At 38.1% G+C, this 144,179-nt stretch overlaps 4 protein-coding genes across 7 annotated transcripts; 3 read left to right on the forward strand and 1 right to left on the reverse strand.

Moving 5' to 3' along the window:
- Nucleotides 1–28,677: 28,677 nt before the first annotated feature.
- On the reverse strand, nucleotides 28,678–42,190 carry reep3a (receptor accessory protein 3a). The gene is made up of 8 exons (XM_039670832.2): nucleotides 41,846–42,190; nucleotides 39,105–39,177; nucleotides 38,285–38,361; nucleotides 35,940–36,060; nucleotides 35,053–35,166; nucleotides 32,441–32,579; nucleotides 31,226–31,362; nucleotides 28,678–30,632 (listed from the first exon to the last, which is right to left on the reverse strand). The coding sequence occupies exons 1-8, from the start codon at nucleotides 41,875–41,877 to the stop codon at nucleotides 30,558–30,560; spliced, it is 768 nt and encodes a 255-aa protein (XP_039526766.1). The 5' UTR covers nucleotides 41,878–42,190; the 3' UTR covers nucleotides 28,678–30,557.
- A 115-nt stretch (nucleotides 42,191–42,305) lies between these two features.
- Nucleotides 42,306–101,859, forward strand: rgs7a (regulator of G protein signaling 7a). Of its 4 annotated transcripts, none has more exons than XM_039670794.2 (18): nucleotides 42,306–42,370; nucleotides 44,869–45,086; nucleotides 45,749–45,869; nucleotides 81,972–82,068; nucleotides 84,977–85,027; nucleotides 86,953–87,059; nucleotides 87,412–87,463; nucleotides 90,173–90,237; nucleotides 90,999–91,075; nucleotides 91,470–91,551; nucleotides 93,273–93,347; nucleotides 93,679–93,777; nucleotides 94,422–94,483; nucleotides 97,541–97,651; nucleotides 97,746–97,871; nucleotides 98,013–98,199; nucleotides 98,295–98,384; nucleotides 100,631–100,980. In XM_039670794.2, exons 3-18 carry the CDS (start codon nucleotides 45,792–45,794, stop codon nucleotides 100,754–100,756), a joined length of 1,485 nt encoding a protein of 494 aa, XP_039526728.2. In that variant the 5' UTR covers nucleotides 42,306–42,370; nucleotides 44,869–45,086; nucleotides 45,749–45,791; the 3' UTR covers nucleotides 100,757–100,980. The 4 variants fall into 4 exon arrangements, with proteins under 4 accessions (XP_039526728.2, XP_088976404.1, XP_039526753.1 ...); XM_089120278.1 differs by lacking the exon at nucleotides 100,631–100,980 and adding an exon at nucleotides 101,205–101,859 and having other exon boundaries at nucleotides 42,355–42,370; XM_039670819.2 differs by lacking the exons at nucleotides 42,306–42,370; nucleotides 100,631–100,980 and adding exons at nucleotides 100,987–101,026; nucleotides 101,205–101,859.
- LOC148973554 (E3 SUMO-protein ligase ZBED1-like) lies at nucleotides 54,439–57,265 on the forward strand. The gene has a single exon (XM_089120276.1). The coding sequence runs from the start codon at nucleotides 54,791–54,793 to the stop codon at nucleotides 56,261–56,263; it is 1,473 nt and encodes a 490-aa protein (XP_088976402.1). The 5' UTR covers nucleotides 54,439–54,790; the 3' UTR covers nucleotides 56,264–57,265.
- Nucleotides 101,860–103,061: 1,202 nt separating the features above from the next.
- grem2a (gremlin 2, DAN family BMP antagonist a) lies at nucleotides 103,062–117,527 on the forward strand. The gene is made up of 2 exons (XM_039670781.2): nucleotides 103,062–105,063; nucleotides 115,313–117,527. The coding sequence occupies exon 2, from the start codon at nucleotides 115,314–115,316 to the stop codon at nucleotides 115,902–115,904; it is 591 nt and encodes a 196-aa protein (XP_039526715.2). The 5' UTR covers nucleotides 103,062–105,063; nucleotide 115,313; the 3' UTR covers nucleotides 115,905–117,527.
- Nucleotides 117,528–144,179: the final 26,652 nt, after the last annotated feature.

Genomic DNA, 144,179 nt, shown 5'->3' on the forward strand with positions numbered 1-144,179 from the left:
TCCAATTAGAACCAAACAATGTTTTACAATCTAATGTCCCAGGAGTTTTTTTTTTTTTTTTTTTAGAAGAACATGTACTGGTGCTTTTAAGAATTCAGTAACCAATATGCTGATTTGAAGAAAGTGACTGAAGCATCAAGTTCTAAAGAATAGCAAAATGCTTGTATGCATTACATATAAATAAACAAATAAATAATCATATATATATATATATATATATATATATATATATATATATATATATATATATATATAAACCAAAACAAATTACTGCTCAAAAATCTCTTATATGCACAACAAGCTTTCATTTATTTGATCAAAATACAGTAAAACTATTATATTGGGAAACATTATTTCAATTTTCATTTTCAATTTAAAATAACCATTTTCTATTTTAATGTAATTTAAAATGTAATTTATTCCTGTGTTGGCAAAGCTGAATTTTCAGCATTATTACTCCAGTCTTCAGTGTCACATGATCCTTCAGAAATCATTCTATTAAGCTCATTTGGTGCTCAAGAAACATTTGATGTTATTATTATTAATGATAATGTTAATTAATTAATGAAAACAGGTGTGTTACTTTTGTGCAGTGGTCGAAAGAGCGCAACGTGTTGCAACAGAAGAAAACACAAATAGGAAAAAAGCCAGCAAATTAAAACATCTTCATCAGTTTCATGTGCTGCAACTACTCATAATGCAACCAAAAACAGAAAACACACAATTATCAGGATGTTAAAATAAACAAACAAAAAAATAACTTTCAGGTTGTAATGATTCCTGTCAGTTTCCCTTGTTTTGAGTGAACTGTTGTGCTGTTTTGTGTCATGTTTTGTAGTCCTTTGTAGTTTTTTTTTAGTTTATTGGTATCCCCAGGTGTTTCCAATTGACCAAGCCCTCATGTTATCTTGTTTAGCTTTTTAGTCACTGTATTTAAACCCTGTGTCTTTTTACAGTGTTGGTGGGTTCTTCTGTCATGTAGCAGGTTGAAACATAGAAGGAAGCAGGATCCAAATGCAGCCACAGTACTTTTATTAAATAAACTAGACAGAACTCAAAAACTCAGACACAGAGAACAGATCAACATCCAACAACATCAAGAACCCACAAACACTGTAACAAGACACAGGGTTTAAATACAGAGATTAACAAGCCAAACAAGATAACAAGAGGGCGTGGTCAATTAGAAACACCTGGGGATACCAATAAACAAAAAAAAAACTACAAAAGACTATAAAACATGACACAAAACAGGAAAAAGCTAAAGTTCACACAAGACAAGGGAAACAGACGGGATCAGGTCATCGATAAAATCACTGACAAGTAGACATTGAACAATAAGCGGTCCCAGCCAGGTCCGTCACTTATTGTGAGTAGCCTATTTGCAGGGCATTTTTGTACTTGATTGTGTTGCAAATATAGTATTTGCAGTGTGTTTCTGTATTTGGTTGCTTTGCGAGTATTTACAGCGTGTTGCTTGCTTGCATTGTGAGCATTTGCAGTGCTTTTCTGTATTTGGTTGCAATGTGAGTATTTGCTGTGTGTTTCTATACTTGCTTGCATTGTGAGCATTTGCAGTGCTTGTATTTGGTTGCAATGTGAGTATTTGCATTGTGTTTCTGTATTTGGTTGCATTGTGAGTAGCAGCGTGTTTCTGTTGGTTGCGTTGTGAGTATGGAGCGGGTTTCTGTATTTGGCTGTGATGTGTATTTGCAGCGCGTTTCTGTGTTTGGTTGCGTTGTGAGTATTTGCAGTGCGTTTCTGTATTTGGTTGGGTTGGGAGTAATTGCAGCTTGTTTCTGTATTTTGTTTCGTTGTTAGTATTTGCTGTACGTTTCTGTATTTGGTTGCGTTTTGAGTATTTGCAGCGCATTTCTGTATTTGGTTGTGTTGTGAGTATTTGAAGAGTTCAGATGCAAAAGCCTCTAAGTGCCATTTGAAATTTTCTTCTAGAATGATCATTTTTATCAAGCTTGTATATTTAAGTTCAGTGATTTTACTTAAATGGCAATGATAATTACCTATTAATTGTTATTTAAGTGAAATTACTGAAATTAAATATACAAGTTTGATAAAAATCATCATTAAAGAAGAAAATTTCAAATGGCATTTAGAGGCTTTTGCATCTGAACTCTTCATTTACAGCACATTTCTGTATTTGGTTGAATTGTGAGTGTTTTGCAGTGTGTTTCTGTATTTGGTTGACTTGTGAGTGTTTTGCAGTGAGTTTTCGCTTGCGATGTGAGTATTTGCATCACATTTCTGTATTTGCTTGTGATGTGAGTATTTTGGAGCATTTTTTTGTATTTGTTGCGATGTGAGATTTTATCGGATGTGCCTTTTGTTTACACGGCGACGGCGTTTTTGGAGCTTGGTCAAGAACTACAGGAAATGTATGATCTCTGTAATTGAAAACAAAGGTTTCTGTCCCACATATTAAGGTCTGCTTTTCTGATGTATCAAATACCTATGTCATGCAATAAAATGCAAATTAATTACTTAAAAATCATACAATGTGATTTTCTGGATTTTTGTTTTAGAATCCATCACTCGAAGAGAACTGAAGAGTACCTATGATAAAAATTACAGACTTCTACATGCTTTTTAAATCGGCAGTGTATCAAATACTTGTTCTCCCCACTGTTTGTATGAAGTAAACTGTCAAATGGTTTAGATTAAAGCTGCCATATCTATTCTAAAGGCTGACCTAAGTTTCTCCGTGCTGAGTGAATGCTATTCTGAAAGGAAGACTCCACTCCCTGTCTGTCAATGCATGAGGTTCCCGGTACTCTCCTTAGCTACCAAACCCTTAGTGCTGTAGACAGGTCAGGCTTCCAAAAAACCTGCTGACTCAGTCATCCTATTCAGACAGAATCTCAAAAGCTATTTAAAAAACCTACAAAACAATTACTACAAGAAATACATTTAAAAGAGAAATGCCCAGCAGGGAGTCACACACATGCACCCATTCAACACATTCCTCTAGCTTTTATACATTCTCTCCTCAACCTTTTTGTTTAGAGGATTAGTTCACCCCAAAATGAAAATTCTGTCATCATTTACTCGCCATCATGATGTTCCAACCCTGTATGACTTTACTTATTATGTGGGACACTAGAGGAACTCTTTAGTAATCTAATTTGAATAATATACTGGAAAATAAGAATAATAAAAAACTTTAACCCTGCAAATTTCAAAAATACCAGCCTTCTGATGCCTTATGATAACTTTCTGTGACCAACATTAAAAAAAAAAAAAAATCACTGATAATCTTTCCCTCCAATGAGTTGTTAACTGGTGTGATTGGATCATTGAATCAGAACTCAAGAACCAGATCAGTCCGATTCATGAATGAATCATTTAGAGTAGGTTTGTGAACTAAATAGAGAGGATTTGTTGAAAAGATCTGACTAAAAAGAACAATTCATGAACAGAGCATGTCTTTGTGTCATTACGTCACATCTGTACACATAAAGAAGAGTCTCGGCTAGTAGGCTATATTGCGTGTGAAGATGTTGGACGTGGAGATTTATATCTTTTTCGCACAGCACTTAATATAATTAAACTTATCAATTTAATGGCGGATTCAGAAAGGTTCAAACGACAATCACCAGTGACAACTATATTCACTCGTTGTACAAAGCAAAATACTTTGGACTGAGAGTTTAGAAAAAGAGACTGTAACCGGCCCATGCAAAAACAAGGATACATTTCTGAAGGGCTTAAAATTTAGTCCATCAATGCTGATGTTGTTAACATAAACAATTTGAGAACAAAGTCTCGTTAGATTTAATCAGTGCGATTTACTGCAATGCCTTTTTTCAGTTAGTTGGTCAGATGAACAAAAGTAGATGTTACTTACTTGTTCAGATGACATTTTAGGGTGAAAATTCTTATGTTGGGTCAAAATTCTTATGTCGGTCATACTGACAGACGAGCCTCTCATGAAAGTCCGTATCTAGCACAAATGTCATTTCTCGTGCCATTTATACTCCAAAACTAGTTTTTGCGTGTATCTGCTATATGATACGCACTTTTTGCCGTATAATAAGTATGAACTCCCCACCCCCCTTCCCCCTAAACCTACCCAGGGGGTTTTCAGTGCGTAGCATATGCACACAAAAAACAATTTTGGCGTATAAGTGCCACGAGAAATGACAATCGTGGTATAGATACGCACTTTAATGAGACAGTGTTGGACAGACACACACTCTCCTAAAACATTGGATTCACCCGCGCTGTGCCGTGCCGAGGAACAACTCACGTAAAGTTGATAATTCCGTCAATTACTGCAGTTGCAGATTTCGAACAGAGATGGCGACAAAGAAGAAAAACCGTGGACTGTAGCTTTAATGAAGAACAGTTTCAGTGAGTACATATTTTGTTCTGTTTGACATACAAAGCTATTGTACGACTTCCGAAGATATAGAGCCACATGAGTCATAAGAACTAATACTTTTTATGGTGTTTTTGTTGTTGTTATTTTAGAGCATGACAACCTCATTCACTCTAATTATACTGCAAAGATCAAATGACCATATTCTTCTTTAACAACAACAACAACAACAACAAAAAAACTGTCGAAATAAAAAAAGAATATAAAGGCATATGGGTAAATTACATTAGGCAGAGTACATTATTTTTGGATAAACTATCTCTTTAAAAAAGAAAACAATAGACTCTGACTGAGGATAGAGGGAGTGAGGGCAGGTGAGAGTTGAGAGAGCACTAGCTCCTTTTCCTTGGTTAAGCGTACAGTGTGGCAGGCCAGCTTTTATTCTCTATGTCAGTGTCACTCAGTATGATTTATGGCAGTTATTCAGACGCAGGGAACTCCCAGACTGAGAAATATGACTACTGCTGGCTAATTACTTTAGCATTGATGTACTGAGCGCCTGGTGCATTGGCAGGGCAAAGTAAGACTACGGGAAGGAGGGGGTCCCTCAATACACCATCAATCCTCATAGTCAAGCTGTCAATCACACTCTGTTGGGGGGCAGATGGAGGGCGGAGTTTTTCAGCTGGGGGTCGACTTGAGGGCCCAGTACCAGACTGGCCTGATTCGAAATGATTGACACCTTTGTGAAGGGTTAAAGGGTGCGCTGGTGACCTTGTGTGTGTGTATGTGTGTTCTAGTCTCAATATGGTGCGATTTACACCCGTCAATCTTGCAAGCGAACAATAACCAGCAGGAACATATTTCCCTTTCTTTTTGGTGAATGAAAGCACTCTCTGCTCCACCCATCCAATGATTAAAGCCCCGATATACTTAAATTGAGGAATGAACTGGTATGACCTCAGTTTGAACGAAATTTGGAGTTCATTTTGGAAGTTCGAAACATGGAAAAGTTTGCTTGGTAAACACTATTGGTCTGTGGCGATCATGTGGCTCTGGGGCTCCACCTTCTCTGAGGTGGAAAGAAATTTGTTATTGAAAAGAAAGCGCACAGCACATATTTACATACAGTACTCATCTAAACGCTCTCTCAGCAGCGTGGGCAGCATTGGGAACAATATATGGTTGCAAATGTATTTCAAGCTTCATTTTACCCCTAAGCGAAGAACAAAAAAGAGCCTCACCATGAGAATATCGGGGCCTTGATTATGTGTAAATGAACACGCTCTGTTTCTGTGTGCGTGTCCACGCACCTGTGAGAGTATCACTAGCATTGCCAAAGGTGTCAAGCCCTATAGACATATCTCTTAATTCTATAGAGCCCTATTCAATTGCAGGCCACTGAGAAACTATACCCATCACCTTTACCGTTTCAAAGCAAACAAGACATGCTGTGTATCTCCTCTCTCTTCTCATGAACTGTCCATGAGAGGTCTTCTATCAGTTAGACAGGTGTGCCGGGGTGTGCCAGCATTTAATGCCCAGCTGTCTCGATGCTTAAGCCTACGGCTCAGACTATATAGTCTTCATCAGGCGTTACTGAGGATAAGGTCATGGCAATAAGTGTGAATGTTTATAGAAGTTGTACGGTATGATTACGCTCACCATGCTAGTTTTAAATGAGCGCAACAGACTGGAGCATTGGGTGTAATTTACTGAGTCATATGGGCTTATTGGTGGCTTTGTTTTTGAAGAAACCCGCAGCAATGATTTGATGGCTATATTATCCCTAAGTCTATGGTATCATATTTGAACAAAGTCGGACTAACAGACCAAAATAATGTGATTGTTGCTATAAAAATTTAACCAGACTGCAAATGACCTCAGTATGATGTGCTTGCTCTGAATGACTGAGGTGATTTAATCCGTGCGTTATTCAATTACACATTGTGTCATCTAGGTGGATTAAAGAATACAGTAGCTTGACGGAAAGGGTTTAATGGAGATATAAAACAAACAAAAAAAGTACTTTTAGCTCATTCTGGTGTCAAATGTGTCTTATCAGAGAGATGAGACTCATGTTGGTCCTGCAGCAGCAGGGGGTTTATTATACTCGCAGATAAACTGCTACATGCTCATTAGGCTAAACAAACTGAAGGGAATTTAACCCTCCTAACTTAATCTGTGATGAGTGTGTGTTTCTGTGTTAGAACTGGATTGGAATTGTTCTAAGACTGATAGAGTGAGAAAGCAGAGAGAGAGAGATAGAGAGAGAGAGAGACTATAGTTTGTATTATATTACCTTTGCATCAAATTACTAGAAACTAGTTAATGCTGCTGTGAGGATGTTTCTAATACAGTGTTGGTAAAATTTCTCTCTTCTCACTGCCGTTATCATTCTCTATTTTTTTTCTGTTTTTGAAAATTGTCAAAACACTATTGTGTAGTTTTTATTTTGCTATTTGATGAAATTGCAACACACACACACAAAAAAATGTAATGTAGTCTCTCATTCACTGCTATTGAATTTTACCCAACTATGACGACTTCCGCTTCTTAGAAACCCGGAAATATGAAAAGGGTCGATTAGTAGAATGTCTAAAGTGGAAATAAATAAAGTGTAACCTTAAAAAAAAAAGCTGTTTTTAAACTTTCTGTTAATCAAAGATACCTGGGGAGGGGGAAACATTTTCAACATTGATAATAGTAAGAAATATTTGTCTGTCATCACTAAATTACATTTTAAAAATAGAATTTTAAATTGCAATTATATTTCCAAATATTGCCGTTCCAAATAAAAGATCTGTAGAATTAGTCTAATCATTCGAATAAAAAGTTTTATGAAAGTGAAAATGTGTGCTTTGTGAAAAGGATACTAAACGTTCCTCTTTCTTTCCCTTTTCTATCAATCGCTATCTTACACATAGATTGGAAAACAATCATTAAATGTGTTACATCAGCAGAATACCCTCATCAATTATTTCTCTCTCTCTTCACCCCAATAACCCTTGCCCCTTGACCCCGGTTCCATGCAAGGCATCTCTCTCTTAACAACAGGTATCCTCAAGTCATCAAAAGTGAAGTTTCCTTACATCAGCAGAGCTTGAGGATCCACCAGGGCAGCATATAACATTCTCACCCTGTTAACGCCCAGCAAACAATGAATGACAAAGACACCCAACACAGCTTGAGTCACTCTTTTCTGCTCAGATGTTTATAAGATCTTTATAAAAACCTTAACTTTTCCCTGGCATGGAAAAATGGTCACGTCTGTTGCATTAACCCACAAGTGTGCATAACTGTGACAAAAAAGATCTAGTGAGACAGAATCAACCTGTAGATTAAGAGCATCTTTGATGCTTATATTACATACGCCACATGCACAAATCCCCATGAGCAAACAGTCTGCCAACACGCACACGTATTTAGCTCCAGACAGAGTGTTGTCATTTGGCACGGTACCAATGTTTCAACAGCTTTGTGCTCGACTGAATTTCAAAAACATCCTCACCCCCCTCCTTACCTGTGTGTACCTGACTCTAACCTCTCCGACACTACTGCCTTTAATTACACTAATTACAAGCAATTACATGACACTACTCATGCCTGCCCCAAGGCCCGTTTCCTTCTCCCACCACACTGTGCACTTCTGAGGATCTCGAAGGCTTCTCCTACATACTCGTACCATGAAGGTAATTAGCCTTAGAGTTTATGACCACAGGAACAGCAGAATATAATTGTGTATTTTGGTTAGGGCTCACTATTTAAACAGTGCACTTGTCACAGAATGTTTGTGTAAGTTTGAATAAAAAACAAGATTGCGGAACTGCCGTCATGAATGTTGTTTGTGCTGTACTTGTACGGATCTGCATTTCAACTGGGTTCCACAAACCACAAACCTGTTATCTATTGCAGATCACATCTGACAGCTGATAAACAGTTTTAGGGAAATTTTCTAGACTGATTTTTATTTTTTTGCTTTGCTTTCATCTTTATCTCAGGCAGTTCTTGATGATAATCGCCAGCCAAATTACCTGGACTGGCAGTGTGTTGTTTTATTCACTGGTTCTTCTATCTACATGCAGCATCCTTCACCATGCAGACTTAAAGTTAAGTATGCTTATCTTGTCTTAACATGGCAGGAGTTGAGTGAGCTGATAATCATTTGACATTCTTCTTACACACACCGTCTCAGCTTTTTTGAGGGTTTTCTTACTCACAGCTGGTTGTTTAGGGACTCTCTCCTCTCAGTTGTGGTAAATATTTGCTGAGAGTTAATTGGTTGGTCATTGTGGAAGGTGGAATTGTGGGATTTATTCTCATTCTGTGGGATTGTCTAAGTGTGCACTGCGGCCTGTAGGGAGCTCCACAGGAATAGCTGATTTCTGCATAGATAAAATCTGCTGATACGGACATCCCAGATCCAAAAGATCCCCGACTTAATGCAATTAAACATTTGCAAAATTAGCCTAATTGGCCAAATGCATTTGTAGGACATGAGCTTGAGGTCCATGATGGAGAGAAGAGATTAGAGGTAGAATGGAGATAACTAATCAATCAATACAGGCTGAAATGAATCAATTTAATTCACATTTAAAAAGTCAGCAATTCTAAGCAATGCCTTTACTATATATATATATATATATATATATATATATATATATATATATATATAGTAAAGGCCCCCCATAGTTTAGAATTGCTGATATATATACTGTGTATATATATATATATATATATATATATATATATATATATATATAATGAATATTATAAATAAATATATGTGTGTGTGTGTGTATATGTGTATATATATATGTGTGTGTGTGTGTGTAGGCCTATTCATTTATTTAGTGTTGAATTATTTATTTTTTAACTTTTTTACTTTAATATAACTAAATAACAATGTTTATTAATAACATTTATTCCTTTTATTTAGTGTTTATTTATTTATTTATTAACACTAAAAATAACTAGTTGCTCATCAATAAATATGATATTTAAACCATATATATATATATATATATACGTATATATATATATATATATAATACTTATGTTTTTTTTATTGATTTACTAAACATTCATATATGTAAATAATACATTTTCTATATCTAAGTTTCTCTTGGTCTCTCTTTTCCAAAAGAAGTGCATAAGCACATGTATTCAACACCATAAAATAATCTTTAAACCTAGGATTCCAGTCAATACATTTTTGTTATTTCTGCTTTAGCGTGATGCTGACGCAAAGGTGACATAACACAATATTTGTGGTAATACTCAATAAAACTTATCCACCACCACACAAGACAGCACAAGAAACACTTAGCAAAAAAGACTCTTTCTCTAGACATGAGCTAGCATGCTTGGATCGCACTTCCATTGAACACAAAGTGAACATCTAGACATAGACAACACACATTTCACCATCCAACTCGTGTTTACTCAATATAGCTAATGTCTTTCTGTTGAGAAAGATGTTTATACTCAAGAAAAATATGAGATTCAAAATATAAGATTGTTTTTAAAATGAAAAATATGCTTAAACTATTTTCCTTATGTGTGTGTGATATTATGAAAGTTATTTGGCAAGGTGAATGATGTATATACACACATAGAGGCAGTCAAGACATGCAGGGATGTCAAATAACGTGACTCAGGATCAGGAATGTCCGGAATGGAATACTTGCGCACTGCTAATTGCACAATATAAACCATTTACTGCTAAACTCACTTTTAAAGGTGCAGTAAGTGATTTCTAAGAAACGTTGTTAATATTTTAAATCACCGAAACAATCAAACCCTAACCCAAAAGGATCACATGGCTATCTTGATAGCCCAGTTACCAAATTCACATTATTAGTATGCTATTGGACGCTAAATAAAACTTGCAACTTAATGAGGTGACGTGCTAATGTAGCATTTTACAATGAAATGTTTATTGATACCCTTTGCTGTTTTACATACTAATATTTAAAGGTGCAGTAAGTGATTTCTGAGAAACACTGTTGAAAGTGGAACAGACCAAGCACCAAAACACTCATTAGGGGTGAAGTTTTACATAGCGTGTTTGTGATTTGAGGACTAGGCTATCAAGATAGCCGTGTGATCCTTTTGGGTTAGGGTGTGATTGTTTCGGTGATTTAGAATAGTAACAGCGTTTCTCAGAAATCACTTACTGCTAGGGTTGGGAATCGTGAGAAATTTTCCGGTTCCGGTTCCGATTCCGGTTCCGCCAAACGATTCCGGTTCCGGTTCCGGTTCCCATTCAATTAAAATATTATTAAGAGAAAAATCCACAATCCTTTTTGTGTTTATTTCTTATAGTACTTGACAAATTAGTTTAACAGACTGGTAATGTAAACAAACTCAAAATATTATTAAGCAATCTTTGCAAAAAAAAAAATTATATATATATATATATATATATATATATAGATATAGATATATAGGGTATATATATAAAGGAAAAATGCTGCATTCTCTATAATAATTTAGACCTCTCCTTTATTGTATCTCCAACAGTGAAGAATACCCTCTCAGAAGGAGTAGAATATGCTTTAACACACATATGTGTGTAGAACAGATTATTTTATAAAACGGTTTGAACGATTGATTCATTAAGACTTTAACAGTTACTTATTTCATTACTGGATAAATCGGCGCTCTAGCAGTTAATAAACAGATATGCGTCTTGCGGAAGAACATTGTTGCCGGAGCTACTTCTCTCTGTTTATGTCCATGACGAGTCACGCAGGCATTGGGCTACTCCGCAGCAGCTGCGATCCGCCGGCCAGTCTAAAGAAGTCCGAGTTTTAACGCTTATTACAGGCTTTACGTAGTGATTCAAGATAAGACAAAAACACGGTTTGAAAAAAAAAAAAAAAACATTATGATGCACTCGCTCATTGTATATATTTTGTAAAATCTGAACACAAAAAATATACAGACTGCATCTGTTTTGACCACTACCGTCAATGTTTACTCAAACTATAATCTCACTAATTCTGTAACGGAAATCATTTGAATATGTGAAACAAATAAATATTGAGACTGTGATTGTAAAGCAGTTTCATATCGACAACTGCTCTCTCTCTCTCAGCGCAAACAGATTTGAATGTAGGCTAGAGAGAGTGACTCGGCGGTCGGCGCGCGCAGCGTGCGTGTGTCTGTGTGTGACAAATGCAGCGCGTGTGAGAGCAAATCGCAACTTCAGTGGTGAAGTTTTTGTCATTTAGGAATAAGACGGCGTCTTCTACTCCCAGCACTTCGCCCACATGATGATATCTCATCGGCATCAGAACCGTTTTCGGAACCGAAACTTAGGAATTTTGCACGGTTCCGGTATTTTTTCAAAAACACAACCGGTTCTGGAAAAGAACCGGTTCTCGGTTCCCAACCCTACTTACTGCACCTTTAAAAGTGAGTTTAGCAGTAAATGTGTATATTGTGCAGTTAGCAGTGCGCAAGTATTCCATTATGCCAGTGTTAAAGGGTTAGTTAGTCAGATGCAGATAGTCAGATGTGGGGATTGCCTCATTGTTACTTAAATCTGAGAGAATATGATAATTGCAGAGGCAGTGCAATTAGTCTAGCAAAAAAACTGAAGATATGCACCTTTTTATTTTAACACAATGAAGAGTGATAAACACACCTTCATTCTAGGAAAATAATTAAATATAGTTCATTGATTGAGAATATTATTTCAACAAGTTGTGCTGCTCTATTATTAAATTCTGCTTTAGAAAACATGCAGACACAAATAGGAAAGCATGGTTAAACTACCAAAAAAAAAAAAAAAAAAAAAAAATCAACTTGTGAATTAGCATATTGTTTTCATTTTTGTCTTCTTTCCCAAAATGCACTTAACATTTGAATATCGACATGTGAACCACAAACTTATATTTGTTCAACATACTGTATATTATGTAGGGTCTTTAGTGTTCCGACCGTAATTTGTGCACATTTGTGGCTTCAGCATTGTGATTTCCACATCTGCCTGAATGACCTCTCAGGATAGAGATGTCCTGTGAACATTAAAACATGTTTGTTGCTCTGCTTCCTATAGTTACCCATTACTGCCTTGTTTGGAAAATACTGGATTTGCGCCATCATCACTGCCTTAGCCATATGTAATTAGTGAGAGGTCAGAGGTCAGTCTGGTCTCAGCTAGTCATGACGGGGGATAGACTGAGCCTATTCAGAGTGCGCTTAGCTATACTGAGATGATGGACATCTGTCCCGCCCCGTTATGAGATGGTGGAGGCGGGGAACTGGTAACTGGGCAAATACACTCACCAGCCACTTTATTAGGTACATCTTGATAGAACTAGGCTGGACCTCCTTTTGTCTTCAAAACTGCATGAGTTCAATATGGATTTTGGTCCAATTTTCATCCATGATATAAAGCTCAAACTCCACCACATCCCAAACGAGCTCTATTGAATTAAGATATGGTAACTGGAAGCCATTTGAGAATAGTGAACTCATTGTCCTGTTCAAAAAAAAAAAAACAGTTTAAGATGATTTGAGCTTTGTGACATGGCATGTTATCCTGCTGGATGTAGCCATCAGAAGACGGGTCCACTGTGCTCTTAAAGCGATGGACATGGTCAGCAACAATACTAAGGTAGGCTGTGTTTAATTGGTAGTAAGGGGCCAAAGTGTGCCAAGAGTATCCCCCACACCATTACACCACTACCAGCAGCCTGAACCATTGATGCAAGGCAGGATGGATCCATGCTTTCATGTTGTTTACGGCTAATTCTGACCCTACTCGCAACAGAAATCGAGACTCACCAGACCAGGCAAAGTTATTTCAATCTTCTATTGTCAAATTTTGGTGTGCTGGTGGACTGGCACCCAGTGTGTTCTTCTGCTGCTATAGCCCATCTGCTTCAAGGTATACCATGTTGTGTGCTCAGAGATGCTCTTCTACAAACCTTGTGGTGTATAAGTGGTTATTTGAGTTACTGTTGCCTTTCTATCGGCTCAAACCAGTCATTCTCCTCCGACCTCTGACATCAACAAAGGATTTTCACCCTCAGAACTACTGCTCACTGGATATTTTCTCTTCATTCAATGTCACTTAAATCACCTTTCTTGCCCACTCTGATGTTTAGTTTGAACTCCAGCCGATTGTTTTAACATCCGAAAACTGAAAAATGCTGCCTCCGCAGGCTGTGAAGGCAACAGGCACGTGTAAATCCAGTAATCGTGCCACATTCTTTGATTTTTGAAGGCAGGATAGATATATCCTTCACTGCCTTTGATATCCCACAATCCTGTACGTTCTATTCCGTGTCAGTTGAGCTAAAAAAATAAATAAGGCATATGAAAGTTGCTGTTGCATTTCTAGCGAGAGATTGGTATTGTATTAAAGGGGTCATGAACTGGCTTTTTAAATTTTATTTCATTGTTGTCTGAGGTATTGTTGCACATTTGACAAATACATTGATGTTGACTCGCTATTTAAACATACACTTATCGGACATAACAAACACACATACCTCTTGTCTCTCTAGCATTACACAACAGAGGAGCGTGTGGTTCAGACTAATTACTTTGTGCTGAAAGATCCAAAATTGCCCCAGGATGTAACATACATGCACACAAACAGACATTCTGTGCCTTTGCAGATTTTTGGCATGAGAGAGTCTGTGTGTTCTAATGAAATGAGTTACTTTAGCAGAGCATACATAGGTCAGATTTGGGAACATCTGTCCTCAAACGTGACTTAATCCCAGTGCCACACACAGACACAGACAGCAGGCCCCTATGTCATTATGTGCATGTTAGTTTGTTAGCGTTGGTGCATGAGTGTGCATTAATATGTCTAGAATGTGAACATGTTGAATAGCGTGTCGGCCCTGCATTGAGTGGAGGCCGAGGAGGGGCACTGGAGTGTGCGATAGGTCAGATGCCACACTGAGAGACCAAGTGAAAACGTGCCATAGAAAGAACGAAAAAGAATAGAGGTGGGGGAGAGGGCATTTGGAGAGAGATATATAAAGAAAAAACATGAGAAAGAATGTCCACTCAAATCTCAGACATTCTGTTCCGCACTGTTGCACTAGTGTTGTGTAGCTGGTGTCACCGTAGATAGAGGTAACCTTAGTGACTGCAGGTTACCCTGGTGGTCTCAGACCAGTCTTTTTTACCTCTGTAGTAGCAGGGGGTCAGAAAGAATATAATAGGTACTAAGGACTCGTATTGATAGAAAAAATGTCATGCCTTAGACCAGTGGCGTAAATTGAGAATGGTGGACAATTAAAGGGTTAGTTCACCCGAAAATGAAAATTCTATCAATTACTCACCCTTATGTCGTTCCAAACCCGTAAGACTTATGTTCATCTTCAGAACACAATTTTTTTTTGATCTAGACAGCTTTCTAACCCCCTCATAGACTACAATCACCACTTTCAAGGCCCAGAAAGGTTGGAAGGACATCATTAAAATAGTCCATGTGATTGCAGTGGTTCAACCTTAATCTTATGAATGAAGAAAATACTTTTTGTGTGCAAAAAAACGTAAATAAAATAATTTAATTTGTAAAATAATTACTTTATTCAACAATTCTCTCTCTTCCGTTTCAGTCTCTTAACACAGTACATGTTGTAATGTTGTAAACACAGAGCAGTGTGTCCGGGTTCTATATCAGAACACTGGCTCATTATTGACCGGATTGTGCGTCAGCAGCACATGCATGCACAAAAGAAGAAATTGTTGAATAAAGTTTTTTTTTTAATTTTATTTTTATTTTAACAATGTCTTTACTGCCTTTCTGGGCCTTCAAAGTGGTAATTGCACGGCAGCCTAAGGGGAGGGGTCAGAAAGCTCTTGGATTTCATCAAAAATATCTCAATTTGTGTTTTAAAGATGAATGAAAGTCTTATGGGTTTGGAATATGAGGGTGAGTTATTAATGACAGAATTCAATTTTTGGGTGAAATAAACCTTTAAATTGGTGTAAATAATCACACAATGAAGCATTGACCAGAATCTCATACATTCTTGGAATTGGGATCTGTTGAAGCAACCAATGGAAGCTTGTTTCCGCCATTGAATAAAAAAATATTTTTTATCTCACAATTTGACTTTATTTCTCAGAATTGCGAGATAAAAAGTCAGAATTGCGTGATATAAAGTCAGAATTGTGTGATATAAAGTCGCAATTGCAAGTTATAAAGTCAGAATTGCGTGATATAAAGTCGCAATTACGTGTTATAAAGTCAGAATTGTGAGATATAAAGTTAGAAATCCATGATGTAAAGTCAGAATTGTGAGATATAATGTCAGAATTGTGAGATATAAAGTTAGAATTGCATGATATAAAGTCAGAATTGCGAGATATAAAGTCAGAATTAAGTAAAAAAAAAAAGACAGAAGTGCGTCTTTTTCCTTTAAAAAAGTCGCGACTTCATATCTCGCAATTCTGACTGTATATATCTCGCAATTGCGACTTTATATCGCGCAATTCTGACTTTAAATCTCGCAATTCTGTCTTTATATCTTGCAATTGCGACTTTATATCACGCAATTCTGACTTTATATCGCGCAATTCTGACTTTAAATCTCGCAATTCTGTCTTTATATCTTGCAATTGCGACTTTATATCACGCAATTCTGACTTTATATCTCGCAATTCTGACTTTCCATCTCGCAATTCTGAGAAATAATGTCACAATTGCAAGAAGTAAACTCGCAATTGTGAGAAAAAAAGAATTGTGAGATAAAAAGTCACAATTACCTTTTATATTTTTCATTCTATGGCGGAAACAAGCTTCCATAGCAACCACCTAGAAACCACAATTTTTTCAGATTTGGGAGTCTTATAGGCAATTTCCATCATCTGTGGAACAGCAGCGGAGTCATAGGTTTCCATTAGAGTCAATGTGTGTATTTTCACTGACTGCGGAACGGCTGTGTTCCGACTCCGCCCCTGTCAGTCATGGCCGCGTCCGTTCCGCAAACAAATCCGGACATGGTAAGAATTGAAAGATGGCGGAGCACGGAGCCGACACGCGGTGGAGCCGATCCGCAGCCGTTCCACAGTTGGTGGAAATCCGGGGTTAGTATTATCCATATACTTGGTAACTCAGAAGTACTTTATCAGTGTTGCTTATTAAACACTTTGTGAAACAATGAATTACTTTGTGTCACAATAGATATATAGCCTTGAACTTCTGTCTGTTTTTCCAACAGACGTCTCAGGTTCTATTTCACGTTAAAACAATAGCTGCTTGTGGTCGTAATCTAAATTGAATCTGCACTGAAACCTCTTTGACCTGTGTTGGATCAGACTTGCTAAGTGTTAAGCAAGAGTTCATCACCTCATTCGCACGTCTCTCAACCTGTCAACTCTGGAGAGACACTGAGGAATTATTTACATTGGGGAAAAGCCCATATGAGAGAGAAAGAGTGTGTTAGAGACTGAAGTTTAAAGGAAAAGAAGGAAGGAGACAGGAGATGAATAACAGGAGTGAATGACAGAAAAATGGAAAGGAAGGAAAGACCAGAAAAGTGAAATGAGTGACCAGCCGGGGTCACAAGTGGGCATGTGTCAAATCTAAGTCAAATGTAAGACTTCTTGGATGAGGGCGCGCACACACACATGCGCACACACGCACTTCGAGTGTCCTGTCCATGTATTATGGGGACTTTCCATGATGTTTATACTGTACAAACTTTTCTATTCACTAACCAGAAACCTACCCATCACAACTTTCTGCATTTTTACATTTTCAAAAAAAAAACATAATATATTATGATTATAAGCTGTTTTCCTCATGAAGACCAAAAAGCATTCTCACAAGGCCTTGTCCTTAATATTTTGGATATTACCATTTTGTGGGGTTATTTTGTCCCATAACGTAGGGTTTACCAGGACCACGCAAACACTCGCCCACACACGCACACACTTCAGCTAGCTAGCTATCTAGAATTATATAGATGCACAATAATAAGAATTGAGGCTTACATTTTTTTAACAATAAAACTTAATAACTAAAGTTAATAACTATATGACAAAAATGCAACTAGAACTACATGAAGTTTATTGAATTAAATGAATCGAAATGTTACCCATATTGGCATTCTGAAAAATAAAGTGACTTTAGTTAACTTTTAAATGGAGTATACCTTGATTTAAGTAAGAACACTAGATTGGACTGAGCATACTATACATGCAATAATCCTGCAAGTTAATTAGCAAAGACATATGGGGTATACAATTATGAGATCTCCGCTGTTTATCCCACTTCTCAAGTATTGCTCAATTGGTTTTCTCAATTTAACCTCCTTTGTCTTACTGGTGTCTTGTCTCTTTCTAGCTTATGTCTTGCTCCTAAGGGACCCTTAGGAGAAGTAACTCAGAAACAAATGATCACAGAATGATATGAATATGCGAAGCTCAAATTGATCTCAAGAGATGAGATTGAACAACAGATGAGCAACACATTTTTCCTATGGGTAAATACAGTAATACTCAGTTTGGATGAGCATTACATGTCTGACCTATTGCATGCTGTTTCTATGGCAGGGAAACATTCATGCAGTAAAATTATGTGGTAAATTGAAAGAGATTCACAGGCCTGGTGGTGAATGAAAGAGTGACAGGGGAGAGAGATAGAAAAGAGGTGCTGAGAGAGAACAAGGGAATGATGGAAGTAAGATCAGAGGGGATTTTCCTTTACTTGGGTGAAACAGACACACACTGCCTGAAGGGCTGTTGATAAAGCAGTCTTACTGTCTCTGCCTCTGTCTCTTAGTTTTTCCATCTGCAGGTCTAATTAAAACACATTTGACGTTCATCCAGTTATCGAGATGGAATGAGAAAGAGACTAGGATTGACACTCTCAAGACAACTTGAAGGAATTTGTTCTTAAAAATAAAGGTTCGAAATGAGAGTTTTTGTAGCGATTGCAGAGAAGAACCATTTTTGGTCACCAAAAGAACATTTTGGTAAACAGATCTTAAAAGAACCATTGCTGTGTCTTATACTTCCATACTCTACGCTATCTCATGACCAATTCATACGAATTCGAACGAGTGATTAAAAAGTGGCTAATTCGTACTAATTCATACGACCTCACTCGTACAAATTCGTACGATTTGTCCAAACCCACGTGATGGGTAGGTTTAGGGGCGGGGTCTGGGGTAGGTCATTCGTACAAATTCATACGAATTGGCCAATTTGTAAAATATGTACGATTTAGCAAAAAACGTACTAATTCGTATGAGTGAGGTTGTGCGAATTGTTACAAATTAGCCACCTCGTAAAATTCGTATAAATTCTCGTGAGATTGGGTTGTCCCTACTACATAGTATTAAAACAACCACAACAACAACAACAACAACAACAAAAAAAACAGCTTGCATAGTATTCAAAAAAATAAGATTCTGAAGTCCCATGAGGCCAAGGGAGAGGATTTATGAATGGCAGTGAAGTGACGCATCTGAAAGTGGTAGGTCACGTGACAGTAACAGCATGGCGATTGTAGTACATCAGAATTTCATTCATACTTGCTGCCCAGCCCACATTCATTCTACGTAGAATGTACTTTTTAATGGTCGCAAAGTAAATTCAAATTCAAGAAAATTTTAATAGAATCTATAAAAACATTTTTTTCTGTGAGAAATATCACACACTATAACAAGTCAGATATCAAGAAGACAGATGCTAATACTTATGAGAGTTAGGTGACATGTAGTTGCAAGCTTATAATCAAAAGATTGCTCAAAAGGGACCATCAAAATAAAAATAAAAAATAAAACCTTTTATTTGTGTAATAAAATGTAGTTCATCCAAAAATGAAAATTATGGTACAATTTACTGGTCTGAACCTGTATGACTTTCTTTATACCGTGGAACACAGATACAGACTTTTGTATAGGATGTTTCAACTGTCTCTGTCCAAACAGTAAAAGTCAATGGGGTTCAAAACACCATTGGACACCACTGACTTTCTTTGTATGGAAATACCAACAAATTAGGTTTAGAATAAATTCAAACAACCTAAACTAGGATGCTTGTATTTCCGTACCGGTCATTACAATGGTCATTTCAAAAATATAATAAAAGTCTTACAAGTAAATGAAAACTTATACGAAAAAGGATTATAGTCACCAAACAGAATGGCATAAACAGGTTCCCCTCCGACGGCCTTTGAATACTTGAGCCCAGTGTGTTTTTGCTGCTCGGGGTGAGTGTGCGGTCACTCTCATTAAAAGCCCGGCCGTGCACTGGTCTTAAGAACACAGGATTACACTTGCTCCATCCTATGGGCTTATGTCTACACAAAAGGAAAGAGAGAGAGAAAGAACAAGAGCAAGCAAGTCTCCAACTGCTAAACTCCAGTCTAGCCCTGCTACGTTGAGCTTGAAGCCTAAATCAAAGCCAGAGATTATGTGGCCCACTGACCCGCTAGAGTACAATAGAAAACAAGGACAGGGTCAACTTTATTAAAACTGTCTGAGGCCTCCTCGCCTCTTTGAGAATCGGGTCATATAGACTTTATAGAATTTTCACATCCTCACAAAAAAAAAAGCTTAGATGGGAATAATAATCATGCTGACCTCTGATGATTTAGCTTCAGTACAGGAGTTCAGTTATGTGTTGTACTAGTGTAAATATGTTTAAAAGGCAGAATTATTGCATTTCATAGCACATTTGTGCTCTGAGATACACCTCAGATTTGTTTGAAACTGCCTTTGACAGAACAAGGAAAGTCCCAAAGAATTCTGCCTTCCAGCTGTAAACCATTCACCATACCATAAACTTTAATAAGAAGAGGAACAGGGATATTTCAACCTTATTTCCCCTTTGATAATAAGATAATAGGGTCAGTTTCAAATTTCAGGTATAGGAAAATGAAATTTCCATTTAGAAAATGATTTATGCCTCCAAATAGTACTTTGAATTCTGTAATACAACCAAGAGCAGTGTGTGTGTGTGTGTTTGTGTGTGTGTACAGTTCAATTCAATTTTCAAAAGAAATTAATGCATTCTGCAAGAACACATTAAATGTGACAGTAAATCATTTTTACATGATTACAATAAAAAAAAGACACTGAAGACTGGAGTAATGATGCTGAATATTCAGCTTTGCATCACAGGAATACTTTTTTATATAAAGAGGAAGTGTGTGAATTGCAACCTTTGAAATAATGGAGTGATTCAGCCACTGGACTCCCCTTTGATGCGAGAAGGGTTTTATATTGAGGAATTGTCAATTATGTGTACTGACTCATACAAGAATGTTTCAACATGTTTAAACTGACTAACCACCGTTCAAAGCTGTATATGCTACGAACGACCGAGAACTAGAGCTTTCATGATGAAGTTGAACTGTGTTAAGGTGTGGGTGTTTATGTTTTAAAAACTAGTCAGTAAGTATTGCACAGACATTTGTGAATAGCAAACCACAATACCTAAAGGACACATGCCCCACCCATGTTATAAAGTATGATAGGAATTTCCTTCATTTCTGGCCAAGAATTTGAACATGGACTTGTCCTTAAATCCCCCTTTTTCCTGTAGATTACAAACTATATGCATTTACATAATCTGAACCTGTCCAAAGAGTGTGTGATCACTTAAAGGAGAACTCTGGCACAAAATCAACCTTTGGTCTAATAAAACATTGGTACCTAGTCAAAACCGTTCTCTGAGATTTGTTTTCATGATTATCGAATGTAAAGAGTTTTATCTCTAAAAACTGTTTAGTGTACAACACTAGTAAATGGGGGCATATAATAAGTAAAAAGAAACTGCTAGTTAATACCACTTACAAGGCTCAAAATAACCCCACACTAACACAGTAACATAATGAGGGTCCCTAAATACAAAACGAACTGTGTAGGGACCCTCATTATGTTACTGTGTTAGTGTGGGTCTATTTTGAGCCTTGTTAGTGGTATTAACTAGCGATTTCTTTTTACTTATTAAATGCCCCCATATACTAGTGTTATACACTAAATAGTTTTTAAATAAAACTCTTTACATTCGATTATCTTGAAGCCCCTCCTTCTGAAAAGCACAATGTGCTCTGATTGGTCGGCTGGATCAGTGTGTGTTGATTGGTAAACCGCTTTGAGTGTGTTTCGGAAATTCTGCCCTTACCATAACCGCATTACATCCGGGGTCGAAAACACAGCGTCTCTTGGCGACAACACACCACTAATGCAACTCAACCAGGCCTCGTCCCCTTTATTTTATGCGTTGGACATTGTGACGAGTACGTTCCAAGAAGAAAAGACTAAAATGGAGGCTTTTCAGGGAGTTCAGGAACAGTGATAACTGATACAGAGAATAACTCCCCTCGGAGTACTTTATGCTTTGGAACTTTGCAGACCTTTTTCATGCTCAGACAGCAACATTACACACTAAAGAAAGTTGAAAATGTAAAAAAGCACAAAAGGACCCCCTTAAGACCTGCCCGTTCTCATCCCAAGACATCATCTAACTGTCGCTTTTGACCATACGTCAACATCCGACGTTTTAGGGCACCCTTTAATGTCAGTTAGATGACACTATCTAACCCTAACCCAGACCTAAACCTAACCGCGTCAGGTAGAGCGTCAGTTAGATGACGCCCTAGGATTGTCATCTAACTGACGTTGAAGGGTACCCTAAAACGTCGGATGTTGACGTATGGTCAAAAGCGTCAGTTAAATGACGTCTTGGGATGAGAATGTGTTGGTAAGACAAATGTTAATTGATCATGAACTACGCCAGTGGTTACTCTGAGTGTGAACTTTACTTCCTTCATCCATTAGATGCGTCTATACAGTAGATACCTGTGTGTGTGCGGCAGATTTGACTGTGAAGTTAAAAGACACACAGAGCGGCTAATTGCCTCCATTACAGTGTGGCAATGTGACAGCTTCTGGGGAATGCCACACAAGGTCAATTGAGCCTTGTCGGAATAGCTGCACTCTTCCCTGATCTGCCACAATAGATTTATCAGACAGTGATGAAAGGGGACAGGTCTTTCAGTGAGAGATCAGCATGTTCCCTATGTGGACGCACATTCTCCCAGTGCCAAAACCACCATTACTGTAGTCTCAGTGCGTGGCCTTTTGACGTCAGTTGTTGACGAATGGAGTCGATCAAGGTGCTGAATAATAGTGGCTTTGTCCATGCTTAATGGACAAATTATGCCTGAAGGGGTGAGAAAACAGGCCAAATAAGCATCTTTGTACTGGATCGGTGAAAAACAATAACATTAGCTAAACGTTTTTCTTGTTTAACCAAATACATTTGGATTAAATTATGGTGTACATCTAAACCAGACTTTGACCTTAGTGATTGATTTGATAGCACTTAAAGGAATTGTTCACCCCAATGCAAATTTAGTCAGTCATCATTATAACTCACCCTTATGTTGTTCTAAATATGTATGTGTTTTTTTCAGAGGCTTTTTTTCTCTATTGAACACAAAATAAGATATTTTAAAGAATGTTGGTATCCATCCAGACTGTCAACTGTCTGGTTACCACTTATATACCACTTATGTATATATCTTCTTTTTTACTTAAAACTGTACTATTTATCTCATTCATATTTTCATTCTTTCGATGTTTGGGGTAAAAAAAAAAAACATTCCCATATGATATTCAAGAGTTAAACAGAAACAATGTATCATGTTTTTAATGAATTTTTATGCACAGCCAATAAGAAAAATACACGATGACGCAAAATGCTGCCTCTGATACTAATTAAATTGCGCAAAATGAAGCGACAGAGCCAATGCATCCCAATACATGCACACCCTGTCGAGTTCAAATGCAAGTTCAGCTCAGCAGCTAGTTGCTCCTTTCACCTTTACAGAGCTTATAGGGCACAGAAGTAAATGAAAAATGCCATAGAATCACCTTTAACACGAAATAACCATTAACAGACAATCTTCACCAGCTCTTTGACCAACTGCACTCTCCAAACTCAGCTAGCTCGCAAAACAACGCCAGGCAGCACTGAGCCAATGGGGCAGTGCTCATCGTAGTAATTATATCATGCCTGAGGAACACTGAGACACAGAGCCATGCAAATTCAGATTAAACCTGCAGTGGCGGGGGCCAGTGTGTGTGTGTTAGGGACAGGACCTTTTGATGATTTGGGCGCTTGGAGGGCGTGCTAATCGCTCCTGACAGGCCCTTTCCGACAGATTCTGCGACAAACTTCTCGATTTTGCTCTGGTTTTTGAACTCTCCTCTGCCCTGCGGGGACTTGTCAAGCAATCTGATGTCAATGACCCAATTGTCCACTGGGTCCTTACGGGTAACCCCAATGAGGTCCATGCCCCGGCTATTGTCTGCGAGTGAACTCTAGCGCTGATTGCATTTTCTGGTAATTAAGCTTGTTCTTTCACCCCCCCCCCCCCCTTTCTTTTATCACCCCTTCACTGCTTTGCTGAATGAAGCGGGCACCGGTTGGTGGGTTCGCATTAGTGTATGGGCTGCAGCGTATAGTGTCACTTGCGTGCTCGCACAGGTGCTGGGTTTTCCCACCAAACCATGTCTCTCATTTGGTCATCGTGACGACGGAAGCGCATTTTGTTTAATTGCATTCTCATTAGTGCTGCTATACAAAAAGATCAGCCACTGACCTCGTTGCACCCGGGGGCACCAAGCTTGTTATATGCATATCCTCTCGTTTCATAGGGTTTAATTATTGTTGTGAACAAACCATGGTTTGAACGCTACGTGCAGGAATTAATGCCCACTGGTGTAAAGGGAGCTAAATACGATTATATTTCCTCTGGATTACATTATCAAATTTCAAAAATGTATTTGTAATTAGATTATATTACATTTTTAAAAAATGGTCATGATCAGATTAGCCACTTTTTTTATTATATATGTTTGCTATTCACTCAATGACAGTAATTTGTTTATATTTTATTGATTTTACCTAATGTAAAGCAGGTGATAGGTTAAAAGTAATCAAAGTGTAGTCACATGGTCATGTCACAGCACTTATAAACACATATATAGTACTGCAATAGACACAAATCTTTGCCAAAAAAACACAGCACGACTTTCTCAGAGTCCTGTCTGATCACCAAGGTTTACAAGACAGGAGCCACCAAAACCCACACGTACACTAAATATACATATGTGCCTTTCAAGGCTCCAAGAATATCCTTGATGGTAGTGTTCTCTTCCAAATACGTCCCAGGACACATTATTTCTGAAAAATGAACTCGTCCATGGGACGCCACCCCAGTGATCTGTAAGGCACCTATTTAAACACAATACTTGTTCTTCTGGATAAATGTGGATGTATGGTGACTATAAAAAGTATACACTCGCTTGCAATTATTGTTTTACAACTTTAAAACCACTGAGAATTTCAATTGACTATTTTGACACTAATTATAAACCTGTTCTTTTATGTGAAAACTAAGGCCATGATGAGACTTTCTGACTCAAAGCTGTTAGGAAAAAAAAAAAAAAAAAAAAAAAAAACATTCATGAACTTTTCACCTTCATAGTTGGTTTGACATGCAATAAAAGTATTTTTATCCTTTCAGTTTGAAGGATCAGATTTCCTGTTTTCTTTCACCATTCTTTGTGTGACAGGATGTTACATCAGGTGTTGCAACTATTTAATTAAATCCACAGTAACAGTGCATGTTCTTTCCCAGTTTCCTCAAGATTGAACCTACATAAATATGTGGCATGATTATGATTACTAATCTCTGGACATAATGTACTAGCAAAAAAAAAAAAAATAAATAAAAAAAATAGTCTGAATAGTCACTATATATATATATATATATATATATATATATATATATATATATATATGGAGTTGGACATGATTCAAAAAGATAAATGATCCTGAAATATTGTAACACTTGCTCTCCTCCAGAAATGCATGGGAAATTAATTTCATCTAGTGGTACTGCACCCAAACACAATCTTACAGAAAGCTACTTTTTTGAGTTATGGAACACAACTTGTTTAGATATGTGGCTTTGTTTTTCTTCCAGTTTTGTAGTAAAACATGTATAGGAAAATATACATTTCACATAACATTTTAATTGTGCATTTTTCATATAAATACACTTAAACTTCAAAAACTTTAAGTTTTCACCTTTATCACTTTAGCAGTTTTTTTAAACTTCAGAGATTTTTTGACAGTTTAAGTTTAAATTTAATTTTCAGGTCTATGCCCAAAAGGAGAATAAATGGATTATAAAATTAGTCCTGATACAGTTATATGAACTTATTTGAATTTCAATCCATATAGCTTTTTCCTTTAAAAGCTGCTCAAGCTCAATCAATCAAAGTGAAAAAATCCAAGATTGAATATGTAAGGCACTGTACTTGGAAAGGAAACATTCAACCTTTTTTCATTATCGTCTTGTCTTCATACTTGCTGTCTGCCTCTTACATTGCTAACCCACTCCAGGTGGAGTGGCGCTGGAGTCCTAGAGAGATGGTGGGGAATTGCTAAGGGGGCAAGAGGTGTCAGATCCTAAAAAGGCAGAAAGAGGAACCTGATAGTGGCTGGGTGATGGAGGTCTGGACCGGGGCAGAAGGGTCTGGGGCTTCGGGTATTGAGGGCAGGATTATTGGGGACAGGCTGAGGAGAGATGAGGGCAGAGAGCAATCTGACCCAGCGGGAGAGAGTGAGAGAGAAAGAAAGAGTGGGTGAGATGGGGTTAAAAACTCAAAGAGAGACTAAGGAAAGGAATGAGATTCAAGGAATGCTGAAACCACAAGGTGGAGAGAGAGAGAGAGAGAGAGAGAGAGAGAGAGAGAGAGAGAGAGAGAGAGAGAGAGAGAGAGAGAGAGAGAGAGAGAGAGTGAGAGAGAGAGAGAGAGAGAGAGAGAGAGAGAGAGAGAGAGAGAGAGAGAGAGAGAATCTATTGAATCTTTTAACCTACCTAATGAAATAAAGCAGTATACGAGTTGCCTGCCATTCGTCTGATTAACTTTCTATTCATCAAATGAATCCTGAAAAAAAAGTATCACAGTTTCTACCAAACTATTAAGTAGCACAACCGTTTTGAACATTGATAATAAGAATTATTTGTTGAACATCAAATCAGCATTTCTGCTCATCAAAATGTTACTGTATTTTTGATCAAATAAATGCAGCCTTGGTGAGCAGTAGCAAACTTTTGAATAGTATATTACACTTTAGAGACACCAATGATACTCTCCTAAGCCTGAAACAATGATTCTTTACCTGCTCATCGGTGATGCCACGTTCACACAACATTGGGAAAGCACCACAGGGGACATTTTCACTCATTAAACAAACACACGGTTACGACAATACACGGTTTCACCTCTATTACAGTAAGCTCTAAAATAATGCTCAATGCAAAACTGAAACAACAATTGATAGAGATCACAGCAAATGATTAGTGGGCCTTCAAGGCATGTTCCGGGTTCAACAAGTTAAAGCTGTCGACAGCATCTGTGGCATTTTAAAAAAACAAGCAGAAATTGTGTTTGCGGTAATGAACTTAAAATAGCCTATAAGCCTATGCGGCAAGACATATTTTATTAACAGTTAACAATAAACATAACAAATACACTGTACAGCAACAAGACTGAATGAAACATTATACTTACAAGTAACGACTCTAATTAAATCCCAATCAAGTAAATGTTCAAACGATTAAACCGTACCGCTGTAATTTTAGTATTATTTATAGTTTTTAATATTTTGAATGGGCTTATGTTTTTATTTTTCATTTTAAGTTTAATTGTGTAGTAATTTTATGAGCTATAATGCCATTTTTTTAAATACACTACACTTTCAGTTCTAGCTGTAGCTGTTTTATTTTACATTTTTTTTTCTATTTAATTTATTTCAGCAACTGAAACTTATTTTTAGTTTGATTTTTCACATTTTTGTTTATAGTTTATATCTTCCATCTAACTTATATTGCATTTTATTTAATCTTACTTTATGTTAATTAACAAAAACGTTTCATTTTAGTTTAAAAATAATAACACTGAGCAGTACAAAAATAAAAAAAGTTTACCCAAATAGAAAAGAAAGTCCCAGTGATAAAAATGTGATTTGGACAACTTTACAGCTCAAATATAATTTATGTTTGGGATAATTTAATTGAATAAAAGCACTTTAAAAAAAATAAATAAATAATGAACTGCGCGTTTCTACCTTTAACCCCTGCCTTCCACAATAAATTTGTCTACTAAGACTAAAGAAAATAATTGTTTTTCAATCACACATGGTTGTGGACAAACAGGTAGCTTCACTCTTTCACTGATGTCTGCACAAACAAACTCGACCTCATGACAGAAACCCATTTCTCTTTCATTCCCTCTCTTAGTTCTCTCATCCTTTTCCTCTTCTCTTCCCCTTTTCTCTCTGACGGCATCTGAGACACAGGACGTCTCCACACTAAAGTGCTGAAAGAATTAGACACGTCCTGTGATAGAGACCACAATGAAACGACTGCCGTTGGACCACACAGATACAGTGACGCGCAAACTAAAACCTTCCTCACTATTTGCATTTATCAAGAGCATTGAGTCCATCACTGTCATGTCTTAGTGAAAAAAACAAAACAAAACTAAATGTGGAGTTTGCAGTTCAAGACCAAACTCAACACATGGGAGTCTGTTTGAGTGTCATTATAACCTAAAGGTATAAATATATTTAAATCAGATGGCTCCCCATAAAGGTTAAACACATACTCACATAAACAGATATGACGACTTTCCGACGCTTCAAATCTAAAGGTGATGCAAATCACTAATTTTCTCTGTTCTGTTTTGCATGTTTGAAGCTGCATGAAATAAGATTCTTATCACTTCTTATTATGGAGAAGGCCATTGACATGTTTAAATAAAACCGATTTGGGCTTGTAGGGGTTAACTCTTTAAAAAAAGAAGAAGATATCTTTGCAGAGGTTTCCTAAACTAACTACAAGAGTGTTCTTGTTCAAATCAAGGGGGTGACTTTGAAAAACAGAGCCTGACTGCTTCTAGTGGTCATTGGAGAAAGTGCAGTATGACAGACATCATTAACTGGGTGCCATTAAGGAATTAACATTTATTATATATTTAAAGCCATTTATTTTATTAATAAACAGCCTTTCAGTTTGAAAGGGAGATTACAATTTAGGCTAATTTATAACTAATTGGTGACTGTTTTAAACTGTATATACACACACAGCGTTCCCATTTTTTTTGTTCAATACAAGTGTTTCATGACCTTTCCAGTTGTTCCCAAGTACACAATAATATAGAAAAGTAATTATAGATTGCTGAAGCAGATCTTTTTTGTACCTCATGTATTAATCTGGTAGTTACTAGATATAAAAGATTACACATACTAGTTTACAAAAATATATTTAGTGTTTTATTAGTCTTGTCTCCAAAGAGATCCTCATCTGACATACTGATGTTTCACGCTTACATGTGGCATTCATAAAACAATATCTAGTCCATAAAATAGCTTAGAGCAAAACAACAACAACAACAAAAAGATTTCTTTGATGTTTCCAAGACCTTTTAAAATTCCCTGGTATTTCCATGGTTTTCCATGACTTGTCCCAAGGTCAAAGAAAATAAACCTTATTCTTTTAGGTCCAGGGTTTACTAACACATTCAAAGACTCTTGGGCACAAATCTAGTCAAAACGTTTTCTCCAAAACTAACACCTCCCAATGCTCAGGCTTTTCCCAAACATTACAATTAAATGTCCAACACGTAACGCAAACATGTTCAAAAACAGACAAATCATTGCCACGGTTTACACATGTACAAACCACAATGTTTAATTTCTGTCAACAAGCATCAGATTCATTCTCCTGTCACGCTTTGCAAACATACATGTTATGCTGATAAGTGCATTTTGTTGTTTCAATTTAAGGCGGCTGAAAAATGTTTGCACGACAGACTAAATACAGGAACAAACATGATTAAAATGAATGTACATTATTAAAAAATAGATTGCACAAAATGTAAAAAGAAAAATCAAAATACAAACCCAAGACATTCAAACTTAAGAAATGTATTCGGAAACATCTTTTAAAAATACTGTTAAGACTGAAAACTAACTATTATAATATTTCATAACAGATTTAAAAGTTAAAGGAATAGTTCACCCCCCAAAAAAGCAGGAAAAATAATTTACCAATCCTCATGACATTCCAAAGCTTCATAAAAAGAGAAGTTTTGAATAATATCCAGGTTATTTTTTCCCAATATAATAAACCATTCACCGAATTCCCCCACATTGAAGTTCTGAATTGAACCGGTGGTGAATGGTTTGGTGTTGTTAACCTAAAATTTCTGATTTTTTTTTTTGTAGTTTTTTACTTTTTTGTAGATAAAATGCTGTAACAACACCAACACTGAAATTGAGAAAAATGGGTTCAACATTTTTTTTCTATTACTCTGAATCTTACCATAGTTGAGCCAAACCCATCTGACACAGGACAGCTCATAGTCTAAGAGATCTGATTAGTCAAATGGACCACTTTTATGACACTTCTATTGTGCTTTGGTTTTCATTTTGGAGCTTGCTTGACAGATTGAACCCCCTTTAATTATTTGGAAAAAATATATTCTCCAAAAATAGTAATTTTACATTCAGAATGGGTTTAGAATGACTTGAGGATTAATAAACAATGACATAATGTTTATTCTGGATGAACTAAGGGAATTGTAAACATTAACATGCTGAATACAAAAAAAAACTTCTATAACATGCACACTCATTCTGTTAGCCCACTTTTCTGTTCCATTTCATTACTGCTACAGTAACCTTTGACACCTGCCCCTGCAGAGGGAGAGCGAGGACACCACGATATCCGTTCTACTCCGCGTAACAAGAGATGTCTCTACAGAGGCAGGTTCAGGTCAAGTAACAGATCAGATGTGCTCGGATCCATTTATAAATAAGACTGTACTCATACTAGACTTTGGTATTTTTTCTGAACAAATAATGCTGCACGCAAGATTAGTCATCACTCTGCATAATTGTCGCTTGTATTGCAGTATTCCTCATCTGTAAGTCATTTTGGATAAAGCATCTACTAAAAGAATGAATGTAAATGTCATTGTTCATGCTATTGTAATTTGTAGCGTTTAGTGCTGCTTTGAAAGAGCATTATTTTGCAGAATTGCCTGACAAAAGTTTAGAATTAAACTTGAGCATTTTTAAACCGAGGATTAGACTGCAGTTTTGATGCTGATCCCATCTGTTAGTTTGTATTGGACAATCAAGGATGGTCAAAAGTGGATGATGTAACCAATTGCCGCCTTCGGGGTTTCAGCTTCAGAGATCCATAGCGAGGCTTAAAAAAAAACAAAAAAACAAACAAAAAAAAACAATACAACACCAATACATATAGTTAATCTTCAGTAAATACTACAGTGGGGTTTTAAAATCCGAGACCCCAAGGGAAAATGTTTGTGTTTGTGTTTTTGTTTCTGTAAAACGATTAATCGAGATTAATCGCATCCAAAATAAAAGTTTGTATTTACATAATATATGTGGGTGTATTGTGAATAATTATTTTATATATAAAAATACATATACATGCTTGTATATATTTAAGAAATATTTTCATGTATATACTGTATATAGATTTATATATAATTTATATTATATATATATATATATATATAAATAATTTATATATAAATAATATTTTTTTCTTAAATATACATGCATGTGTGTATTTATATATATATATATATATATATATATATAATTATACACAGTGCAACCAAACACAAACTTTTATTTTGGATGCGATTGATCATGATTAATCGTTTGACAGCCCTACTTTAGATTTGAATTAGTGCTGTCAAATCGATTAATCGCGATTAATCGATTCGACAGCACTAATTATAATAGAATTGAAGAGAAAATGTTTGCATGTACCTCTTTGCGTGCTGCTTTGGCACGGGTGAGTTTGACACTCTGAGATCTGCGCAGGCCCTTCTGCACTGACGCCTCGTCTTCAGAGAATACTCCATCAGTTTCTTCCTCATGCCCCTCCCCAGCTTGTGTATATGGCTCTGTTGGAGCAGATGCACAGAGGAAGCAATAAAGATCTCAAACAAGAGGAATTGAACCTTGAAGAATTAGTTTACCCAAAAAATTAAAATTCTATCATCATTTACGCACTCTGTTGTCACTTTAAACTCATTTTGTGAATTTGTGGAATGAAAAAAAAAAAGAGAGAGAACGCACCATGAAAAGTTGGAATATATTGGAATATAGTGGAAAATGTTAATGCTGCTTACTTTTATTGTGAATGCGGTCTTCCTTTCTCTATGAAAGGCATTTGGCATTTTTTGTCCAAAATAAATACATGATGTTTGCTAACTGCATGATTTGTATTATCTTACAATAGTATATGTCTTATTTAGGGAAAAACAGGGGTCTATTGGAGACCTACAAATAGATTACTTGGGCGTGCCGAAAGAACACCACAGACACAGTACAACATAGTAAAACAAGCGGCTGTGAAAATATGATACACCAGTGTTTTGCCAGATGAGAAGTTTATCTATGCATCATCTTTTTACTCTTTTTAATTAATTTTATAACTATATCATCCTTATATCTTGTTTAATTCCTTTTTTAAACCATTTCAATTTTCCTTGCTTTTATTTTTGTGATTATTTAAATTCCTTTCTGTGTGCACTTTGAATTACCATAGTCTATGAAATGCTCCATTTAAATAAACTTGCAATATTACCTGATAACAGATTACTCTAAATTGTAATGCAGAAAGAAACATGCATTTTTTTGTAAAGCTGCTTTGAAACAATATGAATCGTGAAAAACGCTATACAAATAAATGTGAATTCAATTGAATTGTTTGAACAGCAAGACTTTCCATCAGTTTCCAAAAGGATTATTTTTCAATCCTTGTTCTACCACTAGAGGGAGACATACTGTAATAGTTATTATTTAACAGACAATGTGCTCCACTAGGGTTCATCTGCCCTTGAGGTCTTTTGCTAATTTTGACTCTTACAGCTCATTTGTTTCTTTAGTTAAATCAGTATGTGGTAATTTTTCATAATTACATAATCAATCATTTATCATTATATAATCAGAAATGATGTCATTAGAGCATGTGCTCACCAGAATGGACAGCGTTGGGGTTAGAAGGCTGAAGGGCCCGTCGTCGGCTGGGGTTGGAGAAGGCTGACTGCTCAGAGGGGATCTGTGTTAGGTCTGGAATACTGAAACTCCTCAGACGTTCACTGATGGCACCCTGTCCCTGTGACACAAGTCATGTGATCAGCTTTGTCAATATGCATGATCTATGGTACACAGGGCATTGAGTAAACACAATTCAAGAACCAAAAAGCCTTCATTTGTGTGCTTTTTATTATACACAAGCAAAGACATATTTTTATCTGAAGGCATTGACCTGTTAATAATGGTCTAATGATGTGCTGGTTACAGGTTACAGCAGATAGAAAAAGAAAGCAAGTTACCTGGGACAGGTGCAGAAGCTACTGCTGGAGTTTAATTTAGCATATAGACAGAAAGAGAAAGGAAACAGGAAGATTTGTGCTAGCTTTTTACATTGTTTTTTTTGAAGAAAATGTGAGATTAGAACAACATTAGAAACTGCATAATGTGTTGCTGTGCAGTGATTTTAGTGTGTTGCTATGCGGTTGCTAGGATGTCAAAAGTCGAAAGAGACCAACCCTAGATATTTTTGTCTCTAGATATGAGCAGTGGACTTTAGCAAGCATCACTACTTAAAAATAATAAAAAACAGAAGCGCACTAAATGTTGGGGATTTTCTTTTAAGAATCAGACATGGCCAGACATTTAATCTAAAAAATAAAAATAAAAAGAGAGAACAAGAGAGGCAATAGTGAAGAGCACATTTAATATTTATTGAGTCACTCTTGTTTTCATTTCCATGCAGTATCTGTCTTAATATTAAAAATAAACAAATTATAACAGAAAATAATCATTCTGACCTAAAGGTATTTTAACAGAAGTATATAGACTACTACTATTCAAAAGTTTGGGGTCAGTATGATTTTTTTTTAAAGAAATTAACACTTTTATTCATCATGGATGCATTGAATTAAGCATACATTTATATTGTAACAAAAGCTGCTGTTTTGTAAACTTTCCAATTATCAAAGAATTCTGAAAAAATAAATAAATAATACTTTTAACATTGATAATAATAAGAAATGTTTCTTGAACAGCAAATCAGCATATTAGACCATGTGGCACTGAAGACTGGAGTAACTGGAGTTGAAAATATTCAGATTTGCCATCACATTAATAAACTACATTTTGAAATCTATTATTAGTTATTTGAAATTGTAATAATATTTCATAATATTATAGTTTTTAACTGTATTCTTTTTTCATTTAACTAAAAAAATCAAGTTCTTAAATATTTAAAACAGAATCTGGTATACCATTCCCTAGAAATCAATTGTATAAGCAACAAGAGCTTAAAACTACGGAGCCCCCCCTGGTACCACTTTGTCAAAATATTTATTATAACTATCTCTTGGCCTCAAGATAGTAACTCATGGTCTCAAGATCGTAAAGTGTCCAACACATGAACCCTTTTTTATTAAACAGGACCCTGTAAGGCAAAACAATATTCTTTGTTTTATTATTCAGTGTGCAATGCAGTTTGCTGCAGTTCTGCTTCTATTTATTTACTAGTACAGTTCATCACAATTCTGGTAATACAGTAATGTAAATCTTTGTATGTGTATGCTTTAAGTTAGTGTGTTCTAGGGGTGTAACAATATATGATGTCACAATTTATCGAAATACAAAAATGCAACAATATGTATCGTGGATAGTTCACTCAAAATAATTACTCTGTGGGAATGTTTTCAGAGTTTAAGTGTCAGTACTACATTGAACTCCTATATATAATGTTGAATACAGTGTATAATAATGCAATGGAGGAATATTTGTTTACCAGTACAAATTGACTGACATTATTTTAAATACATCTCGTCTATGAAGATTAAAAAGCATTTTTGTCTTAAATAATAATTCTGTATTTTCAGCCTCAGAATCATGAATATTGTTAATCTGGTGTCTCTATTGTCCTGTGCATTGAGTTTCCAGCACCAAGTTCAAGCCTATTCATTTACACACACAATGTAAAACAAATTTAGCATTTTAATCAACAATTATTTTTTTTGATCACCTTTTAACATGTCTTGGAGCATCGCAATAATATTGTATCAGGAGTTCAGTATCGTGACATGTATCGAATCGTGATGCATGAGGCGCCGTCTAGGGCTCAAATCAAAATTCATTCACGCACACATACAGTATATGAAACACGTGCATACACATATAGTACTTAGCGCGGAACTCTCCACGGACATACTCATTTGAGACATGCGCGCACACACACACACTCTCATCCACGCACAGACCCATATAAGACGCATGGTCACACAGTACATGATGCATATGATTCTCAGTGTGAACTCACACACAAACTCAATGAGGCCACGAGTTACTACCTTGAGGCCACGAGATAGTTATAAATTATTTTTGACAAAGTGGGACCAGTGGTGCTCCGTATAAAACAGCATCTCAGAAATGTCTGTAAAAAATTAAGTAATGTATCAATGCAAAACACTGTCCCTGATTACATGGAATGAAAGCTGTTAGCTGACCAAATCAGCTTAGTTAGTTAGCTTAGCTCAAATGCCCAGTATGAGCACGTGTCTGTGTGATACCTTCACAGCAGCAGATACGGCAGCAGCAGCCGCGATAGTGAGGCCCTGACGCCCGAAATTCACCATCGTCTCATAACTCTTATCTCTGGCCTGGACAATATAGTCATCAATATCCTGCGAAACATAATGTAAATAAAAAAATCTATAAATAAATCATTAAAATTCACCCTTAAAGGGATAGTTCACTTCGAAATTATTTTTTGGTATGTTTTAGCTTACCTCAAGGGCATCCAAGATGTAGGTGTTTTTGTTTCCGCAGTAGTTTCAATTTTGATATTTTTAGGTCAAACCGTTCTTGTCTGTCAGTCATATAATGCAGGTCTATGGTCACCACCTCAAAGAGCATGCACAGAGAAGTCCAAATTAAACATGACTTAATGACTCATAAATGTAAATGTTTACGAGTCATTAAGTCATGTTTAATTTTGACTTTTCTGTGCATGCTCTTTGAGGTGGTGATCACCATAGACCTGCATTATATGACTGACAGTCACGAACGGTTTGACCTACAAATATCAAAATTGAAACTACTGCGGAAACGAAGCCACCTACTTCTTGGATGCCCTTGAGGTAAGCAAAAACATACCAAAAATTGGTTTCAAAGTGAACGATCCCTTTAACCTCAAACTAGGATTTTGACAACACACAATTACAAAGGGAATGAGATATGCAGTTAAAGGAGCCGTGGAGTTTAAATCATAGTTAAAAATGATCACATAATCAAGACATCCAACAAACCCAACCCATCTGTTTTTCTCTTAACGTTATTTATGTAATCATTGGCAATGTAATCCTACTGAGTCCATAATACATTTCAGTATGACTGTGTGTTCACTATCAGTCAATGCCTATTCCCAGGGAACCTGATGATGTGTTAGGTTCATTACCCTTTCCTTGGATGCCAGCATAGGGTGTAGGAACTTCCTGTAGAGGACACTGGCTCCTCTGGTGTAGGGAGACAGCAACCAAAAGACGAAAGCCATTTTCAGTTCGTAGTAAACTGGAAACCTAAAACATAGTCAAATGCAATTAATGTGAAAATAGAGGGATGACGGAAGACAAAAAGAATGAGTTTGAGTTAAACTTTCTCTACGATCTCTACAGTCTCATGGACCTTAGTAGTACAGGTAAGTTCACCTAAAAAATGAAAAAAATTCTCAATTACTCACCCTCATGCCATTCAAAACCCATAAGACTGAAGAATGAAGATATTTTAATGAAATCTGAGCAATTTCTGTCCCTCTATTGATAGAATACTACTTTGACACTTCAAAAAGATCATCAAGAGAACATAAAACGAATCAATTTGAATTGAGTGGATTAGTCCAAATTATCTGAAGAAACTCTTAATTTGTTTAACAGATTTAATTTAGGCTTTTATTCAGATATAAACACAACCTAATTAATCAGCATATTTTTTTTAAAGGCGAACTTTCCCTTTAAGCAATTTGAATAATACAATAATTTGCCAAATTAAAGGGATATTATATATTTGTATATATTTTAAACTATTGTTATTTATTTATGTTTAAGAATTTTAGTGCCATGTTTTTTAGAACCCTTTACTATAGAGTAGGGGTGGGGAAAAAAATCGATTCTCGATGCATCGCGATGCGGACGTGGACGATCCTGAATCGATTCACAAATGTCAAAAAATCGATTTCAAAAAAAAAATTTTTTTATATGTACTTATAATAACGTAATATTGACGGAACGCGAAAGACGGAACTGTGAAGCGCGGAAGTGCAGTGGCGGGACCGTCTGTGGCGTGCACATAACAAAGATGAGATGGCACGCGAGATCCAAACACTTTCCTTGTTAGGTTAAAAGCTGACGTGTGGAAATATTTTGGCTTCTGAAGTTGAAGGGGGAAAGGAGCTGGACAAGAGCCGCACTAGTTGTACGCTTTGTGGAATAAAACCAATGACGGAAACACGACAAATATGATAAGCCATATATGACACCTTTCCAGCCAGAGGAGGAAAAACACTCGGCTGCACCAGTCGTTATATTATTTATTTACTACAAGTATATGCTCCTAGTTCAAGCACACATTTATTTTCCTGGTCGTTCTATGTTAATAAAATATATTGTGCATTAATTCTTTATGGGTCATTAATTTGTACTTTTAAAGCAAATTATTTATAGTCACACACAAAAGATTCAGATAATCGATTTGTAACATTATAAATGTCTTGTACTTTAACTTTTGATCAACTTAATTTATCCTTGATGAATAAAAGTATAGATTTCTTTTTTTCTTTTGCCCAAAAAATTAAATACAAATTCTTACCGACTCCAAACATTTGAACGGTATTGTTTAATGTTACAAAAACTTTCTATTTCAGATAAATGCTGTTCTTTTGAATTTCTAGGTGATTCTCTGAATCGGGTGCCCTTCAAGTCCCCCAAACTTGCTTCAAATATTTTCAATTGAAGGAAATCACAAAATACATTTTAATGCTGTCAATTAATAGAACCAGGTGCATTTGCATTATAATGCAACAAAATTGCTTTTGAAAAAAAAATTAAAGTTAATAAATGTAAAGATAATGAGTTGCCTAAGTAGTAGACAACAAGCATGTTTGCATGTCCTCACTAACCATCATTATATTTTCAATGAATATCAAACAAATAAAAAGTGCAATTAATACCAAAATGTTGCTGCTGCTAATATAATCACATGTTGATCTAGTGTATTTTCGTTTACTGTTGTGAAATGGAAAATCAATAATCGAGAATCGTTAATAATCAAAAATCGACTGTAATCGAATCGGGACTAAAAAAATCGTAATCGAATCGAATCGGGAAATCAGACAGATTAACCACCCCTACTATAGAGTACTCTGTGCAGTTTTATCCTCAGCTATCCTTAAAAACAAAGCTGATCTAATTTAGGACGACGCGAGCCAGTAACTTATTTATTTATTTCTTTTTTAAATGTCACGAAACTAATGAAATGCACCAAAATTTAACTGAACTGAAACTGAACCTAACAGACTGGTTCCCCAAAGTGGCCTGAGGAAAATAAACGGAGCTCAAAATCTGCAAAGTGCCGCAACAGATAAAAGCCCTTTTCATACACCACAAAGGCTGGACAGTGAAAAGCCACACAATAGAGAAGAATCGTAAAATGTTAATAAAACCACTTGATGCACAATTACTCCATGCAATCCAATAGCAATCATTTGTCTCTTTTCAGACAGTGTGACTCAGTATGTACAGTATTTACCAAGCCAAAGAAAGGTCTGTGATGGTCTCCACCACTGTGTAAAGTGCAAACACAATCCAGTACATCATCCATCGCACCTGTCAAACCACAAACACAAAATGTTTGTTGAAAGTATAGAAGAGATAATGCAAAAACACACCATGGAGGACCATTTAAGCTAAGGTACAACTTTTTTGGTGCTCGAGCGGTTCATAAAAACAAAACTGCATCATGCGTATTGCGGAAGAATATTGTAGCGGAGCTACTTCTTTCGGTTTATGTTTATGACGACGAGTCATGCAGGTTCTTCACAGCGGTTGTCGTCCCGCTCCGTCTAAAATAGTCAGAATATAAAAACGTTTTATAAGGGTATCATAGTGATTCAGGATAAGGCAAAACACGATATGGAAGATGGTACATAATGTAGGTTACTTGCTCATTAGTTGTTACATACATTTTAAACAAAAAGTTACATAGTGCACCTTTAAATATTACAATATATGAATATTGATAAATTACTATATGGTATATATCAAAATACTATTGTATATACCAAATACATTATATTTTGTAAGGAGAGAAATGGAAGTAGCTGGAAGAGACCATAAAGTGGGGATACACTGCGGAAGGACAGGATCAAAATGCTAAACAGCTCAGGGTTTAGTTACTGACAGCCTCTATCAGATACTAAGAGTAACCGGGATATACAAACAGCTGGAGTTCTCCATCTACTACGGCTGTTAACGTTCTCTGAACTCAAATATTAAGTGTCAGTGGAACATCGCTGGATAATGATATGCATATGACATTGTCTTGTTTGTTCAAGGAATTGAGTACTCACATATTCTTTGACGTTCTTGGATTTGACAGCTTTAAAGGAGTAGTATGCAGGATACAGCGTTCCAAACACAAGACTGCGAAGAAACACAAACAGGCATGCAATTGAGACTACTATATTCTAAAATGCCAAAGGCACAGGCAAACAAATCACGGTTCAAGCTTACAGTAGCACTCTTTACAATTAGGGCTCCATATTGATTGATCTATATCGGTTATCAGACAATATTAGGGATTCTTTTTTTTTTTTTACTTTTGGTTTACCTTTGCCATCATCTAACATTCACATTATCTTTAAAATTAATACTTTATTTTAAAACAATAACATTTTTATAACACTGTCTTTAGTTAAATCTTGAAGCTGATATCTTTTTTTTTCCTATTGTTGTGGTGCCTAAATTCACTTATAGCATTTAAATGGATTGATCTTTGTGTTTTATTTAGACAAAATAGTGGAGAATTCAATCATTTATTGGTTATTTTGCCATAACAAATATTTATGGGCTTATTATATAAATCAGAATTTGAATATCCCTATGGACAATTTTGAATGAAATATGACTAATATTTAACATTCATTTGGATGCCCACCCAAATGGCAAATACAGCCTTTACCTTTGGATACATGCCAATTAAATTTTAAAAATGAAACACTGATCATTCAAAATGCTGTTAATTCTACAAATATCCATTTATTCAGTATATTAAGAACAAGGCTTTTCTCCATTGCTTGCCAGTTATTTTTTTACCAGGTTTGTTCTAAGTACTAAAGTAGTAAGACAGTGATATTAAATACACCTTATTAATTATGCATAGTATGTACAGGCAAGAAGATGAACCCAGAGTATAAATGCCACGAGCAGTTTCTAATTAAGTTTTAATTTTTTTAACATAGAAAACCATTATAAAGAAAATGCCATTTCAAAAATGCCATTTTTGATCTCTAAATATCACCATTTCAGGCACAGTTTTTTTTTTTTTTAATAGAATGTCCTGCTGTTTTCAGATATTTAAATACTGAAGCAGGTGCTGTCTGGATCATGATTCACAAGTTCCCAAAACATGCATTCTGTCAATATATTTTTGTTGATCTAAATATACGCATGGCTTGAAACGGATGGAAAACTGACAGGCAAATGCTGCAGTTCTATATCGACGGTTTGCCCTCTAGGTCTCTGTGGCAGTCAAATGACTGAATAGTTATGGATGAGATTGAAAAAAAAAAAAAAGAAGAGGTGCTGAACACCTCACTTCAGTATATACACACAGTAAATCCACGGCCTTCACTGTAAGCAGCCTGTCTTTCCCGGCATTTCAAGTAGCTATGGGAACGACAGCACTGCCTGATACCGTCTAAAGTTATGTGCATTCATGGGTGTGTGTGTGTGTGTTGAGGGACTGGTGTTGGATGGATTCCATTTATTGCGTAACCGTTTCTCCACTCTGAAACATCTCTACCATAAAGCAAAATAAGTGCTGAAGTCAAGAGTAGAGAACATTTCTTAACTCAAAAAAAAAAAATAAAAAAAAAATAAATATCATTTGAAATTAAACAAAAGCATCACCAAGTCATCTTTTCCAAACAGCCTTGTCTGGCTATTACTTCTGGTCAGAAGAAAGTGTTTAAGCGTTGAATAATGTGAGGACACATTACAGTCACAATGGTTTAGTCATGCATTTCCTATTACGCTGTTCACTGGGAGAACTCGTGAGGGTAAAAAAAAAGAAGGTAAAAAAAGAAATGAGTGTGTGCACATGATGTTACTGCACATCTCTAAAAACAGCTAGGCCTTGTTTGCCGTCATCCAATAATTCATCGTGTTCACTAACAGTAAGAACACAAAAGGCATTTCAAAAGACCTTTAGACTTTGAAACTGACTATAACCTAGTATAAGATGTATTTCTATCAGTGATAACTGTAGAATGTAAGAGAAACCTTATCTCTTATATTGTCAGTACAAAGATAACCAAACCCACAGCAAACAGCTCCTACTTAGATGAGGCACAGAACGTGCTTTCCTGTGCTGACCTTTCCACAAAGAGAGGGACACACCTAATGTAACATTAAGGTCCAGCAGGAAAACAGCAGTTCCTCCTTCCTTGTCAGGGACAGGGACAATAACCAAAGCAGGTCTCCAGCCAAAACATGTTGGATTTCCTGTTCTAACGTTACTCCACCACCGCAGCGATACTGATGGGTTTTTTTTCTGCTTAATTTGTGAATTTTTGATCATGTTTAAAATGAATCAGGGGTTGCTAGGTCTGTGAATTGTAATACTTTTTCCATTACTTTTCCAATCTTTTGTGACTGTAGGCTATTAGGATTTTGCACAGTCAAAAATCTCTGGCTGGTAAAATACTTCAGATCTACCACACCTAGAAAAAAAATATATTGGCTATAAACATTTCCATGACAATTTAACATTGAATTGATTTTCATTTTCTGGGCCTGAAAATCAAACTTAAATTTCCTGGTTGTAGACTTTCAGGACTGTGCGAACTTTGTTGATTGTGGGGGGAAAAATGCATGAAAATACTGCAGTGTTGCAACTGTAACATTATTTGAGTGGAGACAAAACGGTTTTTATTTTTATTTTTTAGCTTTTTTACTCGTGAACAAAAGCAAAGCACAGTTGAGTTACATGCATAGATTTGATCAGTATCTAAATAAATGCACAGTCAGCAGTTTTTTCAGTTACATGTAAGCTCAGAAACAAAGCAAATCGTTTTTAATAAATACTCACACGATGACCCTAGATATAATCCACGACACCATTTTCCAACCTGTTGCACTTCCAAGTAATGAGTTTCGCTGCAGGTCCAGTCCAGATGTAATAAATTATTCAAGCAAGCTATAACTAACAATCACTTTTGTCTCGCTTCTCCAACCGCTTAAACTCAAACATCGAGTTCCTGTTTTTAAAGCATACGTTCTGATATCCACAAGTCTACAAGATGACATCGTTATTTGAAAAATAAGCACTCGTTTTAACTGTTGTTATCTCCCCTCCCTACATTATGTCCCGTTGTGTTAAACGTGATGTATGTATTGTTTTTCTTCTTCGTTCTTCTCGTGTCGATTTCAGAATAGAAACGATGTCAGTTTGATTGATGGCTAGACTGACCACTGATTGGACGGAGCCACTGGTTTGTCCCGCCTTTTGCATATGCTGATTGGACCACTGACTCCAAACAGGGTCACAGGGCGGAGCAGTGCAAGCACGCTGGTTGCGTACTAGGATGTATGAGAATGATTGAGTTTGTGGCAGGTAATTTTATTAAACATTTTTATTTGAAGATGTTAAAATATCCTTCGATGGATGGATAGATATTGTTATGTATTTAATGAACGTATTGTCGTGTAGTAGTTTGATGGATGGAATGTATTTTGAATGCAGGTTCAAAACAGTACTAGTTGATTTGCTTTTGTTCAAGGTCTCAGAATTGTTGGGGAGGGAACATTCTCATTCTAGAGAGCAGTTTATTGGACAAAAACTTGGATGCACCTGTGTAAGATAAGACATAAATATTTTCGATCCATGGTATGTTCTAAAATAGCCTACACTAACAGATGACCTCAATGGTAATTAATACCTCCTTACATTTGGGGGCTGACAAACAATCAAGATGATTTTTGAGATGAGAAATCATATTATGGGACTGTTGTTCACACCTGACTCTCAAAGTTTGTGATATGCTTTATATTTTGTGCTGCGGTCAGTTCGCAGTAGTGACAAATTATCTTTTTTTTTTTCATTAAGTTTGAATTGAATTTTTACCTTTAATGGGCATTTTACCTTTATGAAGCCATTTTTTAACCTAATTAGATTCATCATCTTTTGTGTCAAATTCTTACATTTAATCAACAAAGCAATTAGAATAATAAGACACAATAGGGCTGTTACCAATCAAATGAAATCCATATCAACTAAATTCATTTTTGCAATGCAGAGGAAACAAGCTGCATCTGAATTGGCATTCAGAGAGAGGCTGCTCACTGCTGAGCCATGGGTGGAGTGTGAAGTTCAGCTCTCCCTCTAGTATGTTCTACTGAAAGTATTGTACTGTAGTACTATATACTGTAGTATTGTACATTAGAATTTCGCTGTTAGTAGAAGGTCATCCATGTATTTTTTTGGCCTACTTTTTTATCAGTACTGTGAATTTTGACATACTGCTTTTGTCACATACTGTTTTTCATCTATTATATAGTAGGGAAGCATGCGATTTTGCATGCAGCTCCTAACCCTGCATACCCTGACTCCTGACATCAAGAGAGGTGTAGCTCGATGTCATTTGGCTCTGCAGTGAGCACCACTTGCATTTATTAGATTCATTTACACAGACTGTATTTAACCTGCAGTTTTTCAAAAATAAAATGTTGAATATTGATATTTTGAAATTATTTATTATTATTTTAAATATACTTTAAATGTAAAATTAAAACTGCCCAGTGGCAACAAGTCACTGTTAATGAGAGAGAACATCATGCACATCTGAAACCACATATACTTCCCTAGTCGGCTAAAAACAGTATGTGACAAAAGAAATATGTCCGAACGAACTCATAAAGGTGTAGGCAAAAAGTACCTGGATGATCTCCTACTTCCGGCAAGATTGGCAAGATGCATACATACAATGGGCACTTTAACTTTAAATGCATTAATGTCTCTTAATGAACAATATACAACAGCGCATATTTTCTGCCACAATTGTTTTTCTTTCAATTTGCCCTCAAGGTGATTTTGCAGTGTGCATTAGATTGTTAAAATGCATGAGGGAGTAGCAGAGTGATTAATGATGACTTTGACCATTCTTTTGTAGATGTCTGCACCCATCAGTGATCATTTGATCCACACTAAGAATATAAATGAAAAATGTATGAAGTCTTGATTTTGGTACGCTGAGTCCAATGATCACCCTCAAGGAATTGTGTTTTTATCTGGTCTCAAAATCAAAAGCAGATGTTAAAATATTCATCCCTAACCCATCCATTATTGTGTAGTGTTTGGCTACTAATAAATAAATAAATAAATACTGTAGTGGCTTTGTTGCAATGTGTTAGGAGAAAATTACATTCAAAATTACATTCATATACATACAATATTGGTAAAGGGACTCATTCTTAGGGTCATTCCATCTCAAGAGGTTCAGTCTAGGATGCTTGGCCATTTTTAATTTTCCAAAATAGTTCAGCTCAGGATGATCCTATAGCTCCTTAAAAAATAAAAATGTGCTCATTACAAGGTACACGTGTTCATAATTTGCACTTTTTTTTTTTTTCGTTTTGTTTACTGAAATCCAAGCAAAGTTTACCAAAGTCCAAATGAAAAGAACAAGAATGCTCAGGGTTCCACCTTCAGGATCAGAGAATGTTTTCCGTCTCAGCCCTTATTTTTTTAATAGTGCATTTTTTATAAAATACACATTTTGGGCAAGATTCTCAGTTTGCATGTGTGATTAAATGCCTTGTCTGTGTGCCACCTGGAGACAGACAGTCATTTCCATATAGACATTATCACTCTCCCAACAGCTGTCATAAATTCACTTATTTTTCCAACAGATCACCAGTAGGCCTATTTAATATAATAATGGAAAGTTTAAGTCACGTAATTTAATAACGAAGTAGTATAACAATTTATTAGGAATATAATAGCTAGCCTTTATTATATTATTTATTGGGCTATTTAAACATTATGAAGAATTATTTACAAAACACAAATGCCAAATCCCTCAAAGAAAAGCACCCCCTCCTCTTTTTGTCTAGGCTTTAGGATTGGTTCAAGGTTGGATGCGCGTGCCCTTGTCGCTGGCGCGTGCCCCGTCCTTCAGCAGAATCCCTGCGCGCGATAACGCGTCAGCATCAAGCAAAAGGATCACTAATATGTCCAATGAATGATACGTCTGATAGCTGACGAACTGCACGAGCTTTCTTCACTCTGGGATCGCGGATCCTGATATCAGGGGAGACGGGGCGTGTTTGAGGTGAGAGTGAACATAAGTGATGCTTTTGTGGTTGTGTTGTGCATTTTGTTGGTTATGCCAGGTTTCGGAGGACTCGTGCAAGGGTCTGCAATTCCGCCCGAGGAGCTGTCTGTGGTTCTGAAAGAATCGAGTCTCTGTGCAAGACTGCGTTTTTGGTTACACGAAAATTAGCTTCCTGCTCCATTTTCTGGCGGTCTGGAGCAAGATAAGACAGCGAATCTCGCTTGACACACCATTAAGCCTTCACATGCATGACATACGGATGCAGCACGAGGTGGAAACAGTGTCCCACCGATCCTGCAAAACTGAGAAGTGTGTTTGATCTGTGACCTGCTGTCATCAGGATTTTTTTTTAGTGTTTACGTCTACATGTTCATTTTAACCTTGAGAGGAAAAATCCTGTAATAAATCCTGGTTTTAAGATGATTGCAATCCAAATGATAGCCGTGCAGTTTGGGTTTCACTCAAACATCGTTGGTAAAGCATCAGAAATGACACAATCAGGATTGTCATTGACATTGTCAACGGATCTTTAGTTCTGCAATGTTGCAGTGCCATAAATATTTTCATTTGTTTATTCTTTTTTATCATATCATGCAATATTTGGTGTTTTAAGCAGCCAGGTGTATCATTGTTTATTGTGTGCCTTGTTTCTCTATCAGGTGTATATCCACTGGAGTAGCTGTTCTGCATAGTTTTTGAACCATGGCGAAGAACAACAGTCTCCATCCAAATAGCAATGGAGAGACGGACGACTCACCAAACATGCTGGTTTACAGAAAGGTAGGACTTTCGAATAAGTATTTGGATTGCTTGTGGTTGCTTTTGATCGAAACTACTATGATGAGCTTTGTTCTGAGCACAGTGTTGGGAAAAGAATGAATGAGCTAGTTGTTTGGAAAGCCATTTTCTGTGTAGGCTAAAATATTTGCTACAAAAAGCTATTACACATTTCAACTGTTATTGCCCAGAAAAAAGGTAAGAACTGTCACACACTGACCTTTTGTAACAACATGCCCCATTGTTACAATGGAAATCATTTATTAAATAGCATATTAATTCAATGGTGATTTATTGGCTTTACAGCATTGCGTAAACGTCATGACAGCAGCATACAAATAGGCAACATTTTAGCTAACACATGTTTACAACATGAATATACCCTTGTGTTGCTAATACAATTCAACCTTAAAATCAAACTTCATATACTTCATTCCCTTGTTTTAATGTATAACAGTATGGTTTTATTGAGTTACGTTGTGTCACCAGTCATATAAAAATGTGAAGATAGTTTAAAGGAGTAGTTCATTTATAAAAAAAAAAAAAAACTTTTGCTGATAATTTACGCACCCCCATGTCATCCAAGATATCCATGTCATTCTTTCTTCTGTCGAAAATAAATTAAGGTTTTTGATGAAAAGATTACAGGATTTTTCTCCATATAATGCACTTTACTGGTAAGTAACCAAACAATTCAAGATCCAAAAGACAGTTTCAGTGCAAATCTTTTTTTGTGTGATTTGGTTCATTCAACGAACGAAATGAACGAATTGACTCAGAAAAAGATTCGTTCATTTTGATGAACGAGTTCGAACAGGAGAGTAACGAACGCACATCACAGAACAGAGCAAGGCGACCATTTGAGCTTATAAAACTTGACCTTTGTTATATATTTTTTTTAATGAACGATCGTTTCACTTGATAATACCCTTATTCATCGTCTGGAATTGTTTAAAGCCCTTTGAACAGTTTGCAGTTTGCACTGAAACTGTATTTTGGACCTTGAACCGTTTGGTTACCAGTAAAGTGCATTTAATGGAGAAAAATCCTGGATGACATGGGGGTGAGTAAATTATCAGCAAAAGTTTTTTTTTTTTTAAGTGAACTACTCCTTTAAGTTTGGAGAAAAGTTTTCACAACTTATATCTTTTTGACAACTTCCCATTGTGACTATGACAATGGAGGGCATTTTCTTGTGAAGCAACAGGGATGAAAAAAAAAAAAAACATTTAGAAAAAGTAGAGGTGGACATTGAAACTTTTTGGACCTTTCTTACTCTCCATCTTTCTGATGATTGGTAATTTGCTCATCACAGCCAAAGTCATTTGTGTTGCTGATTGGGAACTGAAGTCTATCATTGTGGCTGAGAGCCGCTAATGTTAAAACTCGTCCTGTGGAGTCTCAGAAAAGAAACATGAATTTTTCACAAAGTCATTATCACATAATTTAAAGACTTGTGTGGCAAATTACAGTTTCCATCATGGTCAGTCGTTGTGTCATTAATAAGTAGCCTGCTTAAATGAGGTATCTGAGTAGCCTACTTCCCTGTGATGGATTCATCATTCTAGTTTCTAGGCCGACATTAGTAATGGGCAATATACTGAATATTCTTGATATATATTTCTAATGAATTTTTTTTTAAAGTCAAAAGTATATCTGATCTAAACTTTGTTGGTTTTGTTTCAATGACTATGTTTACATGCAGCCAATAACCCGTTCAAAACCGGGATATTAGCAATAACCCTGTCGCGAACGGCCATGTAAACACCGGCAAAAACCCGAATATGCTCATATGCCGGATTTTAAAAACCTGGATATTATACCTGGGGTACCCCTTTTCTAACCCGAATTTTTGGTCATGTAAACGCGTATCGGCATATCCGCATGTTCTATTCGCAAGGAATCTTGGTCTTTTGAGTAGAGAAACTTCTCGGCGCATACAAAAATCTGCCGTACGTCTAGACACTAATCGCGCGTCGCCGTTTAAATCGGGATATTGCAATTCCATGTATCTCACGCATTTAAACGGGTTATTCCGAATGTTTCAGAACCCCGAATAGTGACCTTAACCCAACCATATCCCGAAAATTGGCTGCATCTAAACGTAGTCAATGAATCGATTCAACATTTCTGGATCAAGAATTGTGTAGAAAGATGCTATTTGCTGCCATGTGGTGTAGCCATGACATCTACTTGCCTGCTAACAAGGCCGTGCTAACCAGCCAAACCTTAACCTAACCCTTTGATACAGCAAAGACCCAAACTCCTGTCCTGTGCAAACACAACTAGTATTTCCTATGTCCTGTACCAGCTTGCCCTCCTGTCTCTCCTGGGCATGTTCAATTTCAATCTGTTCCCTGAAATATGTTGTCAGAACATGACAGTCAGATATAGTTTGGAGACTGTGAATCATTCATCTATCAGAGACATCCTCTTGCAGGACTCAATTTTTTCTTCCTTTATTCAGTTCATTTCCTTCACCCTTCAGTTGATTTTCACATTTCCTCCATGCTGCTTCAGTCCTATTAGGTGTGCTGTGCCGTGGAGGTGCAGGGAGGAAAAGTACTCTGCAGTCAGAGATACTGTGGCTCTTTCCTTCACATCACAAGACATTAACTCACCCAATTCAGAACTAATAACTACTGGCCAGCCCCTTATCACAGGCTTTTCTTACAGATCTCAAAGAGCTGAAGATTTATGAAGAACCCTAGGCAGAACAGGGGCGCTTTTCCCGAAAGCGTCACAACCATAAGTGCATTGCAAAAACTGCCATATACGAATCGCTGAGAATTACGGGCTGTTTCTCAAATGTGCTTGGGAATAACTATAGTTTATTTATAAAGTTATAACTATAGTTTGTTTATTTATTTAGATACATTATTTATAATCAATACATTGGTTTGATGGTGATTTTAAAATTAAATTAAATTTTAAATGAATGATTCTAATGTGACATTACGGCATGTCAAGAAAGACTATTGATTTGAAGTAGTATGTGAACCACTTTCTGACATGATGTACTTATTTGCTCATTATTTATTTATCACCAATGATCCACTGTTGCCATGTGCTCCATAAAAAAATGATAAATATTACAGGGTAAAAATAGTACACTTGCCTAAATACAGAAAAAAAAAAAAAAACACTCACTGATAATATAAAATATATTGATAGTGTGTTGTGTTACTGCAGGATTATGGTGCATACATTTGTTCCAATTCGGTATGAACAGATGGAATATGCACGCTTGGTTGCCCACCCATGAGTTTGTATCTCTTTGGGAACAGTGGGAAATATAACGAAGAATTTGGTGTAAAATTGGCTTGGAAATGTTAAATTATAAAGTGACCAAGAGTGGCCACCAGTAATCATGAACAAATTTGCAGCTACTGTTGCATGTGAATAAATCACAATTGTAAGTCTGTTGAACTATAAATGTAATTCTCAGTTGTCCACTTGATTAATTCCTCAGTCAGCTGATGATAAATTTTCATTAGCTGTCTATAGTCTACATTTAGTTTGAAGTATAGCATATTATCTATCAAGGTGCCAGCAGTTTGTTTCCAGATAAAAAAAATCGAATTTGAAAAAGATTTCCAAACACTTTTTTTTTTAAGTTAATACCATTAAATATATTTGAAGTACAGTGCAAAGCATGACCTGCCAACAATTATAAAGTAAGAAATGTCTCAGGAGCCTTGTGGGACTTCTTTCAATACTTGCAATTAATAGTTTGCAATTTTAATGTGACTTAATGAAAGCATTAGCACTTCTTTAGCATGGACTTAATTATTTACTTAATTTAAAGTTTTCCTCATGCACGTCCCCTTTGCTCAACATCAAACACAATGGTGAAACAAAATGTCCCTTTATCTCCCTTAGTGTTTTGTAGCATTGACCTGCACATTCTTGAGTTTTCCTATACTCTGTTCTTACTGTGAGGAAGAGACAGACAGAAAGAGACAGATACAAAGACAAAGAGAGGGGGAGACAGAATACTAAATCTGGAAGTGTACCTAGTGTCTGTTATATAGCATCCAGAGGTGTTGGAGAAATAGATGAGTCACATGTCCCTTAAGTACTGCCTTCGGCTTGTTGGCCACACAGTTCTACATGCATCTGCTGTTTCACACTGTATTGCACAGCTAAAGTGCAGCTGTGAAATCTAAAAACACTGATTTTGTGTGTCTGTTGACCAACCATAAAAACAGTTGAAGGTAAACAGCTGGAAATAGACAAATTAAATCTTTATATAGATAAAAAGTCATAGGTCGGATACAAATTACAGTCTCTTTGTGTAGATACAAATTACAGGTCAAAAGTTTAGGCACAGTTTATGATTTTTTTTTTTTTTTAGCCTGGGTTTTCTGCCTTGCCGCAGCGCGATTTTATTCACTCATTCTGGTCTCATTCTCAATGATACGTGGTCTGGTGTTAGCCAGGCTAGATTTTTTTTATTCTTTTGAAAGAAATTAATAATTATTTTATTCAATGGGGTGGGGGTCAGTGATATGATCAGAATCTCATATTACGATATGAGTAATACTAACATAAGTAAAAAATCTCAAGCTTATTGAAGACAAGTAAACAGTCAATGATAAAAAAAGAACAAAGAAACCTATTACAGGCAACAGGACAAAAAACTATAGAACAAATATATAAATGAAATGAACCTGAAAAACTAGAGCACTAGAAACAGTGTAGGGGTGTGACGAGTCGCTTATCTCACAAGACGAGACAAGACACGAGATTTTTTTTCACAATTTTTCAGAAATTCAGAAATGACAAAATTCATGACTGGAATAATAGTATGCAGGTGCATTTTGCAATGTTTTAACTAATAGTCTTCTAATGGTCTACTTTATGAGTATGAATCATTAAATGCATTTAAAGAAAACAATATACAAGCACTGTTAAAGGTTTTTATTGTCTTTTCTCCTGTATGATTTTACATTAGTCTCTTCAGACCTTACTGTACATTTAATTTTGCACTGGCCGTTATAGGGTTAATGCTGTGAGTTCGGAATAGGCCGGGTAGAGAGAAACGAGGCTGGTGTGTTTGACTCCACAGTTGTTCTTGCGTTCCAATTATAAGTTCTGAAACAGAGCCTAGATTGTCTGTTGTCCTTAAGACATTTTAGTACTTACAGGTACTTACTGTGCTTACTTAGAGTGCAAACAGGTAGGACTCGACTGTTGTTATGAAGTATGTTTGAAGTAAAAAAAAAAATACAAATAAATAAATCTTTTTTTCATGTTTGGAAAGATGTTTGATGCGTGTTGCTTTTTTGAATACACATTGTGTAAAACTCGCAGTGCTTTCAGATGGAGCAGCATTTACTATACTGATCACAGAGCCGTGCTTCACTGACAAGCTATGCATAAAAAATCGCAGCTTTTGCGATTTCATAATCGCACCAAGACAGATCGGTTTAAGCAAGACTTAGGGTTAATTGTGATTAATCGTGCAGCCCTATTGTCAGGAGCAGCGAGAGATTTTCTCACTTTTGTTGTTTGATTAATATTAATGACTGCATCAGGTTTATTAGGCTGCTGTCACTTTAAGATCAAATGCATGGATCTAATGTACTGTTACGAATGTGTTTTTTTTTTCTCAACTGTTTACATTCATTAAAGATATAAACGACTACAAGGATACTCGCAAAGACTGGCATTTCGTGTGTATTTGACTGTCCAAGCCAGTGGCAAGGTCAAAAAATGTTAAAGTAAGTGGACCTCTGTGAAATGCTATTAGTAAATGTAATATTAGTAAATGTAGTCTTATTTATTATGCATACAGTGACATCAGCATTTTCTTTATTTTAATTAGTCACATTTCTTACATTTCTAAAATCTAATTTACCTAGCTCAAGGAACATGTAGAGTTGAAATACGGAGTCTCTTCACAGTCATTTCAGGATTAATGCGAGTATATAATAGCTGTCAAGGGCTTCCACGGAGTTTCTTCATTTTCCATTTAAGAAGCACACATTGCTAAAAACACAGTCACACATCCAGGAAAACGTATATGCTCATAAATGTAAACGTGTACACACATGCACATTGTGGTACTCCTCTAAGACACTTCTTCAGCTATTGTTTATAGCTCAAGGGCAGCATAAATTTCTCGCATTAAACGAAGCTCAGAAAAAGCAGTTCTCTACTGAAGGATCTTTAGAGTTAGATGCACAGTCACACAAACTACTGCTGAATATCATATAAAACATAATGTAAAAAAAAAAAAAAAATCTCTCTTTGATGATAGAGACACCAATCTGTTCCAACATGACCATCTCCACTTCTGCTGTCTTTTCATGCATAATTCATATCCAGACCAGCATGCCACTCTGTTGAGTGACTTATACAGTATCTCGGCCAAAACCTGAAAGGGCCTCCATGCAGTATGAGAAAACAGGATTGACTCAATCGAGTCTTGAATGGCTTGTCTTTTCTAATCCCTTCTTCTTGATTTAAGGAATTCACATTCTTCATTGGTGGAGTGGAGTTGCCATCGGTGACAGACTTATGACTCATCTTGTGCTATCTTAACACTCTTCGTATGCCTGTCTTCCGGCTGTTACGTCAGTGTGGCTTTGTGGCAACATATGTCCTGTTGGCGGGGGTTGTAGTGGGGAATGAGGTGGAAATGAGGAATTTTCTTTCGGATTCATTTTTAGACTCAAAACCATGTTGCGTGACTGACACTTTAGCGGACGTGCCATCTTCTCATATCATCACATTTTAGGCCAAAATTACTAAACAGGGTAAATTAGCGTGAGAGCACAATTCCAAAAAAAAAAAAAGGTAGATTGGAGTGGAAAGTCCTGAGCGTGATCAACTGACGACGTGCAAATTAAAGAACACAGCCGGATCATTTCCATAATGATAGCAGTAAATTGACTGCACCTTTCATGATTTGTTTAAAACTCTTCTCCCATTTTGTGTCTGAAAGGGAAAGTCCAACAAATGCATATGAAATAAGGTCAGGTGCGAACATAATAAAAAATTCACTGCATGTCTTAAGTAAATCCTGACAGTATTTTTTTTTTATCGCTAAAAGAGGGTTGCGCTGCCGTAAGCTGTTAGTAAATCTGTCCCTAATGTTCTTTTGACTGTTTTATGTACTGTTTATGAGTGTGTTTGTGAGATCTAAGCATGAAACGTGTGTGTATACATATTTTTAATGCAATATTTATGCATCCAAAAGACATGTTTTTTGCAGTATAGAAATAGAACTTTGTCAAAGTAGATAGTTATATTTATTTTGCTGTGACGGATTGAAGCACAACGTGGTCAAATTATGTCATACTCTTGCTTATGGGTTAAGATGGTCGACAAGTCCATACATTGGATTAGTCAATTAGCAAAATTGACTTAGCTTTAATATTTTTAGCATCTGTGCTTTAAAGGGGATGACTTTAGATGACTTTAGGTTTCCGCCAAATGCATTGAATCACTAATGACAGTTAACTCTAGAAGTTGCAAATTAAATTGAAAGCCCTGCCACTACAGCCATTACAGCAGCACTTTTCCAATAAGTCTAGCACCTTCAATACATTTCAAGACAATTACTGCCATTATTCAAATTGTTTGCTGTGAGCAATGTTCTCGTTATTTTGCATGATCCATCTCAAGTTCATTTGACATTTGACACTACTGTGCAATAAATTATATTGTAGATTTAACCTATATATTTGTTGTATATTTGTCAGTTATCCAATTGAAGTTCAGTTCAATGAATTTCATTGAAATTCAATGAACCTTTCGACTCGGGCTGTGCAAAATATCAATACTGTCGCGATATTTTGCAGAGTCAGTGTGTGGGTGCAGTTTTTTTTTTTTTTTTTTTTTAATAATTCAGTGAGTAATGAACGAGATTAAACACATGCCGTTTGTAAGCTTTGCCAGGCTACACAAAATTTTTCAGGAAACAACCAACTTGCTTAATCACTTAGACACCACGCAGATGAAATGGATATGGAAATGGACGCCAACTGGATAACACCACCTGGATAATAACACTAACAAGCTTCCATCTACCTCAACTCCTGCAAAGAATATAACAGAGTAGGTGGCGCATTTCATTTGTTAGGATTTGCGGCCTTCTAGTGTGGGTCGTTTAAAGGACTTAAAGGGGCCATTTAAAGTTAATTTGATTCTTTAGAGTCTAAATGAAAAGTTTGTAATATACTTTAATTAAAAAATGTCATTAGTTTTGTAAGAAAACACTAGTTTTACCTTGTCAAAAACAGCTCTGTTTTCAGCATGCCGTTTTAGTGCATATGCCTTTAAATGACAATGAGCTTCGCTCACCCCGCCCCTCTGTTCTGTGGAGTGTTGCCTTGACAACAGTTGAGGGTATATTTTGGAGAAAGAATGGCAGCGGGAGTCTCTGAGTGCAAACGTATCAGTTTGAATTGGAGTCGCACCCGGAACAAGATGATGGCTGCAAAGTACAGTAGTTCGACAATTAAGCCTCGAACAGGGGTTTCTGAATGGTTGGTTAACATAATGTCACTTTGTTTGATCTTTATGTACTGGCAGGGTAGACTAGGGGAGAGCAGTAGGGATGGGACGAAATATCGTTTGACGAAATATCGCGATACAAAACGTGACGAAACGCATCGAGGTAAAAAAAAATGTATCGCGAAATAAAGATAGATGCATGATTTGCGTAGTATATAAATAATTTAGTGTATTATATGTGTGTGTGTATGTATATGGGGTAGAGATACAGTCTATGGTGTCAGGAAGCAGGATAAAACTAAATGAAAAAAAAAAAATTATATCCCGAACTGCGGCACGTCATCACATCGAGACAACGCATGTTGCAACAACAACACTGTCACTGCAGTCTACAGCGAGCTAACAAATATCAGCATTAGCACCAACTGCCTTGCCCCCAAAGGCCCAAACAGCCGACCATGGAGTCAAATGAGGTCGAAATTGAGGACGCTCCGCCTGGATACAAGTCATATGTCTGGCAGTATTTTGGCTTTCTCATTAAAATAGACAAAGACGGCAATAGAGTAACTGACAAGACTAAGACTGTGTGTAAGCTATGCAATGCTGTCATTCCGTACACCACATCCAACACTTCAAACATGAACCACCACCTTCAACGTCACCATAAAAATGTGAAGACGGCCCCGGAGAAAACGAACCTACCGAAGGGACAGCTGACCATGAAACAAGCGCTGACACCAACTCTACCTCCGTCAAGTCCGCGTGCAAAACAGATAACCAGGCTCATTGGCGAATTCATAGCGGACTATATGGCTCCATTTAACATGGTAGAGAACAGAAAATTCATCCAAATGTTCAAAGTGCTGGAGCCTAAGTTTAAGATGCCATGTCGAGGACATTTTTCAGAGAAGGTAATCCCGGAAATTTACAATGAAACCAAACAAAGCGTGAAAGAGTGTCTAAAAAATGCCGACTGTGTCGCCCTGACCACCGACAGCTGGACCTCGCGTGCAACGCAGAGTTATGTTACCATCACGGCAGAAGTCATCAACGAGAAATGGGAGAAAAAAAGCTTTGTGTTGCAAACTCGTGAGCTGAGTGAAAGTCACACTGGTGTTAACATAGCTCACGTGTTGAGAAATGCACTGAGTGAGTGGGAGCTAACAAGGCCACAAACAACCATTGCTTGTGTTACAGACAACGCAAGCAATATGGACATTGCTGTGAGAGAGAGCGGTCTCCACCCTCACATCAAGTGCTTAGCGCATGTTGTGAATCTGGCCAGTAAGCGAGGCTTGGCTGTATCCCGCGTCGCGCGCCTTCTTGGTCGTGTGCGAAGAATAGTTACGTTCTTTCACAAGAGCACCACGGCCACCGCCGTCCTGACCAACAAGCAAACCCAGTTAGAGCTGCCTCGGCATAAACTCATTACCGATGTCCAGACCAGGTGGAATAGCACATACGATATGCTGGCGCGCTACCTGGAGCAACAAGCAGCTGTCTCAGCAGCGCTGAGCTGCCCAGGAATCCGAAGAAATGCGAGAGAAATTGACACTCTGGATAACGCTGATATATCAGACGTCGAGGACATAGTGAAACTGCTTAAGCCACTAAAGACAGCCACAACAGTTGTCTGTGATGAAAAAGAGCCTACTGTTTCACTAATAATGCCACTGAAGTTCATGATCGAGCAAAGCATGTCACCAGACGAAAATGACACACAGACCATCGCCAACATGAAAAGCGCTATTCTACTCGACATCTCGGACCGGTACTCTGGGGACTGTAATGACATGCTGCAGGAGTGCACTGCGCTTGACCCACGTTTCCGAAGCCTGTCCCATCTGAATGATGAACAACGCGAGTCCGTCTATGCCCGAATACGTGAAAAAGCTTCAGCACTTCATGAGCAGCGCAACCAGGTAGGCTAACTTTTATTGAAAAAAAAAAAAAAAAAATGAGGTGCCCTGCGCGCGTGTGTAACTCTGTATAGTAGGCCAGAGCCCGAAAACTTATTTCTCCATATATTTTTTTTGTTTTGTTTTTTTTATTAGTCGATTAGAGAGAGAGAGACTGTGTGTGTGTGTGTGTGTGTGTGTGTGTGTGTGTGTGTGTGTGTGTGTGTGTGTGTGTGTGTGTGAGAGAGGGAGGGAGTAAAGGATTGAAAGACAGAAATGTTTGAGCTAGTTTTATTTTATTTTTTCAGACCAGTGATATAGATGAAAGAACCACTAGGGCCAGTGCTTCAACATCAGGGGCAGCAGCAGAGCAGGCCAGGGTCATGGTTGAGGAAGCACAGGGAGCAGAGCAGAGCCAGGAAGAGCCAGTGGAAGGAGAAAGGCAGATGCAGGACGTGACACAGCCACCCCCACCAAAAAAGACAGCGTTAGAAGATCTCCTTGGGAGCTCCTACACTACTGTTGTTGAGACAGTGCAGTCCAGCAGAGGGATTGAAATGGAGATACTCTCCTACAGAAATGGGATTCCTATCCCGCTCAACAGTAGTCCACTTGAGTGGTGGAAAGTTAATGCATATGCTTACCCCATACTTGCCCCCCTTGCAAAAGCCTACCTTTGCATTCCTGCTACATCAGTGCCCAGTGAGCGCGTCTTTTCCACAGCAGGAGACATTGTGTCCGCTCAAAGATCACTGATTACACCAGAACATGTTGATATGTTAGTTTTTTTGAAGAAGAACCAGTCCTAAGATAACTTAACCTACTGTAGGATTAGAGCAGCACTAAGGGAGTGTTCTTGTTTGTGTTTGGCCAGTTAGGCCTTGTGTTTCCCTGTTTGCAGCTGAAACAAAAATAAAAAAGTTGTTATACAGTAATATTTTTTTCTCTTGTTTTCCTTTTTTGATATCGTATCGTGACGTATCGTATCGTGACCCTGACATATCGAGGTGCATCGTATCGTGAGTTTAAGTGTATCGTCCCATCCCTAGAGAGCAGGGCACAACCTAACATTTTTTGACTCTACAAGAGTATACATTTTTTTCCCACATTAATTTCCCACATGTCTAGTACAATTATGTTGTTTTGTTTTATTAATACAGTGTATACTTTTTTCTTGATTTACCCTGAAAGAATGGAAGTGAAATGTGACAACATGCCCCATAGGTGGGGTACATTGTAACACTATTATCTAAAACTATTATTTTTTAAAATTTTTTTTTTTGGTTTATTTTTTTACACTTTTGCAATATATCGTGTCGTGACATGTATCGTGATATTTATCCTATGGTGAGCCCCTTGCCAATACACAGCCCTACTTTCGACAAATTTCTATCTGGAATTCTGCATAAACATAGGGTTTGAAAATGATGTTTTATTTATTCAATTGCCATGACGATTCTCCTCTGACTAGCCGTACTGGTCCACTGGAGTGGAGTAGGCAGAGCAAGAGTGAGGCTTCCATTTATTTCTCTATGGGAGCTAAGCAGCAGACTTGAGGGATTGAAAGCAAAGTGGAGTGGAATGGAGTGGTGAGATCATCAATAAGTTGAGAAATGTGCAGCTTAAGAGGGGCTGGCAATCAGTTGCTGTGAGGTGAAGATGTCTGCCATAAATATTCAGCTTATGAGTTTCTTGTGGATTCCGTATTTGCATATTGCTATAATTAATTCAGTAGCTAGAGTGGCTGCATTACTGTATTAAACTGAAATTGTATGTACAGTGCTTAGCATAAGTGAACACACACATGCTAAAGTTCATTCACAAAGAAAATTGTGTCCTTAAAGGAGCATTTCACCCATTTCAACATTAATCTTTATTGAAAGTGGATCATATATGTAGTCGAAATGTAAAATAATTTTTGAGTTTGGTGCCCTCTTGACCGAGAAAAGACAGAAAATAACCGAAGGCCGCATTTGTATGTAAGACAACAACTCCCACAATGCACCACATTGCACAGTTCCGCAAGCCACACCCACAAATCCGGAACTGCGCACACATCAGAGAAATCATTCTTTCGTCAACAAGGCTAACGTTTGCTGCCACCAGAGTTTGAAAATCATTTCACAAAAAAATTCTAGTTAGTTGGCTGTGGCAAGCAGGACGAGAGACTTGAGAGCGGCGCGAGGCCGGTGACGTGAGTGATAATGAAAGACAGAGAGACAGGTCTCGTATCTCTCACGGAGGAGTGAGAGCATAAACGGCTGAGAGATAAACAGGCCTGATTTTATGTTGTGTTTTGTTTCTGTTGTGTTTAGACAACAGTCGTCAATGAGGGACTGCTGGCATATACTTTTGTTTTGTATTTGTTCATTTAACTATTAAAATGTTTAAATGTTCGCCGATTCCCTTCTCCTCCTTAACCACAACAAACCCTGTTAACGTTACATTGGCAAACTCATTAGTGAATAACTCCTCGTTTGTATTTATTTCTATATGGTGTATTACTGCATGATACCTGGACGTTCAGTCAGGCGAAACTAGGATGGTTCGCATCACAACACAAACATCCGTGTGCTCGTCTGATTCAGAGCTTTCGTCCAGGAGAAAGTGCCATTGTTGAAATTCTCTGCAGCAGACGGACTCTATCTGTGTCCGTAGCACGCAACGAGAGCACGGGCACCAGCAGTCCGCCTCAGCTCGAGCCAGTCCGGGCTCCTCGACTGCAACAGGCAGCCGCCTCCGGTTCCTCCATCAGCCTCAGCTGGTCTTCACTATACTGCGACTGGTAAAGATAGCCACAAACATCGGATTCGAGCAGCAGAATTTAAAATTCCTCTTCTTCCACGTCATGTTTAGTTTCTTCCGTCATTGTCTTAACTTCCTATCTCCACAGCCCTTGTTAGCTTGTCTTCCAAACAAGATGGCTGATATTGATTTCAGTTTCTGCAAGTGAAGTCCCACCCACTGATCTATAATAGGTTTGTAGCGTGAGTGGGTCCCAAACCCTTGAATAAAGGCGAGCTAAGTTTTTAGTCTCTACACTTTTCAATGAAATGTGACTTCCTGCTTATTATGATGCAAAATGACGATTTTTACGTCATAATAAGCAGGAAGTAAACCACTTAAATCCTTATTTCTTCCATCTCAGGAGAAAATAAGGGAATAAACCATGACCATTCAAAAATATGTCTGGGTTTCTAAAGATACAAGCTTAATGCAAATGGGTGAAGTGTCCCTTTAATGGTTGGAATTTTTCCTCATTTTTTAAATAAAGCCATTAAGATCAATTTCAAAAAAAAGATTTTAGTCAATTTTAGCATGGGTGTGTTTACTTATGCTAAGCACTGTATGCTTTGGGAATTTGGGAATATCTGACCATTTGTACAAAGGAGTGTCACAATGTCACAAATATGCGAATTCGATTTGTTACCTGGTGCAGAATCTTCAACATTTCTTACTCATTTTACATTTTGTTCCTTTCCTATCGATGCCTTGTCTATTGTGAGAGTGGGTATAGACCTGTTTCATTGATGGTACTGATCTGTTTGCTTGAATTGTTTTGGATTGTGTGTATTGAATGCTAATAAGGGTCTTAGATGTCAGCAAGTGCCCTACTATTGCTGTCAGCTTGAAGGTCTGTCTACATAAAGGATCCATGCCATATTGACGAGAATGTCAGCCAGCCAGAAGACTTCAATGTCTATACATGAGTGTTTGCTTCTTAACAGAGAGACAATCAGATAGGCATGTCAGTCAATTAAGTCTCATCTGTTGTTGTAGCCCTCAGGAGGCAAATAGACATTTGTTTATTTGAATGGATTTGTGGCAGCTTGATCCAAGTGATAATCATTAAGCAACGCTTTCGTCGTCTTTAGTACATGTTCTTAACGTCAAGGTGTGTTTGCAAAATACTTAACTTTCCGTGATGTGACATATTTCTGTGTGAAACAGCATCTAGATTGTGAAAAATTGTCTTCATTAAGTAGTCTCGGCAATGTCAGTTGCAAAGGGAAGTTTAAATGTAATTAAGTGGAAATGATTAGGGGAAACATGTTGGAGCTGCATGGAAACCTTTATCTGGATGTTTCATGACAAGTGTAATCACTTTAAATTCATTTATTTATTTATTGGTCTGTGAAATCCTACCTTGAAATATCATAAATGGTTTTAATTAAGCATTGCTGTTATGGATAGACTGAATAGAGGTTTTATATATGATGCAATGCTTAGAAAGATAATGCTACATAAGAGCTAAAATAGTCCCTAAGGTGTCATTTAGCTTGTATAAGTCTTCCTCCAGAAGGAAATTAGGTCTATAGTTCTCAATCACATTCATCTTGTGAAGTGGTTGAAAAAGTGACCTGTAGGTTAACCGCAACAGGGAGCGATTTAAAGCAACTTGGTTCATTTTCAATGCACCAAAGCGATTTATTCATCCAAAGTAATCAAATAAATAAGATTTGGTCTTTGCATAGGCACAAGTATTCTCTAAAGGCTTTTCCAGTTTATGCTGCATATGATGTTCTCATTTTCTTAATGCTTTAGCAATCGTTAAAACATACTGTTTTTTTCCCCCCTCAGCATTTAGAAAATGAGGCGTATACTCGCAAGCTCATTGGCCAGCTCATCTTGAACACGCTTGTATCAGGCTGTTCAGCCTGTTGTGCATCCCCCCCTTCCTTTTCTTTCTTATCACCTCCACCGAGACATTCTGTCCTTTTTTTCTCACATATTAAAGCTCTTAAATGAACCCGAAGTCTCCAGTCACCTGCACTCCCTCCATTTGTTCACTCTATTCTTCATTCATGTTTTATTCTGCCCTCTCCGTCTTATCTCACTTCCATCACTGCTGCTAATCGTTTTTTTTTTCTAGCTACATGCTGAGATCACGAGCCTTGATTTGCATTAACTGACGTTCTCAACCGGTTTTGCTTCAAAACACAGATTCTATATCGAATGCCATATGTTGTTTCAACACCAAAATTGTTTTTCTTATTGGTTATCTAAGTAGTTTGCTTTCCAAATGCCTCTTGAATCTCAGTGGGTTTATGCTCTCGGCAGCCAATGATTCCTTATCCTTGCTGCAAGTGAACCTGTATTTAATGGTGTGGGTTGTATTTTCATCTTGATATTAGCATAATTGGCATGGTATAGTGTCAACAACATAAGCCATGAGTTTTGATAGGGCTGTTTATTTTTCTGTCCTAACTATGCACAATGTTATGATTATTTCGATTCTTCATTTGCTTTTAACAATCTTTATATGCAGTTGCCCATATTTCTGTATTTTCTGTGCATTACAAAAATCCAGCGGTACACATGCAGTATGCGTACAGTATACTTTGCCCTTACGTGAGCATAATAGACTACATTAAAAAAATAATTATTCCAAATTTTGACTAGTAGTGTAAGTATTAAAAACCATTTGAAAAATACAATTTTGTTCAATTATTTTTAAGATTTCTTTTATGGGCTTTTATGAAGGCTTTTTTAGGGAAGTACAGTGTCGAGTCAGTGACAGGAATATATTGAGAGGTAGAAAGTATTGGTGTGGGATCAGGCAAAATCCAGGCTAGAACAAAACCTCATGGACCTCATGAGCACTACAGCTCCTATGTGTACCAAGCTCTGACTGTTCAATGATTTTATTGTATTTTAAAGTATTAAAGGCAAAGTGAAGATGATATAAAACAAAAGGCAATCACATTGACATTTCTAGTCTGTATCCATTTCCTTCCTTGTACTTTGATCCATCTCTCCTCCTTCTTTCCTTAATTTCAGCCTTTTATCTTTTCCTTTGGAACAATCTGACTTTTCCATCGTCTCGCTGTCTTTTCTTTTGAGTTTGAGCTCTCATTTTTACTTTTTCTCTTTCTGCCATTTCCTGTGTGGGAAATACATATGTCACTGTGTTTTCTCAGATTCCACATTGATGGACTCCACCTGTGTTGCAGTACGACAGTACGACAGTTGTCATGGAGATGAAATGACTCACTGCCACTTGAGTGTGCAGAGCCGTTAGCACGTTATTGCACTGCCGACTAGGGTTTGGATTAATTAATTTTACTGTTGATTTCTCTGTGCACCTTTCAATCTAAGGTTATGGGAGTCTCTAATCATTTCAAAGCGAAGATAAAAGTCAGCATCAGCTTAGATGTTGGTTAGAGACAAAACTGTTGCAAATTAGCTGAAGTGCTGCTCTGCTAGTCTAGCTTCAGTGTGCCAATGTGTGGATTTGTGTGTCTTATCAAAACCAATTGTTTGTTGAACTCATTTGCACTGCTTTGTTAGCCTTTAGAAGCCATTACTACACCTTTTGGACCTAAAACATTCTTCTCCATTGTAAGGGTTCTTCCATAAAATTTTCAGGAGACATTTATGGATTCACAAACTGTCGGTTTATTGACTGTGACACTTAAAGGGACACTCCACCCATTTGCATTAAGCTTTCCATTGTTAGAAACCCAGTTATACTATTGAATGGTCGTGCAACACTCTCTCATTTTCCCCTGAGATGAGAGAAATCTGCTATTTACCTTTTTCACTTCCTCCTACAATGAGGCAAAAATCGTCATTTTACGCCATTGTAGGAGGAAGTGTAAGGGGGTGATTTTTTGTAGACTACAAGCACTAGATCCTACCTTTCAAACCCACCCATAGGGGGTTGGACCTAATGCGCTAACAGACCTATCACAGATCAGTGCCAGTGCGTTTGATTTCACAGGCAGAAACTTTTTGAAAATATGGACGAAGGTACTGAATACGCAGACGGATGCATTATGGAGGATTGGTACAGTGTCAGCCATCTTTTTTGGAAGCTAAGCTAGCAGGCTCTTGTCCTGTGGAGAAAGCTGAGTAGCAACTTTAGGGGTTACCATCTTCTTTTTCCCGGACACGTCCGGCTGTCGATGTCCGGGATTCAGCTTTTGCTTTCTGTTGACATTCATTGTTTACATGCACAGCTTTTGTTTCAATCTAACTGAATTCATTCTGATTGGTGAATCTGAATGTAGTGTTTACATGAACGCTAAAAAAAGTGATCGGTTGATGTGCGTTTTAACATTGCTAAGAAAAGACCCGCTCCGCCGAGAGAGATACGAGACCGGTATCTTACATCAGGTTTATATTAGTAAACATGGTGAATGACAACTGTAGAGCGCAAAAGCCGAATCCCGGACATTTTGGGAGATCTCGAAACACATTTTCGGGCAGACTCATTACGGAGACTTACTAGTAACTTAGACTGTTGTTTACCTACTGCGAATTTCTAGATTACAAAAAGTAAACCCTATAAACCTTGTTTTTAGTGCCTTCTCTACAGCTGCTATTCATCAAAGAGCATGTTTAACTTTTAACTATAAATGTTCTACGTTCTATATAATAAAGTACACAACCAAGCAATGAAAAAAGCTTGTAATTAAGACTGTAACATTGACTTACCTGTCGAGAGCACAGTAAATTTGAAATCCAGAAATCAATACCAATAGAGTAAATTTCAAGACTCAAGTGTATAAATTGGAACCACCCACAAAGTGTTAGGTCAACACTTTCAAAAGTGTTGCTTCTCGCAACACTGACACAGTGTTACAATACGAACACTAAGAGAGTAGAATATTAAAAGCAATGCAGAGAACAACAACAAAGCTGAGTGCAGCTTTGTAGTAAACACTGGCAGAGTTAATATACTAAACCATTCTGGTGTTGACATAACACTTCAAAAAAAAAAAAAATGGAAATCACAATCTTCATCCTTATAAGCGTGAAATATTACACCATCCTGGTGTTGATAGAACACCTTTTTACAGATAAAAACAACAAAGGAGTTACTTGTTTTTCTTATTATGGTGCATTACCTAATTAAATGAGTTGTCAGTTTATTTTCTTTAAATCTGAAAAGAATAAGTTTACTTTGAAATAAACACATCACTCTTTCAAAACTTTATTTCAAAACAACCCAGAAAGTTAAATTGTAACCTTAGTCTGGGATCATAGTAGAATTCTGTTCATTGTAAAGTTAAAAATAAAGGTAAAATGCAAACCAAAAAAAATTAAATAAATAATAAAATAAATAAAAAATACACATTGTCCCTTTAAACATACACATACACACAAAAACACATTCTCACACTCACATTAGAATTAACACACGATCCCAACCCATATTGTCCCCCAAAACTACATTTCCCATAATTCCCCGTCCGATATATAAAGGACACCAGGAAAGGCCGCACCCTTTCAATTCAAAACCTTTGTTCCAAACTGCAGTCATGGATCACAGCGGAACCACGGCTAAGATGTACGAACAAACTTAAATAAAACATTAAACCCATGTTTTGGTTGTTGTTTAATTTACTCTAGAAATAAATGATTATTGACTATGTTGCTCTTTGACATTTAAAATGCTAAATAGACAACATAGCTTCTCCAGTTCCAAGGTTTGGGTAAATTATGCTCAAAGAAATAAAGTAATAACATAGACATTCATAATTGACCAAAAACCCCATTAATTCCTTAGAACAAACAAAAATGAAATTTTCGCATACAAAAAATAAAATAAAAGTAAACTAGAACCAAATTCAAAGTGTGGCCTTAGCCATCATATGCATTGATGGACATTTAAAAAATATAGCTATCTTTTTACAGATAATGGTTGCACTTGATGTTTCCAGTATTTAAGACTGAAGGATTGCGCCTTGTGTTAGTTTATTCAATTTGTGCACACAGAGTGCTGTGAAAAACTTCCTTTTTTTTTGTATTTCTTTTTCACAGCACTCTACGTGCACAAATTGAATAAACTAATCCGCGATCCTTCAGTCTTAAATACTGGAAACATCAAGTGCAACCATGATCTGTAAATCTTACAAGTTGCATTAATTGACTCTTCACATCTAATTATACCTTTTATTTATTTGGCTCTTTTGTCTTCCAATGACCTCATTGCACTGTTGTTCTGCACATTCAAATCTTCAGCATTTTAATGTGACTTCTTTGTCTCTAGTCTAGGTCACTGGAATTTGTCTAAGCCAGGTATTGTTCTGAGGGACACATGTCTTTTCCACCGTTGTATGCCACATTTCAAATCATATGTATTATTTTTCTGTGCCTGCTACCATAATAGTGAAGATAACATTTAGAATAGACAACTTGCACATATGGTGTCTTACAGGGGAGGAAACGCTAGCGGAGTGTTTCATTATCGGTTAGGTTGCTTTGAGGCTACCTCTCTCAACATTACAATGAACACTGCCACATGCATCACACACAAGCCTCCAGAGAGTAAGCTGGTGAGAGCAAGAGAAAGGCAAAAAGAAACAGACAGCGGAGAAAAGAGGCGAGGGGTGCTTATTGCTTCAATTGATTTTTCCATAGGTTCTCCACAGACCTACACTTTCTTCCGGGTTCCACAGTAATGTAAATGTCCCCCAAGCCCTGCCTGTCTACATTGATGCAGCTTGTTCTGTGATGAGGATCCCTGAGTAACCTGAGGAAATCTCATCATCTTAACTTTCCCCCCTTCTATCGATTTGGGGTCCTGGAGCGTCTGCTGACTGCCTGCCTTTTCTGGACTTTTTTGCTCAGTCTCTCTTACCCCTTTTCCACCAAAAAATAATGGGTTCGGAACTGGTGCTGGTTCAAATTTGGTTCAACTTGCGGCCCTTCTCACAACCTGTTTTTCCACTGACTAGAGAGCCCAGTGAATGTCTTGCTCTCTCTCCCTCGCGCATTTTAATCAAAATCAATTGAAACGATAGTAAAAGGTCGGAAGACCGCAGTTTCACATGAAGCATTTGGAGACTTTTTTTTCTCCTGAATTACAGCGGTGTGTGAATTGTGATAAAAAAAACATGTTGCATATCTTCTCTAAAAAGTGTTCAGCCCATTCAGCTGACATAAACCACATTTCAATAAATGAAAAAACCTATCCAGTGATTAAATGTTTTCTGTATTGACGCAAATCTTGCGCGATGTCCTAAACTGCCGAGATAATCACACAAACTTCCACTAATGACACGCACGATACAAAAAAACAACTCATTTTAACCTTTCACTTTAATGAATAGGTAAAACAACTGACCTGTCCAACACTGAATTCACGAGACAGCTGAATCGGCGTATAAAAAAATCGGTAACACTTACCGTACATAATGAGATTTTGCAACTGTAATTCCTCACCATTATCATTAACGAGTGCATGTCCATTAACAAACTGATTATTTTACTTGTACTTATTTACCAAGTATATTTTTTTTATATATTCAGGTGAACATGTGGAAACTATATCAATAACAGTGCACACATTAGCCGCGCTCTAACATAAATGACTGATGTAACATAAAGGTTGGTAAAACATCTTGCTCTGTGCTTAATCTTTCCTCAAATTAGTGAGAACGACAGACAATCTGCATTACAGTTTTAGGTAATAGTGGCCCACAACTGATCAGTACAAGTATTTCCGTAAGAAAATACGAAGTATTTTGAACACCATCTTTTAAGAGGAAGCAGTTTGCGAATTTTGCATTGAATTCCTAGATTTGAGAAGAAGTCGTCAGTAAAATAAAGGGAACATGGCAAAAGTTTAGGATTATACTGCTGTGATATCGTGGTAAAGATGAATTTTAACCACTGATTTTTCACATGCTCGTCCTTTGGCAGTGAAAAAAAAAACTGGCTGTACCTTCAAATTGTAGACCACAGGGTCTACTCGACATGATGCTATCCAGTAGTGTTGTCACGGTACCAAAATTTCAGTATTCGGTACCGATACCAGTTAAAATTCACGGTTCTCGGTACCAATTTCGGTACCAAAGCTTAGTTTAAATTTACATATATTTAAGTGTTTATCACGGTTACAAGTATGGAAACTGTACATTTGTATTATAAACACTTTAGAAAAAGATTAGATAAAATGACCTAAAATAAACAATAGTATACACTAACACATTTTTAAAGTTGTTTGTAAAGTTTTAATCCCTTATTTATTTAATGCACAATGAATTAAGTGAACAAACATGAACAATCAGGTGTTTGTAATAAATAACATTTTCAAACATTAATTAATGTTGTAAAAATATATTGTTCACTCAATGTGTTGATAACTAAGTAATGTTTATGAATGGTATCTTTGTAGCATTACCATAAAACATGTTTTATTTGACTTGACTGTCCTTTTATCTAAAACTGCATTCATATTTAATTTTAAAAAGGCTTTTTAAACCTGCTGAGTTATAAAGGCAAGAATACGCCTAGAACTGGCATTGACATTAAATGACAATACTAATACCATAGTACTCTGGTGTCGGGTGGATACTACTGTGCTCATTTACTCGTAAAACTACCCCGAAAGCACTTTAGAGGCCGTTCACATGTCGCGCGTGTTTTTTAATTATATTTTTGCGCGTGCTTATTCTTTCCAAAGCGCTTGCTCTCACGCGGCGTCTGTCGTTGCTATGCAACGCCAACGAGTTTTTATTAGGAGCGCGCTTGCCTCGCGCCTATATTTGAAATTGCGAATTTGCATGTAATCGGCCTCTTATGGCAACGTGACATTAGCCTAATCCAAAATATTTCCATATGTGGCTCTTTCCTCCTTTCGTTTCAACAAGTGGATTCAGAGAGAGAGAGAGAGCCATATCAGCGTTATGAAAAGGACGCAACTGTGCACGTTTCAGACATCGCGTCTAGAACAGAACTGGATTAACCTGGTACTCGGTACCTAGAAAAGCTGGTACCGTAACATTTTTTTTTTTTTAGTACCGACTTGGTACCGAAGTACCGAGTTTTTTGACAACACTACTATCCAGTATCCACAGGAATCAGCTATTGGTTTGGGGTTCAAGTTTTCCCTGGTGTCTGCGTGTGCAATAAGTGGGCGGGCAATATGCTAATGTTTCGTCTTGACATCACAACGAAACAGCTTATGACTCGTTTGAAAAAAGATTAATTTCTTTGACTCTGAGTCGACTGATAGTGCACCGACTTTATATACATTTACATTTATTCATTTAGCTGATGCTACTATCCAAAGTGACTTACAATTGTTATATATGTCAGAGGTCGCACACCTCTGCAGCAACTAGGGGTTAAGTGTCTTGCTCAGGGACACATTGGTGTCCCACAGTGGATTCGAACCCGGGTCTCTTACACCAAAGGCATGTGTCTTATCGTATCACGGTGCACTTTCAGATTTAAATGTTGCAGGATGTTTTAATTCACTTAGAGCTATCACACTAACTGAAAGGTCATTTTCAAAATTCCATAATAGTGGCACTTTAAAACTATGCATTTTTTATCCAGATATCTGACCAGTTGCACATTAAAAATAAAGATTAAAATTTTTACATTTTATTTTGTGTCGTATCATTTTAAACTTTTCCGCTGTTGTGAACTTTTTCCTTTTAAAGTGTTGGAAACTTAGAAGCGAAGACCTGGAGACTTGGTTGTATCTTTAGTAGGATTCTTTATTGAGAACACAAGCTGTGTTGGTTTTGCATGGCTCAACCTACTTCATGTAGGTTGGTGGTTCAATCCCCGGTTCCACCTGTCCAAGTGTCTAGGTGTCCATGAGAAAGACACCTAACCACAGCTGCTCCTGACTAGCTGGATGGCGCCTTGCATGGCTGACACCGCCATCGATGTATGAATGGGTGAATGTGAGGCAAATGTAAAGCGATTTGGTGGCCAGTGGGTCTGTGAAAGCGCTATATAAATGCAGTCCATTTACTATATTTAACATTTACATTGCAATTTTATACACATTTTAGGGGGAGGGATTTACATCGAGGGGGGAGACACTAAGGTATACAGGTTTTGGAATCTGCTCAGCATGACAGAACGGGCAGGACTTCTCGTACTGAGACGGGAACTCACAAACAACAGGTAATGGTATCAATTTAACTTGCAATAGAAAAGGTTTGCGACATTTACCTTAGTTACAAAATTCACACCAATAAACAACATCCTCAGTTTATATATAGTATTGGAAATCTAAATTAAACATTATAATAAATGTGTAACACTGTACCGCTGACCACCGGATGCTGTATTTAATTAAGTTGTTTTGTTTTTTTTCTTTAGTTTTGTTCTGAACTTTTCTGCTGACCACTGGATGCTGTATTTTATTTTATTTATTTATTTTGGCTGTGTTTTGTTTCATTTTGTGAACTTATCTGCTAACCACTGGATGCTGTATTTTATTTTTATTTATTTATTTTGGTTTTGTTTCAGTTTTCTTTTGGATCTAATTTTCTTAGAACTTTTCTGCTTATCCCTTTGTTGGGCCCCTTGGGGTTCCCCGATGCTAGTTTAACAACCCCTGCCTTAAGTGACTGACTCATTACATTTGACTCATTGCAGTTACTGCAGGCGGATCGAGAAAATCACGATACTGTTGGATTTCTTTAGAGCCTGTTAATTTGTATGCTTTTGTACATCTGCTACACACTGTGTGTGGCTTTGCTAAATATGTGCAGTCCACAGGATTTGACTCAAGGCCAGTGGATGGTCATAGTGTTTAATTACACGGTGTTCTGTTGTGCTTTATTAAACTCCTCCGGAACAGCCTAACAGAGAGCAGGTAATTTGTATGCCTTTCATTCGGTCTCCCTTCTCTTCAACAAGCGCTGGATGAAAGTAATAAGTCGTTCTTTTGCTGTTACAGTGAGTGGTCAAGATCTTTGTTTTGTAACTACTATCATTTATTAATGCTAACATGTTGAATGCTGTCTGTACAGATGTTCCAGCACATTAATAAATGAAATTTTCCACATAATAATCATTCTCAGTTGGTGTAAGCTTGAAGCTCATCACAATGCATTCCGGCTGGTGAGGACAAAGTCTCTAAACACCTTGTTGTTATTCAGGACACACGTGTGGACTCAAAGGGCCAGAGGTTCTTGGCTAAAAATAGTGCTCACTCACTCCTGCTTTTCATTAAAAATTGTGTCTGTTTTTCTTGTGTTTATCCTTCTCTTCTTTCCTCTTGTTATTTCCTTGCATTTTCATAGCTCTCTATCTAGCATGTATTCTTTCTTTATTTTTCCCATGTCCTGAATGCTGTTTTACCTAAGGGGACATGTCAACTGTTCAGTTGCAGTTGGTTACAAATAGTTGGCATTGTTTCTCTGCTCTTCTTCTCTCTGTGTTTACCTTGTTTGTCATAAAGTGAAACATTTTAACCGAGAGTCCAGATTTTTCAAATTTTGTAAAACGTATGACTGCCGCTGGGAAATTGTTTTGCTTTAAAATTGGATAAACCTATGATAGCCTACTGCTTTCTTACAGCATACTGTGAATAATTGTAACACATCATTGTTTTGCTCCTGTATTAAAAAATGTTTAGCCTAAAGCTTTGAAATTTTGACTTAATAACAATACCCATGACAAAAATTAAAAGAAATGTGAAATTACATTTTAGAAATAGATAGAAAATGATGCCAATATCTTAAGATTTTTTGGACACTTTTTGGAGTTTTATGTACATGCTTTCTAGGGCTGGGAGAAAAAAAAGCGATTCACCTAGCAATTGCGATTTTTATTTTATTTATTTTTTTGCGATTCTATAATCGATTTTTTTTTTTTTTCCAGAATTGATATTTCAAATTGAATTGCTTTATTTTTGTCTTTGCAAGTTAGCCCCTTTCGTTCCTATAGAGGATGAAATGTTTTGTTCTATGAGTGTTGAGTGACATAACATCCCAAGTGCACGCGTGAAAGAGACGTGAGACTGAAAGCACTGAAAAGCTACTCATATGCTGAGCGAGAGATAAGGGAATAGATCTGTGCGATTCGTCTTTAAAAGACTGATCTCGATTCAAACGCCCACGCAATCTTTCAAATCATCTGTCTATTAAACTTTGACAAAATCATATCGCAACATTCAAAGCTGTGTTGACGTTGCCGCTGACCTGGAGGGAGTTGTCATGAAACAGCTTCACAAACAGCCTTTTCAACTTTATAGTATTATTATTTATGTGATGCAATAGTTAAAATGGTCATAGAAGTACTTAATACATAAAAGTTCAAATATGAACACTGATGTCTACGATAGCGATCAAAATCAGCTTTTGATAGAAACATGGTGCTTCAAATAACGTTTTTATCGATTACATTATTTCGACACTTAAGTGGCGACAAGTGACTGTTAAAAAATGCATTTGTTATTGAATCATTTATGCTAGAGAACGTGTGTATGATGCTTCTGAAATAAAAGTCTATGATTTAACTTTTCCCAATGTTCTATTGTTGCAAAATTGCTATATCGAATCACAGTTATTAAAATAATTGCAATACGTATTTAATCGGCACCCAAGTATCGTGATAGTATCGAATCGGGAGATAGGTGTAACATTCCAGCCCCAATGTTTTCATTAGATTCGTAAGAAAATGCTCCTAAAGTCAGAGGTTTTAAAATATTTGATGCCACGGACACAGAAACGATGATTCCCTTATAATACATTTTCCTTTATGAGGAAAGTGAGCAAAAAATAAAAATATGAATATGTAAAATTATTGTCTTTAATTATTCAGCGGACACTTTCTCTTTTTTCCACTTATGTATGATGTAAAGCTATAGTTTCCATGCAGATTTACACCCAATAGAAAGCACATTTTTATTTTATTATTTTATTCATACTAATTAAATTGAAAACTTCTGAAAAGTTTTTGAAATTTTGAAATTTTGGAAGTTTTCTAAATTGAAAAGTGCCGTTATTGTGCACTGCTACTCGTAGACCAGCTCCAGTGCTCATTCATTCTAAAAAATGCTGTGTTGTTTTAACCCAATTTTGGGTAAAATATGGACATACACATACCCAGCCATTGGGTTAAAAAATGTAATTTAAAAATGTAACCCAATGGCTGGGTTTGTCCATATTTTACCCAAAATTGGGTTAAATCAACCCAGCATTTTTTAGAGTGTTGCTGCGTTACTAAATAATAACAACTCACCAGGACACTTCACCAACTCTCCACTCATTCTTATCGGACCATGGATTTAATTGGCTTTGACGGCCATCATTTCTTAGCAATTCCTCATTTGCTCTCTCACATCTGGCAGGTTCGAAATAATACGGCTGCGGGCCATCATACAAGTTGGCTCTTGCCACCTCTTCCTCATCCTAGTCAGTCACCATAGTTCTAATGCTAGGCTGAGGCGCCCTTTCATCCGCTTCTCCCCAGAGTGACGTCATCACCGAATTGCGTAAATAAACCCCTGTTAATACCAAAAAATGTAAAAAAAAAAAAAAGGTCTTTAAGACCATTTTTGAGACATTTTAAAAATGATATACATATCTTGAGTGATTTATGTACCTATTAATCGACAGTGGTGGTTAACCTGCAACACGGCCTTTAAGCTTTCGGATGCAGCCAATGTTCTAGAGTCCAGTGTTATGTGGTATAGAGTTTTCTAGAGGTCTTGTCATGATCATTTTCAAATGTTCAATGTCAGCTAAAGTGCTGTGGAGAATTACACGAAAGTAGATTGTTATGAGACATATTTATTTCAGCATTCTATATGTGTGTGTGTGTGTAAAAATGTTTGGTAAAACGCAGCAGGTGGGTGGTCGGATTCATTTTCTGCGGAATCGTATTCTTCCACAGCTGAGTCAGAACACCCACTAAAATCCCTCCCACACATGCTCTCATGGAAACAGACACACACATGCAATCACAGACAAACAAAAAATCACAAGCACGCATACAAAAAAATACGCAAAACAGAGAGCGAAGAAAGGATGAATAGGGCTGCCCTTCAAGTCTGTCTGTGCTTGGCCTTAATTCCTTAACGCACAATTCCACCCTCAAAGATTATGATTATTTCAAACATATTACATAAAACCTGTTATAACCTGCTATAATTTTGATATAACCATTAATTATTAGATTGAGGTCAGGGGTAGGATTTATTGCTTTCACCAATACAGCCAAAATGAGGATTTGTGCGAAAAGTTTAGATGAAGAAATAAAGTGATGGAGAGTGAAAGAAGGCTAATTGTTGAGAATTGCATCTTTCTTTGTATTGTTGTATTTTTTTATTTTTTTATTTATTATTATTTAGTGTGTGTGTGTGCGTGCATGCTGTTCAGGTATTGCCGGGGACCCACAACGATGCAATACCAGAAATCCTTGACCGTGTGAGAATTTTTTTGCTTTAAACTTTGCTTTGCGGAAAACTGCTTTAAAAGCATATTAGATAATTCTAAATCTAACATAGATTGCCATGTTTTACAAGTTGCACATTGCATTTTACCTTATCATTATTACTGGAAGGAACACAAAGATGAGGACGTTGTTGGGAAAAAACTTCAGTGTGATCGGTGATGGTACCAGATGTTAACACCTTCATATTTCATGTACCGAATGATTGCCAAATTGCAATAGCATGGTACTTTTTGTGTGAATTTTAGGTTATTATTGCCATCTTGTATATAGAAAGTAACATATTACCATAGTACATGTCCTTAAAATAGATACTGCCATTGTACAATGTCCAAAGTTAATACCATTTGAGTGCAGTGATTGTCAAATGTTAATACTATGCTTTATTATTCAAATACAATTTTTCAGAAATTACCTATTTTTCAATACCAAGTTATTTTTTTGTTTTTGTTTTACTCTAGGGTACTTCAACCATCTGACATTTAAATATATATATATATATATATATATACATTACTGTACATGTACCCTTAAAAAAAGTACTCTGGTAGTACCAAAACACAGTGCTGGTATTAATTGGAAATACCATGGTACTTTAACATAGTGAAATTGATTTACAAATCATACTGGAAGGTACAACAAAGAATAGCAAGGGATTACTATGGTACTATGTGCAAAATAACACAGTAGAGCCAAGTGAAACCATCATTTACCTGTTCAGCATTTTTAGAGCACAAAGAGAAAGACGCCTTATGAAAAAATCCCTGATAGAAGTGTGTGTGTGTGTGTGTGTGTGTGTGTGTGTGTGTGTGTGTGAGAGTGCGTGGGAGAAAGAGTTATACAGTGGCACCCTTTAAAGGGCATCCTCAAGCTGTATGTGTAGGGGGAGAAGCATTAGCTTACTAAATATGATTTATATAATGGAGATTGCACTGCAGCTTTTGGGACTGTCTTTTTTTTTTTCGAAAGATTTTACAAAAACACTCATGTGCGTGCAGAAAGTGGAAAGAGCGTATGTGTGTATGGCATGAGCTGGATGTGTTCACTTGTTTTTGTGCATGTGTACGAGTGAATGAGAGGGTTGTGGGACTCTACATTGGAAGGATAAGGTCATATAAACAGTCTGATTTCAGCTCTACTATCCTCCTACCCATTTGACAGTAAGTGTTTGTTTGTTTTGTGCACATTTGTGTTCTCATGACAGAATGTGTGGCCTTTTTATGTGATCATATGGCATGTGTTGGTGTGAATCAGCGTGTGTGTGTGTGTGCAAGCAGGACTGCAGCAAGACTTCAAAGCCACTCAATCAGTTGGAAACTTTAGGAGTGTGTGTGTGTGTGTATGTCATCTCATCTCTCTTAGTGTGCTCTCTTATGCTGAGAAGAACCACATCATGTTCTCAGTGAATAACTGAGCAGTGCTCTCTCTGATGTTGAATATTCAATTGTGTGTAATGCTGTATTGAATATTCATGTGCTTTTCCCGTGAAAGGGCACTCATACCTTTGGTCTTTAGTCTCTGCTCTCACGCAGATGGAAGAAGGGTGCTGGAAGGACAAATATATAGGCTGTTTTTTTTTTTTTTTTTTAAATTTATAAATTTCACACATTATACGTTACACTCGACTGTGGCAGACGAATAAATCATTCAATAGATTTTGCAAAAAGTTGGTTCAATATTTTATTTATTTATTTCCATATCACTGAAATATGATCTTTTGGAGGCAGATATTAAGTGAGTTCAGTGAGCGAATGCACTGTGTTTTTAAGATGTTTTAAAGTAGGTCGAATTTGAAATTACCCTGCCTTCTGTTGCTCTCCATTTTGCGTTGTCCTTTGTGAACAGCTCCTGACTCATTCTGTTCCGCTCGGTCTGGTGAGGCGCTTTGCCTGTAACAGCTGGGGATTTAAGTGGAACTTTAAGTTTGAAATGCTCTGATGGGGATTTTGCGCAATAATAACGAAATATACTTTGTTTGAAGTTGAAAAAATGAATCCTGCCTCTCTATCACAGTCTATGGTTAAGAACACAATATTGCATGTTTCTTACAGAGTGTTTCTTTTATGTTAGTTGCACCTTGACACTTCCCCCTGGTTAAAGGTGATCAACATATCAGAGCTGATGTATTGCATCATCCAGCAATTGAATTTCATTCATTTTTAAAGAAAAAAAGATTCAGTAGTGCTTATTCTAATGCTTCTTTAATTCATGTCTTCAAGGTCATATACATAATTGTAATTTTATTTTCAAAAAACATGTATAAACTTGAGAATCTTTTTAACCACACATGACCTTTAGCCAAATACCATTTTAAAAGTCTTAAAGGGTTAGTTCACCCAAAAATGAAAATTAGGTCATTAATTACTCACCCTCATGCTGTACTACCAACCCCGTAAGACGTTCGTTCATCTTCGGAACACAAATGAAGCTATTTTTGATTAAATTTGAGAGGTGGATCACTGCTATATAGGCTGCCAAAGGGATTGAAACTTGGCGGCCCAGAAAGTCATCGAATAAAATGTTTAAATATTCCATGTGACAACAGTGGCTTGTGGTTTTACTGTGTTAGTATAGCATGGGGGTGAGGGATTAATGACTTAATTTTCATTTTTGGGTGAACTAACTCTTTAAAAAAAGATGTTTTGGTTAAAAGATCATGGTCCTTTGGGTAGTGATGTAGTACTCGAGTCTGGTCTCGTACTCGAGACTGGTCTCGAGACCGATTTCTACTTTCTCTGACTCGTCTCGGACTTGTCCCTTCAAAGACTCGGTCTTGACTCGGACTCGACCCTTCAAAGACTACTTATCACTACTTATCACTTATTCAAATATCAATGATCAATTTTTACATCAGATCTCACTCTGCTGCATTATAGAGCAGTATTTTGCATATCTTCAAGCGTTCAGAGACTAAAAAATTAAAATCTTTGTAGATATTATTTACAATATAATCTGTTCCAAAACTTTATTTCAAAATATTTTTCTGCAGTTTTACACTACTGTTTAAAATGTTGTGGTCAGTAAGATTTTTTTAATGTTTATTTTAAAAAGATAGTAAAAAAAATACAGTACAACACAACTATTGTGGAATATTTTTTCATGAATATAAAGTTACAAAATAACGTTTTTTTTGAAATATTTTGTAACATTATACATTTGATCAATTTAATGTGTCCTTGTTTAATAAAAGTATTAGGTTCTTTTTTTAACAATCTGACCCTCAACTTTTAATTTGGTAGTGCGTGTACACTACAGTTTGACTCATCTGAAAGTGAGCGACAACATCTGCCACTACAACCGTAGAATGACTCGTATTTTTCTTGTCTGTTTTCAGTTTCTCTAATTTTCTCTTTTTTTACACATACACTTAAACACATCTTAATCATTCTCTTTCTGTCTCTTCCTAGGCTGACATTTGTATGTGATGTCATCATCTCCCCGGTTGCCTAGGAAACAGGAAGGGGGGGGGGGGGGTGGCTATAAAATGAGAGACAGGGAGTGAGAGGATGAGGGGGAATGAGCAGAAGAGATCTAAAATTCAAGTCATTTCTGCAACAACCTTGTCTGCGTCCGAGCACTAACACTTCCTCTCTCCTCTGATGGAAAATAATCATCAAAAGACACTTCCGCTGTCACCAGCAGTCTGAACTCCAGCTGTCTGCTACACACACACACACACACACACGCACACACACACACACACACACACACAGAGAGAGAAGTGTGTTTTTTTTTTTGAGAGCTCAGAGTCGCAGGGTTAAACATAGAGGTGGTGTCATTGTGTGTGTGAGTGTTTTTCTTTGTGTCTGTCTCTGTTAATTAGCTGGTGTGGAAGATTTTGGAGTCTTTTGTTTTTTTTTGTGTTTTTTTGTAAGTGCACACTTGTGCTTGATGAATATGGACGCTTTGATGTGATCCCTATTTGATATAACTGCTGTGTTAATAGAGATGCTTTTCTTTGTATCTAAAAGATTATTCATGTCTCCAGTTGCCACACTAACTTCATTAGCATTTTAGCGGACTCTAACAAAACATACCATGGTACTACAATTTTTTTTTATGGACATTTACACTACCATTCAAAGGTTAGGGGCCAGTAAGATTTTTATGCTCAGTTAGTAAGTCTCTTATGCTCAACATGGCTATATTTATTTTATTTGTGAAATATTTTTACAATTTAAACAAGATAATCAGGAACCAAGAAAACCGGAAAGCAGGATAATGGGAAATAAAAGAACAGAACACAATATTAACCAGTGTTGTAGTACTCGAGACTCGGACTCGTCTCGGACACGGTCTCGAGACCATATTTTAATGGTCTTGGTCTTGCCATGGACTCGTGTCCATTTGGACTCGGAATTGACTCGTACTCGAACAATTTTTTTTTTAGGAATCGGAATTATTCCCAAGTCCGCTCGAGTTCAATTCAAAATATTTTTCATGATTATTAATGTATGTTAATAAAATATTTCTTTAAATTGATTGACACGCCCAGTGATTGGCGATTTTCTAGTGCGCAACTGCGCATGACAAACCTACTATGTGGCCTTTTTACCCTAAACTGATCATATTTTTTAAACTCTAAGTAAATTCAGTAAAAAAAAAAAAAGGATTTCTCTAAGTAAATAAAAGTAAATTAGGTAATCAACCCTCACTGGTCTCGGTCTCGACTCGGACTCGTCGACCGTCTCTGGTCTCGGACTCGACTTGGACTCGACTCTCTATGGACTCGGTCTTGACTCGGACTCGACTCTCTCTGGTCTTGGTGTCGACTCGGACTCGAGTGAGGTGGTCTCGACTACAACACTGATATTAACATAGAAGTCCATAATCGTGACACATTTCTTATATTATCACAGTTCAAGTAACAGTGTATTGTGGCAATATCGTCATTAGTAACAGTGTATTGTGGCAATATCATGTTTTTGTTGTTGTTTGCACAAATATCATATTAATACCACCTTTTTTGGATGGAAAATGGGAATACTGTAGTTTTTTGGACATACCATGGATATGGGAGTCATTCAGTAACATTTATACTTGCGTTTATTTATTTAGCTGATGCTTTTATCCCAAGTGACAAATGAGGAACATCTCAAGCATTTTGTCATAAACAAATTGGGTAACATGGTATTACTATCCGATACCTGAAACTAATTTTAATATCGTTTGTAATAAGATATTTAAATTAAAACGTAAATTAAATCCCTGCCCTTCTCTCTTGTTTTCCACTAAAAGCATGAAAGAAAAATTCCACTGAGGAGTTTGAAACAAACCAAGCTTTTGCTGTGCAGTTTTAATTAGGCCCAAAATAAATGTTGAATGTCTTCTTATAGGAGATGAGGAGGCAGCATCTCTAAAGGCAGCTACTTTGGAATGCAAAGACTGTTGATATATCGAAGATGTGGCAGGATTGAGGGCAGGACACAGTCTGCCATGAGTCAGGGACAAAGCTTAGTCATTTAGTAAATGAATAATTGAGTTGGCCATCATTTCCAAGTGTGTGAATTGGGATGTACTGGATATTACAGGCTCTGTGGTGGCGACCTGCTTAAATCCAAAACCCAAAATAACACATTTATAGTTGAGATTAAAACCATTTAATTCAGATTCTGAGATGAATTTATTTTAGCCTCTGGCTTTAGTAGTGAGTTTAATGTCTGTTTACTTCACTGTTTGATATCTCTCTTTTGGGCATCTGATCTTCTTGGCTTTTATCAGTCTGTTCTGTGATTGGCTGCAGCCACAGATGTGTGGTGGGCACAGATGTTTGATCCCTGGAGATATAGCGCCCGAGGACATTTTGTTTTGAGAGAAGTGTCTGTGTGAATGTTCCAGGTATGCTGCTTATTATATTAGGGCTGTTGATTGATCATGCACACTGATCTATATGTATATTGCATAATCATGGATTTGTTTAAGGCTGAGGCTCATGTTTGTGTTCACACAGCCCACCTGCTATGTTCTCCATGGCTGTGAAAACCATTATACATTTTTTTTTCCAGGATTATTTATGTATTTATTTGATGAATAGGAAGTTCAAAAGAACAGCATTTATCTGAAATAGAAATCTTTTATTTTTTCATTATATTGCATTATTTTCTAGGTTTTTTTTTTTTCCGGCAGATATTTGTAAAAAAAAGTGACATGACGTGCAGGCTTAAAATAGTAATCCACACTCAGAACTTGTCCTTTGCATTTAACCCATCCAAGTTAGTGCATACACATTAGGAGAAGTGAGTAGTGAACAAACTACTCACAAACACACACTGCAAACCGTGGACACACACTCCGGGAGCAGTGGGCAGCCATTTGCTGCAGCGCTCGGGAAGCGATTGGGGGTTAGGTGCCTTGCTCACCGCAGTCATTTCCTGCTGGTATTCAGAATTAAACCTGCAACCATTAGAGCCTCTATCAATCATGGCCTAAAATTATGTTACAGTTCATTTAGCTGGTTGCTGGTATATCTACCACCTCCACACTGTAGAATTTTTTGGTTAAAACAATGAGGTTAAGCCATTGATTTGAATTTACCCATGAATCTCAGTGTCGGCTTAATAGGAAATCTTAGCCACAGATTGGCTGCAGTACTACTCCGGCTGATGCCAGTGAGGCTTTTGGGACTTCATATCATCACACATCATTGCACCATACAGCTGAGATATACTCATCTCTCTCTCTCTCTCTCTCTCTCTCTCTCTCTCTCTCTCTCTCTCTCTCTCTCTCTCTCTCTCTCTCTCTCTCTCTCTCTCTCTCTCTCTCTCTCTAAAATGTTTCTATTACAGTCGTCAGTGTGAGTGGAATGCTCCTATCCCTCATTACCTTAAATTAGCACTTCAGTGTTTGCCCACCAGCCTGGTCTACATTGTCGACAAAGTGTATGTTTGATTCTCTTTCCCTCAGTGAGTGCGTATGCGCTGTACAGTAGGTGGCTAGTAACTGCAACCTAAAAGCATTTCATCTCTGGATATTAAAAAATATGCTATTTCTGGATTCATAATAATGGTTTTCAGGGGAATTTAACAACATATTATGTTAGGATTCTCTCCAAAGGCATCACAGCCTGAAGAAACACTCTGCATCAGTGCAGCGCCCACTGATGTAATTCTGCCTGTTAACTGGGCCTCCCCTTGAGGCAATTGTCTCTTACTCTCAGGCTAAACACATTTACAGGTACAAGCTCATATACTTTCACAACATGTTTGTTCTGCGTATACATATACAAACACCTAGATATGTACCTTGTCTCCAGGGCGCATGTTGTTAACCTGATTTCGATGTGGTCTTATGCTGGAGTGATGTCACTGGCAGCTGTAGAGCACTTGGTCACATGTCCAGTGTGTGAGTTCCCCGGCGACGCTTTGAGCTGCTCGCCTTGTTAGCTTTTTTAAGAACAGTCCAAATGTAAGTGAATCAATGAGCAGGTGACATGATCTGTCCCACTCTGCCCTGGGTTTCTCTTCATCTAATAAATAGGGTTGTTATATCCAATGACTTCATTCACTGAAGGCTGAGTTGATCCTTAAGACAAGCGTCCCGTGGGCTCTTATTGAAGTTCTGTTGCCTCATGCTCTACTGTGAATGGCTGTATTATTCACCATGTTTGAGTCTTGATTGGCTCTCCAGATTTTATTTGAATGGAGTGTTTAAATCTAACAAAGATTTATTATATTGTTTTGTATTATATTACATTACATTGGAGTGGAGTCAAAAATTCTGAGAACACTTTAACCCTAAAACCGTATTCTGGACAAATGTGGGCAAAATTGTTTTGATTTATTTTTAAAAAATACTTCCCTTGATCTGAGCGGTACAAGTCTTGGCTGCTTTTCCTAAGTTTGCCTCCTGAACACACAATTTTTTTTAATCAATTCTACAATGTTAAGTGGGTGAAAAAAAACAAAACTCCTTAATCTTGTATTTGGGTCAAAAATGGGCACCCATAGAAATGAATGGGAAAAACTGTAATTTAGAGCATCCTAAAATAAGATACCAGGTGACAGCAAAGTCACTTCATCTTTAGGTTTTAGCTCTAAGAACTTATTGGAATGATATTTTAATGTAGTTAAAAAAAATAAAAACATAAAAAACATAAAAATAAGCATAATTTGCATAGAAAATATGGTACTTTTTGAAGTAAATAAATAATAAAAAAAAAAACATAAATGGATAGACAAAACTTTATCGAAGACAGTGATGTAACATTTATAATAAATAAAAATTAGGATCTGAGTCCTCTGTGCCCAAATTTATCCACTATTACAGGATTAAGGGTTATAAAGTGAATACGGTTTGAGGGCTACTATTTGTTTGTTTATTGTTTGTTCTAGAAAACTCCAAATAAAGACAATTTAGGGATTTTGAATAACTTTAAAAGATAGGAAATTTTGTTTGTGTGCTTCATAAGATGCATTTGCAATAAAAAAATATTTTATAGAGAATAATGATTTTAAAGAATTAAAAAAAATATCATATTTTCCACATATTGACACTGATTTGTATTCTTGTTTTTATCCCATGTTGCAGCTTCATCAAATGCACATATGTTTTTATTGACTTGCATTTTTTTCTCTTTCTTGCTTAGATGGAGGATGTGATTGCTAGGATGCAGGATGAAAAAAACGGTATACCTATCCGTACAGTGAAGAGTTTCCTGTCCAAGATTCCCAGTGTGTTCTCTGGTAATTCCCCTTAAACCTGTTTTAAATACCAAGTTGGCGATGAGAAAGCAGAATTCAGCTGGAGCCAGTGCCCCACAGCAACCCTGAAGACCAACACAATGAAAACTCTGCCAGAACTCAGTAGTGCAGAACCAGTATCTCTGGTCTTCTCTGGCCTGCATTGCTCTGGTGGGGAAGCACAATGCATTCTGGGTATAGACAACAGGATTTGAACTATTCTCTATGGGATTGGCTCATTATGTTTATTCAGATTTCATTCTAATATCCTGAAACAGCAATTATAAATGCAACTAATGGAATAATCTGAGTTATTTTCAAGCTAATGTTTGTGGACCTGATCAGTGGCACAGACCATCATTTTACAAGTAATTTTCACAAAAAAGTTGAAATTATTGTTCATGGTACTTTTGTCTGTTGTTCGTACTACTTTTAACATCTTTGAGAAGAAAAAAAAGAAATAGTCCCCATAAATGATCCACTGTTTATTGGATTGGATAATAATTGCACTATATTTACAAAAATAGTGAGGCTGAAGAGACTGAAAAAGAGTGCAAATGTTATACTTCCTTATATGTTGTAATCCATTTTAGAAGGGCTGAATTAGAAAGGATAAATTCTCAGAAGGATGTTCTTTGGTTCCTCTGACTGCGGTCCCTCCGAGGATTCATTAAAAGGCCAGCTTCAAGCTCTAACACCCCAGTCTCTGCCTCTCTATGCTTTAAAAAGTCTCTTACGCTCTGGGCTTCTGCTGTCTCAAGGGACACACCTCTCACTGCTGATTGGCTGCGCAATAGGGGCTCTGTGCATATTTGGGGAATACTGGATTTGATTGGTCAGTAAGGGTTATCTCGGAAAGATATTTCTCAGAAGAAACTGTTCACGGTCTATTAATTTAGCAGTGACCAGGTTGAAAATGAAACACTGAAGAAAAACGTTTAAGAAACTAATTTTGCTGTGTAAAATGGTAGTTAATACTTAATGATAAAGTTTTGTTTAAAGGGTTCCTGATTAAACATATATATCCCCACCCCTATATTCATGCCATTAGTTGAGCCAATGTGAATATCCCCAAAGTATCATGTCAACCTACCAGTTGTGTTCTTATAATTGTCTCTGAATATTAAAGTAGGATTGGATACAGTGTTTTTATAATTACAGTACAAGACTGTACAGTAAAGTACAAATAGTCTTTACAGTACAAAGAGTTGTGTGTCGCACTTTAGGCATTCATTTATTTTAGGTGAATATACAGAAAGTAGTTGACTTCTTGGTTGCTTTGAGAGTCAGACAGAAAGAGGACAAATAGTGGTTTATGCGTGCAGAGGTAAAGATTATGATTTTCGGTTAATCCACTAAATATTCCAGCGAAGCTTTACTGTGACTGAGATCCTCTTTGGAGCATCCAGAACCTCTGTACTTAACTTTAGCAGAATTTATACAGTTCTGCTGGAGAGAGAGAGAGAGAGAGAGAGAGAGAGAGAGAGAGAGAGAGAGAGAGAGAGAGAGAGAGAGAGAGAGAGAGAGAGAGAGAGAATATAATTCGTCTGACTTAAACTTAGATGGAAAAACTGAAGAAAGACCTGTAATCAGGGTTTGGCATTAACTTTGTTGCTTTTTTTTCAAAGTTACCAACCACTCAGCATTTTCACTGGCAACAATTTTGACATTGATACCATAGTGAGAAACTGCCATATAGATATTGTAGTATTATCTCATAATTTCTCATTATCTCATCATTTCTCACCAAGCCTACACAGACGAACTAGCGCTGATGAAAGCCGACTGTTTTGTCGCCTCGGATTGGGGTAGAAAACTGCACTTTAACACACCGAGAACTGCAGCCGACTGTCAGCTAGAATTTGCTATCTGCATCTACGTATAAATGAGACAACTGTCTATTTCTATATATTCGTCATTCAAAAAGGGAAACCGACGCAACAGGCTGCATATACACACCGTAAACAAAGCAGTTTGTGCTTACCGTTTTGAATATCAATCCTGCTAAACAATATCTTTAGCAATATCTTTATTCCCCTCTGCTCATGTTAATATTGAAATATTCGCCAAGGAACACTCAGATAAGATGACGTAACATATGAACAGCCTTATTGTACCGTTTTTACTTCTTTGCTCGCTGTTTTGCTTTTATTCTCGTGCACTGACTAGTTCACTAAGCTGAACAGCCAATCAGAGTTCGGTCTTTCACCGACGGCCCGACGCCGATTCAACATTTCGAATCGGCCGAAACAAAACCGACGGCACGGAACCGTGCGGAACACACCGAGAAGACTTAGTTGGCCGACGTACAAAAACTGCCCGACCGTTGGCTTGGTGTGTTCCGGGTTTTAGGCTGCTGTCACTTTAAGACTCGACACACTGATCCATTATACTGTTACACATGTGTTTTCTTTCACAACTGTACATTCACTTAAAACTTAACTGACTGTTTGTGCGGTGTGACTTTATTATAAAAGAAAAGGAAACAGTTGCGCATGATAAATGATAGTTGCGCCATAGAGAACACTATAGCACATTTTATAAAGTTTATTTTCTTCCCAGAGAGTCAGTCCATTTGCACACGAGTGCCCAGTCCTTCTCTCTCTCTCGTTTCCTCGCAGCAGCCAGCTTTTATCCAGTCATAGATAGCATTGGATGGTCCTTTTGAATAAAAGATAAAGTTTAGCTAGAAAAATGCAAACTGACAATTTTGAACGGACTACATTGCAGATTATTCAGCTGTTGATACAAAGAATATTTCTGTAGTTTGACAAAATTTTTCCACTGATTATGTGTTCATGGCAGGTGAATGGAGATCATTTCCATGAAACGGTATTCTGCTAAATTTTGATAGATAGAATTTAGATAGACCAATCAACATTTTAAAGAATAATCTTCATTTCTTTTCCAGGTTCAGACATTGTCCAGTGGATGCTGAAAAATCTATGTATCGAGGATCAAGGTGATGTAGTATTTTCTTTAATGACATCACTGACAGTGCTGCAGCTGTGATGTGCATAAGTTGAAAATCTACTTCTTTTATTTTGATAAATTCACACGCACTCTTTTCTAAAAGTCATATTCATATCTTCTGCTCACAGGGTAATATATTCAGGATTTGCATAATCATAATTATACTGTAAGTTGGAAAACAGCAAATGTCAGCATCTCCTGTTACTCCTTTAATTAAAGAAATGGGGGATCATTTATACTTGCATCTACTTCTTCAAAAACAAGAATGGAGAAGCTTTGAAACGCAAGCAATACACAAGTAATTTAACTAAGTAAGTAATAGTAAAGCTATTCTTATAAAATAAAAACTTAGTTGAACTTTAAATTGCATTTAATCAAAATGACTAATAATTGAATTAATTTTATTCCAAAATAATAAAAAAAAACATATTTACTATTTATTTCATTGTTCTGTTGAATTATTTTCACAATACATTTTCTTAACACATTAATCGTCCGACTAATGTTTTATTTACTCATCAAAGCTAATTATGATTGCATTTGGTGCTTTTCAAGTGTAACCCAAATAGAGGTATTGTAGAGGTGAGGGTTTTTTGGTTGTTTTTTTTTTTTCATTCTGTCACCTGATGAAGTTTTTGCTTGCCACTGTTACCTTGGCTTTTGGCTTGCTTAGTTGGGGACATTTAATATTCAACAATATTATTGATCTGTGTTGTATTATTTTCATGTTATCACTGTGAAGCTTCTTTGATAAAATCTGTATTGTAAAAAGCACTATAAAGGTGGCTTGACTATTGTGAAGGTGGAGTTGGTTTTAGTAAGGAAGATTTTTTGTGAGTATGTTGAATATCCCAATACTTTAGATTCCCTCTGACAAATGTGACAGGTATGTGAGAGTAAGTGTGTGTTAGGGGGGCTCTTCTCAAATAAGAAAAGAGCAACCAGATAAGTGCACTGTATCTCTCAGTATACTCAATAGACTGGAACCATAGAGAGATAAAACGAGAACTTTAAAAAAAAGTCTCTCTCTCTCTCTCTCTCTCTCTCTCTCTCTCTCTCTCTCTCTCTCTCTCTCTCTCTCTCTCTCTCTCTTCAGTTCTTATACATTGCTGATTAGTGGAATTCACTTCATGAACATGCCTTGTGGGAAGCTCTCATCAAAACAACAACATCTGCAAAAAGCATACTGCACCCTTGAAAGCAAAGGGATATTAATTTGGAATCAGCACGGACACATACTCTAACATGCACACTCACAGTAAACACTGTATTGTAAAAGTTTAATAGATAATTATTTATTGATGCTTAACTTCTCCTGGTACGGGTTTTGCAGAGGAGTGTGTGGTGTTGTTCAGTATGTTGCAGTAGAATGTTATTTCCATGCTTCCTCTTTTAGACTGAGACCCATAGGTCCCATCATAACCTAGTTACCTTAGAGTATCATTTACATTTCAAAATAGATTATTCAATTAGACTGGGGAAAGAAACTTCTTATTGATTGGAATGTTTTATGGAATGAAAAATATTCCTAAAAGCATCATCAAAAAAGTTCTGGGATGGCAATTGCACTCTTTTCAATTAAAAAGCCTTTATTAAGACGCGCCGAAACGGGAGAATTTAGTTTTGAGTGTAGCCATGAAATAAAGGCTTTGTTACCAGCACTTTGTTGATGAATATGATAGCCTAGACTATAGAGCACCTTTATTTTTATACTAAAATAATTCTCATCTCAGAATACATTCTCCAATTATTCTACTTTGTTTGAGGATTACCTAAATGTATTTTGTTTCACACGAAAAACCTACCGAGTCATACCATTTGTTCTATTTAGTTTCAGCACAGGATAAATAATAATAATTATCTTGGCATAAACGTTTTGGCTACCCCTAATAACACTATTAATTATTTCTCTAGTGGAGGCTCTTCATCTGGGCACACTGATGGCGGCTCACGGCTACTTCTTCCCAATCTCTGACCATGTGCTCACTCTTAAAGACGATGGCACGTTCTACAGATTTCAGGTCAGTTGTTTTGCTAATTTGAGAAACAAAATAGAAACCGAACTTTTGGAAACGCTTTAAAATGTAGCACCCATTCAAAAATACAATGCTTGTTACTGAAGTTAATTACATAGTAGACTAATAACATTGTATTTGCAAGTTCGGATACTGATCGCTCCATCAAATAATTACACATTAAGTTGTTAATCAGTACTTTCTAATGTAAATATACAATAATCACTGTAATCGATGCTAAATATAACTACATTTTCATTACAAACAACTGCAATAGTCTTGGTTTCTTTTGTATATGAACTGTACCGGTTTTCATATTACACTGCATTATGAGTAATTTTGCTCTTTCTTCTGTTAGACTCCATATTTCTGGCCCTCAAATTGCTGGGAGCCCGAGAACACTGACTATGGTGAGTTTTTGTGCGAGATCTGTTATCTGTATCTTACTGACACCAGTGTGTGTGTGTGTGTGCGTTTGTGGTCTTGGCAAACCCAATGTTATGGAGACAAAATATCCCCATAAAGTTGCTAATATCCAAAATCCTTGTTGTTGTTGGGACAGTTTTCTGTTATGAGTGGACAGGGGAATGAAGACTTCCCCGAGGTGGTAGAGCTCCTTTCGGGAAAGTTTGGTCAAGCTCAAGTCGACCTTTTCGCATCATCAGATTCAACCCATTGTCCCATGTGGTTCTCCCTGATGCACCCAGCTTCTCTTGGACTAGATGCTATGGTGCAGGTGTTGCCGAGGCTGCATCTGTATGCTTTCCCTCTGATATCCATGCTTCCGGGGGTTCTGGAAAGGGGTTCGCCGGCATGGGGTCTGTCTGCTACTAGTAGCCCCTTACTGGCCGACCCGATTTGGTTCTCGGACTTAGTGTCCCTTCTAGACGGCTCTCCCATGGAGATTCCGCTCAGCAGGGACCTGCTGTCCCAAGCAGGGGGCACGATATTTCACCCTCATCCGGAGTTGTGGAAACTGTGGACCTGGCCTCTGAGGGGACCCGGCTCATAGAATCCGGTCTCTCGACTGAGGTCGTTGAGACCATTCTCCAATCCAGAGCTTGTGACAGAAGGGTTTGATGAAGATCAAAGTGACGTTGAACATCTCCCATGGTCTGACAGTCACCAGATCTGAATATTATTGAGGTGTTTTGGAGGAGCGAGTCCACCAGCATCATATAGTGACCTGGACACTGTTCTGGAAGAGGAACGGCTCATAATCCCTCTGGTCACTGTGAAGGACTTCTATCTGTCAATTGGTGCTGTATTTGGATGCAAAATGAGGCCCTCACCATTCTAACAAATTATTGTGTTGTAAAACCAGCTGTTTCAGTTTCATTGTCCAACCCCTGTATGGCTGTGCTGGCCCATTCTACGAGGAGAATGGCGGCCTCTATGGCTTTAAAGGGTTAGTTCACCCAAAAATGAAAATTAAGTCATTATTACTCACCCCCATGCTGTACCAACACCGTAAGACCTTCAATCATCTTCGGAACACAAATAAAGATATTTTTGATTGAATCTGAGAGCTGGATCACTCTTCCATAGACTGCATAAGGGACTGGCTCTTGACGGCCCATAAAGTCATTAAAGAAAAGGTTTAAATATTCCATGTGCCTACAGCGGCTCAATTATAAGTTTATCAAGCGACGAGAATACTTTTAGTGCGAAAAAAACATAAATAACGACTTTATTCCACTATTCCATTACTTCCTTATGGGCGCATGCGCGAGAACTGAGACGAGGACGTTCTCATTCGTCTACTTCTTGTTACCGGCTGCTCACCGCTTAGGAGTTTTACCGCCCCCTACCGTATAAGATGATGTGCTGATATAGCTGGAAGCGCAAAACTTTCTGTTTACAAGCAGAGGAAGATGCGCGCTGTACATACGCTTTTTAATTAGCGTATTTTCCGCACTACAAGGTGCACTTAAAAGCCTTTAATCTTCTCAAAAAACGACAGTGTTCCTTATAATCCGGAGCGCCTTATATATGGATCATCATTTTATACGGTAGGTGGCGGTAAAACTCCTAAGCGGTGAGCAGCCGGTAACAAGAAGTAGACGAATGAGAACGTCCTCGTCTCAGTTCTCGCGCATGCGCCCATAAGGAAGTAATGGAATAGTGGAATAAAGTCGTTATTTATGTTTTTTTTTTCGCACAAAAAGTATTCTCGTCGCTTGATAAACTTATAATTGAGCCGCTGTAGGCACATGGAATATTTAAACCTTTTCTTTAATGATTTTATGGGCCGTCAAGAGCCAGTCCCTTAGGAAGCCTATGGAAGAGTGATCCAGCTCTCAGATTCAATCAAAAATATCTTTATTTGTGTCCCGAAGATGAACGAAGGTCTTACGGGGTTGGAACAGCATGGGGGTGAGTAATTAATGACTTAATTTTCATTTTTAGGTGAACTAACCCTTTAATTTCGGGTGTTTTCCTTCAGGATGTTTGTAATGTGGCAGGCTGGTTCTTACTGCATACATTTGTCTGGTTTTATGACCTAGACCTCTCCACTCCTGGGGCTAGGAGTCAATTCTTTTATAACATTATACATTTCTTTACTGTCACTTTTTATCAATTTACCGCATCCTTACCAAATAAAAGTATTCATTTCGTTAAAAAAAAATCTTTTTTGCATAATGTATGTTCCTTGCAAAAAGGTACATTTTTCCACAATTTTTCCACAACTACTTTTGAATTATTGTCAATAGAGAAAGATGCTTTGTGTAGTTACGACATCTATCAGCAGGGAATAATAGAGCTAATAGATCTAGTGGATGTACAATGTTCATGAATATTTTTGAGTTTTAAAGAAAGTTCATGGAATTTTTGTACATTATTATACTTTATGAAGAAATACCTATGAACACAATTGAGATTACCCTGTTTTATAGTTGTGTGCATGGGTGTGCCTTGGGTTCGGTAAATTATGCTTGTTATGAATTCAGCAATTAGAACAAAGCAACACTCAGGAGCGATTAGGTACAAGCTGGTGTGAAATATGTTAAATGTTTACTAAATATTTTAGTACAACTCATTTGAAAGCCCCGAGGGCTGCTGAGGTTTGAGGACGTGCGAGCAGCGTTTCTCACACACTTGTTGGCATCTCTCTGCAGCTGTGTACTTGTGCAAAAGAACAATGCAGAACAAAGCACGTCTGGAACTTGCTGATTATGAAGCTGTAAGTAATCTCCTATTTTTTTTCTCCCTTCTCTCCCTCTCTTAATTGTATCAATGCTTATCTCATGCTTTGTACTTCGGACATTATTAGATAAAAGATATTAAGAAGATAATAAGGTAATGACAATCCTTAAAAAGAAAGTATGTCTAATCCAAGCTGGGTTTTAAATGTCAGGCTTTGTCTGAATAATCCATGTAAGGCAAGCTCTCCAGTAGAACTGTGCAGAGAGAGCCGTCTTCACCAACGTATTTCTCATATTAAACTGAGAACTGTAAACATGTAATCATTGTGCCTCCTCTTGCTTATTCTATTATTAAAGGAGTCCTATTATCCTTTTTTACATTTTCAACATTCTTTAGAGTGTAAGATTCCTTTCTGAGCATGAAAAAGGTCTGCAAATTTACAAAACGCATATTATTCTATCTATCTATCTATCTATCTATCTATCTATCTATCTATCTATCTATCTATCTATCTATCTATCTATCTATCTATCTATCTATCTATCTATCTATCTATCTATCTATCTATCTATCTATCTATCTATCTATCTATCTATCTATCTATCAATATATCTATCTATCTATCTATCTACACATATCAATCTATACATATCCATACATGTATGTATATATATATATATATATATATATATAACATAACATACACTATTTATGTTAAAATAAATGGCTTCAATATCTCTAACAATACTTTTTATTTTACTTTGATAGTTTAAAAATGCTCCTTTTTTTCTCTTCCAGGAGAGTTTAGCGCGACTACAGCGTGCATTCGCCAGGAAATGGGAGTTTATATTTATGCAAGCAGAGGCTCAGGCAAAGTATGTATCTTTCAGATTGATTAGTTCTGGTCTTTCCCATTCTTTATCGGCTGTTTTTGTCCCAGTCAGAAGACAGGAAAGTGACTCTTTACATAGCAAGAATTAAAATATTAATCGCTGAATCTCTTGAAATATCAGTAAAGCTGGTTGTTCGTATGTTGTTTTTAAAGTCTCTTGGACTTGTTTTTGGATATGACAGAACTTGTCTTATAAGTCACTTCTGCTGTTTAAATTGAAATTCAAAGCAATTATGTGAGCCCTATAGTGCCTCTGAGTGCCAGAACAGGCAAGTTTATGACTTTTCAGCTTTGTTGTTCGGTTCATTGCATGTCCGCCTTTTCTTTTGGAAGTTAAATGCTTTAATTGCTTCGGCTTTTGTGTTCTGTCTGTACAGAGTCGATAAGAAAAGAGACAAAATTGAGAGGAAAATACTGGACAGTCAGGAGAGAGCTTTCTGGGACGTGCACAGACCAGTGGTGAGTGAATGTGTGTAAAGGCTGGCAAGTCCATGTAAGAACAATGCAGCTATTCTCTTTTCCTCTTCAGAATTATTCTTTGTTGTTCTGAAGTGTTTGAAGTTGTTCCCTCACAGAGGAATGACACAACAGTGTTAAAACACCTCTGGGCTGATGGAATAACCTCTGAGCTTGCAAAATTGCTGGCTAGCCATAAAACTAAAACACACACTCAAATATCTTCGATTTCCTTAGACAATATTCTACAAAGTAAAAAGTGAAAATGTGCAGTTTTCCCCTTAAGAGATGTTCTTACTTGATCTATACTTTTAAAATTGTTTGCTATATGGTATATATGAGATATCTGTTTGATATCCTATATTATATTTTAGTATGTTTATTAAAATGAAATTGTATTAATTTATTATCTATTTATTTATTTATTTATTTTATTGTACCATTTATGTACATTTTGATTTTAACTGTAATAGTATCTAAATATAATCAGGCTAAAACTAATTTCAAAAACTGTAATGCATATATATATATATATATATATATATATATATATATATATATATAGACGGAGTCTGATTTAATGGGATTTTTTTTACTAATAACAGTTCCACAGTAGTAACTATAATTACTATGCATTTAATTCGATTTTTCATAGTTTCAAATAGTTTTTGAAGAATATTTTATTATGGTATTATTATTATTGTAGCATTCCATGTGTTTTATATGTGTGAATTACCTGGTGTGTATTGCTTTATGCCTTTATGTGTGTATTTGAGCTGTTTGTTTTGAAGGAAGCAGCAATTTCTCCCTCAATTACACTGAGCTGATCCTTCTCATTAGCAATTTCATGCTAACTTGGCTTGATCTTTCAAGCTGACATGCAATAGTGAGATACTACAGATCATGTCCATACATAGCCAGTGTGGGCTCAAATGGGGTTTATTACAGAACTCTTGTGCCTAGAGGCTGTTTTCTCTCTCAACATACATTGGAGGTTTGGACCTAAAGTTCATCCTATATTTGAGTGTAGAAACATTGGGTCCTTTGTGAGCTAAAATAGAGTCCAACGCACAGGAAGCTGTTTGACTGACAGTTCCATGCCTTTTAAAATATCGCTTCAGTTTCCTTAAACGTAAGGTGCACCATAGATATGTATACGTAGATGTAATATTCGACCGCTACATACACTTGTCGGCCATCTTGAAACGGTCAGCGTGTCATCAATCACAGTAAGAATAAATTATACAACAACATTGCACAGCTTCTGGTTGTAGAACCGCCAAGGTTTCAATTCCTGAAGAAATGGAATAAACTTTCACAGGGGAGAATGTGTTGTTTTAAGTTTTTAAATGTATTAACTCAATATTAGGTTTTTACTATGGTACCTTTTAATGTTTTTACTTTAACTATGAAAGCGTTTTAATGTCATGTTAGCTGACGCCTTCGCCTTGTAAAATCATCTACTGAAGTCTATTTTAGATCAAGATATTCATACATGTGTATAACTACGGTTGTAGACGCATAGTCAACTTGATCTTGAATGTTCACAGACCGGCTTTGACCGTTCTAATATGGCAACCGGCTTACGTATAGTCGCTAATGAAGAATATATAGGTGTGATGTGCAAAACGTCAGGTGGTCGAAGCAACATTGTTGCCTGGCAACCATAAATTAAAGGTCATCTAGAGAATTGACAGTTATATTTGACCATGTGTGTGTTTTAGCCTGGGTGTGTGAACACAACAGAAGTGGACATAAAGAAATCATCCAGAATGAAGAACCCTCACAAAACAAGAAAGGTGATGCAATAACACCCTCTTGCAAAGTACTTCAGCTTTTAATCTCCTGAACCACGCGACTAATCACTAAAGCAGTTAGCCCACTCATTATATTAGGGAATATTTGTATTTGACAAATGAACCAACCACTGAGCCAATCAGAATACCAAATCAGACTTAAATAAATCCACCAATCAGACTGCCCTACCAATCAAGAACAGCTCACCTCAATAATCGCGCAGCTGTCCAGATGAAATCCCCAATCACTGATGCAATCAGACAGAAATCTTTTCTAATTACTGATTTCAATTTACGTAAATGTGGTTATAAATTATTCTGATGGTTTCCACAGTCTGTGTATGGCCTTCAGAATGACATTCGCAGCCATAGCCCGACCCACACACCAGCCGCTGAGGCCAAGCAACCAACCGAAGAAGAGCTTCACGAACAGGTAACGCCTGATTGCTTGTGTGTGTTTATAGGCAGAGTATTTAAATTAAACATTTTGAATTCGAATTTTAAAAGTATCCGAGTATTCCACTTGGTTTAAGACAGTCTACTCTTGCTGACTCCCAGCCTAGCCAAGCTGGTGTTTATCTGGCTGGCTATTTGGATTTCATGGCTGTGAATTAAGAATTCGTTCCCATGACAAATTAATTTGTTCACTTTGTGTCATTAGATATTGGCCCTGTTATACTAATTCAGTCCCTTGTTTTAGTTAAATTGTGACCATGATTTAACTAAATTAAAATAAGGAATCAAATTAGTACAATGGAGCCACCGTTTAAGGAAAATGGGGCAATTAATTAACATGTGGCCATGAATTAATAAGCTATGGGAACAAATTTCTAATTCATGGCCACGAGATCCATTTTTTTTTCTTCTGCATGGAATGTGCAGGGCTCTATAAAAAAGTGACCAACACTTTTTCAAACCTTCAGAACTGATCAGCCTAACCAGATTGGCCTGGCCAGGAGACCAGCAGCTGTGTGGAAAACTGCAAATTTTTGTTCATCCATGGCTGTATTTGCCACCTGTTTACACAGACACACACACATGCACTCACCCTGACTATTACCACTTTTGTCTTTCCAGATCAAGTTTCAGCAAGTACAGTTAGACCGGCATCGATTGAAAATGTCCAAAGTTGCAGAGAGGTAAGTCAGAGAGAACGTCTGTGCTGTGATCGATCCACAGGTCTTCATTATTTTACAGTGCTTAAACATTTTCTTATCGATCTCTTTAATAGTCTGTGTAGATATTGCTCATGCTGACAAGCATGTTTCCGTTTCTCGTCCTCAAATGTACTTCCTCTGTGAGATCAATGGCTCTATTAGGATGCCACAACCACTTGAAGCACCAAGATTTTAGTGCAACGTGAAATTAAACTGACTTCGCAACATAAATGATGGTCCAAAATATACAATGTACATCAGTGTTTGAGGAAGTAGCGTGCGTTAAATGCACACTATAATAGCCAACTGGCAAATAATCAATATTAACTGGGAAACCTGGCATCAGGGTTGTATTTGTTTTCACAATCATTGTATGGTTGCATTGTGTATAAAGTCGCTGATACGAATGCAGATTTTCCTGCAAAAACATGACTGCATATAAAAAATTACAGAAAAGCCTCATTATGTGTTTGCGTCTGTCATTCAGACCGATTTGCAAAAACAAGAGGCAAGATTTATGTGATAAACCAATTATAACCATTCATATCCTATCCTATTATGATGGAGGCATTGTCTCATCTCACGTGACCATCCCCTAATAATTTTCAATTACCCCCCACCACATGCTTTAGGGGGTCTGTTAAAAGTCAATGGGCTCAGGGGAGGCAAGCCTCCTGCTGTAACTTTACCTGCGGGTGTTGGACACTGTTGGACAGTGTCATTTTAGAAAAACAGGTGATTCATAGACTTTTTAATGTCACATTTTGTAACATGGATTATTTTCTCATCCAATTTTTTTGAGGAGGTATACCATACCATACCACACCAGGTTGCACCGATAGACGATGATATTGTGTATCGAATATATATATATATATATATAGATATCATCAAAAGCATCAGCTGTCAGCATAGCAAGAGGCATTTCCAATTAATGTATTAACCCTTGTGCATCAATTAAAAAGTTACACAGGTCCATAGAGGACAAAATATATTTGTCCTCTAAAAAAAAAGTGGAGCACAGACTTAAATTTGGTTTCATTTAAAGAAGTCCCTTGGCAGATTATTGTTGAAATTAAAAAATGTTGCAAAGCACCAAAGCTATAGCTCTAATCTAAATTTTAACTTAAGCTAGCTCTAGCTACCCACCAGGACACCTGGCCAACCCTCCACTCATTTTCATCACACCAATTTTTCATCACACATTGATAATTGATAAATTGTAGGGCTGTGGTCCATCAAGAATTTGATGGTTTCCCACCTCCTCAGTCTCCCAGTCGTTTTCCATAATCAAGCCTCAAACAGTAGGAATCTAGCAGGGTACGGGTTGCCACTCCCTCTAATGTCGTCATCACCCAGTTACTGTAAAAAAAAAACATGCTACTTTGAAACCCCAATAGATGTTATTTTAACACATTTTAAGACAGAAATGTTTAAATACATGCATATTGAGCACATTAATTTACACATTAATTGGTTGTGGTGGTTAACCTGCGATTTACACTGTACATTTATGAGAATGTTTTATGAACAATTTTTATATAAAACATATATTTTATCAAACATGTTGAACCCTAAAACTGCTAGAAAATCAAAACCATAAATCTAAACAAGTCATGTCCCAAATGTGAGGTTGAAATCTCAAAAAATGAGCTTTCAGTAAGATTTTGTCTGGGCGCAGAACCATATTTCCCCCTTTAGATGCCAGCAAAATATTAAACACGCACACAATTTTTTAATTGCACACTTACAAACCACACTCTGGCATCCATACCAAAACACCCACAAGGTTATGGCTGGATAATTTATCCCATTGGCTCAATAATATCCATAAGCAGAAAACAGGAATAAAACAAGTATTTGCTTTACAGGCCAAACTTGAGAAAATGGCACCATCTGGTAGACAATTATAAAAGTTAAAATTTTGAAGCCTTGCCAACAGAATGAAAGCCTATTAACAAATACCATTTATAGTTTGATGGCACTTGGATTAAAAATTGCTGTTTTAATGGGTTTCAATGGGGACATTTTGTCCTTTAGGGCCTGAGTGGAACTATTTTGTGTACCTAGTGAAAAATAGATGTTTTTAAAGTAAATAGGGGTGAAATAATAAAATTCTTCACACATGTGGTACATTTTATCCAGTTGGCATTAACACAGGCAAAACTATCAAAAAAACTTAACCTAAAAAGACAAAAATGTCTTTTTTGAATTGAATTCAAAGGGTTGAATTAATATTATGATTATTGGATATAACATTTTATTTGCTCCGCAATAATTTCATAGTGCATGACTGCATAAGTGAGGATAATTAAAGGATGAGGATAATAAAAGATGTTTGATTATCTTGCTCCTCATTTAAAAAACAACATGTTTAACATGAAATACTTCTCTTATACTTTTGGGCTGTAAGTGAAATATTATGAAAATATTAAGACAGTTATATACAGTACCCTCTTCAGCACATTTTGAAGTAGATTCAGCTCTTATTGTCTCTGAGAGAATATGCACTGTTAATGCAGCGTGAGATGTCAAAAGCTTAGACAGTTTTTACTTTGACTCTCTGTAGTGAATTAATGTCTAGGGTTTGAGACTTTTTCACCGCTGGTTTATTTATTTTAAATGGAAATATTTTCAATATTGGTCATGACATTTTTCTTTATCAACAATTGCACGCAAAATAATGGACAATGGTTCACAATTTGCAGGCGTGAATTCCTGTGATAATAAATATCAAATAAATAATTAAATACATGAGCAAATAAAACAAGTAGGCATTACAAACACACACTTGCTTTTAATAATGAATAATACAATCAAAAACAGAACTGAAAACAGAACAGAAACATTCCCCAACACCAATGTTTTTGATTTCTTATTGAATGTTTAAATTGGAAAAGGCGTCACATAACTAGTATGTACTGACACCTGAATATGTCACAATGTTTTGGCATGCTTGTTTTACTAATATATAACGCCCTTTAGTGGCCTCTTTCTTCCTCTCTTTTATCCCTCACTCTGTTTTTGATGGTCTTGTAGTTTGCTGAGTTATACTGAGCAGTATTCCGACTATGACCCGTTCCTGTCCACTTCTGATCCTTCCAATCCCTGGATATCAGATGACACAACGTTCTGGGAAATGGAGGCCAGGTCTGTTTCAAAAATACACACTAAATATTGTTATTGTTTTTACAAATCAGTGTGTATTTTTATGTATAATGTGTTTTTGTGTGTGTTGGAACAGTAAGGAACCTGGTCAGACTAGAGTTAGACGCTGGGCTTTTAGAATCGACGAAGTGTTGAAAGATCCCATTGGGCGAGAGCAGTTTCTCAAGTTCCTGGAGTCTGAATTCAGCTCAGAAAACCTCAGGTAAACCTACACTTCCTTTTCATGCCCCCTGCTGGCAGGTGGAGAGTAACGCAGTCAGATGTTCCACTGGGCAACTACTTTAGCTGAATGCATTGTCTTTTTATTCTGCAAATTAATTCTCTTTTGTTATCCAAAACTCAGATTCTGGTTGGCAGCGCAGGAGTTAAAGAGGAGGCCGATCCGTGAGGTGCCGACACGGGTGCAGGAGATCTGGGAAGAGTTTTTGGCTCCTGGAGCCCCCAGTGCCATCAATGTTGACTCGAAGAGCTACGACAAAACCACACAGAACATCAAAGACCCTGGACGATACGCTTTTGAAGATGCACAGGTGAAGATTATGTGTTTTTAGAAGCTACAGTCGTTTTCCTTTTCAGAAAATTGATGAAAACAAACCATATAAACATGTAAATTTGTGTCTCCCAGGAACACATCTATAAGCTGATGAAGAGTGACTCTTACAGTCGTTTCATTAGATCCAGTGCCTACCAGGAACTTCTGCAGGCTAAGAAAAAGGTAACATGTTTCAAGCGTTTTGACAGGATCAAATAACTCCTCTTGAATTGTCGTAAGACTGCATCTACATGCCCTGTTGGTAAATGTACTACCGTTCAAAAATTTGGGTTGGTACGATTTAAAAAAAAAAAAAATTGAAGTCTCATTTATTTGATAAAAAATACTGTAAAAACTAGTTTGGATGCCAGCCCGAACCCCGTCCACATTTTTTGGTCGGGAAGTTTGGTCTGAACTCGATCCATTGAGGAGTAATTATGATCGGCAATGAAAACCCTGTAGTAGTTGTGGTTTCTCCTTTGGTCGCACCGTCACACTCATGGAGGACCAAGTAAAAGAAGCAACACTCATTATTTTACTACTTCTTCCAGCGTGTGTGCAGCTGAGTTCTGTTGACCATTCGTAGCTCGACATATGTCACTTACTGCGTTGCTCTGATTGGTCTATCCATTCTGTTTTTTTTTTTTTGTTTTGTTTTTTCTGGTTCGGTTAAGACAGGCCTCATAATCAAAGCCCTATGGAGCAGTTTCAGACTCACATTCTGACTAGAATAGAGTATGAAGAAGTCAGTTTAGTAAAAACAGAAATATTCGAAAATGTATTACTATTATGTATTATGATTTAAAATAACTGTTTTCTATTTTAACATATTTTAAAGGGTTTGTTCACCCAAAAATGAAAATTCTGTCAGTATTTACTCACCCTCATGTTGTTCCAACCCCGTAAGACCTTCGTTCATCTTCAGAACACAAATAAAGATATTTTTGATGAAATCTGAGAGCTGGATCACTCCTGCACACTAGTCCATAGGCTTCTTGAGGAATTGAAACTTGCCGGCCTCAAAAGTTATTAAAGACATCGTTAAAATAGTCCAAGTGACTTCAGTGGCTCAATCTTAACTTTATCAAGCGACGATAATACTTTTTGTGCGCAAAAACAAACAAAAATAATAACTTTATTTCAACTATTTACTTCCTTCTCTATGGGCCTCTAGTCAGTTAACTTAGTGTGATAGCGTAGAGCTACACCACACGTAGGCTCACTATTGGCCGACGCTGGTCATGCGTGTGATGCGTGTGACGTACAACAACAGATCATACGCTGTTAAACTAGTAACATGACTCGAGACAGAGAGAGAAGTAAATGAATAGTTGAAATAAAGTCAACTATACAGACATTGTTAAAATAGTCCGAGTGACTACAGTGGCTCAATCTTAAGTTTATCAAGGGTTAATTCTCTTGTCTCCTGAATTTAATATGGCGCCAAAAGCTTTCAACCACCAAGACTTTCACAATTGACTGATGAAATAACACACAGAACCTTTAAATTGTAAAGAAATTACGGATTCACATTTGTTTCATGAGGTGGCCTATTATTTTCGAGCTGATTTTAGTCTGCAAGTTATCTAGTTATTATATTATTTAATAGTTGTTTTTGAGTTAAGTGCTTATTGTAAATAGGTATTCATGACATTTTATTTAGTGAACCGCTACTGATCATCAGTTTGTAACATATTGGCTATACTAGCGAGACACGACAAGAACACTCATAGAAAGAATGTGCTTTTGTTTTTGGTTGGTAATGCATTTTTAGTTTGTGCATTTCTCTTCACGGGATATGAAGAACTTCAGTGTAATTCATTTATCAAGCGCACCATTGAACGGAAAAATGACAGTAGACTATCCTTGAAAAACTGTAGTAGGCTATAATTAATTACTAAGTAATGAGAATGCTAAAATGTTTTAGTGGTATTTGTTGCTTATGTGTATTGCACACACCGACAGAAACACACAAATCGGTGACTATGATTTGTAGATTTATAGGCAACTGCTTGAAAAATAGCTCAACTTAAAAAAAAAAAAAGTCCCCCGCATTCTGTTCTACTCTGTCACTCTCTTCCGGCTGTTTTTGAATCCAAGAACATGCTTCCTGGAATACCAATATGTGTATTTTGGGTTTGGGGTTATGATAGCATGATGTGAATTTAGTTTGTCTCAATTATAGTGATGTTTTATTAATACCAGCTGTAAAAAGGATGTATTATTATTTGGGGGAATATTATATTTATTAGAAACCACAGTTTCAAAAATTAATTACTGGTGCAAAAGCGCGAAAGTGTAAAATCTAATACATTTGAATTGACAAAAATAGACGGATATATTAGCCTGATTCTATTTAACATACACATACATATTCAGACACACCATGCTGTAGTCCCTTTTTTCACTCTTTATCTTGTTGGCTCAAGTCGGGAAGCATACAGGATCGCAGAACCTCATTTGAAAAGTTCACTCGTAATGTGGTAAGTGGTAGTGGCCCCGCCCCCTCAGTGATGGCTTACCTGACCAATCAGACAGCAGCTCTGGTCAGATGAAGCTTGTTTGGTTCTTTATCCCACCCCTCCACCCCCCGAACCCTGTGATGTCATGTTAATTCATGTTTTCCTACAGGGTTAAGCAAGCTCTTCTCTTCTTGTTATTTGTGTCATCTTTAAAAGAAGTGTTTAGCTGTGGTTTGTAACTCTGCATGACTTTGCATTTTGGTCTTCTGTTGTTACAGCTGCCAAAATGTGTACCTGTTCACTTTTTTCTGTCTTGTCCACAGAAAAGTAAGAACTTGTTTTGAAGGAAGGCATTTCTTCCAGGTAACCCTGCTTCTCCTTGACCTGTGTGTGTTGCTCCTATCCCTATAATCTAATTTTACTGAAATGGGTCATTTTCTATTTGCTTAAACATTAAAAAGATTGATATGTTGGCTGTTGTCGTTGCCCAAAACCATGCATATAAAATCATTTGTCTACCCGTTTTTGCCTTGTGTTTTAGGGGAAATCTCTGATATCGAAGAGGCTGCCTGCTGTCGCCCAATCTTGCTGAGCCTCAAACAATCCACCGAGGATGAGGACGCTGTCATCTTCATCTCTGTCGTCTGATTCCAGATACCCTGGACAACGGACCAAATCACGTGCATGTCCAAGAGACTGAATTTTTACATCAGTTTCTACTTGCTACTTGCTAGTTTCAGTCTTTAAGACATTTAGACGTGGACTTCAAATATTTGGGAAATGCAGCAATGTCTTTCAAAAGAGGAAAATGATCTTCTCCTCTACTCTTTTGTCCGTCAGGACTGTCTCCTGTAGACTGATCAAATGATGTCAAAACCGGAAAATGTAAAGTAATAAAAACCACAGTTAAATATAACAGCATAGGCACATTATGTAAAATCGAGAAGCTTTAGACACAGAGATGATCTCTTCCTACTCTCATTTCATCTCTTTTTGCATTGATTTTATTGCACTATAAAGGATTTAGCACACGTTTGCTTATCGCACATGTGAAGTCGCATGGGATATATCTGAAAGCGACTGGTCTTGCAATCTGTCTCGTCTGTTCTTCTTTGTTGGCTCCCTCCTTTATTTTTTTATACCATATGTAAACACTTTTACTTGAAAATGTATTAAAGTCAATTTGTTGTCTGAAAGCCATGCAGTTGTTTTCTGTTTCTCGGTGCCACGTGTATAGCTGTCAATGACAGAGCGCTACGCCGTGGTAGAGTACTCTTGACAAATTTGAGCTGTAGTGCTCCCAAAGGAACGCAGGTTTGAGTCTAGATTGCATCATATGCTCATTCCATTGGCAAAGTCACTTTCCGGTCTAATACAGGGCTAAAAGCAAACAGTATTACTGCAGAATGTCCTGTACAATTTGTACAGTCCTGAATTTCACTACAATATGTCCTGAAATTAGGTGTTACTTGGTGGGTCTTTATTTTTTGTACATGCATACGTACAGTACATACAGTACTAGTTATGAACCATGATAATAATTATTGCCGTGAAACTTAAAATAATAGCCCGTGCTTTTACTTTCCCAAATCGTCGAACTGCAACGGTTTGTATTTGAGACAGGTGTCTACATGAGACCGGCCTTGATAATTTAGTGTTGAGATGTTGTTCATTGAGTCTCTAATCTCTAAAATTCTCCAAATGCTCCACGTGAAACTGCGGTCTTCCAACCTTTTACTATCGTGTCAATTGTGGCAATCTTGGAGAGAGTGCAAGACAGTGCTCGTGTTGTTTGAAGACGTTAGAATGCGCGCACAGCCGGGCCGCTCTCTCTCTCTCTCTCTGCTCACTGATCAAAATAGGCTTTGGCGGGACAAAAATTTGCTTTGGTGGGCTTAAAAAGCATTCAATCTGCCGGTTTTAGAAGATTAACAACCAGAAACTAAAAAATATTAGTAAATATTTTATATTTTAATATATTATATTAAATAATAAATTAATTGTAAAATAACACCATAATAAAATTAAACTGACAGTCTTATACTTTTTTCTTTTTTAGCTTATTGTATTCTGTTCATTTGCAATTTAGTTACATTGATCTGCATTCTGCATATAAATGAAACAGTATTTAAAACTATTTAATGATCATTCTTGTAGTTTGTATGACTTCATATACTATGGCAAGCCGCTTTAACATGTAATCCATAAAACCTAATTGCATGTATTTTCATGCTACTAGTTCTTATTTTTTAGATACAAGTACTAGTACTGTAGCATGAAAATAAATATTAGTAGGTTTTAAGGACTACATGTTAAAGCGGCTTGGCGTAGTATTGTGGCAAGCCATAGTATAATTAAATGTTAAAGCGGCTTGCCATAGTATTATGGCAATATATATCCAAGAAGGAGGCCGCACTATGCATAAACAGTTTATTTTGCACATTATGCATTGTGCGGCCTCTTTCTTGCATATGCATATTCCACTTATCAGGCCAGCACTCTCAAAAAATGTAAGTGCAATCACTGAGTGAAGCCTGCTCCTACCTCCATTCGTTCATAGTATTATGGCAAGCCATAGTATAGTTAAATGTTAAAGTAGCTTGCCATATATAGTAGGTTCTTAAGACCTTATCTATTTTCATGCTACTAGTTCTTATTTTTTAGATCTAAGTACAGTACTAGAACTGTAGCATTAAAATAGATACTAGTAGGTTTTAAGGATTAAATGTTGGTTGCCATATATATACTGCATTACCTTTTCAGTTAACCTTTTTTTATACATTTTTCTTTTTTTCTTTTTTAATGTATTAATCCAGTCTTAATTGTGAGAAAATGCATCCTCTCACATTGTCAACTACCCACATTCATAATTAGATGATTGCTGCTACTTTTTTAAACCACTAGAGGGCAATGACATCCACCAGGTCATTTTCCTGAAGAGTCTTCGAGTTACTGCTTGTATTTGATAATTTGGTCAGTTTGGTGAGAACAGCACTAAATCTTGAGGTCCAAACTAACCTATCCAACACTAACAGTCAGCTCTGAGCAGAACAATCTAGTTTGCTGCTATCAATAATACAATGAGGAATTTAACAGGACCCAAGTGCTTCAGCTTCTTTAGTTTCAACCAAAACAATATATGCGTGTCTGATCATTGTGTACAATGACTTTTTGGGTGTTTTCATATGATCTTCGTGCTGTGGATTGTGTGTTTTTGTGTCATTGAGAGAAAAATAAAAGGAACAAGAGAGGGAGGTTATTCTTATTGTGGTCAAATAGAGATCATTTCAAAACCACACAAACAACAGAATGAGAGAACGAATGACAGAATAAGCAAAGAAAGCCAAAGAAGAACAGTCAGTACTGTGTAACCTCCCGAGCCAAATGGAGATTGATGTTTACACACTTAAAAATGATAAACTGTAGAGTGAAAGATTAATGGGTTTGCATCTAAAAGCTTTTGTCTTTTTAGGCCACATAACACATCTGCTTTGCCTTGTCTTGATGTGCTGTCAAAACTTGTTAACCATTTTGCATTTGGAAAGACACTTGAGAAGAAAAGAAAAAATAAACTTTAGGCAGGACCTCAATAAAGCCACAGTGAAAATTTCCCAAATGTTCCAGAAACTGAGCCCACACTTTTTTTGATTGACCCAATATAAATATGTAATGATCATTTGGATCAATCTCATTGGTTTATTGATGTATTTTCTATATATTTACAGAAATGTTTCACTGTAAAACTGTGAGCATGTTAACTGCAGCAGTCAAGAGGGACAGGGTTAAACAAGGGATGCAAACTGCAGTTGAGGGAGCCAGAGTGGCAGAGAAACTGAAGAGAGAGAGAGAGAGAGAGAGACAATATGTTTTCAGGACTGGTTGATTAACAGTGGACGTCTGGGGGAGGTATCAGAGAATGCTAGACCAAAAGAGAGGGAGGGAGAGAGAGAGAGAGAGAGAGAGGTGTAGATGATTTTTTCTGTAACTTGTGTGCAACTGATGATTTTCTTTCTGCTCTCTTCACACTCACACACTTCTCTTTGGAGAGCCACTGGGATGTGACAGTAAAACAGTGAGAATATGATGCAAAGACTCAACGGGAAGGACTCAGTGAAACAGAATGCAAGCTGGATGCCACATAAATGAGTGAAACTGGGGGACTATGAGCCATAAAGCGTGACTGCTTCAGCTTGGCCTCTGCAGAGCTGGACTCAAACGGCACACGGCACGACCTTCAGGAACACTTCGAGAATCGTTCTGTACTTCTGATGGATATCCACGCTGATTCTCTACGTCTGGAGCTCTGAGCCTTGGCCGGTCTCTGATCTGCTGCTCGACCTTTGACCTCTGAGTGACCTCTTCACAGCAGTAAAACGTGACTCTGGACACCCGATCTACAGGTACGCTCTAAAAAGAAGATTTTTTTATTTATTTTTTTATAAATATCGTTTCCAAATAGAAGTTTTTGCAGCCATGCCATAAAAGAACCATTCTGGTTTCCACAATGAACCTTTCTGTAAACAGTCTTTAAAAATACCTTTTCTTCTTAGGGTGAATTTTAATAATCTGAAGGGCTTTTTAAGAGTGTAAGAAACTATTGTATGCTGTAATGGTTCTTAAGTTCTTCAAGGAGTTCTAATTTGAGGGTTCTGCTACTGGAACTGGTTCTTCATAATGCAGGTCATCATCTAACCATAATGTAATGAAACTGATACTGTTCACTTTGAAAAGTAAGGATTGAGTGAGTCTGACAGTGTACTATATGTTTATTGATGGGGACGTGTGCATGAGAGCGTGTGAGGTTGTGTGACAGTTTTGGCTTCAGTCCTGCTCACGCATGTGTGTGTTTGTGACTGAAATGAATGATTGTCATTATAAAGAAGGCCATGGAAAAGGATCAGCCGCAACTCAGTTCAAAGTGGTGACTGCCCCTCAGAGCGCATTAAACCAAGCGGATTTGAGCCTGACAGCCTTTGAGTTTCCCAGTGACCTTCTAAATCCCCACCAATCCTAAACAAATACTATCAAGAAAAATGGAAATGTGTGTGCCTTGAGGGCTAGAGTATAATTGGGGGTTGGAAAGGGTTATAAAATGGTAATTATTAATGGAGGTTGGGTTAAGATTAATTTCTTGTAATTGTAATTATCATACATTAACAGCAGATGTGAATGGATAATACACTTGACTGTGTGTTGTGCATGTACTGTATTTGAAGGAGGTGCTGTCAGACTCAAAGCATTATGTGACGACAGCCATCAGAGAATTCAGTCATTGATATGGTTGAACTGCTTAACCACACTTTAAACCTCAGCTATGTATTGTAACATGAGTGTGACCCAACAGTCCTAAACCACAGATATTCCATCTAGTCTCAGAGATCTCGATATACCCATATACCACATAGTGACCAAATCACAACATGGAAGCAGTTTATACTGCACCCTTAGGCTGTGCTTTAGCTGAGCTTTAGCTAAATACTCTTGATTCATCTGGAGTTTAGAAACATTTTTGTACGTATTGTTTTCTTTGGTCGCTGGTAAACAGTATGATTCACAGGTGGTATTCATGTCGTTGTGTTCAGCAATTTATTTTCTGTTTTTGTGGAAAGAATACTTTGTACAAGACAGTTAACTGATGAGTTTAGTGGGTAGCACTGTCGCCTCACAGCGAGAAGGTCCTCGGTTCGTGCCCCGGCTGAGCCAGGAGTCCTTTCTGTGTGGAGTTCGCATGCACTCCCTGTGTCTGGGAGTTGTGTTGTGTTGGGGATTTGGAAGCTCTAAATTGTCCGTAGGTGTGAATGCGTGTGTGTGAGTCCCAAGCCATGTAATGGTGAGGATTGGGGAAAGACATGGCAACCTATCCTGGAAAAATCATTGCCAAAAAAAAATCCATGGAAAGTTTCTTGGATATGGTGATAGGAATCAACATCATGTGTCATCTTTCTATCTTTCTATCTTTCTTTCTTTCTTTCTTTCTTTCTTTCTTTCTTTCTTTCTTTCTTTCTTTCTTTCTTTCTTTCTTTCTTTCTTTCGTTTGACAGCTTGTCATGTGGTGCAGTTTAATTCATGCTGCCATTTCAAGATGTTTACTCAGGAACACTCCTCACAACTTTAGTAGACTGGTGGGCAAAACCTCTTATTATCTCAATCTTTGCAATAGTTTCTATATAGAGATATGTGCCCACCGGTCACTAAATTTGTCATCTTTGCAGGGAAAAATACACTTAAAAGTTGCAAACATTTGTACAGTATGTTCAAGTGAAACTATTCAATTGACACATGGCTCTGGAAAACAGAACTGTGTGTAATCCTAATTTCAAGCTGAAGTGTTTCATTTTTTTTTTTTTTTTTTTTTTATCAAATTTTGGTAAAATGCTTTCTTCTATCCTAGTTTAAAGGTATGTTCACCCAAAAGGGTAAATTCTGTCTATATTCACTCACCCTCAAGTTGAATTTCTTTCTTCTGCTGAACACAAAAGAAGATATTTTAAAGAATGTCAGTAACAAAATAGCTATGGTCCCGATTGACCATAGTGTTTTCTCAATGGGGCCCATCAACTAAAGGAACTTGAGGGTGAGTAAATGATGACAGAATTGTTTTTAGATTTTTTCTTTAAAATGCAGATACAACTAAAGTGAACCAAGTGTAAGTTAATTCCCATTAAAAGTGTGAATACCTTGAGACAATCAAAACATTGTTCTGTTTGAAGATGGGGCAGATGGGGGCATGTGTGGGGAAATCTGTTCAAAAATGCAATGCTTATTTTTGGAAACACACTTCAGCTCTGTATGTGCGTGTATAAATTGCATAAGTATGTTGTAAAGAGATTTTCTTGTGGCAGAGGGAGGTACATAATTGCTGTGATGATAACTCCTGTCAAATTCATAGTTTTGAAGGCGCCAGTTAGTGTTTACGCATGTGATGGTGTTTAATGTGTGTATGGGTGTGAGATAGAGAGAGAGCTTCAGGGTTGGACTTGTGGCTTCATGCGGCTGTTGTTTTGGGTTGGAAGTGTTGTGGAAGTGTGAGGGAAGGCTTGCTGTGGGTTTTGACAGTGGTTGGTCAAATGCTGGTGTCACTGGCTGTGTGGGAGAGCATGCTGGCTTCTTGTCAATGAGAGATGCTGGTACTTGCGGTTTGTTTGTTTTACGCTACGTTGGTTCTCTTACATCAGCATTTGTCTCAAACTGTTTTTAGAAGCTGAGGAAACATGATTAGTAAGAACGTTTCAGAGTGAAATATCAGTTCTCTTACGAGAGTAACGTGTTGCGTAAGCTAGCTTACGGTACGGGAAACCCCTTTTCGCTGGAATACTGAAGCCAAAAAATTATCCTTAAATTTTTCTTATGTAAAACGCATTGTTGCACAGAGCAGAACTAGACGAGGTAGCTTGCGTGCCTATCGGTCAATCTGTGGCAAATGCTGCAACTGCAACGCTGCAACGCTGCCTATCGATGGACTGGTCATGACGTAAGCACCAATGTGCCTCATGTCCCACCAAAATAGGCGTGGCTTATCCCTCCGCACTGCCATCTGCACTGCAGTTTGAAGCCGCCTTCTCCGCCTTACCGCCGTTCCTGCGGCGCTATCCGCCGCCTATATCCTTTCATTACTTGCTTCTCTAATTTCTCTAAAAGAGCCCCCCTCAGCGACGGGGAACACCACATTCTGTGCATTTCCTGCCTGGGGAAGAACCACGGGGACTATGCGCTTTCCGTCGGCGGCTAACCGGAATGCGACTCAATGGACTTGTCGACCCTGCGACCTTCCACGTGGATCCTGCAACTCCGCTTCTCTCGCGCCGTAAAAAGCACCGTACACAGAGGATGCCGGGTGTCGCCCCTTACGTGCTAACTCCTAACGAAGTGCGGTCAAGCGTGGACTCTGAACTTCTCCGCCTCATGACCCAGGCCGTGAAGGACCTCAGCCTCAATGGGTCGCCACCCGAGGAGCCCGCGCCCAGTTGGCTGGATGGCTGCTTCCTGCCTGGACGCTGTTCGTCGCAGCTAACTAGGCCTTGCCCCTTTCCTGTGGAAATGCCACGAGGAGCTAGCAAAAAGCTGGAAGGCGCCATTTTCCACTATGCTTCTCTCTTCTGTTTCTTTAGTGCTCGCCATTGTGGAGGGCGCAAAGGACAAAGGCTTCCTCACTATTCCTCAGGTCGAGGAAGTGGTAGCCACTCATCTGTGCCTGTCGTCTACTGGATGGCAATCAAAGCAGAACCTCTGCAAGCTAAGTCTGCTGCATAGGTCATCAGTCGGACATGGCACCTCTCACCATGACCGAGAGACATTTGTGGTTAACGCTGTCCGACATGAAAGACTTTGACAGAGCCACTTTTCTCGACGTGCCTGTTTCTTTCTTTTCCTGGGGACAGACTTAGACACTGTGTCCATGACAGCACGGCTGACGTCACAATGTGTGCTGCAGATTCAGCGCTAAGTGGAGTCATTCAAAGCTGGCAGTCTCTTCCCTCCCAAAATTTTACAGCTTCAGCAGTACTTCGGTTGGGTCTGCTCTGCATGCGACCCCTCCAGCGCTGGCTGAATACATGAGTCTCTCCACGGGCAAGGGCTTCTGGTCTTTTTTTGCCTCAGGACAACCCAGAACTGTGTCACAGCACTGGAGCCCTGAAGAGCGTCAGACTTGTACCAGTCAGGTGTCAGTCTGGGATTGATCTCACGAAAAACTATCTCGAGAGACGCCTCTAACTCAGGCCGGGGCGCCCTCTACAAGGTCAGACCATGGCAGTAGTGTCTTACATAAATCGCCAAGGTGGTCTCAGATCAGGGCGCCTTATTGCTCTGGCAGAACGCCTCCTGGAATGGACCCAGGCCCATGCGCTGCGCTCGCTCACAGTGACACACATGCCGGGCCACCGGACTGAGGGCCCAGACAGACTGTCCAGATACAACATCCCCACAGGGGAATGGTCCCTGCACCCACAGACAGTCCAGTTACTGTGGGGCATGTTTGGCAAAGCGGAAATAGATCTCTTTGTGTCAGCAGAGAATGCACACTGTCCAATATTCTACAAAAGGGTTTCCCTCGATTGCACTGTTACCACAGGTGATCAAGCGAATCAGGCAAAGCAAGCCATCCTTGCTCCTAGTAGCACCGTTCTGGAAGAACCGTGCATGATTTCCGGAACTGAAGTAGCTCACGAGCACAGCTCCGTGGCCGATACCATTGAGAAAGGACCTCCTATCTCCATGCTCAAAGTATATGTGGCAGCCATAGCAGCGTTCACAGAACCTTTGCATGGCCAGTCACTGGGAAAGAACAATTGTATCATCCATTTTCTCAGGGGAGCTAGGAGACTGAATCCTCCTAAAGACCAGAAGTGTGGCCTCTTCGTAGGCCTGGACTAGTGGTGTTTCACTCCAAGACATTTGTAGAGCGGCAGGCTGGGCCTCTTCTTCTACATTTATTAGGTTTTACAACCTGGAGGTTCCTGCCTTACAGGCTAAACTATTTTCAGTTTAGACCGCTGTTGTCTGATGAACTGATTATGTTGTTTCAGTACAGCTCAGTCCGACTTTCGTCCGCGCTGACTGTTATATTGTGTTAAGCACTCATCTTATGCAATATGTATATGGTCATCCTGGACTGCTGAGCCAGTTCACCGGCCCGACCGTCTTCTCTATTATGTGGTTCCCCAGGCACTTGCCCTCGGGACTAAGTGTGGATGATTTCAGCATGCACAGCGTTTTACATTGGGGTCCCGTAGCATAGCTTATGCAACACAAGAGTACTTTCGTAAGAGAACGACACTCGGTTACTAACATAACCTCAGGTCTCTCTAGTAGAGGGTGGGTTTCCCCTACAATTCAAAGTCATTCAACGGGTCAACTGGAGATGCTTCATTGTCTATGGGTGTGATTGTATGTGTGTGTGCCAACTGTGATGGACTGGCCATCTGTCCAGAGTGATTTTCCATCCTGTGGCTCCAGCGCTCCTACATAGAGAATAACCGGTTTGGAAAATGGATGGGAAAATGGCTCGGCCATTTTCAACAAAATACTGTAAAAAAAATTACTGTGCGTTTTTCACAGTAATATTTTTTAATTCCTTTTTTAATATTAATTCACTTCTTTAATTTTTACTTAATTAATTGACTATTAAGTTACTGTGGATATCATACAACTACATTATAATAAATAAATAAATAAACAAAAGCTAACAGAAATTCTGCTACATTTTATGACTGTGAAGTTACAGTATGCAGTTCAATTATATATAGTAAAGTGTAGAAATACTAGCGATAACAATGGCTGTGAAAGTATAGCAACTGCATCCGATTATGCTTTAAATCCACCCAATTTTTTACAGTGTACTGTATTTTTTCTCACATACACTGACAGATGGGAGAGAGATAGAAGGTTTTGTGTTTATTTACTTATGTATGTTCCAACTAGACACTGTCATTATCTCCAAACCACAATTTTTCTCAGGGGAGATGTATGGCCCCTCTGTCTGTGAATGTCTATGTGTGTGTTCGTGTTCGTGTATGTGTTTGTTTCACGTTCACATATCTGAAATCAGTTTCAGGTATGGACAATTGAGCTCTGTGATGTTTGTGCATGTACAGTATGTCACTGCTTTTTGAGTCACTGTCAAATCCCAGCATTCCCTGTTTCTTCACACATAATCTTGAGCTACCAGTAAACCAAACCCTCTAGTCAGCCTGTGGTCATCTGAAGGAGAGAAACTCAAGACTGCTAAACTTTCCACATCCTGATCTAATAACGTTCACATGGTGTTCTCCCCACTGTTTACATGTCCCCTGCATATCTCACCACCGGCATAAGCAAAGCCCTCATTATTTAACCCTGCCTCAGCAGAGACATAAAGGCCACTTCCTCGTAACCTCCTGGCTTCTGTAGTGCTCTCTTTTGATGGGTCGGCCCTGTTTATTTGCATGAGCATTCTGGGACTGGTATAAAAGTAAACAGCATTAATGGCTGCCAGCGACACTGACGGAGGGAGATATGGATGATTAATCCATTCTTTCTGCTAGTGTGAGTCGTTTTTTTCCATGCAGCTACAATGAAAAGGGACCTAAGCTTTCAAGCTGTAAAAAGGAGCAAAAGCACCACAAAACATCATGAAAGTGGTCTATATCACTTTATTTGATGTCTTTTGAAGTCATCTGATAGCTGTCTGTGAGAAATGGACTAAAATTCCGGTAGAGAATTGAACTTGAGATTCTCATTTGTGAATGAAACCCTCACACTGGTTTTGCGAACCATATTAATGATTCACAAAAAAGACTCAAAAGAACCATTTGTTCATGATTAAGACATCCAGCTCGCAAACTTTCATTAACATGCAAAGATGTCAAAATGTTCAGTGAATAACAAATTAAAATTCAGTCTGAACACAAAGTCTTTCTCACACAAAGATATAGTTTGGCTTCAGAAGACTTTAAATATGGTTCTTTGAAGCCTGAATGCTTTAGTCCTTTGTGGAGAAATGTCATACAGATTTAGAATGGTGAGTAAATGACTAATTTTAATTTTGGATGAAAGATTCCTTAAATGGAATCAAAATAACCTTTTTTTGGGTAATTTCATTTTAAAGAAAGTTCATGTTTAAAAGATAAACCTGACTGAGCAGGATTGTGTTATGCTTGCTCATATGTGTTTTCTATTTTGTGGAGAAAGATTCACACATTTTCTTGACTTCAATGTTGCTCTCTTGTTTTTTTTTGTGTTTTTTTTCCAGAGGTATCATGTGAAAAGGATGTAGTCATAATAACTTTCTGGTGTTGTTTAGCACCAGACTTTCTGTGAGCTCTTTGTGCTGAAAAACATCCATATAAAAAAGCCTTTGGAACATAAAAACAAATCTATTGAAAGACAGTGTCTTTTAAATATATTAAATAAAACTGTGCTTTATTTTCAATACCCAGCAGACAAGATGAAAGCGGATGCTGGCTAAGAGAGAGAGAGAGAGAGAGAGAGAGAGAGAGAGAGAGAGAGAGAGAGAGAGAGAGAGAGAGAGAGAGAGAGAGAGAGAGAGAGAGAGAGAGAGAGAGAGAGAGAGAGAGAGAGAGAGAGAGAGAGAGAGAGAGAGAGAGAGAGAGAGAGAGAGAGAGAGAGAGAGAGAGAGAGAGAGAGAGAGAGAGAGAGAGAGAGAGAGAGAGAGAGAGAGAGAGAGAGAGAGAGAGAGAGAGAGAGAGAGAGAGAGAGAGAGAGAGAGAGAGAGAGAGAGAGAGAGAGAGAGAGAGAGAGAGAGAGAGAGAGAGAGAGAGAGAGAGAGAGAGAGAGAGAGAGAGAGAGAGAGAGAGAGAGAGAGAGAGAGAGAGAGAGAGAGAGAGAGAGAGAGAGAGAGAGAGAGAGAGAGAGAGAGAGAGAGAGAGAGAGAGAGAGAGAGAGAGAGAGAGAGAGAGAGAGAGAGAGAGAGAGAGAGAGAGAGAGAGAGAGAGAGAGAGAGAGAGAGAGAGAGAGAGAGAGAGAGAGAGAGAGAGAGAGAGAGAGAGAGAGAGAGAGAGAGAGAGAGAGAGAGAGAGAGAGAGAGAGAGAGAGAGAGAGAGAGAGAGAGAGAGAGAGAGAGAGAGAGAGAGAGAGAGAGAGAGAGAGAGAGAGAGAGAGAGAGAGAGAGAGAGAGTGAGTGAGTGAGTGAGTGAGAGAGGGCATGAATGAAACAGACTATGCCAGTGGTTGTAAAGTATCTGAAATATCAGAGGTTATCAGAGGTTTATCTAAAGCAAAACTGACAGAGTGCACCAAGATAAACAGGACTGAGGATTCAGACCAAAGACCAGGATTAACTTTATCAGCATTACATAAGAACCACTCTGCTTTTTAAGAATAAACAAAATGCTGTAAAACTGCACTCGCTGGTCTTTTTAACCAGAAAGTGCCATGTGATCACCATGGTTGTGGTTATCATGACACAACCATGGATATACCATGCTAATAACTCATAATAATCATTTGTGGTGTCTTTGGGACATACTGCTTCATCATGATTGCGCCTCGGACTGCTTTGTCACTTAGTTATGTGCATCCTGTAACCGTTTAAACTTCCCAGTCAATCATTTTGAATTTCCAATGGTTCACAATTCTTTTGCAGAAAATAATGAGGATAACAATGAATAAATATTTTTTCACCAGGTTAGATACTGATTATTAATCACTCAAACCCCTATCTAAGAACGCAGGTTCATGCCATACCTGCCACGGCTTGACCTCTTGCCTGAATTAAAAGAAAACACACAGTGTTTTTTTGTTGTTGTTGTTGTTTTTTGCAGTAAAGTGGAGTCGGTTTTATATTTTTACCTTTTGTTTTTATTGTTATTTGTTATATGTTAAATTTAGTCTGATGTCATATCACGGCCGTTGTAGTGTCCGTGTACTCACACTACTTTACTTTTTAGTGGTTTCCTGCATTACTACAGTAATGCTGCAACACGGATACTCCAAACATGACTCGAACCAGATGCTGATTACAGTTTTACTTTATTTTGATGGTCCCTTTAACTAATTTTGTTGACTAAGTAGCGTTGCACCTACATGTCTACTAACTCTCATTATAGTATTATTAGACTGCAGGGTTAGGGTTTGAATAAGTTGAAATTTACTTGTAAATAGTCAGTAGAATGTCTGTTGGAAGAGCATCAAATAAGAGTTATTATGATATTATTTTTATTACCAGATACAGTCTACTAATAATCTAATGAGAGTTAAGGCCAATTTATACTTCTGCGTAGGGTGCGCGCAGTAGGTACGGCGTACCATACGCACAGACGCGTCCCATACCGCGTACCCTTCCGCGTTGCCTGACGCGCACCTCTTCAAAAATGTAACTACACGTCGCGACGACGCGGACCGCAAGATCGGTGATTGGTCGTCTTGGTAGCATCGTATTTCCTCATACGCATTTCCGCACGTACCTTCTCACGCATTTACACACGTACTATCTTCTCCGACGTCTTCTCTCATTTCTGCCTTTCAGTTTTAGTAATTTCACTAAAATGAACTGTTTTTCCACCCCAATAAGCTCCAACTCCAACATGATCCACTCTCTTTCAGTCGCTATTGCTTGTAGTAACCTAGCCGCGAGGAATATAAACACAGTGGAACATTAAAACCCTCCGCCGCCTCCTAGCGTTTCGGAGCAGTACTGCAGAGCAACCAATACCTGAACGCAGAAGTATAAATGCTCACAACGGCGTCGCCTACGTGCGAAGCCAACGCCGTATACTACGGCGTACCCTCGACGCAGAAGTATAAATTGGCCTTTAGTTGACAACTTTGCAAAGTACTTATAGTCAACACAATGTCCAAAAGGGACCATCAAAATAAAATGACTATTATGAGCATATTGATATTAGCGAATCAAAAACATACAGCATGAACAAACCGACTCATGCTTTTGGGGAGATTCATGTGTCACATGAGCAGGTCAAGTGAAAATGCAATATTTCTTAGTAAAAGCCAAAGTACTGATTATCTATCGGCCTTATATGTTAATTAAAAACAGTCCAATTAACCAGAGTTGTCTGATTTCTGAGTAAATGCGTACAGTTAACAATTAAACATTTATCAATATATAGCTACTGACCATTCATTTGAAAATGTATACATTTTGAATCAGTACCAGAGGCACTAAAGTTTTCCCTATTTTGAATCTTTCATCAGGATGTTCTGGAAGCTGGCAATACCTGCCATTTTGGCATGGACCCTTTTTGTGTCTACGGAGACCAAGAAGCCTCGTCCTCAAGGTTCCATCCCATCCCCATACAAGCTAAAAGGCAATGATTTGTCATCACCATCCCACACACTAGCAGCATTGCCCCAGCACACATCAGCACAACGACAGAAGGGAAAACACGACATGCTGTCGTCGAGTCGCGAGGCCCTGGTAGTCACCGAGAGGAAGTACCTGAAGAGCGACTGGTGCAAAACACAGCCATTACGTCAAACGGTGAGCTTGGAGGGCTGTCTGAGCCGAACTGTAATCAACCGGTTCTGCTACGGCCAGTGTAACTCTTTCTACATCCCACGCCACCTGACGTCTCAAGCTCAAGCTTCACATCGAAGTCGAAAAACAGCATCCACGTCAGACCACCACACTTCATTTCAGTCCTGTGCGTTCTGCCGGCCAAGCCGGATAACCACGGTCACCGTACGGCTTCACTGCCCTGGGCTGCAGCCCCCATACCGGCAACGGAAAGTGCAACGGATCAAGCAGTGCAAATGTGTGTCTGTTAATGTCAGTGCTGCATACTGAGTAGGTGCACATACGAAACAATGCTTTAGGGTGTTCTTTTTAAAAAAAAAAAAACTGGGGTCGCCCCAACAATCAATGTGTGAAACGTGCCAAAGACAACAGCTAATCAGAAGACTGGCCACCTTCATCATGTCTGGACTGTACTGCATTATGCTCTACGGGAATGCTTAATAGCTGCCGAGCAGCACAGCAATGGAAACAATGTTGGATTTTTCTTCTTTTTTTGACAAATATAAAGAACCTGAGAGTTCAACTACATACAAGAATGAAACAGTAAATAACATTCTTGTGTTAAATTAACTATGTTTGACCTTTGACCTCTCGAAAATTTTCTTTTTCAAAACGGATGGAGCGTCTGTATCCCAGCGTTCTCCTGCCTTACCTCAGAAATGCTGATTCTCTATTGAGTACAACAGTTGGGTTCCGGAAGTAAAAATCCTATTCATTTTATCCATAGGGGAATTGGTGAAGTTCCAAACCTGTGTGATCTACGAGGTTGTTAGTTGATGGTAAATGCTTCTGTTGAAGCCATCAGTCTACATTATTTCAACTTATTTTTAAACAATCATGTTTAACTGCGGAATTCCTAAAGAAAAACTACATTACCTGTGATTCTACAAAAACATTCAACCAATGTGATTCACCTCATTGCTGGGTGGTTTAGTTTATGGCTTACAACTCTTTAATACAGCTTATTTGAAAATACTTCTGGAACCAAGGGCCTCGTTTCTGAAAAAAAAAAAATCAATGCAGAGGTATAAATGAAAACAGACACATAGCCTACAGCGTAGAGGTACTTTACGCTGTAGGCTACATGTCAGTTTTCATTTATAATTCTGTGTCTTTGTCCGCCTCGACGTACAGTTACACATGCAGACTTCTAGTAGGCAGTGTCCACTGGCATGTTGATGGTGTAACCATAGATATCCACAATAAAGGCTAGATATCTCGTCCACGCTGCTGGCCAATGGAGGTCGACGTCTGAACCTGGCGGCCATCTTGTCACAGGCAGCTCGCTCACTCGTAACATTGTGTTTTAATGGTGCATGTACTTTTTAAATAACTATAACTTGCTCAATTTTCTACCAATTTTCAAATGGTTTGGTTTGTTATAAACGTCAGAGATGTAGTTATGACACTGCATACTTATGAATAATAAGTGTATAAATAAATAATCATCCAGAATTATAGCCACGTTAATAACGTTTGTAAGAAACCAAGCCGTTTGTAAATCCGTCAAGATTTCAATGAGAAAGGAGATATTTGTGTTCGTGCTGATCACTCATCTTACATCAGCTTGCCGGTGACAAGATGGCCGCTGGTGATGACGATAGAAACTCCGACGTAAGACATCTAACCTTCATTGTGGATATCTATGGGTTTAACCCACAGTATCAAAGCAAAAGCCGAAGAAGAAGCAGCTTGTTGTGTACCATAGATATATACACTAGATGTCGCCTTGGCTACGGCAGTCGAATGCGTCAATAGAGCCGCCATCTTGGAACAGTGGAGCCCCTCCACTTTTAATGCATCAGAGTCAATGTAGACAAAGGTCTAATGGAAATGAAATCACCATAAACCATCATGAATTCGATTTTCTCGGTTTTTTTTTTTTTTTTTTTTTTCAAGCCGTCTGAAATCATTTGCGATTTCTAAATGTCACATCTAAAAGTGTGGCGTACGTTCATTTCGTTCTCTGAATCACACGTACGCACATTGGAAAAATTATCGCAAGATCAAATATAGGATGGTTTTTATTTTATAAATGAGGCTGAAAAAGTGGGTGGGCACTGTTGCATTCTATTAAGCTGTGTCCAAAATAGCATACTCTCTTGAGTAGGCATTATTTTGAACAAGTAATTGGCTAGTAATACGTTTTTGCCTACTATATAGTAGGGGTTTGGGTTGCAACCTTGGTCTTGATACTTGAGAACAGTGGAAACAGTTTGACCAGCATACCTTCACCATCTTGTTTTACCTACCCAGCTGTCGTGTGTATAAGCAATTATGAAGGACAGTTGAAAACATGCAAGAATGCTGTGGGACTGTGGACCTTATCGACGGGAAATTAGAGGGGGTTCATTATATTTTGACTAAGCAGGAAAACAGTGGTGGAAAAACTATATTTTGACTTGGTGCTACCATTGGCTTTGCTGTATACAATGGAATGATGCTGTTGGTTTCAGTTCATCCAATATGGGCTGACTTTGATCAAGTCCGTGAAGAGTTTGAGCCTTGCCGTTGTTATGATAATTCACAATGTGCACAACATAAACTGAGATACCTTAAAGTCGAAAAGACACACTCATTAATGACAATATTTAACAAAATAGCAAAAATGTTTAGATAAAGGAATTTATGACAAATCAACCATAGAAAATCTATGAATATATATAAATATATATATGTAAAATATAAAATGAACATCTTCTAAAAAAATAAATCTATTATTTCACATTACAATACAACTTTTGTGTTGTTTGTGTTGTTCTGTGTTGTTTGTAATTATCTTCTACAAATTCCTCCATAAGGAAACGACATCACATAATTCACATGCAGCTGCTCCATTTCATTTCTTAACCATGTAGCACATACATAAATAACAACGAAATGATCACACATGAAATACAAAGCTGTCAGCTTTAATTTAAAATACATTTTGGTAAATCTGAAAGGTTATTGCACACAGTGAACTGATAACAGCTGTACACACACACACACACAGTAAATTTGCAACTTTTCATTAAACACCTCACAGTTCAGTCGTGACCGAGAAATTCACTAAAAATCATACAATGGTTTGCAAATTTCATAGGTTGAAGTAAGTAAACGCATTTAGAGGGAACTATGGACACAGAATATTATCCAATTATAAATAGGTTGGTTTCTTCTGATGGCTCTTTCTCCTCCTGTATGATTTAAACCAAGACACACTGTTTAAGACTTTACACAGGTCAAAGTCGAACATTATATCTGAGAATTGGCATTTCTTTATGTATTTAGTTATTCCATTTTATTAAATGTCAGTGACAACAAAGTCAGCATTTCTTCATTGGTTGACCAATTGTCGCAAAGTATTGTTCAACCACGTTGGTTTCGCACGTGGTCTACTTTTAATGAAACTGTTTGAGATCCAATTAACGCTAGATTTGTTAATATAAATTATTTTTAAAAGGCACTGTTAAATAAATGATTGTCTGTTTTTAAAAGCAACCAGGAAAAAGGCTGAGAAAAAAATAACGATAATTCTGCGCAACCCGGTATCACGACAAGACGTGAAATAATCACGTTGGTCCACTTTGGAAAACGTGTAGATGTCACGGTTTAACCCCCTCAAACTTTCACGTTTGCGTTAGACCCTTCCAGAGCTGAGATATTGAGATATTAACGGCATAAATGCTATGTGAGATCGCAATATCTCAGCTCTGGAAGGGTCTAGAGCATTGATCATCAACTGGCGGCCCGCCAAGCGGTTCGATCCGGCCCGCGACTGGATTCCAAAATTGTGAGGATCAAAGAGAGAATATGAAGAGTTTGATTCCAAAACGCGATAAACGCCATTTAAAAAAAAAAACAAAAACAATGAGTTAATCTGACTTTTCAATACCGACCAGATACAAAACAATGTTTAATTTAAATGTTTTCTTTCCAAACCGCGACAAACATCAGTCTCCCTTTTCTGCAAATTGCGACATATCCGCTTGCCCAATCACAACGCACCATTCCACGCAATGTAAACAGTAACGGCAGCGCTTTAACTACACCCGGCTTCCTAGGTTTTCTCTATTTTGTCCTTTCGATCAACAAACAAAAAAATGAATAATTTTGACAGCATTGGTGAACCTGCAGAGGGTAGGCTAAGCCATCCTGCAAGGGTGAACGTGACATCGCAATCGAATCATTTACGTGAGGAGAAGAATTCATCGTAAGAAGATGAGGCACTCGGGAGGAGGAAATACCGGCTGTTGCTTGTTCTCACACGACAGCATCAAACTTCTGTCACGCTGACACACTGACCCCAGGGATCTTGTGAAAAAACTTTCAGTTGTTTTATTCAAAGTCAACGAAAACCGAGCAGGACCAAGCCATTTTACAGCTGATCCCCGTCAAAAAAGCTCAGCGGCGACATCCCAAGGTTGACAAAAGCGAGATGCAGAAGTAACGTTAGATCATGCTTAATAAATCATAATTCATGATGATGTGCTCATCTTAGTTAATGTTTTAATTAAGGTGTTGTTCATCCATGAAGTCATGAATGAAAAAAGTTGAATTGTTAAAAAACGTTGTTAGTTCCTGATGATATTAATGTATGAATGAATACAAAATTCATGCATGATTCATTTATCCATGAATTCATGATAATTCATGACATGTACACTTAAAGGGTTACCGGATATTGCTATATTAAAGCAATGGATTTATAGTATGCACAAAGAAATTCAATGTGTATAAAATTTTATTTTGATTAATTGCATTTTGAAAAAAAAAATGGATTTATTGCATTTTGGGGAAAAACAATCTGTTTTTATAATAAATCTTTCAAAATCAAAACCTGGATTTAATTTTTTATTGATATTATAACCTACAAATGCTATGTGAAATTTTGAAACAGAAAATAGTGGTTTTCATCTTCCCATTTTCTAGCTAAAGAAAACAGTTTTATTCATCAAAATGGATTTAAAGCGTTTTGGAACCAAACTCTTCATATGTAGGCCTATTCTAGGTGAGAGGAACCTGACTCATAAAGGCCTTCAGTTTTGTAATGAAATGGAAAAAGTATTAACAATAAACATAAATCATAATGTTATACCAAAATTTGATTTTTTTAAATTTAATTTTTATTTAAGGGTCCGGCCCCCAAGAAGACTGTCTGGTAAAATTCTGGCCCTCTGACAGTATAGTTGATGACCCCTGGTCTAGAGCCTCTGTTTTTGCACTCTAAGTCCCATGGGCCTCTATTAGAATCCAGAGTTTCAAGAAGATCAGATCAACTCAAAATTTCGACCCGAAAAAAAACAACAAAAAAAAACAAAAACGACAGTGTTTTTTTTTCTTTTCGGGCCGAATATTTGAGTTTCGATATCTCAGCTCTGGAAGGGGCTAGAGCCTCCATTTTTGCACTCAGGTCTAAGTCTCAAGGCCCTCCATCAGAATCCGGAGGTTTGGGAAGATTGGAGAAACGTATTTTTTTACCCGAAAAAAAACAAAACGTAAGGGGTACCACTGTCGGTTTTTTTTTTTCGGGCCGAATTTTTGAGTTTCGATATCTCAGCTCTGGAAGGCGCTAGAGCCTCCATTTTTGCACTCAGGTCTAAGTCTCATTGCCCTCTATCAGAATCCAGAGTTTTGAGAAGATTGGTGAAACTTAATTTTTCGCCTGAAAAAAAAAAACGTAAGGGGTACCACTGTCAATTTTTTTTGGGGGCTGAATTTTTGAGTTTCGATATCTCAGCTCTGGAAGGGGCTAGAGCCTCCATTTTTGCACTCAGGTCTAAGTCTCATTGCCCTCTATCAGAATCCAGAGTTTTGGGAAGATTGGGGAAACTTAATTTTTCGCCTGAAAAAAAAAAAACGTAAGGGGTACCACTGTCATTTTTTTGGGGGGCTGAATTTTTGAGTTTCGATATCTCAGCTCTGGAAGGGGCTAGAGCCTCCATTTTTGCACTCAGGTCTAAGTCTCGTGGCCCTCTATCAGAATCCAGAGTTTTGGGAAGATTGGTGAAACTTAATTTTTCGCCCGAAAAAAAAAACAAAACGCAAGGGGTACCACTGTCGTTTTTTTTTTTTCGGGCCGAATGTTTGAGTTTCGATATCTCAGCTCTGGAAGGGGCTAGAGCCTCCATTTTTGCACTCAGGTCTAAATCTCATGGCCCTCCATCAGAGTCAGGAGTTTTGGGAAGATTGGTGAAACTTAATTTTTTGCCCGAAAAAAAAATACGTAAGGGGTACCACTGTCGTTTTTTTTTTCCGGGCCGAATTTTTGAGTTTCGATATCTCAGCTGTAGAAGGGTCTAATGCCTCCATTTTTGCACTCAGGTTTAAGTCTCATGGCCCTCTATCAGAATCCAGAGTTTTGGGAAGATTGGTGAAACTTAATTTTTCGCCTGAAAAAAAAAAACGTAAGGGGTACCACTGTCGTTTTTTTTTTTCGGGCTGAATTTTTGAGTTTCGATATCTCAGCTCTGGAAGGGGCTAGAGCCTCCATTTTTGCACTCAGGTCTAAGTCTCATTGCCCTCTATCAGAATCCAGAGTTTTGGGAAGATTGGTGAAACTTTATTTTTTGCCCGAAAAAAAAAAAACGTAAGGGGTACCACTGTCGTTTTTTTTCGGGCCGAATTTTTGAGTTTCGATATGTAAGCTCTGGAAGGGGCTAGAGCCTCCATTTTTGCACTCAGGTCTAAGTCTCATGGCCCTCTATCAGAATCCAGAGTTTTGGGAAGATTGGAGAAACTTATTTTTTTGCCCGAAAAAAAACAAAACGTAAGGGGTACCACTGTCGGTTTTTTTTTTTCGGGCCGAATTTTTGAGTTTCGATATCTCAGCTCTGGAAGGCGCTAGAGCCTCCATTTTTGCACTCAGGTCTAAGTCTCATTGCCCTCTATCAGAATCCAGAGTTTTGGGAAGATTGGTGAAACTTAATTTTTCGCCTGAAAAAAAAAAAAACGTAAGGGGTACCACTGTCATTTTTTTTTGGGGCTGAATTTTTGAGTTTCGATATCTCAGCTCTGGAAGGGGCTAGAGCCTCCATTTTTGCACTCAGGTCTAAGTCTCGTGGCCCTCTATCAGAATCCAGAGTTTTGGGAAGATTGGTGAAACTTAATTTTTCGCCCGAAAAAAAAAAACAAAACGTAGGGGGTACCACTGTCGTTTTTTTTTTTTTTCGGGCCGAATTTTTGAGTTTCGATATCTCAGCTCTGGAAGGGGCTAGAGCCTCCATTTTTGCACTCAGGTCTAAATCTCATGGCCCTCCATCAGAGTCAGGAGTTTTGGGAAGATTGATGAAACTTAATTTTTTGCCCGAAAAAAACAAAACGTAAGGGGTACCACTGTCGTTTTTTTTTTCGGGCCGAATTTTTGAGTTTCGATATCTCAGCTGTAGAAGGGTCTAGTGCCTCCATTTTTGCACTCAGGTTTAAGTCTCATGGCCCTCTATCAGAATCCAGAGTTTTGGGAAGATTGGTGAAACTTAATTTTTCGCCTGAAAAAAAAAACGTAAGGGGTACCACTGTCGTTTTTTTTTTCGGGCTGAATTTTTGAGTTTCGATATCTCAGCTCTGGAAGGGGCTAGAGCCTCCATTTTTGCACTCAGGTCTAAGTCTCATTGCCCTCTATCAGAATCCAGAGTTTTGGGAAGATTGGTGAAACTTTATTTTTTGCCCGAAAAAAAAAAACGTAAGGGGTACCACTGTCGTTTTTTTTCGGGCCGAATTTTTGAGTTTCGATATGTAAGCTCTGGAAGGGGCTAGAGCCTCCATTTTTGCACTCAGGTCTAAGTCTCATTGCCCTCTATCAGAATCCAGAGATTTGGGAAGGTTGGTGAAACTTAATTTTTCGCCTGAAAAAAAAAACGTAAGGGGTACCACTGTCGTTTTTTTTTTCGGGCTGAATTTTTTAGTTTCGATATCTCAGCTCTGGAAGGGGCTAGAGCCTCCATTTTGCACTCAGGTCTAAGTCTCATTGCCCTCTATCAGAATCCAGAGTTTTGGGAAGATTGGTGAAACTTTATTTTTTGCCCGAAAAAAAAAAAACGTAAGGGGTACCACTGTCGTTTTTTTTTTTTCGGGCTGAATTTTTGAGTTTCGATATCTCAGCTCTGGAAGGGGCTAGAGCCTCCATTTTTGCACTCAGGTCTAAGTCTCATTGCCCTCTATCAGAATCCAGAGATTTGGGAAGGTTGGTGAAACTTAATTTTTCGCCTGAAAAAAAAAAAACGTAAGGGGTACCACTGTCGTTTTTTTTTCGGGCTGAATTTTTGAGTTTCGATATCTAAGCTCTGGAAGGGGCTAGAGCCTCCATTTTTGCACTCAGGTCTAAGTCTCATGGCCCTTTATCAGAATTCAGAGTTTTGGGAAGATTGGAGAAACTTAATTTTTCGCCCGGAAAAAAAAAAAAAACCTAAGGGGTACCACTGTCGTTTTTTTTTTCGGGCCGAAAATTTGAGTTTCGATATCTCAGCTCTGAAAGGGGCTAGAGCCTCCATTTTTGCACTCAGGTCTAAGTCTCATTGCCCTCTATCAGAATCCAGAGTTTTGGGAAGATTGGTGAAACTTAATTTTTCGCCTGAAAAAAAACGTAAGGGGTACCACTGTCGTTTTTTTTTTTCGGGCTGAATTTTTGAGTTTCGATATCTCCGCTCTGGAAGGGGCTAGAGCCTCCATTTTTGCACTCAGGTCTAAGTCTCATTGCCCTCTATCAGAATCCAGAGTTTTGGGAAGATTGGTGAAACTTAATTTTTCACCTGAAAAAAAAAAACGTAAGGGGTACCACTGTCGGTTTTTTTTTCGGGCTGAATTTTTGAGTTTCGATATCTCAGCTCTGGAAGGGGCTAGAGCGTCCATTTTTGCACTCATGTCTAAGTCTCATGGCCCTCTATCAGAATTCGGAGTTTTGGGAAGATTGGAAAAACATAATTTTTCGCCTGAAAAAAAAAACGTAAGGGGTACCACTGTCATTTTTTTTTTCGGGCTGAATTTTTGAGTTTAGATATCTCAGCTCTGGAAGGGGCTAAAGTCTCCATTTTTGCACTCATGTCTAAGTCTCATGGCCCTCTATCAGAATCCGGAGTTTTGGGAAGATTGGTGAAACTTAATTTTTCGCCCGAAAAAAAAACCGTAAGGGGTACCACTGTCGTTTTTTTTTTTCGGGCTGAATTTTTGAGTTTCGATATCTCAGCTCTGGAAGGGGCTAGAGCCTCCATTTTTGCACTCATGTCTAAGTTTCATGGCCCTCTATCAGAATCCGGAGTTTTGGGAAGATTGGAGAAACTTAATTTTTCGCCTGAAAAAAAAAACGTAAGGGGTACCACTGTCGTTTTTTTTTTCGGGCCGAATTTTTGAGTTTCGATATCTCAGCTCTGGAAGGGGCTAGAGCCTCCATTTTTGCACTCATGTCTAAGTCTCATGGCCCTCTATCAGAATCCTGAGTTTTGGGAAGATTGGAGAAACTTAATTTTTTGCCTGAAAAAAAAACGTAAGGGGTACCACTGTCGTTTTTTTTTTTCGGGCTGAATTTTTGAGTTTCGATATCTCAGCTCTGGAAGGGGCTAGAGCCTCCATTTTTGCACTCAGGTTTAAGTCTCATTGCCCTCTATCAGAATCCAGAGTTTTGGGAAGATTGGTGAAACTTAATTTTTCGCCCGAAAAAAAAACGTAAGGGGTACCACTGTCGTTTTTTTTTTCGGGCTGAATTTTTGAGTTTCGATATCTCAGCTCTGGAAGGGGCTAGAGCCTCCATTTTTGCACTCATGTCTAAGTCTCATGGCCCTCTATCAGAATTCGGAGTTTTGGGAAGATTGGAAAAACATAATTTTTCGCCTGAAAAAAAAAAAACGTAAGGGGTACCACTGTCATTTTTTTTTTTCGGGCTGAATTTTTGAGTTTAGATATCTCAGCTCTGGAAGGGGCTAGAGTCTCCATTTTTGCACTCAGGTCTAAGTCTCATTGCCCTCTATCAGAATCCAGAGTTTTGGGAAGATTGGTGAAACTTAATTTTTCGCCCGAAAAAAAAAAAACGTAAGGGGTACCACTGTCGTTTTTTTTTTTTCGGGCTGAATTTTTGATTTTCGATATCTCAGCTCTGGAAGGGGCTAGAGCCTCCATTTTTGCACTCAGGTCTAAGTCTCATTGCCCTCTATCAGAATCCAGAGTTTTCGGAAGATTGGTGAAACTTAAATTTTCGCCTGAAAAAAAAACGTAAGGGGTACCACTGTCGTTTTTTTTTTTTTTTTCGGGCTGAATTTTTGAGTTTCGATATCTCAGCTCTGGAAGGGGCTAGAGCCTCCATTTTTGCACTCAGGTCTAAGTCTCGTTGCCCTCTATCAGAATCCAGAGTTTTGGGAAGATTGGTAAAACTTAATTTTTTGCCCGAAAAAAAAAACCGTAAGGGGTACCACTGTCGTTTTTTTTTTTCGGGCCGAATTTTTGAGTTTCGATATCTAAGCTCTGGAAGGGGCTAGAGCATCCATTTTTGCACTCATGTCTAAGTCTCATGGCCCTCTATCAGAATCCGGAGTTTTGGGAAGATTGGAGAAACTTAATTTTTTGCCTGAAAAAAAAAAACGTGAGGGGTACCACTGTCGTTTTTTTTTTCGGGCTGAATTTTTGAGTTTCGATATCTCAGCTCTGGAAGGGGATAGAGCCTCCATTTTTGCACTCAGGTCTAAGTCTCATTGCCCTCTATCAGAATCCAGAGTTTTGGGAAGATTGGTGAAACTTAATTTTTCGCCTGAAAAAAAACAAAACGTGAGGGGTACCACTGTCGTTTTTTTTTCGGGCTGAATTTTTGAGTTTCGATATCTCAGCTCTGGAAGGGGCTAGAGCCTCCATTTTTGCACTCAGGTCTAAGTCTCATTGCCCTTTATCAGAATCCAGAGTTTTGGGAAGATTGGTGAAACTTAATTTTCGCCTGAAAAAAAAAAAACGTAAGGGGTACCACTGTCGTTTTTTTTTTTCGGGCTGAATTTTTGAGTTTCGATATCTCAGCTCTGGAAGGGGATAGAGCCTCCATTTTTGCACTCAGGTCTAAGTCTCATTGCCCTCTATCAGAATCCAGAGTTTTGGGAAGATTGGTGAAACTTAATTTTTCGCCCGAAAAAAAAAAAACATAAGGGGTACCACTGTCGTTTTTTTTTTTTCGGGCAGAATTTTTGAGTTTCGATATCTCAGCTCTGGAAGGGGCTAGAGCCTCCATTTTTGCACTCAGGTCTAAGTCTCGTTGCCCTCTATCAGAATCCAGAGTTTTGGGAAGATTGGTGAAACTTAATTTTTTGCCCGAAAAAAAAACGTAAGGGGTACCACTGTCGTTTTTTTTTTTTCGGGCCCAATTTTTGAGTTTCGATATCTAAGCTCTGGAAGGGGCTAGAGCCTCCATTTTTGCACTAATGTCTAAGTCTCATGGCCCTCTATCAGAATCCGGAGTTTTGGAAAGATTGGAGAAACTTAATTTTTCGCCTGAAAAAAAAAACATAAGGGGTACCACTGTCGTTTTTTTTTTCGGGCTGAATTTTTGAGTTTCGATATCTCAGCTCTGGAAGGGGCTAGAGCCTCCATTTTTGCACTCAGGTCTAAGTCTCATTGCCCTTTATCAGAATCCAGAGTTTTGGGAAGATTGGTGAAACTTAATTTTTCGCCTGAAAAAAAAAACGTAAGGGGTACCACTGTCGTTTTTTTTTTTCGGGCTGAATTTTTGAGTTTCGATATCGCAGCTCTGGAAGGGGCTAGAGCCTCCATTTTTGCACTCAGGTCTAAGTCTCATTGCCCTCTATCAGAATCCGGAGTTTTGGGAAGATTGGAGAAACTTAATTTTTCGCCTGAAAAAAAACAACGTAAGGGGTACCACTGTCGTTTTTTTTTTCGGGCTGAATTTTTGAGTTTCGATATCTCAGCTCTGGAAGGGGCTAGAGCCTCCATTTTTGCACTCAGGTCTAAGTCTCATTGCCCTCTATCAGAATCCAGAGTTTTGGGAAGATTGGAGAAACTTAATTTTTCGCCTGAAAAAAAAAACGTAAGGGGTACCACTGTCGTTTTTTTTTTCGGGCTGAATTTTTGAGTTTCGATATCTCAGCTCTGGAAGGGGCTAGAGCCTCCATTTTTACACTCAGGTCTAAGTCTCATTGCCCTCTATCAGAATCCAGAGTTTTGGGAAGATTGGTGAAACTTAATTTTTCGCCTGAAAAAAAAAAACGTAAGGGGTACCACTGTCGTTTTTTTTTTTCGGGCCGAATTTTTGAGTTTCGATATCTAAGCTCTGGAAGGGGCTAGAGCCTCCATTTTTGCACTCATGTCTAAGTCTCATGGCCCTCTATCAGAATCCGGAGTTTTGGGAAGATTGGAGAAACTTAATTTTTCGCCTGAAAAAAAAAACGTAAGGGGTACCACTGTCGTTTTTTTTTCGGGCTGAATTTTTGAGTTTCGATATCTCAGCTCTGGAAGGGGCTAGAGCCTCCATTTTTGCACTCAGGTCTAAGTCTCATGGCCCTCTATCAGAATCCAGAGTTTTGGGAAGATTGGAGAAACTTAATTTTTCGCCTGAAAAAAAAAAACGTAAGGGGTACCACTGTCGTTTTTTTTTTCGGGCTGAATTTTTGAGTTTCGATATCTCAGCTCTGGAAGGGGCTAGAGCCTCCATTTTTGCACTCAGGTCTAAGTCTCATTGCCCTTTATCAGAATCCAGAGTTTTGGGAAGTTTGGTGAAACTTAATTTTTCGCCTGAAAAAAAAAAACGTAAGGGGTACCACTGTCGTTTTTTTTTTTCGGGCTGAATTTTTGAGTTTCGATATCTCAGCTCTGGAAGGGGCTAGAGCCTCCATTTTTGCACTCAGGTCTAAGTCTTATTTTCCTCTATCAGAATCCAGAGTTTTGGGAAGATTGGTGAAACTTAATTTTTCGCCTGAAAAAAAACAACGTAAGGGGTACCACTGTCGTTTTTTTTTTTCGGGCTGAATTTTTGAGTTTCGATATCTCAGCTCTGGAAGGGGCTAGAGCCTCCATTTTTGCACTCAGGTCTAAGTCTCATTGCCCTCTATCAGAATCCAGAGTTTTGGGAAGATTGGAGAAACTTAATTTTTCGCCTGAAAAAAAAAAACGTAAGGGGTACCACTGTCGTTTTTTTTTTCGGGCTGAATTTTTGAGTTTCGATATCTCAGCTCTGGAAGGGGCTAGAGCCTCCATTTTTACACTCAGGTCTAAGTCTCATTGCCCTCTATCAGAATCCAGAGTTTTGGGAAGATTGGTGAAACTTAATTTTTCGCCTGAAAAAAAAAAACGTAAGGGGTACCACTGTCGTTTTTTTTTTTCGGGCCGAATTTTTGAGTTTCGATATCTAAGCTCTGGAAGGGGCTAGAGCCTCCATTTTTGCACTCATGTCTAAGTCTCATGGCCCTCTATCAGAATCCGGAGTTTTGGGAAGATTGGAGAAACTTAATTTTTCGCCTGAAAAAAAAAAACGTAAGGGGTACCACTGTCGTTTTTTTTTCGGGCTGAATTTTTGAGTTTCGATATCTCAGCTCTGGAAGGGGCTAGAGCCTCCATTTTTGCACTCAGGTCTAAGTCTCATGGCCCTCTATCAGAATCCAGAGTTTTGGGAAGATTGGAGAAACTTAATTTTTCGCCTGAAAAAAAAAAACGTAAGGGGTACCACTGTCGTTTTTTTTTCGGGCTGAATTTTTGAGTTTCGATATCTCAGCTCTGGAAGGGGCTAGAGCCTCCATTTTTGCACTCAGGTCTAAGTCTCATTGCCCTTTATCAGAATCCAGAGTTTTGGGAAGTTTGGTGAAACTTAATTTTTCGCCTGAAAAAAAAAAACGTAAGGGGTACCACTGTCGTTTTTTTTTTTCGGGCTGAATTTTTGAGTTTCGATATCTCAGCTCTGGAAGGGGCTAGAGCCTCCATTTTTGCACTCAGGTCTAAGTCTTATTTTCCTCTATCAGAATCCAGAGTTTTGGGAAGATTGGTGAAACTTAATTTTTCGCCTGAAAAAAAAAAACGTAAGGGGTACCACTGTCGTTTTTTTTTCGGGCAGAATTTTTGAGTTTCGATATCTCAGCTCTGGAAGGGGCTAGAGCCTCCATTTTTGCACTCAGGTCTAAGTCTCAGTGCCCTCTATCAGAATCCAGAGTTTTGGGAAGATTGGTGAAACTTAATTTTTTGCCCGAAAAAAAAAAACGTAAGGGGTACCACTGTCGTTTTTTTTTTCGGGCCGAATTTTTGAGTTTCGATATCTAAGCTCTGGAAGGGGCTGGAGCCTCCATTTTTGCACTCATGTCTAAGTCTCATGGCCCTCTATCAGAATCCGGAGTTTTGGGAAGATTGGAGAAACTTAATTTTTCGCCTGAAAAAAAAAAACGTAAGGGGTACCACTGTCGTTTTTTTTTCGGGCTGAATTTTTGAGTTTCGATATCTCAGCTCTGGAAGGGGCTAGAGCCTCCATTTTTGCACTCAGGTCTGAGTCTCATTGCCCTCTATCAGAAGCCAGAGTTTTGGGAAGATTGGTGAAACTTAATTTTTCGCCTGAAAAAAAAAAACGTAAGGGGTACCATTGTCGTTTTTTTTCGGGCTGAATTTTTGAGTTTCGATATCTCAGCTCTGGAAGGGGCTAGAGCCTCCATTTTTGCACTCAGGTCTAAGTCTCATTTTCCTCTATCAGAATCCAGAGTTTTGGGAAGATTGGTGAAACTTAATTTTTCGCCTGAAAAAAAAAACGTAAGGGGTACCACTGTCGTTTTTTTTTCGGGCTGAATTTTTGAGTTTCGATATCTCAGCTCTGGAAGGGGCTAGAGCCTCCATTTTTGCACTCAGGTCTAAGTCTCATTGCCCTCTATCAGAATCCAGAGCATTTGGGAAGATTGGTGAAACTTAATTTTTTGCCCGAAAAAAAAAAACGTAAGGGGTACCACTGTCGGTTTTTTTTTTCGGGCCGAATTTTTGAGTTTCGATATCTCAGCTCTGGAAGGGGCTAGAGCCTCCATTTTTGCAGGTACCCCTTACGTTTTTTTTTCGGGTGAAAAATTAAGTTTCACCAATCTTCCCAAAACTCTGGATTCTGATAGAGGGCAATGAGACTTAGACCTGAGTGCAAAAATGGAGGCTCTAGCCCCTTCCAGAGCTGAGAAATCGAAACTCAAAAATTCAGCCCGAAAAAAAAACGACAGTGGTACCCCTTACGTTTTTTTTTTCGGGCGAAAAATTAAGTTTCACCAATCTTCCCAAAACTCTGGATTCTGATAGAGGGACATGAGACTTAGACCTGAGTGCAAAAATGGAGGCTCTAGCCCCTTCCAGAGCTGAGATATCGAAACTCAAAAATTCAGCCCGAAAAAAAAACGACAGTGGTACCCCTTATGTTTTTTTTTCAGGCCAAAAATTAAGTTTCACCAATCTTCCCAAAACTCTGGATTCTGATAGAGGGCAATGAGACTTAGACCTGAGTGCAAAAATGGAGGCTCTAGCCCCTTCCAGAGCTGAGATATCGAAACTCAAAAATTCAGCCCGAAAAAAAAAAACGACAATGGTACCCCTTACGTTTTTTTTTCAGGCGAAAAATTAAGTTTCTCCAATCTTCCCAAAACTCCGGATTCTGATAGAGGGCCATGAGACTTAGACATAAGTGCAAAAAATGGAGGCTCTAACCCCTTCCAGAGCTGAGATATCGAAACTCAAAAATTCAGCCCGAAAAAAAAACGACAGTGGTACCCCTTACGTTTTTTTTTTCGGGCGAAAAAATTAAGTTTCACCAATCTTCCCAAAACTCTCGATTCTGATAGAGGGCAATGAGACTTAGACCTGAGTGCAAAAATGGAGGCTCTAGCCCCTTCCAGAGCTGAGATATCGAAACTCAAAAATTCAGCCCGAAAAAAAAACCGACAGTGGTACCCCTTACGTTTTTTTTTTTCAGGCGAAAAATTAAGTTTCTCCAATCTTCCCAAAACTCTGGATTCTGATAGAGGGCCATGAGACTTAGACATGAGTGCAAAAATGGAGGCTCTAGCCCCTTCCAGAGCTAAGATATCGAAACTCAAAAATTCATCCCGAAAAAAAAACGACAGTGGTACCCCTTACGTTTTTTTTTTTTTTCAGGCGAAAAATTAAGTTTCACCAATCTTCCCAAAACTCTGGATTCTGATAGAGGGCAATGAGACTTAGACCTGAGTGCAAAAATGGAGGCTCTAGCCCCTTCCAGAGCTAAGATATCGAAACTCAAAAATTCAGCCCGGAAAAAAAAACGACAATGGTACCCCTTACGTTTTTTTTTTCATGCGAAAAATTAAGTTTCTCCAATCTTCCCAAAACTCCGGATTCTGATAGAGGGCCATGAGACTTAGACATGAGTGCAAAAATGGAGGCTCTAGCCCCTTCCAGAGCTGAGATATCGAAACTCAAAAATTCAGCCTGAAAAAAAAAACGACAGTGGTACCCCTTACGTTTTTTTTTTCGGGCGAAAAATTAAGTTTCACCAATCTTCCCAAAACTCTGGATTCTGATAGAGGGCAATGAGACTTAGACCTGAGTGCAAAAATGGAGGCTCTAGCCCCTTCCAGAGCTGAGATATCGAAACTCAAAAATTCAGCCCGAAAAAAAAACGACAGTGGTACCCCTTACGTTTTTTTTTTCAGGCGAAAAATTAAGTTTCACCAATCTTCCCAAAACTCTGGATTCTGATAGAGGGCAATGAGACTTAGACCTGAGTGCAAAAATGGAGGCTCTAGCCCCTTCCAGAGCTGAGATATCGAAACTCAAAAATTCAGCCCGAAAAAAAAAACGACAATGGTACCCCTTACGTTTTTTTTTTCAGGCGAAAAATTAAGTTTCTTCAATCTTCCCAAAACTCCGGATTCTGATAGAGGGCCATGAGACTTAGACATGAGTGCAAAAATGGAGGCTCTAGCCCCTTCCAGAGCTGAGATATCGAAACTCAAAAATTCAGCCCGAAAAAAAAACGACAGTGGTACCCCTTACGTTATTTTTTTCAGGCGAAAAATTAAGTTTCTCCAATCTTCCCAAAACTCCGGATTCTGATAGAGGGCCATGAGACTTAGACATGAGTGCAAAAATGGAGGCTCTAGCCCCTTCCAGAGCTGAGATATCGAAACTCAAAAATTCAGCCCGAAAAAAAAACGACAGTGGTACCCCTTACGTTTTTTTTTTCGGGCGAAAAATTAAGTTTCACCAATCTTCCCAAAACTCTGGAATCTGATAGAGGGCCATGAGACTTAGACCTGAGTGCAAAAATGGAGGCTCTAGCCCCTTCCAGAGCTGAGATATCGAAACTCAAAAATTCAGCCCGAAAAAAAAACGACAGTGGTACCCCTTATGTTTTTTTTTTTCAGGCCAAAAATTAAGTTTCACCAATCTTCCCAAAACTCTGGATTCTGATAGAGGGCAATGAGACTTAGACCTGAGTGCAAAAATGGAGGCTCTAGCCCCTTCCAGAGCTGAGATATCGAAACTCAAAAATTCAGCCCGAAAAAAAAAACGACAATGGTACCCCTTACGGTTTTTTTTTTCAGGCGAAAAATTAAGTTTCTCCAATCTTCCCAAAACTCCGGATTCTGATAGAGGGCCATGAGACTTAGACATGAGTGCAAAAATGGAGGCTCTAGCCCCTTCCAGAGCTGAGATATCGAAACTCAAAAATTCAGCCCGAAAAAAAAAACGACAGTGGTACCCCTTACGTTTTTTTTTTCGGGCGAAAAATTAAGTTTCACCAATCTTCCCAAAACTCTGGATTCTGATAGAGGGCAATGAGACTTAGACCTGAGTGCAAAAATGGAGGCTCTAGCCCCTTCCAGAGCTGAGATATCGAAACTCAAAAATTCAGCCCGAAAAAAAAAACGACAGTGGTACCCCTTACGTTTTTTTTTTTCAGGCGAAAAATTAAGTTTCACCAATCTTCCCAAAACTCTGGATTCTGATAGAGGGCCATGAGACTTAGACATGAGTGCAAAAATGGAGGCTCTAGCCCCTTCCAGAGCTGAGATATCGAAACTCAAAAATTCAGCCCGAAAAAAAAACGACAGTGGTACCCCTTACGTTTTTTTTTCAGGCGAAAAATTAAGTTTCTCCAATCTTCCCAAAACTCCGGATTCTGATAGAGGGCCATGAGACTTAGACATGAGTGCAAAAATGGAGGCTCTAGCCCCTTCCAGAGCTGAGATATTGAAACTCAAAAATTCAGCCCGAAAAAAAAAAGACAGTGGTACCCCTTACGTTTTTTTTTTCGGGCGAAAAATTAAGTTTCACCAATCTTCCCAAAACTCTGGATTCTGATAGAGGGCCATGAGACTTAGACCTGAGTGCAAAAATGGAGGCTCTAGCCCCTTCCAGAGCTGAGATATCGAAACTCAAAAATTCAGCCCGAAAAAAAAACGACAGTGGTACCCCTTATGTTTTTTTTTTCAGGCCAAAAATTAAGTTTCACCAATCTTCCCAAAACTCCGGATTCTGATAGAGGGCAATGAGACTTAGACCTGAGTGCAAAAATGGAGGCTCTAGCCCCTTCCAGAGCCGAGATATCGAAACTCAAAAATTCAGCCCGAAAAAAAAAACGACAGTGGTACCCCTTACGTTTTTTTTTTTCGGGCGAAAAAATTAAGTTTCACCAATCTTCCCAAAACTCTGGATTCTGATAGAGGGCAATGAGACTTAGACCTGAGTGCAAAAATGGAGGCTCTAGCCCCTTCCAGAGCTGAGATATCGAAACTCAAAAATTCAGCCCGAAAAAAAAACGACAGTGGTACCCCTTACGTTTTTTTTTTCAGGCGAAAAATTAAGTTTCTCCAATCTTCCCAAAACTCCGGATTCTGATAGAGGGCCATGAGACTTAGACATGAGTGCAAAAATGGAGGCTCTAGCCCCTTCCAGAGCTGAGATATCGAAACTCAAAAATTCAGCCCGAAAAAAAAACGACAGTGGTACCCCTTACGTTTTTTTTTTCGGGCGAAAAATTAAGTTTCACCAATCTTCCCAAAACTCTGGATTCTGATAGAGGGCCATGAGACTTAGACATGAGTGCAAAAATGGAGGCTCTAGCCCCTTCCAGAGCTGAGATATCGAAACTCAAAAATTCAGCCCGAAAAAAAAAACGACAGTGGTACCCCTTACGTTTTTTTTTCTTTCGGGCGAAAAAATTAAGTTTCACCAATCTTCCCAAAACTCTGGATTCTGATAGAGGGCAATGAGACTTAGACCTGAGTGCAAAAATGGAGGCTCTAGCCCCTTCCAGAGCTGAGATATCGAAACTCAAAAATTCAGCCCGAAAAAAAAACGACAGTGGTACCCCTTACGTTTTTTTTTTCGGGCAAAAAATTAAGTTTCACCAATCTTCCCAAAACTCTGGATTCTGATAGAGGGCAATGAGACTTAGACCTGAGTGCAAAAATGGAGGTTCTAGCCCCTTCCAGAGCTGAGATATCGAAACACAAAAATTCAGCCCGAAAAAAAAAACGACAGTGGTACCCCTTGCGTTTTTTTTTTCCATGCGAAAAATTAAGTTTCTCCAATCTTCCCAAAACTCCGGATTCTGATAGAGGGCCATGAGACTTAGACATGAGTGCAAAAATGGAGGCTCTAGCCCCTTCCAGAGCTGAGATATCGAAACTCAAAAATTCAGCCCAAAAAAAAACCGACAGTGGTACCCCTTACGTTTTTTTTTTTCGGGCGAAAAATTAAGTTTCACCAATCTTCCCAAAACTCTGGATTCTGATAGAGGGCCATGAGACTTAGACCTGAGTGCAAAAATGGAGGCTCTAGCCCCTTCCAGAGCTGAGATATCGAAACTCAAAAATTCAGCCCGAAAAAAAAACGACAGTGGTACCCCTTACGTTTTTTTTTCAGGCGAAAAATTAAGTTTCTCCAATCTTCCAAAAACTCCGGATTCTGATAGAGGGCCATGAGACTTAGACATGAGTGCAAAAATGGAGGCTCTAGCCCCTTCCAGAGCTAAGATATCGAAACTCAAAAATTCAGCCCGAAAAAAAAAACGACAGTGGTACCCCTTACGTTTTTTTTTTTCGGGCGAAAAATTAAGTTTCACCAATCTTCCCAAAACTCTGGATTCTGATAGAGGGCAATGAGACTTAGACCTGAGTGCAAAAATGGAGGCTCTAGCCCCTTCCAGAGCTGAGATATCGAAACTCAAAAATTCAGCCCGAAAAAAAAAACGACAATGGTACCCCTTACGTTTTTTTTTTCAGGCGAAAAATTAAGTTTCTTCAATCTTCCCAAAACTCCGGATTCTGATAGAGGGCCATGAGACTTAGACATGAGTGCAAAAATGGAGGCTCTAGCCCCTTCCAGAGCTGAGATATTGAAACTAAAAAATTCAGCCCGAAAAAAAAACGACAGTGGTACCCCTAACGTTTTTTTTTTCAGGCGAAAAATTAAGTTTCTCCAATCTTCCCAAAACTCCGGATTCTGATAGAGGGCCATGAGACTTAGACATGAGTGCAAAAATGGAGGCTCTAGCCCCTTCCAGAGCTGAGATATCGAAACTCAAAAATTCAGCCCGAAAAAAAAACGACAGTGGTACCCCTTATGTTTTTTTTTTTCAGGCGAAAAATTAAGTTTCACCAATCTTCCCAAAACTCTGGATTCTGATAGAGGGCAATGAGACTTAGACCTGAGTGCAAAAATGGAGGCTCTAGCCCCTTCCAGAGCTGAGATATCGAAACTCAAAAATTCAGCCCGAAAAAAAAACGACAATGGTACCCCTTACGTTTTTTTTTCAGGCGAAAAATTAAGTTTCTCCAATCTTCCCAAAACTCCGGATGGATTCTGATAGAGGGCCATGAGACTTAGACATGAGTGCAAAAATGGAGGCTCTAGCCCCTTCCAGAGCTGAGATATCGAAACTCAAAAATTCAGCCCGAAAAAAAACGACAGTGGTACCCCTTACGTTTTTTTTTTTCGGGCGAAAAATTAAGTTTCACCAATCTTCCCAAAACTCTGGATTCTGATAGAGGGCAATGAGACTTAGACCAGAGTGCAAAAATGGAGGCTCTAGCCCCTTCCAGAGCTGAGATATCGAAACTCAAAAATTCAGCCCGAAAAAAAAAAAACGACAATGGTACCCCTTACGTTTTTTTTTCAGGCGAAAAATTAAGTTTCTCCAATCTTCCCAAAACTCCGGATGGATTCTGATAGAGGGCCATGAGACTTAGACATGAGTGCAAAAATGGAGGCTCTAGCCCCTTCCAGAGCTGAGATATCGAAACTCAAAAATTCAGCCCGAAAAAAAACGACAGTGGTACCCCTTACGTTTTTTTTTTTCGGGCGAAAAATTAAGTTTCACCAATCTTCCCAAAACTCTGGATTCTGATAGAGGGCAATGAGACTTAGACCAGAGTGCAAAAATGGAGGCTCTAGCCCCTTCCAGAGCTGAGATATCGAAACTCAAAAATTCAGCCCGAAAAAAAAAAAACGACAATGGTACCCCTTACGTTTTTTTTTCAGGCGAAAAATTAAGTTTCTCCAATCTTCCCAAAACTCCGGATTCTGATAGAGGGCCATGAGACTTAGACATGAGTGCAAAAATGGAGGCTCTAGCCCCTTCCAGAGCTGAGATATTGAAACTCAAAAATTCAGCCCGAAAAAAAAAAGACAGTGGTACCCCTTACGTTTTTTTTTTCGGGCGAAAAATTAAGTTTCACCAATCTTCCCAAAACTCTGGATTCTGATAGAGGGCCATGAGACTTAGACCTGAGTGCAAAAATGGAGGCTCTAGCCCCTTCCAGAGCTGAGATATCGAAACTCAAAAATTCAGCCCGAAAAAAAAACGACAGTGGTACCCCTTATGTTTTTTTTTTTCAGGCCAAAAATTAAGTTTCACCAATCTTCCCAAAACTCTGGATTCTGATAGAGGGCAATGAGACTTAGACCTGAGTGCAAAAATGGAGGCTCTAGCCCCTTCCAGAGCTGAGATATCGAAACTCAAAAATTCAGCCCGAAAAAAAAAACGACAGTGGTACCCCTTACGTTTTTTTTTTCGGGCGAAAAAATTAAGTTTCACCAATCTTCCCAAAACTCTGGATTCTGATAGAGGGCAATGAGACTTAGACCTGAGTGCAAAAATGGAGGCTCTAGCCCCTTCCAGAGCTGAGATATCGAAACTCAAAAATTCAGCCCGAAAAAAAAACGACAGTGGTACCCCTTACGTTTTTTTTTTTCAGGCGAAAAATTAAGTTTCACCAATCTTCCCAAAACTCTGGATTCTGATAGAGGGCAATGAGACTTAGACCTGAGTGCAAAAATGGAGGCTCTAGCCCCTTCCAGAGCTGAGATATCGAAACTCAAAAATTCAGCCCGAAAAAAAAAACGACAATGGTACCTCTTACGTTTTTTTTTTTCAGGCGAAAAATTAAGTTTCTCCAATCTTCCCAAAACTCCGGATTCTGATAGAGGGCCATGAGACTTAGACATGAGTGCAAAAATGGAGGCTCTAGCCCCTTCCAGAGCTGAGATATCGAAACTCAAAAATTCAGCCCGAAAAAAAAACGACAGTGGTACCCCTTACGTTTTTTTTTTCGGGCGAAAAATTAAGTTTCACCAATCTTCCCAAAACTCTGGATTCTGATAGAGGGGAATGAGACTCAGACCTGAGTGCAAAAATGGAGGCTCTAGCCCCTTCCAGAGCTGAGATATCGAAACTCAAAAATTCAGCCCGAAAAAAAACGACAGTGGTACCCCTTACGTTTTTTTTTTCAGGCGAAAAATTAAGTTTCTCCAATCTTCCCAAAACTCCGGATTCTGATAGAGGGCCATGAGACTTAGACATGAGTGCAAAAATGGAGGCTCTAGCCCCTTCCAGAGCTGAGATATCGAAACTCAAAAATTCAGCCCGAAAAAAAAACGACAGTGGTACCCCTTACGTTTTTTTTTCAGGCGAAAAATTAAGTTTCACCAATCTTCCCAAATCTCTGGATTCTGATAGAGGGCCATGAGACTTAGACATGAGTGCAAAAATGGAGGCTCTAGCCCCTTCCAGAGCTGAGATATCGAAACTCAAAAATTCAGCCCGAAAAAAAAAACGACAGTGGTACCCCTTACGTTTTTTTTTTCGGCGAAAAAATTAAGTTTCACCAATCTTCCCAAAACTCTGGATTCTGATAGAGGGCAATGAGACTTAGACCTGAGTGCAAAAATGGAGGCTCTAGCCCCTTCCAGAGCTGAGATATCGAAACTCAAAAATTCAGCCCGAAAAAAAAAACGACAGTGGTACCCCTTACGTTTTTTTTTTCGGGCAAAAAATTAAGTTTCACCAATCTTCCCAAAACTCTGGATTCTGATAGAGGGCAATGAGACTTAGACCTGAGTGCAAAAATGGAGGTTCTAGCCCCTTCCAGAGCTGAGATATCGAAACACAAAAATTCAGCCCGAAAAAAAAACGACAGTGGTACCCCTTACGTTTTTTTTTCAGGCGAAAAATTAAGTTTCTCCAATCTTCCCAAAACTCTGGATTCTGATAGAGGGCCATGAGACTTAGACCTGAGTGCAAAAATGGAGGCTCTAGCCCCTTCCAGAGCTGAGATATCGAAACTCAAAAATTCAGCCCGAAAAAAAAACGACAGTGGTACCCCTTACGTTTTTTTTTTCAGGCGAAAAATTAAGTTTCACCAATCTTCCCAAATCTCTGGATTCTGATAGAGGGGAATGAGACTTAGACCTGAGTGCAAAAATGGAGGCTCTAGCCCCTTCCAGAGCTGAGATATCGAAACTCAAAAATTCAGCCCGAAAAAAAAACGACAGTGGTACCCCTTACGTTTTTTTTTTTCGGGCAAAAAATTAAGTTTCTCCAATCTTCCCAAAACTCCGGATTCTGATAGAGGGCCATGAGACTTAGACATGAGTGCAAAAATGGAGGCTCTAGCCCCTTCCAGAGCTGAGATATCGAAACTCAAAAATTCAGCCCAAAAAAAAAACGACAGTGGTACCCCTTACGTTTTTTTTTTTCGGGCGAAAAATTAAGTTTCACCAATCTTCCCAAAACTCTGGATTCTGATAGAGGGCCATGAGACTTAGACCTGAGTGCAAAAATGGAGGCTCTAGCCCCTTCCAGAGCTGAGATATCAAAACTCAAAAATTCAGCCCGAAAAAAAAAACGACAGTGGTACCCCTTACGTTTTTTTTTTCAGGCGAAAAATTAAGTTTCACCAATCTTCCCAAAACTCTGGATTCTGATAAAGGGCAATGAGACTTAGACCTGAGTGCAAAAATGGAGGCTCTAGCCCCTTCCAGAGCTGAGATATCGAAACTCAAAAATTCAGCCCGAAAAAAAAAACGACAATGGTACCCCTTACGTTTTTTTTTTCAGGCGAAAAATTAAGTTTCTCCAATCTTCCAAAAACTCCGGATTCTGATAGAGGGCCATGAGACTTAGACATGAGTGCAAAAATGGAGGCTCTAGCCCCTTCCAGAGCTGAGATATCGAAACTCAAAAATTCAGCCCGAAAAAAAAAAACGACAGTGGTACCCCTTACGTTTTTTTTTTTCGGGCGAAAAAATTAAGTTTCACCAATCTTCCCAAAACTCTGGATTCTGATAGAGGGCAATGAGACTTAGACCTGAGTGCAAAAATGGAGGCTCTAGCCCCTTCCAGAGCTGAGATATCGAAACTCAAAAATTCAGCCCGAAAAAAAACCGACAGTGGTACCCCTTACGTTTTTTTTTTCGGGCGAAAAATTAAGTTTCACCAATCTTCCCAAAACTCTGGATTCTGATAGAGGGACATGAGACTTAGACCTGAGTGCAAAAATGGAGGCTCTAGCCCCTTCCAGAGCTGAGATATCGAAACTCAAAAATTCAGCCCGAAAAAAAAAACGACAGTGGTACCCCTTATGTTTTTTTTTCAGGCCAAAAATTAAGTTTCACCAATCTTCCCAAAACTCTGGATTCTGATAGAGGGCAATGAGACTTAGACCTGAGTGCAAAAATGGAGGCTCTAGCCCCTTCCAGAGCTGAGATATCGAAACTCAAAAATTCAGCCCGAAAAAAAAAAACGACAATGGTACCCCTTACGTTTTTTTTTTCAGGCGAAAAATTAAGTTTCTCCAATCTTCCCAAAACTCCGGATTCTGATAGAGGGCCATGAGACTTAGACATAAGTGCAAAAATGGAGGCTCTAGCCCCTTCCAGAGCTGAGATATCGAAACTCAAAAATTCAGCCCGAAAAAAAAACGACAGTGGTACCCCTTACGTTTTTTTTTTTTCGGGCGAAAAATTTAAGTTTCACCAATCTTCCCAAAACTCTCGATTCTGATAGAGGGCAATGAGACTTAGACCTGAGTGCAAAAATGGAGGCTCTAGCCCCTTCCAGAGCTGAGATATCGAAACTCAAAAATTCAGCCCGAAAAAAAAACGACAGTGGTACCCCTTACGTTTTTTTTTTTCAGGCGAAAAATTAAGTTTCTCCAATCTTCCCAAAACTCTGGATTCTGATAGAGGGGAATGAGACTTAGACATGAGTGCAAAAATGGAGGCTCTAGCCCCTTCCAGAGCTAAGATATCGAAACTCAAAAATTCAGCCCGAAAAAAAAACGACAGTGGTACCCCTTACGTTTTTTTTTTTCAGGCGAAAAATTAAGTTTCACCAATCTTCCCAAAACTCTGGATTCTGATAGAGGGCAATGAGACTTAGACCTGAGTGCAAAAATGGAGGCTCTAGCCCCTTCCAGAGCTGAGATATCGAAACTCAAAAATTCAGCCCGAAAAAAAACCCGACAATGGTACCCCTTACGTTTTTTTTTCAGGCGAAAAATTAAGTTTCTCCAATCTTCCCAAAACTCCGGATTCTGATAGAGGGCCATGAGACTTAGACATGAGTGCAAAAATGGAGGCTCTAGCCCCTTCCAGAGCTGAGATATCGAAACTCAAAAATTCAGCCCGAAAAAAAAAACGACAGTGGTACCCCTTACGTTTTTTTTTCGGGCGAAAAATTAAGTTTCACCAATCTTCCCAAAACTCTGGATTCTGATAGAGGGGAATGAGACTTAGACCTGAGTGCAAAAATGGAGGCTCTAGCCCCTTCCAGAGCTGAGATATCGAAACTCAAAAATTCAGCCCGAAAAAAAAAACGACAGTGGTACCCCTTACGTTTTTTTTTTCAGGCGAAAAATTAAGTTTCTCCAATCTTCCCAAAACTCCGGATTCTGATAGAGGGCCATGAGACTTAGACATGAGTGCAAAAATGGAGGCTCTAGCCCCTTCCAGAGCTGAGATATCGAAACTCAAAAATTCAGCCCGAAAAAAAACGACAGTGGTACCCCTTACGTTTTTTTTTTTCAGGCGAAAAATTAAGTTTCTCCAATTTTCCCAAAACTCCGGATTCTGATAGAGGGCCATGAGACTTAGACATGAGTGCAAAAATGGAGGCTCTAGCCCCTTCCAGAGCTGAGATATCGAAACTCAAAAATTCAGCCCGAAAAAAAAAACGACAGTGGTACCCCTTACGTTTTTTTTTTCGGGCGAAAAATTAAGTTTCACCAATCTTCCCAAAACTCTGGATTCTGATAGAGGGCAATGAGACTTAGACCTGAGTGCAAAAATGGAGGCTCTAGCCCCTTCCAGAGCTGAGATATCGAAACTCAAAAATTCAGCCCGAAAAAAAAACGACAGTGGTACCCCTTACGTTTTTTTTTTCAGGCGAAAAATTAAGTTTCACCAATCTTCCCAAAACTCTGGATTCTGATAGAGGGCAATGAGACTTAGACCTGAGTGCAAAAATGGAGGCTCTAGCCCCTTCCAGAGCTGAGATATCGAAACTCAAAAATTCAGCCCGAAAAAAAAACGACAATGGTACCCCTTACGTTTTTTTTTTTCAGGCGAAAAATTAAGTTTCTTCAATCTTCCCAAAACTCCGGATTCTGATAGAGGGCCATGAGACTTAGACATGAGTGCAAAAATGGAGGCTCTAGCCCCTTCCAGAGCTGAGATATCGAAACTCAAAAATTCAGCCCGAAAAAAAAACGACAGTGGTACCCCTTACGTTATTTTTTTCAGGCGAAAAATTAAGTTTCTCCAATCTTCCCAAAACTCCGGATTCTGATAGAGGGCCATGAGACTTAGACATGAGTGCAAAAATGGAGGCTCTAGCCCCTTCCAGAGCTGAGATATCGAAACTCAAAAATTCAGCCCGAAAAAAAAACGACAGTGGTACCCCTTACGTTTTTTTTTTCGGGCGAAAAATTAAGTTTCACCAATCTTCCCAAAACTCTGGAATCTGATAGAGGGCCATGAGAATTAGACCTGAGTGCAAAAATGGAGGCTCTAGCCCCTTCCAGAGCTGAGATATCGAAACTCAAAAATTCAGCCCGAAAAAAAAACGACAGTGGTACCCCTTATGTTTTTTTTTTTCAGGCCAAAAATTAAGTTTCACCAATCTTCCCAAAACTCTGGATTCTGATAGAGGGCAATGAGACTTAGACCTGAGTGTAAAAATGGAGGCTCTAGCCCCTTCCAGAGCTGAGATATCGAAACTCAAAAATTCAGCCCGAAAAAAAAAAGACAGTGGTACCCCTTACGTTTTTTTTTTCGGGCGAAAAATTAAGTTTCACCAATCTTCCCAAAACTCTGGATTCTGATAGAGGGCCATGAGACTTAGACCTGAGTGCAAAAATGGAGGCTCTAGCCCCTTCCAGAGCTGAGATATCGAAACTCAAAAATTCAGCCCGAAAAAAAAACGACAGTGGTACCCCTTATGTTTTTTTTTTCAGGCCAAAAATTAAGTTTCACCAATCTTCCCCAAACTCCGGATTCTGATAGAGGGCAATGAGACTTAGACCTGAGTGCAAAAATGGAGGCTCTAGCCCCTTCCAGAGCTGAGATATCGAAACTCAAAAATTCAGCCCGAAAAAAAAAACGACAGTGGTACCCCTTACGTTTTTTTTTTTCGGGCGAAAAAATTAAGTTTCACCAATCTTCCCAAAACTCTGGATTCTGATAGAGGGCAATGAGACTTAGACCTGAGTGCAAAAATGGAGGCTCTAGCCCCTTCCAGAGCTGAGATATCGAAACTCAAAAATTCAGCCCGAAAAAAAAACGACAGTGGTACCCCTTACGTTTTTTTTTTTCAGGCGAAAAATTAAGTTTCACCAATCTTCCCAAAACTCTGGATTCTGATAGAGGGCAATGAGACTTAGACCTGAGTGCAAAAATGGAGGCTCTAGCCCCTTCCAGAGCTGAGATATCGAAACTCAAAAATTCAGCCCGAAAAAAAAAACGACAATGGTACCCCTTACGTTTTTTTTTTCAGGCGAAAAATTAAGTTTCTCCAATCTTCCCAAAACTCCGGATTCTGATAGAGGGCCATGAGACTTAGACATGAGTGCAAAAATGGAGGCTCTAGCCCCTTCCAGAGCTGAGATATCGAAACTCAAAAATTCAGCCCGAAAAAAAAACGACAGTGGTACCCCTTACGTTTTTTTTTTCGGGCGAAAAATTAAGTTTCACCAATCTTCCCAAAACTCTGGATTCTGATAGAGGGGAATGAGACTTAGACCTGAGTGCAAAAATGGAGGCTCTAGCCCCTTCCAGAGCTGAGATATCGAAACTCAAAAATTCAGCCCGAAA

Source organism: Pimephales promelas, chromosome 15, assembly GCF_988280905.1.
Source record: "Pimephales promelas chromosome 15, fPimPro1.hap1.1, whole genome shotgun sequence".
Taxonomy (NCBI): domain Eukaryota; kingdom Metazoa; phylum Chordata; class Actinopteri; order Cypriniformes; family Leuciscidae; genus Pimephales; species Pimephales promelas.

What these genes read in the sequence shown, in the direction of transcription:
- reep3a (XM_039670832.2), bottom strand. Translation starts at nt 41,877, where the DNA reads ATGGTGTCGTGGATTATATCTAGGGTCATCGT. An exon ending in CCAAGAACGTCAAAGAATAT is followed by an intron (nt 38,362 to 39,104) that starts GTGAGTACTCAA and finishes GTGGTTTGACAG; the next exon opens with GTGCGATGGATGATGTACTG. An exon ending in CCGTATCTGCTGCTGTGAAG is followed by an intron (nt 32,580 to 35,052) that starts GTATCACACAGA and finishes CTTGTGTCACAG; the next exon opens with GGACAGGGTGCCATCAGTGA.
- rgs7a (XM_039670794.2), top strand. Translation starts at nt 45,792, where the DNA reads ATGGCGAAGAACAACAGTCTCCATCCAAATAGCAATGGAGAGACGGAC. An exon ending in TTCTGGGAAATGGAGGCCAG is followed by an intron (nt 97,652 to 97,745) that starts GTCTGTTTCAAA and finishes GTGTTGGAACAG; the next exon opens with TAAGGAACCTGGTCAGACTA. An exon ending in TTCTGCAGGCTAAGAAAAAG is followed by an intron (nt 98,385 to 100,630) that starts GTAACATGTTTC and finishes TGTTGGCTCAAG; the next exon opens with TCGGGAAGCATACAGGATCG.
- LOC148973554 (XM_089120276.1), top strand. Translation starts at nt 54,791, where the DNA reads ATGGAGTCAAATGAGGTCGAAATTGAGGACGCTCCGCCTGGATACAAG.
- grem2a (XM_039670781.2), top strand. Translation starts at nt 115,314, where the DNA reads ATGTTCTGGAAGCTGGCAATACCTGCCATTTTGGCATGGACCCTTTTT.